The 144,179-nt window shown below is 33.5% G+C and overlaps 10 protein-coding genes and 1 pseudogene across 13 annotated transcripts; 6 read left to right on the top strand and 5 right to left on the bottom strand.

Moving 5' to 3' along the window:
* Window positions 1-22,671: 22,671 nt before the first annotated feature.
* On the top strand, window positions 22,672-27,886 carry LOC120143079. The gene is made up of 6 exons (XM_039157498.1): window positions 22,672-22,944; window positions 24,761-24,955; window positions 25,402-25,518; window positions 25,680-25,829; window positions 26,621-26,679; window positions 27,613-27,886. The coding sequence occupies exons 1-6, from the start codon at window positions 22,771-22,773 to the stop codon at window positions 27,746-27,748; spliced, it is 831 nt and encodes a 276-aa protein (XP_039013429.1). The 5' UTR covers window positions 22,672-22,770; the 3' UTR covers window positions 27,749-27,886.
* Window positions 27,887-33,536: 5,650 nt separating this feature from the next.
* LOC120143003 (glutamine--fructose-6-phosphate aminotransferase [isomerizing] 2-like) lies at window positions 33,537-47,763 on the top strand. The gene is made up of 11 exons (XM_039157435.1): window positions 33,537-33,837; window positions 35,178-35,350; window positions 36,337-36,445; window positions 40,033-40,178; window positions 42,756-42,917; window positions 45,462-45,825; window positions 45,917-46,167; window positions 46,238-46,352; window positions 46,444-46,699; window positions 46,778-46,946; window positions 47,359-47,763. Exons 1-11 carry the CDS (start codon window positions 33,594-33,596, stop codon window positions 47,440-47,442), a joined length of 2,073 nt encoding a protein of 690 aa, XP_039013366.1. The 5' UTR covers window positions 33,537-33,593; the 3' UTR covers window positions 47,443-47,763.
* A 4,216-nt stretch (window positions 47,764-51,979) lies between these two features.
* On the top strand, window positions 51,980-53,820 carry LOC120143154 (annotated as a pseudogene).
* A 1,209-nt stretch (window positions 53,821-55,029) lies between these two features.
* On the bottom strand, window positions 55,030-59,478 carry LOC120143153 (probable protein S-acyltransferase 3). The gene is made up of 6 exons (XM_039157547.1): window positions 59,459-59,478; window positions 59,026-59,236; window positions 57,944-58,120; window positions 57,544-57,843; window positions 56,209-56,430; window positions 55,030-55,330 (listed from the first exon to the last, which is right to left on the bottom strand). Exons 1-6 carry the CDS (start codon window positions 59,476-59,478, stop codon window positions 55,052-55,054), a joined length of 1,209 nt encoding a protein of 402 aa, XP_039013478.1. The 3' UTR covers window positions 55,030-55,051.
* On the top strand, window positions 56,174-79,444 carry LOC120143170 (probable methyltransferase PMT7). 2 transcript variants are annotated; one of them, XM_039157560.1, is made up of 8 exons: window positions 56,174-56,177; window positions 70,237-70,437; window positions 71,681-72,095; window positions 75,217-75,506; window positions 76,262-76,639; window positions 77,498-77,744; window positions 78,075-78,213; window positions 79,104-79,444. In XM_039157560.1, exons 2-8 carry the CDS (start codon window positions 70,254-70,256, stop codon window positions 79,260-79,262), a joined length of 1,812 nt encoding a protein of 603 aa, XP_039013491.1. In that variant the 5' UTR covers window positions 56,174-56,177; window positions 70,237-70,253; the 3' UTR covers window positions 79,263-79,444. The 2 variants fall into 2 exon arrangements, with proteins under 2 accessions (XP_039013491.1, XP_039013492.1); XM_039157561.1 differs by lacking the exon at window positions 56,174-56,177 and having other exon boundaries at window positions 70,131-70,430; window positions 71,680-72,095.
* Window positions 79,445-82,396: 2,952 nt separating this feature from the next.
* LOC120143041 (DNA gyrase subunit B, chloroplastic/mitochondrial-like) lies at window positions 82,397-96,044 on the bottom strand. Its single transcript, XM_039157464.1, is given in 22 exon segments — window positions 82,397-82,697; window positions 82,993-83,123; window positions 84,300-84,405; window positions 84,496-84,549; window positions 84,624-84,740; window positions 84,863-84,976; window positions 86,203-86,270; window positions 87,837-87,951; window positions 88,086-88,214; window positions 88,343-88,441; window positions 88,966-89,107; window positions 91,261-91,331; window positions 92,007-92,117; window positions 92,335-92,411; window positions 92,498-92,648; window positions 93,759-93,860; window positions 94,591-94,647; window positions 95,032-95,145; window positions 95,233-95,313; window positions 95,422-95,489; window positions 95,492-95,562; window positions 95,884-96,044. Coding segments are annotated over 22 exon segments (2,193 nt in total). The 5' UTR covers window positions 96,030-96,044; the 3' UTR covers window positions 82,397-82,628.
* An 11,380-nt stretch (window positions 96,045-107,424) lies between these two features.
* Window positions 107,425-108,637, bottom strand: LOC120143152. The gene is made up of 3 exons (XM_039157545.1): window positions 108,568-108,637; window positions 108,306-108,479; window positions 107,425-107,684 (listed from the first exon to the last, which is right to left on the bottom strand). The coding sequence occupies exons 1-3, from the start codon at window positions 108,635-108,637 to the stop codon at window positions 107,425-107,427; spliced, it is 504 nt and encodes a 167-aa protein (XP_039013476.1).
* Window positions 108,638-112,645: 4,008 nt separating this feature from the next.
* On the bottom strand, window positions 112,646-115,358 carry LOC120142982 (two-component response regulator ARR9-like). Of its 2 annotated transcripts, none has more exons than XM_039157414.1 (5): window positions 115,012-115,358; window positions 114,817-114,923; window positions 114,642-114,731; window positions 113,863-113,933; window positions 112,646-113,048 (listed from the first exon to the last, which is right to left on the bottom strand). In XM_039157414.1, exons 1-5 carry the CDS (start codon window positions 115,106-115,108, stop codon window positions 112,808-112,810), a joined length of 606 nt encoding a protein of 201 aa, XP_039013345.1. In that variant the 5' UTR covers window positions 115,109-115,358; the 3' UTR covers window positions 112,646-112,807. The 2 variants fall into 2 exon arrangements, with proteins under 2 accessions (XP_039013345.1, XP_039013346.1); XM_039157415.1 differs by having other exon boundaries at window positions 112,808-113,048; window positions 114,642-114,719; window positions 115,012-115,108.
* Window positions 115,359-122,789: 7,431 nt separating this feature from the next.
* LOC120143075 (amino acid transporter AVT1A-like) lies at window positions 122,790-128,821 on the top strand. The gene is made up of 12 exons (XM_039157495.1): window positions 122,790-123,126; window positions 123,742-124,025; window positions 124,739-124,953; window positions 125,096-125,119; window positions 125,209-125,389; window positions 125,483-125,702; window positions 125,785-125,920; window positions 126,010-126,029; window positions 126,117-126,262; window positions 127,007-127,050; window positions 127,563-127,625; window positions 128,513-128,821. Exons 1-12 carry the CDS (start codon window positions 122,936-122,938, stop codon window positions 128,603-128,605), a joined length of 1,617 nt encoding a protein of 538 aa, XP_039013426.1. The 5' UTR covers window positions 122,790-122,935; the 3' UTR covers window positions 128,606-128,821.
* A 1,826-nt stretch (window positions 128,822-130,647) lies between these two features.
* Window positions 130,648-132,042, top strand: LOC120143073 (transcription factor MYBC1-like). Of its 2 annotated transcripts, none has more exons than XM_039157493.1 (2): window positions 130,648-130,814; window positions 130,965-132,042. In XM_039157493.1, the coding sequence occupies exon 2, from the start codon at window positions 130,972-130,974 to the stop codon at window positions 131,890-131,892; it is 921 nt and encodes a 306-aa protein (XP_039013424.1). In that variant the 5' UTR covers window positions 130,648-130,814; window positions 130,965-130,971; the 3' UTR covers window positions 131,893-132,042. The 2 variants fall into 2 exon arrangements, with proteins under 2 accessions (XP_039013424.1, XP_039013423.1); XM_039157492.1 differs by having other exon boundaries at window positions 130,943-132,042.
* Window positions 132,043-137,355: 5,313 nt separating this feature from the next.
* LOC120143074 lies at window positions 137,356-141,012 on the bottom strand. Its single transcript, XM_039157494.1, has 3 exons — window positions 140,918-141,012; window positions 138,443-138,523; window positions 137,356-138,001 (listed from the first exon to the last, which is right to left on the bottom strand). The coding sequence occupies exons 2-3, from the start codon at window positions 138,471-138,473 to the stop codon at window positions 137,610-137,612; spliced, it is 423 nt and encodes a 140-aa protein (XP_039013425.1). The 5' UTR covers window positions 138,474-138,523; window positions 140,918-141,012; the 3' UTR covers window positions 137,356-137,609.
* Between the last annotated feature and the right edge of the window lie 3,167 nt (window positions 141,013-144,179).

Genomic DNA, 144,179 nt, shown 5'->3' with positions numbered 1-144,179 from the left:
AGCAGTGACGAGCTAGAGTCTTTTAACCCAGAGATAGAACGTACTTTCTTTTCAACATCGAAGAAAAGCTGCACTGAATCGAGCAAACATGAATGTTGGGAATAATAACAATGCTTTAGCTCTGAGGCCACATGGGTAAAATGAAGATTTGCCAGATAGGCAACCAAATCAATATATTGATGACCAAAATCGCCCGATTCACGAGCATGTGGTACCAACTTTAGACGATTAACATCCGGGTATTGTGAGGCTAGTGATCAATGTTGCAAACTTTAAATTAAAGCATGTCATGTTTCAGATGCTGCAATTTATGGTACAATAAAAACTCAGGTTTTGCTGCATTGTTTCATTCACCCGATGGAAGCCTAAGCCCTCTACCATGGATTGTTGCAGCAGAAATAGAGCTCACCAAGTAGTATCGGTCGTCAGCAGATCACTGTTCGAGCATTTCTTCGAGAGAGTGGAGTGTTTGAATATTCTTAAATTTGTATTGGATGATATTTTGAATTTATAGTTGATGCTACTATGATTCTATTTCTATGAGCATTATAAACACTTAGTGTAACACCCCAACCCGTACCCGACCCGAATACGAATATGATGTTGAGTTAATCGATTGACTGAATCGGCCAAGAAGGGGGTGAATTGGCAATAAAAAATTTTGTGGAAGCTTTTGCAGAAAATTGAAAGAAATTGCACAGCGATTTAGAGTGGTTCGACTTTATCAACCAAAGTCTACGTCCACTACCTTAGCTATCCACACTAAGGATTTTCCAACAAATTCACTAATTTGTTCTTTCTTTTGAGGCCAAAGAGATAACCTTACAACTCCCTCAAGAATATACCCCAATTCTTGAGAACACTCTTTTCTCAAAGAGAAATACAAATTTGCAAACATACAATAAAAACCTCATAAGGCAAATATGTTTGCACAATTCTAGAACAAAGAAAGAACACTCAAGAATAAATACAATTGAGCACAATAAGTGTTCTTGAAAGCAAAATGAATATTGAATGAAAAATAGGCTTGAAATGCTCAAACTTGAGGTTTGATGCTTTCTCTTTGATTCTCTCTTGATTCTAATTGCTTGATGTTTCTTGTTATTGATCAATGGCTTCTAAGCTTGCTTAAATACACCTTGAATCACTTCTGAATGTTGGGGATGACTAGAGAAAATAATATAGCTGTTTTAGTGTGAAAACAATTAATAAAACAGTTTGGAGCGTGGGGGAATCGGTCCCCCCTATGGGGAATCGGTTCCCTAAGTGTAAAATTCAAATATTTCGACCGTTATACAAGGGGGAATCGGTACCCCCTTGGGGGGGAATCGGTTCCCTCTGAGCAATCTGGAATTTTTGGCTTTGAAATTGTTTTAAGTTTAAAACTTAATTTTACACTTTGAGTAAGGATTAAAAATGATCTTTGAAAGATTTGGAGTAATGTTTTGATATTCGAATAATTCTATCGAATATACTTAGAAAAATCATTTGGAAAATCTTAAAATTCATTTAACTTAATTTGTTATATCGAAATATCAAAATGTTTTTAACAATCTCACCCTTTTTGATATAACAAAACATTTTAGTAATTTTAAGATTTTGAAATCAAGTTTTGAAATTACTCCCCCTTACTTTAACACTAACACTTCTCCCATTTATCATTTTTTTTAACTTCTCCCCCTTTTTGTTAAATCAAAAAGACATTTTAAAGAATTTAAACAAGGTTTTGAAATCATTTAGCCAATTGATTATATATAATATAAGCTGCTAAGATCACAAGCAAGAGAAACGTTAGCCATTAGTTTCATAATCAATATTCATAATTAATGTGAAATGGCAAAATTGGTCATATATCTAATCATGAAGTAAATGATGCAATAATAAATTTAATCACACCAAATAGATAATTTCTAACCATTCATAAATCCAAACAAATTCAAAGTCAATCAATCCACAAATTCAAACATTCCAAAATATTCAAAATGTTAAAACAATAAGTTTGGAGTTCAAAGCAAAACATAGAATCACATATCAGGATCAGGAGGAGGAAAACGAGCTCGCATAGCGGCCATTTCGTGAGTGAGGTCATTAATACGCGCGTTGGTTGTTTCATTGTTTGCACGCATCTCCTGAAGAATTTCTAATTGTTGAGCTCCCATTATGGATAAGTGGGACTCTATAGAAGAAAAGCGTGAATCCATGGTAGCGTATCGAAAATCGAATGTCTCCATAAAGGATTGGAAATATGGAGGCATTTGATGCGTTTGTTGTGCTTGCTCTTCGGGCTGCTCAGGCTCATCTTCGGCTTCATCGATGTCTCGCATTAATTGCTCAAGCTTGAGATCTTCGTCAGCTTCCGGTGGAGCTTGTGAAGAACTAGCTCCCGGAGTATTTGCAGAAGATCGAACCCATTCACCGGTTTCCTTATCCTTAATTCATCCCGCTCTCGTTAAGGAAAGAAGGTTAATTTGTTTCTTAAGGGTAAAACGACATCTAGACCGACTCTAAGCCTAGCTTTGGAAAACAGATTACTTAAAATGCAACCGTAAACAAGAGATGAACAGAGTTTCTTGTTAGGAACAAGATTTACGGTTTCAACAATTTCAGCAAAAATAATCTGAGGTAGGTTAATTTTAATATTGTTTTCGAAACAATGTAACCACCAAAGATCTAAGGCTCTAAGAGTAGAATAACGACCTCCGGATGGTCGAAACCACCAAGAAATCATTAGATGAAGAAAACATTCATGAAGGTCTAAGACACTTGCACTATCCCTTCTTTTATAACGAGATCCCAAAACCTATTTTTCATTTGAAATACCATCATTATCTAGTCCGAATGTATTGGCTATGTAAGCCGAGTCAATATATAAGAATTGTCCTAGGAGGTAGGAACGAATTCCTATGGTTTCGGTTTCAGTTTGGTTTTTAACACAAATGGCATTAGAATAGAAAATACGAACAAGTTGATGGTAAACGATGGGTTCAAGGTCAAAGAGTTTATCAAATTTCCACTCTTGTAAAAGAGGAAGATATTTAAAATTGATAGCTAACATAGCTTGACGAGAAGGAATACGTTCTTCCCGGATTTTGTAAAAGTCAAAATATTGATAATACCAAAAACGATGATTTCTAGGACCAGGATGATTGAAACACGAATTTTGGATAGTCAAGTTAGGATCAATGGGATTAGGATTAGAAATTGGAATAGGAGGAGGATTTGGAGGTGGATTTAGTTTACGGTGTGAGCGACTAGATGATGACCTAACACGTTTAGGATTGGACATAGTTTAGGAAATCAGAATAGAATTGATAACATGCAATTTAGAAAACATATGTATGCAATTCAATCAATCCCAAAACTCAATTGAGTCATCAATATTTCAAGGTTCTCTAAATCAATCCTAATGGGCAAAGTTTTTGAAAAACTTTTGAAAAATATGGTTTTGAGAAACAATATATGTATAGTTTTCATAACAACAACATAATTTAATCAAAACACAATAATTTGAAAATAATTAATTTTTTTATTTCAAAAATTTAGAAAATTTTGGAAAATTCTTGTGTTTTTGATGAAATTAGTTGAAATATCTAGTTTCTAATCACTAAATAATCAATGCCCGATCTAAAATTCAACCTAGAACTAATTAAAACTAATTCTATGTTCATAAATTGATAAAATATAAGTTTTGGGAAAATACCTTGAATGATTTCGGATTTGAGTGAGATTAGATGAAGTTTGCACGTTTTTGATGATTCCAACAGGTTTAGAGGATGATATTTGAAGTGAATTCTGATTAAAAACATTGATTTGAGGCAAAAATGGAGATTTGAGTGCTTAGAGGGTGAGAAATGGTGGACTGAAGAAAATAGAGGGTTTTTGAGGATTTTGAAGGGTTCTGCCCGTGTATAACCAGAACCCCAGGGGGTATCGATTCCCCTGTGGGGGGAATCGGTTCCCTAAAGGGGGGATCGATTCCCTCTGCACCAAAATGCTAAAATCCGATTTTAAACACCCAAAATGCTAAATTAATTTCCTCTAGTGGTATTGGCAACTCATATATTGAAAATTAATCATGTTCAAACAATTCAATTAAACTTTAAACGATATTTGAACATAAAATTAATTTTTCATCAAGAATCATAAACTCCCCCTAACTAATAGCAATGAATGCAATCAAAAATTACTATTATAAGTATTTTTCATTTATTATTAAAAGTGCTAAAATTATTTTAAACACTCAGTGAAGATAGATTGGTCAAACCTAATTCTCTCCTAAGTGTCCAAAATCGTTCCTTGTCTAAAGGTTTTGTAAAGATATCCGCTAATTGGTGCAAAGTATTAACAAATTCTAGAACTACATCTTCCTTAGTGACATGGTCTCTAATGAAGTGATGTCTTATTTCAATGTGCTTAGTTCTAGAGTGTTGGATGAGATTTTTAGTGAGACAAATAGCACTAGTATTGTCACACTTGATAGGAATGGTACCTACTTCAATTCCATAATAAAAAAGTTGTTGTTTCATCCATAAAACTTGTGCACAGCAACTACCAGCTGAAATGTATTCAGCTTCAGTGGTAGATAATGCAACACAGTTTTGTTTCTTTGAAAACCAAGAAATTAGCATATTTCCAAGGAATTGGCAAGTACCGGAGGTGCTTTTCCTATCTAATTTGCATCCTCCAAAATCCACATCAGAAAAAGCATGCAAGCTAAAGCTAGAGTCTCTAGGATACCAAAGTCCTAAACTAGGAGTGTCCTTAAGGTATCTAAAGATTCTCTTAACAGCTAGTAAGTGATTCTTAGGACATGATTGAAATCTAGCACATAAGCAAACACTAAACATAATGTCCGGTCTACTTGCAGTTAGATAAAGTAGAGATCCATCATTGTGATTCCTTAGGACATGATTGAAATCTAGCACATAAGAAACACTAAACATAATGTCCGGTCTACTTGCAGTTATAAAGTAGAGATCCATCATTGACCTATATTTAACATCTACACATTTACCCTTCATCTAAGTCAAGCTTTGTTGAAGAGCTCATTGGAGTGTCATGAGGTTTCCCATTTTCCAGTCCAAACTTTTTTAGCATATCTTTGGCGTACTTAGCTTGATTGATGAAGATGCCATCTTTTCTTTGCTTGATTTGGAGTCCCAAGAAAAATGAGAGCTCCCCCATCATGCTCATCTCAAACTCACTTTGCATTAGCTTAGAAAATTCTTGGCAAAGAACATCATTAGTACCTACAGTAGCTTAAAAAATGAGAGCTCCCCCATCATTAGCGTATGTTTCATCATAGTCTATGCCCTCTTCTTGAGTATACCCTTGAGCAACAATTCTAGCCTTATTTCTCCCTATATTACCACTCTCATCAAGCTTATTCCTAAATACCCATCTAGTACCTACAGTAGATTTATTACTAGGCCTTTCAACTAATATCCATACTTTACTTCTCTCAAATTGATTTAACTCTTCTTGCATAGCCATAATCCAATGTTCATTATTTAATGCTTCTTTAATTCTTAGGCTCTATGCATGAGATAAATGCAATATAATTACAATATTTCTAAGAGAAGATCGAGTGTTACCCCTTTAGATGGATCCCTATAATTTCACCATCCTTGACATAGTTGTACTCTCTTGGATAGATACTTCCCTTTCTTCAATGGTTGGATTCTCAAGAGGATCATGAGTTTCCTCATTTTTCGTTTCTTCCTTTGATGATGGTTCTCCAACGTCATGTCTAACGTCATTTGTATTTATAACACCTACATCATCATTCACACAAGAATCCTTTCTCGGAAGGGGATTATCATCGAAAACAACATGGCCTAATCATTACTCGATTACAACTAACAAGCGTTTGTGGCTTACGCCCAAAAATATTTGGCAAATATTTTCACAAAGCATGGTTCTAGCCATTTCTTCTAAGTTCGATTTTTCCTCTCAACAACTCCATTTTGTTGAGGGGTTCTAGGTGCTGAAAAATTATGGCTATACCGTTAGAGTTACAAAATTCATTAAATCCAAGATTTTCAAATTCAGTTCCATGATCACTCCTAACACTAGTTATAGAGTAACCTTTTTCATTTTGGATTACTTTTGAAAACGATGAATTGTTCTAATGCTTCATCTTTAGACTTAAAAATAGAACCCAAGTATCTAGAATAGTCATCTACCCAAGACAAATGCCTATTGTTTTCCACCAAGCTAGTAGTTCTAGTTGGCCCAAAAAAGATCTAAATGGATCAATTGTAAAACTCTACTAGTTGATACTCATTAATGGATTTAAAAGAAACTCGTTTTTGTTTTCCTTTAGCACAAGCATCACAGATTTTATCATTATCAATTTAAGCTTAGGCACCTCTTACTAGGTCTCCTTGAATAACCGTTGCAAACACTCATACTAGCATGTCTTAGTCCTATACCATAACCAACTATCATGTTCATCCTTAGCAACTAGGCATAAATTAGTCATATCAAAAGAATCTAAATGCACCATGTATATGTTTCCTATTATATGACCAACAAGCATAATCCGATTAGATGCAATGTCAATGACTTTACAACCATTAATTTCAAATAAGACATTGAATCCTTTATCGCATAATTGACTAATACTCAATAGATTATGCTTTAATCCATTCACATATAAAACATTTTAATTGTATGAAGATGTATTACCTATTGTACCAATACCTTCAATGTGACCTTTTGAATTGTCTCCAAAAGTCACTTCTCCTCTATTTTTGGCGTTAAGCTCAATGAACCGGCTTTTGTCTCCAGTCATGTGTCTTGAGCATCCACTATCAAGGTACCATGAATTTGAATTTGTTTCTCGTGCCTTGTAGCAATGCTCCTTTCCCTACAAACATAGATTAATTTTTTATTTTTGGTACCCAAATTCTTTTGGGTCCATATTCTTTAGTTTCCAAAATCCTAGTCCCTTAGGTATCCATTTGTGTAGGATATTTTATCTTTAGTAGTAATGAGTTCTTTAGGAACCCACATACTTCTAACGATTTTTCCATTAGAGGTTCTTTGGGGACCTCTATGATTGTAGTTTCTAAAACTTTTTCTAACAAAGTTGGATTTTGAATTTCCACCTTTTTCAAATGTTTTGTTCCAACTTTATCAAAAGAAGTTTTAAGATCATCAATTTTCTTTTGATGATCATCATTGATCTTTGAAAGTAAATTTTGCAAATCTAAATTTTTCTTTTCAAACTCTTCTAGTTTGATTTGCAAATCTTTGATTTTACTTTCAAGATCGTTGTTGGTTTTGGATATGAGTTTGTTTTCATTTTTCAAATTTGAAACATCATTTTTATATTTTAAAAATAATTTCTCATAATCCGAAGCCAACCCATTATATTCCTCTAATAACTCATCATAGGATAAATCATCAAAATCGGATGAGTTAGAGGTTACATTAGAATCTTCCCCAAATGTCATCAAGCACAAGTTAGCAATTTTTTGTTCCTCTTAATCGTAACTTTCTTCATCGCTCCATGTAGCCACATGAGCCCTGTGCTTATTCTTTGATTGACCATTTTTCTTCAATTGTGGGCAATCATATTTGACATGCCCTGGCTTTTTGCATTTGTAGCAAATGATTGGGTCCTTCTCTTTCTGTTTATTTTTGAGGCCTTCATTTCGTTTGAATTTTCTTCCTCGATAAGGTCTCATCATTTTTCTGAACCGTTTTGGCAAACAATGTCATTCTCGTCATCGTCATCGTCATTCGAATCACTCTCATCTTTTGTGGATTTGAGAGCAACTCCAATGTTTTCTTCTTCTCATTCTCCTTTGGTGTCTCGTCAATCTTGTCGAGGTCCACCTCATCTTCGAGCATCATTCATGAGTGAGGAGTGACCCAATTAGCTCTTCAAGAGTTAAGGACGTTAAGTCCTTAGACTCGATGATTGCCGCCTTCTTTGATTACCACGATTTTGGGAGGAAGTAGACTAACTTCCTCACAAGCTTTTCATTTGAAAAGATCTCTCCATATGATTTGAGACCATTGAAAATCGTTGAAAATCTATCCGTCATAGCTTTGATATCTTCATTGGTTTCATCCTGAAATTTCATAGCTATGCGTTAGAATACTAATTTTAGATTTCTTTACCTCATCGGTACCTTCATGAGTGACTTAAAGTTTGTCCCATATTTCTTTGGCGGTTGTACACGATAAAACTCTTCCGTATTCATCTGGTCCAAGAGCACAAAAAATGATATGGATGGCTTTGGAGTTGAGCTGGAACATTCTTGTCTCTCCTTCACTCCACAACCTTGGATGAGTGAGAGGTTTGATGTATCATTCTTCTACAGCATTCCATGCTCCCATGTCACTTGCTTGAATGAAGTACATCATTCTATTCTTCCAATAGGTATAGTTAGCTCTATTGAAGAAAGGAGGCTTGTTGACAGGCATCGAATCGAGACCGGAGTCGAAGTTTGAAGCGGAGGCCATTGATGACTTTGATTATCGATATAACTCTTCCCGAATCGACTCAAGAGGCGATTAAACCTTTTAATGAGTTAGGCTCTGATGCCAATTGTTGAGTTAATCGATTGACTGAATCAGCCAAGAGGGGGTGAATTGGCAATAAAAATTTTTGTGGAAGCTTTTGCAGAAAATTGAAAGAAATTGCACAGCGATTTAGAGTGGTTCGACTTTATCAACCAAAGTCTACGTCCACTACCTTAGCTATCCACACTAAGGATTTTCAAACAAATTCACTAATTTGTTCTTTCTTTTTAGGCCAAAGAGATAACCTTACAACTCCCTCAAGAATACACCCCAATTCTTAAGAACACTCTTTTCTCAAAGAGAAATACAAATTTGCAAACTTACAAGAAAAACCTCACAAGGAAAATATGTTTGCACAATTCTAGAACAAAGAAAGAACACTCCAGAATAAATACAATTGAGCACAATAAGTGTTCTTGAAAGCAAAATGAATATTGAATGAAAAATAGGCTTGAAATGCTCAAACTTGAGGTTTGATGCTTTCTCTTTGATTCTCTCTTGATTCTAATTGCTTGATGTTTCTTATTATTGATCAATGGCTTCTAAGCTTGCTTAAATACACCTTGAATCACTTCTGAACGTTGGGGATGATTAGAGAAAATAATATAGCCGTTTTAGTGTGAAAACAATTAATAAAACAGTTTGGAGCGTGGGGGAATCGGTACTCCCTATGGGGAATCGGTTCTCTAAGTGTAAAATTCAAATATTTCGACCGTTATACAAGGGGGGAATCGGTACCCCCTTGGGGGGGAATCGGTTCCCTCTGAGCAATCTGGAATTTTTGGCTTTAAATTGGTTCGAAATACTTTGTATAATCATTTTGAAATTGTTTTAAGTTTAAAACTTAATTTTACACTTTGAGTAAGGATTAAAAATGATCTTTGAAAGATTTGGAGTAATGTTTTGATATTCGAATAATTCTATCGAATATACTTAGAAAAATCATTTGGAAAATCTTAAAATTCATTTAACTTTATTTGTTATATCGAAATATCAAAATGTTTTCAACATATGAGATGTCACATTAACTTTTTAAAACAAATTCCTTACAAAATAACAAAACATTTTAACTCATATTAAGAAAATATGATAATATATTATTGAATTATGCTCCTTCTAACCAATTTAAGAAAAAATATACATTTTATTAGCAGAAAAATAAGGTGCTACAGTGCTACAGTGCATCGATACATTGCTACAGTGATTTTCGTAAATTATACATAACGCTCGTAAAAATTTAACCGTTACTTTCTTTGCATTTATACTTATATAAAATACGTTTAAAATATTACAAAACTCGATCAGAGCATAAACACTTAATTTACTGACTTTGTTTACATGCCAACCTATTTTCACATAATAATACATACGATTTAATCTACTTCTGATCTGACCTTCAAGTAGAGATATGTTGTTCTGCTGAGCTTATAATAGATCTCTATACTTTTCGATACCTACGTATAAAAACTTACACGCTAAGTTATAGACTTAGTGAAGCATAAACATAATAATAATGCATTTCTCATAAATATAAACATTCAATCTATGAATTCAATCGTGTCGCATATAATTCAGTATACATGATAACATATGATAATGCAAGTACTTTTAATACCTTTTTATCGTATAAGTATATATACCGAACATTTCTATACATACCATGGAACACATATACTATTTCACAACAAAACATACATAGTAATAAATTAATTGATTTATTTACTCTTTGTAAAGACCATGTATTAGCCCATGTATACTTTTGAGAACTTAAGGTATGTGAGTACATTGAGGTTGTGCACCACTATGCTGTCACCACAGCTCGTATAAATGTCCCGAAGGACCAGTCCATAGATTCCGAAGAACCTAGGTAATTAGTCCATATGTCCCGAAGAACATAGGTAAACAGTCCATATATCCCGAAAAACATAGGTAAACCCTCAACCCTTGGCATGCCAACTATACCCCTAGCTCTCATATCACATAACATGGGCATTGTAATTTATAACAATTCACATCACTTATTCATATCATTTCCTTTCTGTCACGTACCACATGTACGTGTAATCATTGATCTTATAATCACATATTTCTTTTCTTCTGTCACATACCATATATATGTGTAAACATTTATTTCATATCATATAACATATAATCCATATTTCATATTCATGTAAGCATGTATATCATGTAAAATTTTCATATAGTCACTTAGCTTATTTCATTTCACATTGGTCAATGTCTCATAGCATATATCACACATGTATATAATCATGTAACATATATAATAACCTATATCTATTTCATGTATTCATGCATGTAACACCCCCAACCCGTATCCAACCCGGATACGAGTCAGAGATATTACATTGACTTTTAAAACACAACTCATTACAAATAATAGTAAAATACTTGAACTTATATTACGAAAAATACAATAATATATATATGGTAATATAAGTTTACCAAAATATTCAGAGCATACACAACTTAACTCTTTAATTACATGCCAACATCCATTTTCATAACAAAATGACCTACTGATTAAGTTGCTTCTGATCTGATAGTTGCAGGAGTAATGTTGTCCAGCTACTTAACCTCGATCGTCTATTTTATCAGATCCTACGTGTGAAACACTCACACGCTAAGTCATCGACTTAGTGAGGCAATATAATAATAATATCAATAAATATAAAGTAATTGCCAAAATGAGATGGGTTGCAATAATAAGATGTATGTAAACAATGCAATAACCAAAACCATGTTTCTTACACATATACTTATCAAATTCACATTCATAAGTTCGCCTTAGTAAGTTCATTAGCCCATGGTACCATACAGAGAACCTAAGGTATGTGAGTATTGTGAGGTTGTGCACTATGCTGTCACCACAGCTCATATAATTGCACCTAAGTGCCACGTAGAATTACACCGGAGTGCCGCGTAGAATTGCACCGTAGTGACATATAATAATGTCCATAAGGACCACATATCATTCCTTAAGAATCATATACATATGCCAAGGATCAAGTTTGTGTCTCACCAGACCTCACACATGTTCCAAAGAATACATATATATCCCGAAGGACCACATATCATTCCTTAAGAATCATATATATATACCAAGGATCAAGTATGTGTCTCACCAGACCTCACACATGTTCCAAAGAATACATATATGTCCCGAATGACCACATAGACCCTCTATCCTTGGCATGCCAACTATACATATAGTTCTCATTTACATAACATGGGCTTTCACAATTTATCTAATTTATATCACGTAGACATATTATTTTCATACATTTATGATATAACTCATATAACTTTTTCTTTCATATTCATGTCCCATAATGCATATGGTATGGATTCATGTCATATATCATCATATGAACTACGATCGTGTATCAAAATATTGAATCTAGACTTATCACAAGTCTAGAACTGAATAAAATACATATTCATGCTATGCATATGCACTCACCTAGATTTCTTTGTCTTTCCATCGATTGATCATACTTGTCGATGATTCTGGAACTCGATTAGGCTCAATATCTACATAAGCAAAATTTTCAAGATGATTATCAGATGCCTAAGTCTTGAAATTAACCTCTAATAGCCTACCAATTTAAGGGATTTATAGTTTAGTCTCTCTTCTTTCTTTTCTTTCTTTTCTTATTATGGGGGAATCGGTTCCCCCTGGGGGTATCGATTCTCCTCTAGCATTCTGGAAATTCATATTCGTTTGAGGGGGGATCGATTCCCCTTGAATGGGTACCGATTCCCCTAGCCCAGAAATCCCATTTTGAGCTCGAAAATCACCTTATTTCAGCTCAAACCTTCCTATTTCACTTCCTTTAATATTCCTAACTTTAATACACATACTTAAACTTATTTCTACTCCATAATCACTTCTTTAACTCCAAATCTAGTCATTCCTATATAATTGCAAAAAATTATACTAGTTTTGCAACATGTTCAAATTCCTATTCTAACACTTCCTATCCCTTAATTAACTTGATGACAAGTCAAATCTCACTTCCAATTCTTATTATGAACTCTAATCTAAGATTTCACTTTTCTACTTCCTTTCTTTAATTCTTCATATACTTCTCATCTTAAGGTTTTAAAACAATTTAAACTTCCTTTAAGCTTAACTATTGCCTAATGGTCATGAATCAATCATAAATTCATCAAGAATTTCACTAACAAGAGAATCTTACCTTAGCTTGGGTCTCACGTATGAAGAAGAAGAAAGAAGAAGAGGACTCTGGAAGCTTGTTTTTAATTTCCTATACTTCCACGTGGTTAATATAATACTAACCCCAAATAATTATATTGCTATAAAAAAGACCATTTTATCCTTCTAATCTTCTTTCTTTATAATTCAATCCTACACAAAATAACTCAAATAAGTCATTGAACTTTTCCATCATTCTACTTTAAATCACCAAATGCTGAAAACTTTACAAATTAATCACTAACCCGGCATAGAGGATGTTACAAATCTCCCTCCCTTAAGAAAATTTGTCCTCGAATTTTCAATAAGAAAATATATGGGGATACTGATTCCTCATATCCTCCTCACGCTCCCATGTTGCTTCATCTACTTTGTGATTCTTCTATAAAATTTTAACCAATGGGATAGTCTTATTCCTCAATTGCTTAATCTCATGAGCTAAAATTTGAATCGGTTCTTCCTCATAAGTCAAATCCGGTTGTACCTCGATCTCTTCTGGGTTTACGATATGAGAGGGATCCGATCGATATCTCCGAAGCATTGAGACGTGGAATACATTGTGAATCTTTTCCATTTCTGGTAGTAAAGTCAATTGGTATGCTACGGGTCCCACTCTTTTTACAATCTCATATGGTCCAATAAACTGGGGACTTAACTTTTCTTTCCGACCAAACCTCAACATATTCTTCCATGGAGATACCTTTAAAAACACTTTATCCCCAACTTCAAATTCAATCTCCTTTCTTTTAAGATCGGAATTGGACTTTTGCCGATCAGAGGCCACTTTGAGGTTATGCTGAATATCTCGAACTTTCTGTTCTACATCTTGAATTAAATCCGGACCAAGAACACTTCGATCTTTGAGTTCATACCAATTTAATGGAGTACTACATTTTCTTCCATATAATGCTTCATATGGGGCCATCTTTATACTAGACTGATAACTATTGTTGTAAGCTAACTCTGCCAGCGGTAAATACTTTTCCCATGATCCTTTGAATTCCATTACGCATGCTCTCAACATATCTTACAATATCTGAATAGTTCTCTCTGATTTCTATTCAGTTTGAGGATGAAGTACTAAAGTTTAAACGAGTCCCCAACGCTCCGTGCAAAGATTTCCAGAATCTAGAAGTGAATCGAGGGTCTCGATCAGAGACTATGGAAACAGGCACTCCATGCAATCTAATAATATCTCTAATATACATCTCTGTATATTTTTCCATAAAAAAATCTGTTTTAACCGGAAGGAAATGCGTTGACTTAGTTAATCGATCAACAATTACCTAGATTGATTCTCTTTTGTTCGGAGTCAAAGGTAACCCCGAAACAAAATCCATCATAACATTTTCCCATTTTCATTGAGGAATGACAAGCGGTTGCAATAATCCTGACGGAACTTGATGCTCAGCTTTGACTTGTTGACATATCAAACATTTAGACACAAATTCGGTGATGTTTCGTTTCATCCCTGACCACCAAAATCGATCCTTCAAATCCATATACATCTTGGTTCCACCCGGGTGCATCGTTAACGGACTGCAATGAGCCTCTGTTAACATTTCTTTCTTCAAGTCGTCATTGTCGGGTATTACAATTCTTCCTTTATAATATAGATTTCCATCTGACTTAACCTCAAATTCTTTAATCTCTTTGCTCTTTACTTGCTCAATTCTTTGCAAACACGTTTCATCTTTACTTTGCAATTCTCCTATTCGTTTTAACCATGTTGGTTTAAGGGTTAACTCTGCACAAAGACCACCGTCTCCCGTTAAAGATAATCTTGCATCCATAGCTCATAAAGTTGCAAACGTCTTTCTACTCAAAGCATCTACTACCGCGTTAGCCTTTCCGGGATGATAGTCAATTATCACATCATAATCTTTTAAGAACTCTACCCATCTACGTTGCCACAAATTCAACTCTTTTTGAGTCATCAGGTACTTCAGGCTCTTATGATCCGTATATAAGTAACAACGCTCCCCATAAAGATAATAACGCCAAATCCTGAGAGCGAATACTACAGCAGCCATTTCTAAATCATGAGTGGGGTAATTCTTTTCATGTGGTTTCAACTGTCTCGATGTATATGCTACCACATTCCCTTCTTGTATTAATACACACCCCAACCCGTTATGGTATGCGTCACTGTATACTACAAAATTCTTGCCAGATTCCGGTTGAACCAATATCGGAGTTTCCGTCAGAATTCTCTTTAAAGCTTCAAAACTTTCTTGACATTCAGAAGTCCAAAAGAACGGTACATTCTTTCTCATCATCTTTGTTAAAGGCAGCACTATCATTGAAAAATTCTTAACGAATCTTCGATAATAACCGGCAAGTCCAAGGAAACTCCGAACTTCATATATATTCTTTGGAGCTTCCCAGTCCATTATAGCTTTAACCTTCTGAGGGTCTACTCTAATCCCAACTGCCGAGATCACATGCCCCAAGAAAGTTACTTCGTTTAGCCAAAATTCATATTTGGACAATTTCGCATAGAGATTTTTATCCCTGAGAATTTGTAAAACTAGCCTCATATGTGTGATGTGCTCTTCAATGGACTTCGAGTAAACCAGTATGTCATCAATAAAGACAACAATAAACTGGTACAAATAGGGTTGAAAAATCCTATTCATGAGATCCATGAAAGCAGCTGGTGCATTCGTTACTCCGAATGGCATTACGATGAATTCATAATGACCATATCTCGTTTTGAAAGCCATCTTCGGAATATCTTTCTCCTGAATCTTCAATTGATGATAACCCGAACATAGATCGATCTTCAAAAATATCGAAGCTCCTTTTAGTTGATCAAACAAGTCATCAATGCGCGGAAGGGGATACTTGTTCTTGATGGTCACCTTATTAAGCTGTCGATAATCAATACAGAGACGCATTGATCCATCTTTCTTCTTAACAAATAACAACGGAGCTCCCCAAGGTGACACACTTGGTCGAATAAATCCCTTTCCTAACAACTCTTGCAATTAATTCTTTAACTCTTGCAATTCTTTCGGAGCCATCCGATAAGGTGCCATTGCAATTGGAGTGGTTCCTGCATTACTTCAATTTGAAATTATACCTCTCTATCTGGAGGTAATCCTGGCAACTCAGCCGGGAAAACTTCAGGGAATTCTTGAACTATTGGAATCTCCTCTAGCCCTTTCTCTATAGCTCTTAAATCTATCACATTTGCAAGAAATCCTTGACATCCCTGTAGCAATAGCTTCTTAGCTGACATTACTGACATTACATTTGCTAAGGGATTAAACTTTTCACTGCTCACACTTATCTCTGTTCCTCCTGGACTTTTCAGGGTTACATTTTTCAATCTGCAATTAACATCTCCATAGTAACGGAACAACCAATCCATTCCCAGAATCACTTCAAACTCATCAAAGGGTAATTCCATCAGATTAGCAGGGAATTCAATTCCCTGAACCTTTATGGGACACCCCTTACAGACTTTATACACCCGAGCACTATGGCCTAACGGAGTTGTTACTATAATCTCATTACTCGTAGCTTCTAAGGGAATCCTCAATTCCTTTACTAACTTACTTGTAATATAAGAATAATTAGAACCCGGATCAATTAGTACCAATACTAATTTATCGTACATCTGAAAAGTACCTGCTATAATATCAGGGTCATCACGGTCTTCACTTGTCTTTAGATTGTACACCCGTGCGATTGATCGAACTTCAGGTTGAGCAGAGAATTCAGACGGGTTCCTTCATCTGCCTATTCCTTGTCCTCTTTGTGAGGAAGAACCAACTCTTTCAGATGGTGTAGGCTCACCAACAATCAATGGACAATCCCAGATAAAATGTCCGGCATCTCCACATCGAAAACAAGTCCTAGCAGCCATCCAACAAGCCCCAGAATGGTTTTTTCCACAGTGCTGACACTGTCTCGCTTGACTTGGAGTAGATCTCCCAACACCAGATCCCACTGACTGCGTCTGTCTAGGTCTTGCCTGACTTGCTCCCCTAGCAGATGATGCAACTGATTCTGATCTAGCTTGTGATCGAAATCCTGAGTCTCTTCCCCTTTTTGATATTACTGAGCTAGAAGAAGCACCCGTTCTCTTTGATGTCCGAACTCTAAAATCCCCGAATCTCTCATTCTGAGCTCTTTCATGAGCCTTGGCACGATTGATCACCTCTTGGAACGAGGACAAATTCAATACTATCAGCATTTCTTTCAATCTAGGGCGTAAACCCTCCACAAACCATTCACAAGCCTCTTTTTCAGTAGGCACAAGCTCGGATGCAAACCTACTCAACTTGTTAAACTCACATTCATACTCATATACAGAGCGGTTCATATGTTTCAAATTCAAAAACTCCTGCTTCATCTGTCGAATAAATTGATCTCTAATGTACTTGTTTTTAAATTCATCTAAGAATAAAGACCAAATCAATTGGTCACTGGGCATCCTCATGGTAACGTTCGTCCACCATATTCTCGCCTGACCCCTCAACAACGAGACAGCTAACTTCTCCACTTCAGAATATTGGAGACCATCCAACATGATTTTTAAATCATTTAACCAAAGATCTGCCGTAACCGGACCTTCTTCGGTTTCTCCCTTAAATTCGGGAGCTCCTAAACCTCTCAACTCTTTTGCTACATTCATCCTTTGAGTTGGTGGAGCAAGAGGTTGAAGATGCGTTAGAATAGTGTATAACGTTCTGAAGAACATATCTTGATCTTGAACAGGCACTCCTTGAGATGCATGTTCTTCACCTTGCCTGGCCAGGGCAGGTGAATTACTGCTTTCAGCAGGCCTATCTTCTCCCGCTTCACTTCGGGAGCTATTATGTCCGGACATCTAATAAGAATAAACACATTGTTCTATTAGCAAAATAGCATACTCATACTATACCAGATCATAAGTTCTCACTATTTGTTGGCATGTATTCCATTTAAAGACTCTATAGACTTTGGTTTATGCCTATAATCGGCTAAACCATAGCTCTGATACCATTAAATGTAACACCCCCAACCCGTATCCAACCCGGATACGAGTCAGAGATATTACATTGACTTTTAAAACACAACTCATTACAAATAATAGTAAAATACTTGAACTTATATTACGAAAAATACAATAATATACATATGGTAATATAAGTTTACCAAAATATTTAGAGCATACACAACTTAACTCTTTAATTACATGCCAACATCTATTTTCATAACAAAATGACCTACTGATTAAGTTACTTCTGATCTGATAGTTGCAGGAGTAATGTTATCCAGCTGCTTAACCTTGATCGTCTACTTTATTGGATCCTACGTGTGAAACACTCACACGCTAAGTCATCGACTCAATGAGGCAATATAATAATAATATCAATAAATATAAAGTAATTGCCAAAATGAGATGGGTTGTAATAATAAGATGTATGTAAACAATGCAATAACCAAAACCATGTTTCTTACACATATATTTATCAAATTCACATTCATAAGTTCGCCTTAGTAAGTTCATTAGCCCATGGTACCATACAGAGAACCTAAGGTATGTGAGTATTGTGAGGTTGTGCACTATGATGTCACCACAGCTCATATAATTGCACCTAAGTGCCACGTAGAATTACACCGGAGTGCCGCGTAGAATTGCACCGGAGTGCCGCGTAGAATTGCACCGTAGTGCCATATAATAATGTCCATAAGGACCACATATCATTCCTTAAGAATCATATACATATGCCAAGGATCAAGTATGTGTCTCACCAGACTTCACACATGTTCCAAAGAATATATATATGTCCCGAAGGACCACATATCATTCCTTAAGAATCATATACATATACCAAGGATCAAGTATGTGTCTCACCAGACCTCACACATGTTCCAAAGAATACATATATGTCCCGAATGACCACATAGACCCTCTACCCTTGGCATGCCAACTATACCTATAGTTCTCATTTACATAACATGGGCTTTCACAATTTATCTAATTTATATCACGTAGACATATTATTTCCATACCTTTATCATATAATTTATATAACATTTTCTTTCATATTCATGTCCCATAATGCATATGGTATGGATTCATGTCATATATCATCATATGAACTACGATCATGTATCAAACTATTGAATCTAGACTTATCACAAGTCTAGAACTGAATAAAATACATATTCATGCTATGCATATGCACTCACCTAGATTTCTTTGTCTTTCCCTCGATTGATCCTACTTGTCGATGATTCCGGAACTCGATTAGGCTCAATATCTACATAAGAAAAATTTTCAAGATGATTATCAGATGCCTAAGTCTTGAAATTAACCTCTAATAGCCTACCAATTTAAGGGATTTATAGTTTAGTCTCTCTTCTTTTTTCTTTTTTTTTATTATGGGGGAATCGGTTCCCCCTGGGGGTATCGATTCCCCTCTAGCATTCTGGAAATTCATATTCGTTTGAGGGGGGATCGATTCCCCTTGAATGGATACCGATTCCCCTAGCCCAGAAATCCCATTTTGAGCTCGAAAATCACCTTATTTCAGCTCAAACCTTCCTATTTCACTTCCTTTAATATTCCTAACTTTAATACACATACTTAAACTTATTTCTACTCCATAATCACTACTTTAACTCCAAATCTAGTCATTCCTATGTAATTGCAAAAATTATACTAGTTTTGCAACATGTTCAAATTCCTATTCTAACACTTCCTATCCCTTAATTAACTTGATGACAAGTCAAATCTCACTTCTAATTCTTATTATGAACTCTAATCTAAGATTTCACTTTTATACTTCATTTCTTTAATTCTTCATATACTTCTCATCTTGAGGTTTTAAAACAATTTAAACTTCCTTTAAGCTTAACTATTGCCTAATGGTCATGAATCAACCATAAATTCATCAAGAATTTCACTAACAAGAGAATCTTACCTTAGCTTGGGTCTCACGTATGAAGAAGAATAAAGAAGAAGAGGACTCTGGAAGCTTGTTTTTAATTTCCTATACTTCCACGTGGTTAATATAATACTAACCCCAAATAATTATATTGCTATAAAAAAGACCATTTTATCCTTCTAATCTTCCTTCTTTATAATTCAATCCTACACAAAATAACTCAAATAAGTCATTGAACTTTTCCATCATTCTACTTTAAATCACCAAATGCTGAAACTTTACAAATTAATCACTAACCCTGCATGGAGGATGTTACAATGCACATATCAGAATCATAAATCAAATAACATTTTAGGAGTCACTTCTTACCATAGTAACTCCAATACTGGCTCATCGCAAGCCAATGTTCGTTCAATAACATAAGTACAATTAAAATTGCACTCACCTTAGCCTTGTTTGCTTTGATTCAATCCTAAATCTTCGATTGTTCCTTAACTTGTTTAGGCTCAATTTCTACATAAGCATAATTTCCGAGACGATTATCAGAAGTCTAAACCTTATACTTGATGTTAATAACTCAGGATAATTTAATAAACCAAATCTCAGCTTTTCCTTTAGGAGTGTATCGATGCACTATGGGTGGATCGGTACACAAAATAGCTTCGAAATATCCATGCATCGATGCACCCCTTAATGCATCGATGCACCTACCCAGAAATCACTGTTTATTGCACGAAAATTCACTCTTTCAACTTCAATTCTTCAAGTTTCATTCCCTTTCATATTCTTAACTCAAATATACATGTTTAAACTCATTTATATCTATTTATTTCATCTTAAACCTCAAAATTCTATTCTCCTTATAGAAATCAATAATCATACTAAATTTTCCATGTTATCCAAACTTAATTCTAACACTTCTATCTTCTTATTCTCATAGATGACAAGTCAAATTTATCCTCCAAATTCATTTAAACCTTCTTATTCAAAATTTCACTTAGAAACTCATTTTCTTTAATCTATCATAACTCCTTTATCTTTTGATTTTAAGATAACTTAAGCTTTCTTTAAGCTTAGTTATCATCTAAGGATCAAAACCCATGCTTAAAATCAACAAACAATCAAGAAATTAGAGAACTCACCTTTGCTTTGAGTTTTCACGTGGAGAAGAGAAGAAGATGAAGAAGAGAATTGCTTTGAAGCTTATCTCTTCAATCATTTTCCACATGGGTATTATAATACCCATTAATTATTATTTAATTATTTTCCTTGATCAATTACTCATTTGCCCTTTGATTCCTTTAATATTTACTAACAACTTTCAGGAAATATCTCCACATAAATCATTAAACTATTCAACTATTCTACTTTAATCACCATATTCTGAAATTTTTACAATTTAGTCATTAACTCGTAGTTTGAGATGTTACACTTAAGAATGAACTATAAACACTCTAGGGTACTACAACCAAAACCTCTCTAAAACCCCACCATGGTCACCATAGCTAAAGCTTGAGATGACCGATTTGAAATGGAGCTCTAGATGAGGAGATTGTAGTTCTTACCTTCACAAATCCGGGCTAAGGCTGCTAAGCAATAAAGTTACCATCTTTGCGAGATTTGGAGAGGGAGAAGAAGAAAAGAAAATTTGAAGAATAAGACAAGGGAATGACTTTCTCTGCAACATATGCATCTTAAATGGAGATCAACCTTTTTTAAACAATGAGTAAATTACTCCCTTGGTCATCCTTAGTTTGCCCATAAATCAAACACCCTTTTAAACATCTTTTGGGCTCAACCCAAACTTAATTCCATGTCATACTTAACCCAAATGCTACCTAAGGGCTTATTACACTACTCTGAGCCCAACGGATTCACTCGAAACCACTAACATGATTTTAGGGTGTTACAACATATTTATCTTATATGATAAAATAATAATTTAAAAAATAATTGAAACAAATACTATTTTAAGTTTAATTTTCTTAAAAATGATATTCAATAAAAATCCAAATTTCTTTGCCTATATAACACAAAACAAATAGGGTCCAAATATAAAAATGGTCATTTAATTATAGAGCGCTACTTTATTAAGTTCAATGACTATTAAAAGTTATAAAATGATCTTTCGACTATATGAAGTTATTTTGTTGAATCATTCGACTATTAAAAGTTACAAAATGGTGACCAGATTATTTATATGTTTCAAACTCATCATTTTTCGTTAAAAAAATTGATGACATTCTGAGTTGGATGTTAATATGTTAGCTAAGATAAGATAGTCGTTTGAGATTTTGGGACCAAACTTTATCATATCACAGTTAACATGTTAATATCTAGCTTAGACTTAGACTACCTTCAATTTTTAACAGAAACAGTCAAGTTTGGAATATATGAATACTCAAGTGATCATTTTATAACTTTTAATAATCAGGGACTCAACAAAATAATGTCCTATAGTCAATAGATTATTTCATAACTTTTACTAATCGAGTGACTTAACAAAGTAGCGTTTATAGTCAGGGAACATTCATGTATTATACCCAACAAATAAATACTTAACCTAATGCACATAAATATACAAATTGCACAAAATAGTAATTTTCTCAAAGAAAAATCTTTCTTTTCTTAATACATTTTGGGTAAATTTTGCGTTTAGTATCTGAACTATCACTTTGTCCATTTTAATACCAAAATTTATTTTTTTCAAAACTATTCCTAAAATTTAGTTTTTGTTTCATTTTAGTACACTATTTAAATTTAACGATAAGTTTTGAAAAAATTGAAAGTTTAGGTACTAAAACGGGCCAAAACTGATAGTTTAGGTACTAAACACATTAATTTTTTCACGACGGGTACTAAAATGAAATAAAAACTAAACATTAAACATGCTTTTGAATAATTAAAAGCTTAGATACCAAAACGGATTAAAATTGATAGTTTAGATACTAAATACATAGTTTACCATATTTGTTTCTTAACTTTCTCTAAACTTTATATATATATATATATATATATATATTTCAAGATTAAAGCAAGGGAAGAGCGAGTGACAAAAGTTGCCCAGAAAAAGAAACAATCAGAATAACCAGCTAATAATATAAGCAAATGAGCATAACTCTACCAATGAAGCTGTTGTTGCCTTCAACAACCCCTACCGGATTCCCATATTCTTATTGCTCTTCTTTTTTCTCTTCCGCAAACCCTAATTTTAGTTTCTCCTCTTCTTCCCATCACTTGTGTACCTTCCGAAGAAACCCGCATTTTCTCTCCAAGAAAAAGGTATTCTCAATTAAGTTTTTCTCTTTTCAAGCTCTTCCTTCTGTTTCGTTAGGTTTTTTTTAATAAGAATAATAACTTGTTTTTGAATTTGGGGTTTTCAGTTTTCTGATTGCTTTTTTGTCTTGAAATTGTTTATGATGAAATGGCTGAATTATGAATCTATGGAGCCATTTATATAATTTCTTATGTATAGGGAGAATAACCTAAAAATGTCATTTTGATTGTTTATTCCCTCAAAAAGTTGTTGAAAATGGGGAGAATGTAGCATTGTCTGTGTGAGAATAGCTACATGTTCCTGTGAGAAAAAAAGAAATTAACACTTAGGTTATATCAGGATCTGCAACCTGAATGGGAATTGTAGATGGATGTGATTTGGCTTATCTCTGTCACTGACAGGGATGGTGCAGAAACTTATGTCTGGGTGTGCAAACTTAAAAGTTGTATACAAAAATTTAGGAGGTGCGGAGCTATAAAATTTTAGGGCTGTTAGATAATCAATAGAAAGTACAAAGAAAAAATATAAAATATAAGGGAATTTGAAAATTCTAGAGGGTGCGACCGCATCCATCGGTCCATCCCTGGTTACTGATGTAGATATTGTTGTAGTGTTGGATAGGGAATTATAAGGGTGTTCAATGAAGGTAGTACTCTTTAGATATGCTGTTTCGTTTTTAACTTCAACACATGCTTATATATGATGTATGAATACATAGCTATTAATATGGCGATCTAGTAAGTTAAAAATATTTTAATAAAAAAATGTATGTTTCATATTGGAGAAAAATCATATGCTGTTCTGGTTACCATTGGTGAGCAGGAGAAATTGCACCTCAAACCAAAATGAAGGGTGGTGAAAGGGGTCAGTTGATTTGTTCTTACGATCTTGTACTGGTTCTATTGATTATGACATCTTCATTTCTGTTCCACTCCAAATGTTTTAGTAGCTATTGGAAGCTGATGTCTTTAGGTTGTTTGTAGTGTGGGTGAGAGGACGATAAATTTTGAAAAAGTAAACAGTGGAGTGCATTCTTTCTGTGGAAAGAGAGAAAGAGAGAGAGAGAGAATGTTCTGTCAGACTGTCAGCAATTCTATTGTTGATTATTGGCAGGGCTACTTTCTTATCTGATTATTGCCTTTGAACTCCAAAATTTTAATAGAAATGCTTGTGTAATCCTGGGTGTAGTTTGTCAGCAATTTTTAATTTGCATGAAATAGGATATTTCCAAGGCATCGGTTTTGCATAATGTGTTTCATTAAGATCCCTTATTAAGTTATTGACGAGTAAAACGACACTCTAATTTGTTTATGCAAATACCCCTTGAGGTTCTTGCTTGTTAAAGTTAATTTTTGAGTTGCTTGGGCAAGAAAGGTTTGCACTCTTTATGAATTTGTTTAGTTGATTCTATAACTTTGTAAAATTTGCATCTAATTAATCAATCTTCCTGTATCTGTTATGTTATTATTATCTGGTGACAACAATCTAACCCACATCACATGGAGGGTAAAATAAAGGGGGTTTTTTACGCGGCCTCATCTTCTATAAAAAAAAACAATCTAACCCACATCACATTCTTTTTTGACAATTTTTTAAGTTTACGATAACAGTATTCAATCCCAGTTGTTGAATATGTTTAAATTGTATGATCTGCTGTGTGTAGATGAATCTCTTTCTATTCTTATATTTTGATTGAAGGATACTCAATTTTCAATATGTCTGAAAATTATAGTCTTTCTTGGTTGATCACCACTCTTTGTGGGCAGTTAGTTTTCACTAATGATTTACTGTCAGGGATTCTGTTTTTATTTACTGGTTTAGTGGCCTTGTGGACATAGTAGAACAGAGCAAGAGGGTGATGGCTATAGATATGACGAGGAGAATGTGGTTTGCTTATATGGTTCTGATGAAGATACTTGGACGCAAATTCCAACACAAGCCCAATCTCTTGTAGAGGGATCAGGGGCAGTTATGGTTTCGGAGATGAAACCAGCTCCTGATGTAGATTATTTGCAGGTATGTGATTTTTATATAGGACAATAGAACTTAAGTTCAATGTTTTTTATTTTTGCGAATGCAGTAAAGAACTGTGCCTGTACAATCAAAGCTCCTACTTTCCATGTAATTTATTGGTTATAACAGATTTTTTTCAAATGCCTTCACTTGTGTATCTTTCTTAGAGCCTTGTTTTATGATACAGCCCTGCAAGAACTTTTGGTAGCTTGTGAAATGAAAGTTTGGGAACATGATAATTTCTTTAACTTAATGTCTTTGGTTTAATTACTACTAAATGAGCAGAGGATATTTGGCCTTCTAATATTGACCTCTAATCATAAATGATATGTAATTCATGTCTTAGCCAATTCTTAATTGCAGTTTGAAAACATTTACTGATTTTTGCATTTTGGAATTTGTTTTGAGTTTGACTGCTAACTTTCTCTATGTGGTCATATATTTTGCAGGAGTTATTGGCAATTCAGCAGCAAGGGCCTAGAGCTATTGGTTTTTTTGGAACACGGAATATGGGATTCATGCACCAAGAGTTTATTGAGATTCTTAGCTATGCATTAGTTATAACTGTGAGTGCCTTGCTTCTAGTTTTTAATTGCCCTTCTATATGTGGCTCAATTATATGAATACTAGCTAAGTTGGTCTACGTCTTCAAGTCTTTTTTTCTCAAAGAAAAAATCTATTTTTCCCCACAAAATTATTTTGACCATGCTGCTAACATGGCTTGCAGAAAAACCATATTTATACATCAGGTGCATCAGGTACTAATGCAGCTGTCATCAGAGGTGCTTTAAGAGCAGAGAAACCAGAGTTGCTTACAGTAATTTTGCCACAGAGCTTGAAGAAACAACCGCCTGAGAGCCAGGAACTGTTGGAAAAGGTAAGAATGTGATAGTAGCGTTTAAGTCATTCTTAGGAAACTTGTCTGTGCTATTGATATGTTACGGCTTCGTCTGATGCTGCTAATTTCCTTGTGTTTTGTTAGATTTGTTTGTTTGAGTAAAAATTGTTGCATTTTATATCCTTAGAAGGAGACTATTGAAAATTGTGACCAGTTTCTTGAAACCTGAGAGGCTGTGCTATTAAACCTCTAGCTATTTTTTATTAAGTTACGTTGAGTGTTACTGATGCAATGCTGCTGGTCAATCACTGGAAGTCATAAATCAAATTGCTGTTGGTTTCATTTGAAAACGGTCTTATACTTGGGTTTTAATTACTTCACACTCAATGTAGGATGTGGCTTATGGTCACAGTTGGTTTCAATTATCTTGTCAGACTGTTTATTCGTAGGCTCGGTAACTTAATGATGACACTGCTTTTGAGTTGAGTACTCTGTAACTTAAGTGTCATTAGTTTCTGAATTTTTTATTAAGAAATTCATTTTTGATCTTGTCTTAGGTGATGGGGCATAAATGCAACACAAAATTTTAAGTTTTTTATATCTCGGATTATATTGCTTTATAGAAGATTGTGACCACCATAGTCCAAGCGCTGGGAGCCATTGGTTGTAATGAAGAGTTTCGTTGCCTATTGCGCGGTTGGATAGTTAAACATTATTAATTGCATTTTTTAAACATGTTTTACCGAAGATCTCAAATTAATTGTGAAGGTGAAACTGAAATTCTATATTTCTGTTTGGGGTGATTTAATGTTTAATTCTCAAATTTTCAGGTCAAAACTGTGATAGAGAAGCCTTATAATGATCATCTACCTCTGCTTGAAGCCAGCAGGTTTGTCATAACTCTGTAGTCTTCTGATAATACTTTCAGCAAACCTCCAGGTGGAATTGATCATTGATTTTAGGTTTCAAGCTAATAGCAATGAGATTGTGATAAGATCTCAATTGAAGCTGATAGGCAGTAAACTCCTGAGATGCTTATTACATAGTTGCATGATAAGGTGGTTGCTAAACAGTACTAACAACCGATTTTCATTCACTTAACTGAGCTTGTTAGCTTTGGCTAGCATTGGAAACTCATAATTCTGCAATTCTAACTTCAATCAATGTGATACAGTAATCTTTATTAAGTTGGTCAGCACTCATTTTCAATTTGGTTAAGTTAGCTTAGTTCCCTATTTAGTTTGATTTTATCCTAGTTAATCTCTATTCATTTTAACTTACGTCAAGCCTGTATATGAAGACAGCTGAGATTTTTTTAAGTGAAATGAACACTAATGAAAAAGTAGAGAATTTGGTGCCATCTTGAGCTAGATTATTATTGATCGGTCATAGATTGCTGTTATACACCTAGATCGGTGCCATAGGATGAAGGGATAGAGAGTGAGAGAGATGAGGCCTCTGGATATGATTTGGACGGAAACGAGGCTTAGAGAAACAATTATCCATAAATTAAAATAGCTGAAACATCATCCTCCATTGTCTTGTACTTAGCAGTAAAAGACTATACATGAAACCTAACATATATATAAAATCACAACCTTTAACATAATGCAAGATAATGAAGTAAACCCATCAGTTATCGAGTCACAAACCTTGCTTGAAGACTATCTAGCTTGTCACATGCACGGTCTTCTGTTGAGCTCATCGTTTTTCTCGTGAACTGGTGAGGCCATCCATGGTAGTTTCTTCCAAGTGGGAATGTTTGTGGATTGGTAGACAAAATTTAATCTTACTTGCAATCTGTGTATGGTAAAATTTTCAGGCTGTGTAATAGGGACATCATTTCTCATGTACAGCAAGTCATTTGCTTTGCCTTCCATGATAGCAAATTGCTGATGGAAACATGCCAAGAAGCGAAGAATCTCCGGAAAATCGTGACTCTCTTTTACCTGGACTGAATCAATGCCCCTTCAAATGTCTATATAAATTGTTTGGAGACAGACCTAGAGAGCTTTTTCCTGTAAATTTTACAAACTGGTTAGCCATTTTCCGGTCTGTAGCATCAACGATGAGAACGGGGGCTCTTTTGCAGCTCCTTTCATTGCTAGTCAAGTGGATTCTTGTTGGTTCATTGGAAGGAAATAATTTTTTGTATGCATTTTGTTGTGCATCAATTGTGAAATGATGTTGGATCTTTGAAAACTTAGGCTTTAACCGTTCAATAGAATTAAACCTAAACAATAAAATAGTGATGAAAGATAACTGGGTGAAAGGAGTCTTAGCAAACACAGGCTTAAACATTTCATTTGATCAAATTGGACATTAAGGTTAATTTCATGACCGATTTAATCACAGCATGTGTGGACCATAATTTTTTTTTTTTTATCAAAATAAGCCTCTAAACTATGCATTTTTTTAATTAAAATTATACCTAACGTTACATTTTGATTTTATTTTAGTCATTCGTCATTAAAAAATTAACAAATTATGGATGTGATATTTCTTTTTTTAATGATATCGTGGCATTACCTTAATGTGACATGTTAATATCACCGTTAGTTTTTAACGACGGGTGACTAAAATGAAACCGAAATATAACATTAGGTATAATTTTGAAAAAAATAGTTATATATCTCAAACAGATCAAACCCTAAAAAACTTTTACTCTATTTTAGTCACCCAGTTATTTTTTAAATCACATCTAATGTTTTATTTTGGTCACCCAATGTTAATAATTTAATAGAATTGTTGGGGAGATTTTTTTTTTCAATGATGACTTTACATTTACTTTATGGATACATCAGCATCATCGTTAATTTTTTAACTGCAGGTGACCAAAATGAAACAAAAACTAGATATTAGTATGATCTTAAAAAACAATAGTTGAATGATTAAATCGAAACAAAAGTGATGGTTGTTTTATTTTTGTTTCATTTTAGTATCTCGTTCAAAATTTAACGTTAAGTACTTAAAGTTTAGGTACTAAAACGGACGAAAACTGATAGTTTAGGTATTGAATGCGCTAATTTTTAATGACAGAGTACTAAAATGAAACAAAAACTTAAAGTTATGCATGAATTTAAAAAAAAATGAAAGTTAGGTACTAAAATATATCAAAATTGATAATTTAGGTACTGAATGTGTGATTTACCCAAATATAATTAAATAATGGATGGCATTGCCGTAAATAATAGGAAGAATGAAGGTGAATGAGTTATGAAACATTTTATAACAAGCTCAAGCAGTCGAGCTTTTCCCAGTAGGCAAGGCAGTAGTCTTTTTCCTCTAATGGCGTCGCATTCTTCAATCCTCACGCTTAAACCTCTCCTCTTGTTTTTGTTTCGGTTTTCATTTTCAGAAATCATTTTCGAAGAGCGTTTCGATGGTACTCTTCTTCTTCTTCCTTTATTTCGTACTCTTTTTTTCATTATTGCTGTTTCGAACTATGATCCAGCTTTGGCACCGGGCAACGGAATGTTTCTGTTTGGTTACATAGAAAAATAAAAAAATTGGGCAACTACGTGTTTAATACCTATACTATCAGTTTTGATCTATTTTAATACTTAAACTATCCGTTTTTATAAAAATAATCATAAGATTTAATTTTTTCTTTTCATTTTAAAATCATATTCAAAATTTAATGTTAATTTTTGGAAAATTTTAAAAGTTTAGGTATTAAAATAGACCAATATTTTTATAGTTTAAATATTAAACACATTAAGTTTTTAATGATTAAAATAAAAACTAAACATTAAGTATGAAATAGAAAAAATTAAAAGTTCATGCATTAAACATATCAAAATTGATAGTTTCGATACTAAATACATAATTTACCTAAATTAATTTAAAATTCAGTTTGCCACGTCCTCAACTGAAAAATCCATTGTGAGGTCGTTGACCAACTGTTTTGCATTGCCACTTATTCCTTCTTTAATTGGAATTCGTATGTTTTTGTTTGGGTATATTACATATTTAGTATTTAATTTATCATTTTTATTTATTCTAGTATCTAAACTCTCAATTTTTTTAAAAGTATATCTAACGTTTCGTTTTTCATTTCATTTTAGTACGCTCGTTAAAAACTTAACGCATTCAGTACCTAAACTATCAATTTTGGTCTGTTTTTATACCTAAACTTTAAACTTTTTCAAAACTTAACGTTAAATTTTAAATGGAGTACTAAAATAAAACAAACACTAAAGTTTTTAACGACGGAGTACTAAAATGAAATAGAAATTAAACGTTAGACATTGTTTGAAAAAATTGAAAGTTTATGTATTAAAACAAACTAGAACTAATATTTTAGTTACTAAACGTGTGATTTACCCCTTTTTCGGTTGTTTGTTTCCTAATTTGGAATTCATTTTTTTTGGCTAAACTACATATTAGTACATAAATTATCAGTTTTAGCCCATTTTAGTACTTAAACTTTTAATTTTTTCAAAACAATGCCTAACATATAGTTTTCATTTCATTTTTGTACCCACCGTTAAAAAATTAACGCGCTTAGTACTTAAACTATCAGTTTTGGTTCGTTTTAATAACTAAACTTTCAATTTTTTCAAAACTTAACGTTAAATTTTGAATGAGGGTACTAAAGTGAAACAAAAACTAAAGTTTTTAAAGGTGGGTAAAATGAGATAAAAACTAAACTTTAGGTATGATTTTGGAAAAAAATTAAAAGTTTAGATACTAAAACATATCAAAACTGATAGTTTAAGCACTAAATGTGTGGTTTACTCTTTTTATTTTTGCTTGTGTTTACCCTAAATTAATGTTGTGAACAGACGGATGGCAACGCAATTGGGTAAAATCTGATTAGAAAAGAACGAAAGGAAAAGCAGGATCATTCAAGCACACTCCCAGGAAGTGGTCTGGAGATCCCGATGATAAAGGTATTCCCTGCTATAATCAGTGATTTAAATTACGATTACGGTCATATTTTTGATTACATAGTAATAATGTGTAATACCCTAAATTTTAACTAGTGACTAAAATGTAAGTTTTGAAATTTTGAGGGCTAATGTATAAACTTTGCAAAAGTTCAAAGACCAAAAATATAATTTTAAAAACTTATAATTTTAGCCAACAAATAAACAATTTGACCTAAAACAATGATTTTTGTGGGAATCAGATTTTCGGTATATGATTTATATTAAAAGTTATAAAGCGATAAAGTTCGGTATTTAAATCGGATAATCGTATTAAACCGAAATTATATGAAAATTTGAAGGATGATATAAAATTGATGGAAATATTATTTCCATGTTTTATATCAAAAAAAATTGTCTCAGAACAGTGTAATTTTTAAAATTTGGTCGAATAGTAAAATTTTAGTGACTAAATTACAATTTTTGAAAATTGAATGGTCAAAGTAAAAGGTTAAAGTCAAGTTGATTAATCTTTGACTAACGAATATTTTAATGGAAGATAATACAATATCATTTGGTAATTATCAAATTTCATTAATGATATTTTTGGGAATTCTCATTAATTGAATTTTAAAATTCAATTATATTGTTAAAGTGCCATATGTCAAGGTTAATAAATACTAGATTAACCAAGAAAATTAGCACAAAATCAGCTCATTCTTCAAGCTCGGCCGAAACCACCATTTCTCCAAGGTAAACATTTTATTTTTGATTTTTAAGCTTACATGATTGATTTTTGGACTAAGTTATGAATTAGAAAATTAATCTATATGAAATTCTCTATCATTTGGTACCAATATTTCATAGTGAAGATCCTTATATGTTGAGATTGAAGGTTAGGGTTTATGTAGAGTTTTTGGAGTTTTAAAAATTAATGAAAGATTATTATGTTTTTGATGTTGGAGATTAATTTTCAAGCACGTATGATGTTTAAAATCAAGTGTAGAATGATTTAAAGAATTTGGCCTAATTAGGTTTTTGGTGATTGAGATGTTGATTTAATTTAAAATGTGAATTTAAGTTAAGGTGTAGTATAAAATAATAAGATTTAAGTTTAGACTAGCATAACATATATACCATATGTAGTCCATTTTAAACATAAAAGTTTGCTTGGCCCGGTGGTTGAGTGAGTGCTTTAGCTCGCATGGTTGTCACCCTCTGATTAGTGGAAAGTAAATCTATTAAATTTAAAATAAATTAAATTCTCTAATCAGGTGACGACACATGTCTTAGCACTTTGCATTAGTGGCACATGACATGATCTGATTCGAAGGTTAAATTTATTTGAATTTATTAAAATTATGACTAAATTGATAGAATATATATAAGTAACAATGACCAAATGTACAATGTCATTACTTCCATTAACTGTTAACAACTAGTGACCTGATTGAATGCATTTAAGTAGTTGGGTGACCTGACTGATAATAATTAAAAAATGGTGGTTAAAATGATAAAGAACTATAGTTGGGTGGTTACTAGTATAATTTACACTTAAGTTTAATTAGATTAATATTATGGTAAATTTGTGTCTAGTACCTGAACTATTAATTTTGATTTGTTTTAGTATTTAAACTTTTATTTTTTTCAAAAATCATATTTAAAGTTTAGTTTTGTTTCATTTTAATAAGCTTGTTCAAAATTTAACATTATTTAAAAAAATGAAAGTTTAGGTATTAAAACAGACTAAAACTTATAGTCTAGTTACTAAATGTGTTAAGTTTTTAATAGTGAGATACTAAAATGAAACAAAAACTAAACATTAGGTATGATTTTTTTTAAAAATTGAAAGTTTAGGTACTAAAGCGGACTAAAACTAATAGTTTAAGTGTTAAATGCGTAGTTTACCCTTAATATTATTATTCTTGATATATTACATAAAAAATGAAAATATTTAAACATTTAGTATTGTATGAATCTAGCGGACTCGGTGACTAAAACATTATTATTATCACTTGATGTTTTAGATTCGAGCACAACATCTACAAGAGTATATGAATGTTCATTGTCAAATGATTAATATTTTTTAAAAACAAATACTAAATTATATTCCCTTAATAATAATAAAAACATTTAGTATCCTTCAATTTACGAGTAAGAATTATAAAGTGTATAAAAAAATTATATTATATTCCAATATGACATAGAGATAGGAACAATATCTAAACTCAGCAGGTTATGATTCGACCCGACTCGATCGAATTAGATTTTTTTTTAAAAAAATTGAATTCTAGTAAGATTTTTTAGAGTGAAAATTCGTGTCAATATTGAATTTAGGGTGAAAAATATTCGATCTGACCCGAAAAATAATATAGTTTTATATTATATATTTAAGGATAATTACAAAAAATACTCTCTTTATATTATTTTTTCAATTAGATCCTTATTTTATTGAATAAAAATAATATTTTTTATAAGTATATTTGTTTTGGGTCAGATTCGGGTTTTATTTAAAAAACTTGAATTAAGTTTTAGGTCGGATGAAGTCACTCTAAACTCGAATCAAATCAAATTTGAGTGAATGCATATTTTTCGGGTCGAGTTAACCGAAAATCTGACCATACGGAACTCATGCCCATACTTACTATGACACGAAATTATGATGTGTAAGAAAATTTAAAATATTATATATTTAAATTCAAAGATTGATCGTGAATAAAAAAAAGGGATCAGATTAAAACATATTACTATATTCGAGGACTAAATGCTTCTTTATTCCAAAGAATTCAAAAGTCAGAATTATACACCTTCTCTGATCTTTAAGAACAGAGATCGAAGAAAATCCCAAGACATAAATTTTCCCTCTTTTCCTCAGAGTTTTGATTTATTTTTCTGCAATTGAGAATTTGAAGAAACAAGATTTATAGAAAAGATGTGTGGAATATTTGCGTATTTGAATTACAACGTGAACAGAGAGAGAAGGCACATTCTTCAAGTTCTCTTCAATGGCCTTCGTCGTCTCGAGTACAGAGGCTACGATTCCGCCGGAATTTCCATCGACGACGGTGACTTCTCGTCTTTTCCTCGATCGTCCTCCGACGGCTCTCTGTCGCCTCCCCCTCTCGTTTTTCGCCAGGAAGGCAATATCGAGTCCCTCGTCAAATCTGTCTACCAAGGTAACCTCTCACCTCCACGGTTTCTATTTCATTGTTCTGATGTTTTGGATTTTTTCGGTTGGTTTCTACGAGAAGGGTGGGAGCCTGGGTTCTTAACCGGGTCGGGTCCAAAACATGGTCATATTCACTTCTTAATATTTTATATTGAATCAATGAATTCCTCCGTTTCTCAGTGCCGGGTCGGGTCAAGTTAGGCGTGTAAATAGGATGGAGCCAAACCCGACTCTCCGAAAAATTTCAAATTTGAGTCGATTTATATATCAAAACTAATAACTTAAAATTTTCTAATAAGCATGAAATTAATTTTCAAGTTTCAAGCTAGTCTCTCAACTCTTTACTCTACTATAAATGTTTATCACATATAACAAAATATGAATAAATACATGTATTCTATATTGTTATAAAAAACGATTTAAATTAAAATCAAATAATACTATAATATTATAATATTTATAGTTAAATTTAAATAGAAACACAAATAACTCATACCCGAATTTTATAGATTTATCGATTTAAATTTAATAGACCGGTCAATTGAATAATTTAAATTTTTTTAACTCGATTATATTGGATGATCACCATGATCTGTTGCGCCAGGTTTTGCGTGTCCGGTGGTAGTCGTAACTTAAAAGAAAAGTATGTGCAAAGTTTTCTCTTTTATATTTTAGAAAATAGACGGGTTACTAAGATGGCTACATGTGTAAAAAAGAAGGGTTGCTCTTACTGTAATTAGTTTTTTATTCTTTACTAGCTTTTCGTATGATTGATGTTTTACATCTCGGACCCTTGGATTTAGCAAAATGATTAAATGCGTCATGCAAATAAATTTCAAATCAATATGATATGTCTATCATTTTATTGATTGAAATTATTGTCTTTTATTGATATATACTTAAGATTGAAAATTTTACATTAAATAGTTATTCATTTTTAATTTATTTAAAGTTAGTGAATAGACCATAAGATATGACGGTTGAGTTGTTAAATTATTAATAATATAAAAAGTGTGTAATTGTGTAATTTGATCCTTCCTCTCTCTATATATATATATTCCACAGAATTATGTGATGCTGAAATGTAAGTTCATTAATTAAATGGTACAAATTATTACTTTTAACACTGAATCAAAATGGAAGTATATGATTTGTTTATTAGTGAATTAAAATGTTATCTTAATTGTTTCTTACAATGTAATTGTAACTTGAGAAGAAATCATTTTGAGTGAAAAAGCTGGACTTGTCCCATGCTCTTTTCTGTCGTTCGTTAATGTTACAAATGAAAAAATAAAATTAAAAATGTTTTCTCCAGTGGCTGAATTAATGGTGGTTTGGTCCTTTCAGAGGTAGTTGCAACAGAGTTGAACTTGGAGAAATCTTTTACTACCCATGCTGGTATAGCACACACCAGATGGGCTACTCATGGGGAGCCTGCTCCAAGGAATAGTCATCCTCAGACTTCTGGTTCTGGGAATGACTTCTTGGTTGTTCACAATGGTGTTATCACTAATTATGAGGTTTGCTTAATTTTTCAATGACGTTCTTCATTTTCTAAACTAAACTCGCTTATGCATTCTTGATGGATTTGCAACTCAAGTTTTTATGCTGCAATTGTTGTTTGTTTAGCATTTTTTAGAGCATAAGATACTGCATGTGTATAAGGTAAGCAACTAATGGAGAGATTGATAGATAGCTCAAGTTATGTTTGTATGAACCACTAGTGTTCATTTTGTCTACTTTCATCTTCTCCCTTTGTTCTCGCATTCTCCCTTTTTCCATGCCACTGAGACAGAATAAACCATGTTAAATGATGTGACTAAAGTAGCTTATGCTTTTAAATAATAAAGTCATATGCACATACGAATTAATAAGATGGAAACTCAGAGAATAACAGAGTATATACTAAGTTCAAATGGTAGGTATTGCTCTAGTGTTGCTCTTCTGTTTTTTCTACCATTCGTTTTTTATTGATAATTTGGAAGTAGTTACTTTTAGTTTCTTGCGGGTGAATAGAGTCATGAGTTGAAAATTTGGAACAAAACTTTATCAATTTATCAAAATTTACGAATGTTCTGAATAAAGAATATAAAGATGAGAGAAAGAGAGAGTATGCAGAGTCGGAACAGTTTTTTTTTGGTCCAGCAAGACGTAAACAGTACATTTTGATATTTTATCTTATTCTTTTTCTGTGGGGCTTCTTCAACTCAACTCTTTTGATGACTTAATGTTGTTAGTTGAACATATTGGCTGGTTCTGAAAATTGTTAACGGGTGATTAGAGTGCAAGAAAACAATACTTTTTTCTGAAGATGGTTATGTAGCTATAAAACTGCTAGCTTCATCATTTAATGGCTTTATTGAAATCTGTCTGCAGCTTTTATTCTTAAATGTTTAATCACAGCAAATTTCCACGCTTACGATCTTTACATGTGATTGTGTCCATTCTTTTTTTATGCAACTGCATATCATAAAGTTTACTTTCTTTAATATGTGTGTATTTTCAGGTCTTGAAAGAGACCCTTGTTCGACATGGATTCACTTTTGAATCTGAAACAGACACAGAAGTAATACCAAAGCTTGCCAAATTTGTTTTTGACAAAGCAAATGAAGAAGGTAATTTATTTTTCAATAATGATTATTGCTTTGCAACCTTGCCATTTCACAAATGCATTATACCAGTGCTTTTGCACTTAATATTTAGTCCTACTACTTGGTTACATTGCACTTCTTTTGAAAGAGACCCTTGTTCGACATGGATTCACTTTTGAATCTGAAACAGACACAGAAGTAATACCAAAGCTTGCCAAATTTGTTTTTGACAAAGCAAATGAAGAAGGTAATTTATTTTTCAATAATGATTACTGCTTTGCAGCCTTGCCATTTCACAAATGCATTATACCAGTGCTTTTGCACTTAATATTTAGTCCTACTACATGGTTACATTGCACTTCTTTTGTGCCTTGTACTTGAGGCTATGTAAAGGTCCTAGTGCATAGAGTTTCCCTTGATCCTTTTTGATGTGATGTGCAATAAAAAGTGCTGTGATCTTTCAATAGTTTCTTCTGCCATGTTTGCATGTAAATCAATCATTATAATGGTGTGTTGGACCATGACTAGGGGTGCTTAACGAGTTGAGCAGCTCAAACTCGACTCGGTCAAAATTCGATAAACGCTCGACTCGAACTCTAACTCGACTCGAGACCTTAACGAGCTGAGCCTAGCAAAGTCTAACTTGATTCGATAAGTTCACGAGCATCTTATTAATTTTTTAAAATATATTTTAGTAATTACTTCAAAATTATTTTATTCAAAAAATAAATCTAAATATTAAATATTAATTTATTAATAAATAATAATAATAATAAGTTAACTAATCTATTATTTTTAATTAATAATAAAATATTATTAATTAATAATATTATTTTAATACCCAAAAAAAAAACTCATCCCTAATATCATATAGTATTAGTAAATTTTATTTTTAGTTAAAAAGGTAAGGTAAATTTTTTAGTGAGCTTAACGAGCAACGAGTCGAGTTGAGCAACAAATTTTTTTAACGAGCACGAGTCGAGCACAATTTTAACGAGCAACGAGTCGAATCGAGCAACAAATTTTTTTAACGAGCACGAGTCGAGTACTGCCCAACTCGTGATGGACTAGCTCGATAAGCACCCCTAACCATGATTATTATAGTATTATAGTAACTTGATCTCCTATAATTACAAATGTCATTAGTTGAGCTCAATTATGAGAAATGTAGTACTGAGAAGGCTGGAGAGGTCTGGGGAAAGCGGTTCAATCAGCCACGTGTTTTTTTTATAAGAATTGAAGGCCTCGTTAAAAACCCCCTTCTTAATTGAAGGATCTCGTAAAGAAGCTCCTTAAATCAGCGGAAGGAGGAAAAGAGTGCCTTAAGATTTCATTAAACATAAAGAGAATTACAATAGAAATACAACACACCAAAATACCCTTTACGTGGAGTAAAAGCTATAAGACAACCGTGAACAACAACACAAGAATCAGCCTATTCCAGCCTTAGCTAAGGCATCAGCCTCTAGGTTAGCTGTCCTAGCAACCCATCTAACAAAACCCTCAAAAGATCTAAGCCTAACAACTATGTCATTAACAATAAAAGCATACACATCTGGACATAGATCAACATTCTTAATCCAATCCACTGTCACCCTGCTATCACTCTCGATAATCAACCGATCCTTAACAATCCCTTGAAAAGAGGCAAAAAAGGATAAACCCCTTTGAATAGCTTCAAGTTCCATCAGTGTAGGAGGACCCAAACCAGCAGATTCCTTGAAAGAGCCTAAAATCATACCAGAATGATCTCTTAAAACGCCACCAAGACCACTCTTCTTCCAGTCGCAACTAGTTGCAACATCAACATTCAATTTGATGAAGCCCTTAGGGGGAGGTAATCAAGGGATCTTAGATAAACTCACTTTATTGTAGGATGAACAAGAATCCCCTAGGGAAGGATCAGAAATGAGAGAGTCCTTAGGGATAGAAATCTCCTTATACTTGGCTAAAAACCAAGAAGCAAGCCTAAATCTTGCTAAGAAAAATAATTCTGTCTGATCTGACTTCCCCCCTTCGAACACTATATCATTCCCGACTTTCCAAATGGTTCAGAGAACATACCCTGAGATAAATGGCCATATAGCTGAATTAGTTTTCAAATCCTCCCAAGCTAGGAGAAAAATCTTGGCATTTGCGGGAAAAACAGAACTAAGCCTCCAAAACTTCATAAATTTATTCCATAAGGACCATACTACTGAGCAAGTCAAGAATAAATGCGTGGAAGACTCCTCCACCAGCTTACAAAGAGGACATAAAACATCTTCAATACCCTGAACCCCTCTTTTAACCGCAGCCACGTGTTTTATAAGGTGCTGTGATTGTCACTGGCTGATTCAGTTTTAAACCGCTGGCAATGGACTTTATAATACACACGTACCTTGCATCAAAAAAAATATAATACACCTGTACTTAATGCCAATTCATTTCGTGGAATCTTGTTGTTATATATTTCAGCCTAGGCCCTAGTAGTCCTGCAAATTTCAACGTTAAACTAGATCTTTTGTGGCACATAGGTAGGCTAGGATACATCATACATCAAATTCTCAAAATTTCTTGGAAGTGGTTGCTGGAAAAGCATAGTCAAAGAAACTGAACATAAGTGGGACATGGAGTATGTCACATTCATATACAACAGTTAGCATACATCATCGTCATAGAACAAGAGAAAAGGACAACTCAACGTTGAAACAACAAATTTTGGAAGGAACAAAGTCTATATTTTGTTGCCATCTCTCATCCTCTTCTTCTGATTTTCGATACCACTAAAGCTTCTTTGAGTGGTTTGTTTTTTCCAAATATGCAATTTTTTACCTAAATGCTTTCTTGAATGGCTGTTTGCTTTTAAATTGTGTTAATCTAACTTCGAGGGTCACTTCAAATTACTTGGACAATTTTCTGATTTGTCTACTCTTTCACCACTATACTAGGGGTAGTTGAAGTTATTGTTATGTGGTCTGAATCATGTTTCCTTCCTCCTTACTGATTCTCAATGTTTGATAACCTGTTTGCATGACCAGCGTGCCACCATATCAAGAGTAGTAGTCTTCAATTCTAATCTTTCATGAAATTTAATTTAATTATGAACAACTGAAAATTTCATAATATATTGTTTAAATTAGTATGTTGAAACATTGACCGAATGCCAGATCAATCATCTAGTGTTCTATTGCCTTCACTAATCAGGCGTATTAATTGGGGCATTTACTGTCTGTTGTGTAAGTTTTATGAAGTGATAAGAGTTTGATGAAAAAGAGAATTTATCTTTTTCTGTTTTTTCTCATAGTTATAAAACTATTTAATAGATATCTAACTTATCCTTTGAGTAGTCCTATTAGGTTAGTGTTTACATTGGAGTCCTACTTATATAAACTATTTAATAGATATCTAACTTATCTTTTGAGTAGATAAACATAAAATACATCTAGACTACACATTAAAATACATATCATATTCGGTTACAATCTATATATTGTTTTCTTTTGCCTTCATTATTTTCCAAGTACATTCTTTGCAATTAGTCTAATACCTTACTGAAAATGCTTTTTATTCACGTGCTTGAGGAGACATTTCAATCAAATGCACTTATGGTGTTTATATATGTTCTTCAGGTGACCAGACTGTCACATTCAGTCAAGTAGTACTTGAAGTTATGAGGCATCTTGAGGGAGCATATGCCCTCATTTTCAAAAGTCGGCATTACCCAAATGAGCTTATTGCTTGCAAGCGTGGTAGTCCATTGCTCTTAGGTGTGAAAGTAAGTATAATTACGAACCAAGCTTCTTATTTCATTATTTCTGCACCAAATAATACATTTTGTAATTTTTGTACATATAAGGTTTTTGGGGTAGGTGTCATTTTGGGCTTTTGATTAGCCACTACTCTTGAAATCTTCAGATTCAGTTTGGTTGTTCATTTGCTTAGCTCTGCTTTGCTTAGTGTTTTTTTATTTAGCAAATTTTTATTAAATAATTCATATTTTATTTGTTTTCTGATTTTCTCATAATTTACCTTCACTTTAGTATTATAATCTTATTGAAAACATTTTCATTAGTTCAATTCTTAAAGCATGGACAATTGTAATGCTTTTTGAGGATTCATTACTGCTCTTAAGACATAGAATATATCTAGAATCTTTGGCTTCGGTGGTAAAGTTAATTTAGTATTGAAAAGTATTTTTGGATTCCTTTTGTGCTACAAGAAGGTAAATGATTTCGTGTCTTATTCTTTTAAATCCTATAAAAAATATCTAAGCACTTATCATGGAGAGATGAATTTTGATCATCAAGGATGATGAAGGGAGGGGTGGGGACATGTTTTTTCATAACTTCTTTTAAATTGAATTTTGGTAATACCGCTCTCACTAACTAAAATGATATAAAAAAGAAAAGGAAATTTAAGGGAAAATGGGAGCAAAAGAGACAAAATAGGACAGATACCTTGTATTTTTTAAGTTCAATTGCAATAATGATAATTTTAGAAATTATAGTAAATTCAGATAGGTGAAAGAAAAAAAGAGAGGAAAGAAATAACCAAAAAAATAGGGGGGAAAAAGGCTGAAGTGGCTTAACTGTCTCGGACGAATATTGGGTTTTAGTCTGTTAGCGGTTTTGGAAGGAGTTTTAATTGATTGGTGTGTGTTGCTTCTCCAAGATATAGATGGTTCGCCGTTAGGAGTCGGTTGTGTTTTTATCATATTATTGGATTTATGTACTGCTTTCGAATATTTTTGGTTTTTAGTGGTGTGAGGCTTGGGATAGGTGTGAGTGGGTATCAGATAGGGTTGACCTTGTAATATTTGGATGTTTAAGGGGGATTTAGAGATTTTCTGGTTTAGATGTGGTGTATGTATCTTATTGGGGTGTTATTTCATACAAGGTGTAATGGTTTTATTATTTAATAAATCATGAGGTACTCTTTTCCTCCTTCCAATTTTCGTTGACATACATTTTAGTATGTTGATGATTATAAAGGGGGGGTTTTAACGAGGCCTCCAATTCTTTGGGGGGGGGGGAGGAGAGAAGTGAAAGATGAAAAAGAAGGATGTAAAGGATTTCTCTTCTAATTCATTTTAGCTATTTTGGATTGCATACAGGTAGCATAAATATGCCTTTTTAATGAACTAAATAAAGGGTTAACAGAAGTTTTATTTGTATTCAGAAATGTGCTCACTATATGAGTTGCCATTTTACTTTTCAATGTACATAAGATGTAAGAATACATTTCTTTTTCCATGTCTTTGAAAAGGGAGAAAAGAGTTTTAGAAGATGAATGTCTAAGAGTAAAATCCCTATTATTCTGACTATTGAAATTTGTTCTCATTAGAACTCATTAAATTATATCTGCACAAATTGGCATGTGTAGGGTTCCCTTTACATATCCATACTATCTTAAAGATGTTTATGTTTTCAGTTTTTTTCTTCAGTTGCTGCAACCTTGGCATTTTCCTTTATGCACCTTTTGTTAATTTTATCTCTTTATGCAACCTTAGCGACATTTAGTTGAACTGGCCATTACTAATCGTGTCATTCATACAAGTTGCCCTTACTCTTTGCGAGAGAATACAAAAAAAAACATATTTGAAATCTTTTTTCCCACTTACCTTATTTAAATTTGAAAGCAAATCGTTCTTTTTTTTTTGTTACAATGGAGACCTCGGTTTAGGGGCCTTTGGGAAGGGAAATTTGCAGGTGTTAGGGATCAAATCCACACTTGCTGAAATTTGCCTCCAAAGGGAAATGGGGGAAACCATTTGGATTAAGCTCCAGGTTCATCTACGTAGCTTTTGGACTAATGGTGTGGTTTTCAAGTATTTGGCTACTAACATCTTTATCTTTGGGTTGTAGCAGTTGAAAGGTCCATCTGTAAAGATGTTTGTAGGATTGAATTTTACGCTTTCACTCTTGATAGTATTTTGATGGATTGGATTTTATGCTTTCACTCTTCATAGTATTTTGATCCAGACTTACCAGCTGCAGGAACAGATTTTATATGTCAATGGCTAACAATTTGGTACAAACTAGAAATATAGGGAAACATGCTTATCTTCCTTCATGTGGAGGTCTTTTCCTGGGAGGTGTCTGCATTATAATGCGCAATTTCTTCTCTCCACCCTTCTACTAAAGTATAAAAAATCCTGCTACAGTGCAAGCATTTATAAGGGTTTAGCTCTCATTTTTTCCATTTACTATTTTTACTTTTAATGGGTTATGGTTTTACGTATAAACGGTACAAGGTTACAGATTCAGTGCATAGACGTTTTAATTATTTTTGGTTGCATATTACTTTATCTGTCAGATTGATGTTTTTTATTTATAAAGTTGCTTTCTCTTAGGAAAATGATGATGTTTGCAATGGATCAGCATTCCATGATGCTAAATTTCTCTTACAAAATAGCAATCCTAAGGAACTTTTCCTATCAAGTGATGCAAATGCAATTGTTGAACACACAAAGAAAGTTCTTGTCATCGAGGATGGTGAAGTAGTTCATCTTAAGGTACATTTAATCCTTTAGATAAGTTGCAATTATTCTCTTATTCTAGTCTTCTTTTTATGCTTGGTATATCTTACAAAACTTTCTTGTTCTATTCTTTAATTATTTTCTACACACACACATATATTTCCGTTTTATCCCTCGCTTGCCCTCTCTTTCTATCCTACATTTTTATAACATGTATGTCTTACAAGAATAAATGCTATGTAGGATTCGACTGATAATTTTATGGTTATAAGACTATAATCTTCTTTTAATTTTTATTGGAATGTTTGAGACACATGGGTTATGATTGTGAACATATATAGGTAGACATTTTCCCCTTTTACATAGAAGCCACACCAGATGTTATGGTCTTGGGTTACGGATCGAGTCACTGGAACTGTCTGGAACATCAGAAGCGATTGCTTTCCTTTATCACTATTACTGGAATGACCTATGGAGATTGATAACTCAACCAGTTGAAGGCAGATTTAAACCTTAATACTTGTTAAAGGAGAGACCAAGATCTTTTAGGGCTTTGATAAAAATTATGGCTTGTTTTATTCTGTTATCAATTAGCCTCTTTTATCTAGAGAGGTTACATCGTTCAACTGAAAGACTTACCAAGTACTCCTACTAAGGAGAGACTTCTAATGATAAAAAACTCATAAATAAAATCTACTACTACTAAATGCTAGCAAAATAATAGTAAATTGGTCCTAATAATAATAAAACTAAGGCTTAAATATCAAAAAGGTGCCCAACGTATGTCTTTCGTTCTAATTTGGTGCCTAACGTTTTTTTGTTTCAGTTTGGTGCTTAACGTTTTTTTCGTTCTAGTTTAGTGTCTAACATTTTTTCATTCCAGTTTGGTGCTTAACGTTTCATTCCATAATTCAGTTTGAGTCAGGTTGTACGAACTGTTAATTTTGACCGTTAAATGTCATATGGCACTTTTTTAATATTAAAAAAATGATTTTTATAATAAAAATAATAATAAATGAATTAATTCCAATTGAAAAATTTTCAAGCTCAGACATGGTTTCCTCTCTTCCCCTTTAACCCTAAATCATTTTTCCTCACTCTGCATAATTTGAAAATTTTCAAGCTAAGACAGTATTCCTATACTTTCAGGAATCGACCATTTAACATATTGGTAGCTAGTTGAAGATGAACAAGTTTTGAAAGCTTAGAAATATTGGAATATGATGACCCCTCAAAGGTATTACCAGTGAGATTGAGAGACACAAGCAGATTGTTGTTGAAAAAAATGATTTTTTCCCCTCTCTTCCCCTTTCTCATCAACATTAGCTATGGTGAAGAGATTATCGAAGATGACTTCAAGACCCATTGTTCCTCAACAAGCCAGTGGTAATTTGTTGAGTTTTTTTTTTTCTGTTTTCGTTTGGAAAGATTTTTATGGGTTTTTCTTGAAAGTTCTTCACTTTGCTGGGTTTTATTTTTCATTTTTGTTTGAAATGATTTTTATGGGTTTTTTTCTTGAAATGATTAACCAAAATCATTGAAGCCAAGCATAAAATATTTTGGGAGAAAAAGCAAAGTAAATGTTAAGGAAACAGACGATGAAAAGAAGAGCAATTAAAAATAAGATTGTCACCATAGCTTATGTTGATGAATCAAACAGAACAAAAACAGGAGGGGGGAGAAGATGAAAACAAGAGGGGGGGGGGGGGAAGAAGATGAACAAGTGTTTAATTTTTCAACTAATCTATTTTAATTAGATTGTTATTTTCAGAAATCATTTTTTAAAATTAAAAAAATTCAGGTGGCATTTAATGGCCAAAATTAACGGTCCGTCATGGCCTGACCCAAACTAAGTTACGGAATGAAACGTTAGGCATCAAACTAGAACGAAAAAAACGTTAGCGGAATGAAACGATAGGCACCAAACTAGAACGAAAAAAATGTTAGGTGTCAAACTGGAACTAAAGGCATACGTTGGGCACCTTTTTGATATTTAAGCCTAAAACTAATATCTTCCTGAAATTATTATTATTTTTTGTTGCAATAAACTGATATATTCCTTGACTTCACGCGTAGCACTATATTTTCCAATTGAATGAGGTGTTTGCTCTAAATTGACTCTTTATAAGTTTGTTTAATTTTACTTAATACCTACATTTATACACTCATGTTGGTTCAAGGCATGTCAATACATGGCTTCTAATTTAAGAAATTCCATCTAGATCACTAGAAGTCTTCTCTGTTACGGCAATCTTAGAAGAAACATTAAGTCGTGATTTATGTAGAAAGTAAGTATTTTGGAAAAGAGAATTCTGATTTACTCTTAATTTTCTGATGATAAATTGTATTTTTGAAGAAGAGAGTACTTAGGTTGTGTACATAGAGATTTACTAGCCAAAAACACATCTTTATATTTACTTTAGATAAGATAAATAAGGGAAAATTCAAGCATTATATGCAGAAATGGAATTATAGTTAACTCATGACAGAGACTACTTTTTTGTTTTCCATGTTGATTAGTTTTTTAAAGTGATGGTCCGTTAATTCTTATTTTCCCCTCATGTTACTTGCCTTCTTCAGGAAGGTACTGTATCGATCCTAAAGTTTAATAATGACAAAGGAAGAAATGGAGGCAGTCGTTCTGCTAGGCCTGCATCAGTGCAACGTGCGTTATCTACTCTTGAGATGGAGGTTGAACAAATAAATAAGGGAACATACAAGCATTATATGCAGAAAGAAATTCATGAACAGCCAGAATCTCTAACAACTACCTTGAGAGGAAGGCTTCTACGCGGAGGTTCCTGGAAGGCTAAGACTGTTCTTTTGGGTGGACTGAAGGATCACCTTAAAACAATTAGGCGAAGCCGAAGGATTGTATTCATTGGTTGTGGTACAAGTTACAATGCTGCTTTAGCTGCTAGACCCATCATGGAAGAACTATCTGGTAACTGCTATTTGTCTGGGAAATATAATTCTGTTTTAAAATTTCTTATTTTCATTCTCAACTTGTTTATTTGATTTATGTGGAAAAATAGGGGTACCTGTTACAATGGAAATTGCTAGTGATCTGTTGGATCGGCAAGGTCTTATATACAGAGAGGATACAGTAGTTTTTGTTAGTCAATCTGGTGAAACAGCTGATACATTGCTTGCTCTGGAATATGCTTTGGAGAATGGTGCGTTATGTGTTGGCATCACGAATACTGTTGGGAGTGTAATAGCTCGGAATACACACTGTGGTGTTCATATAAATGCTGGTTGTGAAATTGGTGTAGCCAGTACCAAGGTAAATACAGGATCAAGGAATCTTTGTCCTTTCGTCTTTTAGTTAAAAAAACTCACGCTGTCATTAACAGGCATATACAAGTCAAATAGCGGTGATGGCCATGTTAGCTTTGGCAATTGGAGCTGACACAATTTCTAAACAAGAGAGAAGGGAGGCTATAATAGATGGTCTATTCGACCTTCCAAGTTAGTCTAAAACCTTGTTCCCTTTTTATATATATATATATATATTCTAAAATGTTTCCCCCTTTTCACTTTGTTTTCTTGGCTTTCACAGATAAAATCAGGGAGGTACTGAAGCTTGACCAGGAAATGAAAGATCTAGCGAAACTATTGATTGCTGAGCAGTCACTTCTTGTCTTCGGGAGAGGATACAATTATGCAACTGCTTTGGAAGGTGCTCTAAAAGTGAAGGAAGTTGCACTTATGCATAGTGAGGGGATACTTGCCGGTGAAATGAAGCATGGTCCATTGGCACTAGTTGATGAAAATCTCCCCATTGTTGTGATTGCTACCCGTGATGCTTGCTTCAGGTTGGTTTGGTTTTTGAGAAATTATGTTATTTTATTGCTTTCAACTGCTTGGCACCGACATCTTCTGATTTCGAATAGCAAGCAACAGTCGGTTATTCAGCAACTACGTGCCCGCAAAGGGCGCTTGATAGTAATGTGTTCAAAAGGAGATGCTGCATCAGTGTGTCCTGGAGGCGGTTGTCGAGTAATTGAAGTTCCTCAGGTTGAGGACTGTCTTCAACCTGTGGTTAATATAGTTCCATTTCAGGTATCCTTTTCATTATTATTTTAGCTTGCTTCTTATCATGAAATTAGCAATATACTAAAATTATGGGTGTTATGCATTAAGTGACAAGTGAGAGTGAATTATCACATTAATAATAAATTTATGAATAAAAATATGTAAAACTAAATATAATATTTGGCTACTGCAAGGTATCTGTCTATAGGGTACCCATTGCAGCCCTCTCAAGTATACAATGTTAGTATGAACCAAATTACCTCAGTGGTTAAGGAATGGTTGTTATTCCTAGATGTCTTGGGTTTGTGCACCAGCAATTGCAGCCGGGGTGATTGAGCGTTCATTCTCAAATAATTGATAGTATCTAGAGCAAAAATTACTTTATAATCACCTTTTCTTAGTATGCTAATGAACAATAACCTTTGCATTTTTGGTGCAGTTACTGGCATATCATCTCACCGTGTTAAGGGGATACAATGTCGACCAGCCTCGGAATCTTGCAAAGAGCGTGACCACGCAGTGAAGAGCGCTTACCGACATAGTACACATTCTTTTTCCTCTTATTTTTTTCTCCTCGAATTATTTGCTAGAGGAATTAATGAAGCATTTCTGAAATAAAGCAAGGATGGTTTTATCATTTTATGCTGATGGTCTGAAATAACAATCTAACAGTTCTTCAGAGAGAGAGAGAGAGAGAGTCGTACTAAACATTTAGGGACATAATGTTTGATGAAATGCCTCAACCAAAAATGCTACAATTTTATCAGTCCTTGGTTCTTTTCTTGAGTTCATATAAGGCCAAAAGCAGCAGTGAGAATGCTTGGTTTCGACATCAATCTGCATGCCTTGTTTAAGGCTATGATAAAATCAGGTAACTTGAGATTAGTAATTTCCTTAAATTGGTTTACCGTGAGGTCTCCTATAGATTTAGAACGAGTTGAGAATCTATATTTGTTGGAGATACGGATGGGCATGGACCCAAACCCGACGGGATTCGACCTAATCCGGCCCGATCGGGTTGATTTTTTTTTTAATTGGGTTCGGGTCGGGTTTGGGTTTAGGATGAAAATATCCTACCCGACCTGAAAATAATGTAAATTCACCTTATATATTTAAAGGTAATTACAATAATAATTATCTATATATTATTTTTTTGATTACATCATTATTTTTATTGAATAAAAAGAATATTTTTTTATAAATATATTTATTTACGCTCGGGTTTTATTTCAAAAAATTGAGTCGGATTTGGGTCGGGTGAAGTCATCCCTAAACTCATATCGGATTTAGAGTGAAGGATATATATTTTAGGTCGGATCGAGTTGATCGAAAACTTGACTCGGTTCGACCCATGCCCATCCCTACTGGGAGAGCAGTGGCGTTTTAAACTTTTGTGATCTTTACATTTATATAAAAATCTCTCACGACTATATATTGCTTTTATTTTAATCAATAATTAAATTAGATTTTATTATAACTCTAGTAATGAAAGATTATTTGGTAATTAGTTGTTTTTAGATAATAATACAAAATGACCAAAACAGAAACATTTTGAAAGTTTAGTTAGTAAGTTAGGCAATTGAAAATACAATAAGTAAAATATGGGAGAGAGTAAATTTTAATGAGGAATATTGTAATTTACCCAATAAGTTTTATAAGCACAGTTACCAAAATCAATCATGCTTCTTAAATAGATTGGATAAAGCAATCAACTTGTCTGTTTCGGAAATTGGGTTCCACAAATACACCAAACCATACATCGAGTAAATAAAATGGTTGTCCTTTTTTTTTCATATGTTGGGGTAAGGGGAGGTAAGATAGTAGGCTACCCTCAACACCAGATTGAGAGCAGCTTCCGTAAGAGACTTCCGAATTATGAAATGGCCTCCGTGGGACTTGATCTCACGACCTCAAGGTTTAAGTTTTTCACTTTCGATTTGATTCGATTTGACTTCACTCTTTTAAAAAAACTCAATCTAACCCGAGCTAAATCTAAACTATTTTAAATAAAATCGGATCATATCAAATTAGATCATATTGAAATTCGTTAATTTTGGTAAATTGTTATCTTTCAAATCTCTCGTCAATTCATTTTATCTTCCAAATCTCCATATGTTATAGGTAAATTATTGGAATGATCCCTTCCATTATACAAGTATTCACTTTTGGTCATAAAATATAAATAATATTTGATCATTTATATTATCACTTTATAATAGTTTGATTACTTATGTTATCGATTTATGATGACTTAATCACTTAGAAATTAAATATCGTTAGTTCAATGACATGGCACGTTAATAAAAGAGTTGATCTTTAATTTAATTCATAAATTTTAGATAAAATATTAATTTCATCTCTAAAATTTCGATAAAACACTAATTTGACTCTTAAACTTTGGATAAAATACCAATTTTACCCAAAAAAAAACTTATCAAATTCACCTGCTGTCGACCGCTATTTACCACCGCCGACAGTCACAGTCGACCGCAATCACCAACGACCGTTGGACTAGATTTTATGTGTTTGATTGTAGAACTCGATGTCAAATGGGGGATTGATGTCTTAAATTAAACCATACTCATCCAATCAACGTTTTGATTAAAAACTGTGAAATGATCATCGTTCTAATTAAAGACTGTGAAATGATTATCAAGGAGAGCTGGGTCAAGAAAGTTATGTATTAAATACTGGAATCAAACACTGATAAGTTAAATAAAACTGGGAAGGAGATGAATTTAAATAGGGTAAATTACAAATTTGATAATTGAACTTTTATGCGGTTCTTATTTTACTCACCGTACTTTTAAAATTCTCAATTTGCTCACTGAACTTTATACATCGATTTTTTTGTCATTCCGTCGTTAAATAATTAATGGCGTTATGACGTGGAAACTTATACCAAAACAAAGTAGTTTTGGATCTCTAAAACATTTAAATTTAGACCAAAAAGACGTCGTTTTTGTCTAAATAAAAAATCATTTCTTTTTTTCCCCTTCATTTCCCCCTTTTCTCTCTTTATTCTTCTTTTTCATCATCTCATTTTCATTTTCTCATTTCCATTTCCTCTATTGTGGAAGTTGTGGAAGCTGGAACCGACGAAGAAGAAGAAGACGATATGCAAGGAAAATAAAAAAAGATTTTTTGGTATTTTCATCCTCTTTATTTATTTTTTGTTTTCCCTCTTTATTCTTCTTCTTCTTCTTCCTCTTTAGTTTTTGGTATTTTCATTTTTGGATTTCAGAAAGAGAACAAAAACGATTTATTGTGGTTGTTTGGTTCTTGGAATAAATTTATAAGATCTCCATTACTTGTGGATTTTCATGGTTGCCTGATTAATTTGTAGATTGGGTTAGGATTTGGTATGGGTGTAAATTTGGGGATTAGGTTTTTTTCTGCTTGATTAATTTTTATTTTATTAAATAGAAATCTTATGTGGTTGAGTTTTAATATTAAAATAAGCCACATCAACAAGCAGTTAGTTATATAACAGTGGAGTGACAAAAAATCAATGTATAAAGTTCAATGAGCAAATTGAAAATTTTGAAAATACGGTGAGTAAAATAAGAATCGTATAAAGTTTAGTTGTCAAATTTGTAATTTACCTATTTAAATATTTATAAAGTATAGTTGATTCCAAGGGCAAAACTAGGGATGGGCAAGGACGAGGCGGGCCAGTTTTCTAGCGTCCCGACCCCAACATGAAAATCTGTCGCTTATATTTGGCCCCGTATTGCCCCAATAATTTTTACCTTTTCTCACGCCCTGAATCCTCCCCCATTTTTAAATTAAAACCCCGACTCAAATATATTAATATTTTATAATAATTTATTATATTTTTAATAATTAAATAATATATTTTAACATTAAAAAATAAAAAAAAATTTAAAATCTTATATATATATATAATCGGGTTAGGTCAAATCGGTGATTTTCACCTTAAACTCGGCCCTGTTCCACCTCGGACCTACTTATTATAAAACTTGTCTCATCCTTTCCCGAACCTCGAAATTAAAAAAAAGAGATCGATCTATGTAAGATTGGGTAAGGTCGGAACTGTCAGATTTAAGGGTGCGTTTGGTTCGCGGAATGTAAGATTATCAGTGAGAATAAAATATTACCAGTAGAAATAAAAGATTATCAGTGGGAATAAAAGATTACCAGGGAATATGATTACTGGGAATGTTGTATTTTGTGTTTGGTTAGTTTAACAGGAATGTAAGATTACCGTGTTTGGTTAAAGGAATAAAAGATTATTAGAATGTATATTTAACCAAATTGTACTTATTATATACTTGTTTTTTTTAATAAGTTGGAAAATATTTATATATTTTCTTTAAAAATTTTAAATTCATAAAATTTATATAATTTTTTTTACAAAATTAAAAATATAAAAGGTTTAATGAAAGGGTAAAATTTTATTTTAACCCCTAAACTTCATCTAAAATTTTAATTATAGATTTTTTTGTAAATCTAAAATAGTTTAAGGATAAATTTGTAATTTAACCTTTATATAATTTTTATTATTCAATGACAGAATAATAATATTTTTTAAAGAAAAAAAATTAAGTGAATTTTAGTCCAAAACGCCGGTAATCTAATAATACCTGAAGAAAGAGAGGTAATGACATTCCCGGTAATATATCCCAAAAAATCCACTATTGGTAATGTAAGATTACCGGAAATGACATTCCCGATCAACCAAACGGAAAATATGGATTCTATTCCTATAAGAATTTCACATTCCTCAACCAAACACACCCTAGATATTTTAACCCTCCCTAGGCCAAACTCGACCCACCCCACCCCACCCCACCCCTTGCCATGCCTACTTGTGGTTGTAGATTAAAGCTTAAATGGCTTCATTAATGCATGGAATAAACTGGGAATGTTGATTTAATATTCGAATAAGATCAAGTCAAATTTTATTCACCGAAGCGTATGATTGAACATCGTATCAAGCCTCTACATATACACCTGTAAATATGCCCACTTGATACACACATATATCCATCCTTGTCTTCCTTGATTTCTTTCCTTTTGGTTGAAGATGATGGCAAATCCAAAGCATCAATGGAGTTGGAAGCTCTCAAGCAGACGATGAAGACACAGAGATTAGCATTTTCGATGCCCAGAGATTCTTCGACGAGACCAACACCAATGCAAGATTGTGCAAAATAATTTCTCCGGTGAAGGATCCTATTTCATCGGAGCTTCGGTGTGATATTCCCGCCTCCGCATTAGCCGGCCGATTCTCGTCTGCTTCATCGGCTGCCGATGGGTACGGTTATGGCAAGAGCCACCGTGCTCGTTCCTTCCATGCAACACCAACGGCTTCTTCCGAGGCTAGTTGGAACAGCCAGGCTGGTTTGTTATCGAATCCTCATGGCGCGGTACCGGTGTCTATGAACATGAAGACTCTTAAAATATCTGATCAGAAGACAAAAGGGTCCGGTAAAATGAGGTGGATTTGGGGTCTGAGGTGCCCTTGCTCCGGCAAGAAGTCCGTTAAAGTCGAGCACGAAACACCCTCGGGTTCGAATCGGAAACACGATATCTGACACAATAATCAGATCTATTAGCCTGTAATCCTCACAGGATCTCAGCAGAGAATATTCACCGTGTGATTGCTTCAGCAACAACAAGACCCCCGATGATAGATGGTGGCTCCGCCGGTACTACCTCCGGTTTCAAGTTTCCAATACTTATTAATAGAAACCATAATTCTCTCGACGATCACAACGATCCACCTCGAGACCCGTTGGAGGTGTTCCGACCAGCCGAAGAATCTAATCCAAAGAAACCGGTTGCCCGAACTTCCATAGTCAACGATAAAGTTGGCAGCGATACCAGCTCCGACTTGTTCGAAATCGAGAGCTTTTCGACATCGAATCCACCGTGCCACCGTCGGGATTCGTTGGACGAGGCGTCCAGCTTCAACATAAGAAGATCCATAGGAGCTTCGGGCAATGTCTCGGGGTTCAGTTGCATGCACCTATTCGCTGATGGCCGCCGAGTGCTACGAACCGAGCGAGGCGAGCATAGAATGGAGCGTGACGACGGCGGAAGGGTTCGAGAGAGGATCGGAAGCGGGGGAGATGATGAACACGAGGTTGGCAATGGTGGTGGTGGTGAGAGGAAGAGATCGGGGTTGTTGAGATGTCGGTGGCAGAAGGCGGTGAACGTGGGGCCAAATCCGGTGAAGTTCGTGCCCCCTCACGGACAGGCAGCGTGCCTCATCAAAGCATGTGGCCAATGTGAACAAACCAACGCTTGCCCGTTTGTCGCTGCCTTTTGCGGCATAAGACATCTTTTCTCCTCTATTATTTCATATATTTTGTGTTCTCTTCCTTATTTGGTATAATAACAAAATTATCCTCGACGTTTGTACAATAATCACTTTGGCCTTTATCTTTTTTTGGGAAGTATTTTAGCACCAATGTTTTATTTTACAGCAAAATGCGTAATGGGTAGATAGAAATCGTTAGTTGACTAACGATCAATGTTTCCTATTAATATGACATATCCATATGTGATGCCACATCATCAAAATATATATTTGAACTGTTTTTAAATATATTTTTATAAGTGTATATGTAATTAATTATAATTATAGTTTGCTCTAATTTTTTTTGTTGAAGTAGCATAACACATGGACTTGTCACGTCTATATAAAACATTGACAGTTAGTCAACTAACAATTTTTGTCCGTATAAAACATTGACAGTTAGTCAACTAACAATTTTCATTCAATCAGGAGACATTTTACTCCAAAATAAAACGTTGAGGGTTAAATGCTTCAAAAGAAAAAAAGATAAAGGAGAAAAATAACTATTTATACAAACATCGAGAGTAATTTTACTATTATACCTTTTTAATTCTTATACCAAAATTTACCCATGCTATTTTTGTGGTTGCAGTTGTTGCATGAATACTTTTTTCCCTTTAGTTCTAAGGTTTCGTCTTGATTAATCTTGATCAAATTGGGTCGCACACCTAGTTTTAGTAGGTGATTCTCCCGGCAGAGATTTCTACATACACAATGACTTGAACATGAGATCTTGCTTAAACAATATCAAACTGGTTACCACTTGAACCAAACTCCGTTTATAAATTGCATGAATAAATTATAGGAGTACTAAATATTTCTAAAATACAATATGTAATGTGTGTGTACATTTTTATAGGGTTAACATATAAAATTTATACATCTATGTACTATTAATATACTAAATGTTGCCATATTATTAAAAATAATCATGTTAAATTTTTATAGTAAATCATCATTTAATTCACTAACTATATATAAAATTATATATTATTAATATATTTGTAGTAGATTACGAATTATATTCTCTTCTAAGTATTACAATTGTTATGTTTCTAAAGATAATTTTTAAAACTTTCGTTGTATCTTTTTTTTTCCTTAATTTTTGAAAGAATAAATTACGCATTTAGTACTTAAACTATCGGTTTTGATTCATTTTAGTATCAAAATTTTATTTTTTTTTTCAAAATCATACCCAATGTTTAGTTTATATTTCATTTTAGTACCCCATCATTAAAAACTTAACGCATTTAGTACCTAAACTATCAATTTTGATCCATTTTAGTACCTAAACTTTCATTGTTTTCAAAATCTAATGTTAAATTTTGAATGAGGTATTAAAATAAAACAAAAACTAAACTTTCGGTATAGTTTTGAAAAATTAAAAGTTTAAGTACTAAAACATACCAAAACTGATAGTTTAGATGCTAAAAAAAGTATATTTTACCCTTTTAAAAATGAGATTAACATTCAGGTGTAATACATGAGATAAAATTAACCAACAGGGTTGGTTCAAGTGGTAAGTTAAGCAATGTCTCGAGTTCGAGTTCTTCTGTATGTAGGAAATCCCTGCCGGAAGACTTACCCACCAAAGGCAGATGTATGACGTTGGTCGGTCTGGATTAGTTAAGGTAAATTTTTAGAAACGAGAGGGCAACAAAAAAAATCAAATATATAAAGAGAAAAGAGATGAATATGATGAAGGAAAAATAGTGTGCACTAGCGTAAAGTATAAGATTTTGTAATATGTACTCTGACAAATGCATTCAAAGGTTATCTTTGAGGATTAAAGTGCATCCAAGTCTCAGCCCTTGGCCTTTAAATTATTATCAAAACTATCATAGTTGAACTTCTGCCAATGAGCTGGATATTTAACACCATCCATGTTGTGTTTAGCACCCATTTCCATGTCTAATTTGTTGTCCTTGATTGCAAGATTGTCATCTTCTGTGACCCATGCCCTCAACTTGAGCTGTGATGGTGGAATCCTTGTAAATAAAACTTCTGTGGAGTTCCTTAGTGCACCTTTATTAAAGGGATTATTCTTTTTTTCGTATCGGTAACGAAAGCTTTCATAGGTTGTCTGGTCAAGTTCAAATTTCATGCATAAACCAACGAATTTAATTAATTATAGTATTTATATAATTAAATAAGGCATAATGACAAAAGAACATCTCTAGTATTTGATTCAATAGTCATATCGACTTCTATTCTTTTTCTTTTTGAGAAACTTTAATCCCAAACATATCATTTTGGAACAAAAATATTGTTTTGTGGATGAAAATTATTAGTCGACAAATGACCAACACTCCAAAATAAAGACATTTTTATGCTAAAATGAAATATTCTGGGTTAAAATACTAAAATAAAGAACAAATTCAAAAATGTTTATTTACTCATATGATAGGGTCCTTTTACTATGAAAATGAAATATTGGGGTTAAAATATTCAAGAAAAAATAGTGATTAAAATGATTATTTAGTAAAACGGGACATTTTGTTTAGGCTTAATATAAAAATAAGTGCCTAAATTATACTTAAAATTGATTTTTGGTGCCTAAAGAATTTTTTGTTAAAATAAGTTTTTAATGTTTTCTTTGTTACACTTTTAGGTGTCTACCGTTAAAAAACAGTTAAACGACACGTGTCAAATATATATATATATATATATATATATATATATATATATTTTGATTTTTTTTTAAAAAATACTTAAATATATATTTATTAAAAAAATCTGAATGTAACAGTGTCACTTAATGATTTTTTAACGGTAGGTACCTAAAAGTGTAATGGAAAAAACATCATGCACCTATTTTTAACGAAAAATTCTTTAGACACCAAAAGTCAATCTAAGTATAGTTTAGGCACTTATTTTTTTTATATAAAACCTTTTGTTTAATATTATTAAATAACCAACAAAACAATATGGTTTGGGAGGATTAAGAAAGAAGTTAATCACCTGGTTAGTCCAAATGAGATAGAAATGGAAAACTGTTAGGCCTCCAACAAACCAGATGGCTAGGAAGCAATAGATGATGAGCACCACAGATAGTATATCACCAGACATGGCACTCCACAGGCCCCGCGGTTGTCGGAGAATGTTGATCCACGAACACGAGAACACATATATACACAATGTAGTGGAAGATGATATAAAACAAATGAAGAAAGGGTAGTTGCGCTGCAAAATCATATTATATGGACTACTTCATTATTTCCAGCATACACCTTGTAGTTTATCAGCTATGTTTTGGCTTTATCTATGCATGCAATATTTAGGCTATAGTTTTTTTTTCTTGGGGTGATTATAAGGTAATATATTCTCAAACTCTTTCTTACCTATTAATAATGAACGCACACCTTACAAACACAACTGTTTAGACCCGAATCTTCTAAGAAAAATAACATTTCCTACTGAGGCCACGTAATGAGTTCGGGTATACTTGGTTGATAGGAATGGTGGAATGATGGGAAGAAAGAGTAGTATAACGTTTTTTTCTGGGTAATTATCAGGTAATATTTTCTCAAAATCTTTCTTTCCTATCGACAATGTATATATACCATTTAGACCTAACTGCTCAAACCAACAACAAAGATGGGTCTTCTAAGAAAACCAACATTCCCCCCTAAGGCCACTTAATGAGTATAGGTATAACTGGTTGATAGGAATATGGAAAGAAAGAGTAACTTAGGGTATAGGTTTTTTTAGGTGATTATAAGATAGTATCTTTTCAAAAAAATTCTTATCTATTGACAACGTACACACGTCCTACAAACATAGCTGCTCAAACATGGATCCTCTAGGGAAAACAACATTTCCTACGAAGGCTACTTAATGATGGAAAGAAAGAGTAACTTAGGGTCTAAGTTTTTTTTCTATGTGATTATAAGTTAGCATCTTTTCAAAATCTTTCTTATTTATTGACAACATACACACACTATGCAGACTTAGTCGATCAAACCCAAATCCTTTAAGTAAAAAACATTTCCCTCTGAGACCACTTAATGAGTTTGGGTATACTTAGTTGATAGGAATGGTGGAATGATGGAAAGAAAGAGTAACTTAGGGTATAGCTTTTTTTTGGGTGATTATAAGATATCTTCTCAAATATTTTTTTATTTATTGACAATGTATGCACCCTGTAAACGTAGTTACTCAAATTCGGATCTTTCAGAAAAAAAAATCATTCTCTATTGATTCCATTTAATAAGTTCATTTAATAAGTTCAGGTATACTTGGTTGATAGGCATGGTGGAATGATGGAAAGAAAGAGGAAATCGAAAGTAAACTTACAAGTCCAATGCATTGACCCACCCATGGACAATGGTGATCGAACTTCTGCACACAGTTGTTGCAAATAGAGCAATGGGATGCTCGAGGAGTACGATACAGCAGGCATGTTTCACAAAACTTGACTTTAACCGTTTCACCATTCTTCAACAACACATCCTTCAGCTTTGGGATTTTGAGGTTCGGTTTGTTGTTGGCCCAGTCCCATGGTTTAGCCCCATCCAACGCTGGTTCGGGTGGTTTTGAATTCCTGGGTATTATTCCAGGATCTCCACTACTTGTCAGGAACAGGAAACTAAAATCCTGCACGCAAAAACATAGTCATTCATGTGTACCACAACTAATTCAGTGAAGAAAGAAGGGTGAAGAGAATGAAAAACAATCAAGTACATATTTTACCAACCAAAACAAGGAGGACGAATCCCCCGATCATTATGTGGAAGTGGAAAGAATCATTGGCCTTCATAGTCACCAACATTTTTATGCAGAATGCCAATGAAGGGCCTCCAATTAGAAACGAAGTTAAGAAGAGTGAAGATGCATCGGGGCCCATCAACACTCTACCACCACAACAAAATTTCTGTCATTGAAAAACATCCACTTTTGTTCATTACTCCAAGAGGAAGTTTGGTATTAGCTTATATACTAGTACATAACTCATCTTCATTCAAAGCAATCATTGAAAGGAAAATGCAGCAGGCACGGAAGGAAACAATTAGTGATTGTCTTTAAATTTAGGGTAAACTACTTATTTAGTACCTAAACTATCGGTTTTAGTCCGTTTTAGTACATAAACTTTTAATCTTTTAAAAATTATACCTAAAGTTTAGTTTTTGTTTCATTTTAGTATCCCACCTTAAAAGCTTAACACTTTAAATACCTAAACTATCAGTTTTAGTCCGTTTTAGTACTTTAAAAAAATTCAAAAATTAACATTAAATTTTGAACATGGTACTAAATGAAACAAAAACTAAACGTTAGGGATTGACCGAGGGGTGAGGGCAGGGTCATTGTCCCCTAAAAATTAAAATTGTCATATATTTTAGATTTTTTTTCTATGTATTTTTTATTGAAAATATGTTTTCGCTCCCACTAAGATTAAGTTTGTACCCTAACATAAAATCACGCGTCCGTCCATGAAAACAGAAAAAACTCCAGACTCTACGAAGTTCTCCAAACTATTATCCTAACTTTCTACATTCTGAATTTCAACCTGAATCTAAAACTTTACTATCAACTCTATTACAATACACCTTAGATTATCATTATCAAGAAACATGAAAGATCCATTCATTCTTAAAAGGGAGACAAGCCTAAAAAACCCTACATACAACAGAAAATACCTTGCATTATAACAAAAATATGCTTAGAAGAAGAGAAGTTAAAGCTTACAATCCATGACAGAGAAGAGATATAAGATTCATCATCTGCAAAAAGGATCAAACCATAGAAAAAGAGGGGAATAGAGATAAGGAAGAAAAATACATTATTCCCTTGCCAAGCTTGATAAATCCTCTTGGGCGTGGGTTTAGGAGGGGAGCTTTCCATGTCAACGGAGGAAGAGTCATAAATTTGGTTCTTCTTATTTCTAAATAACCCCATTTTTTCGGGTATTTTTATTCGAAAACAAAGATGGAAGCTATCTGAAAAAGGGCGATGATGAACACCCAGAAGGGAGAAAACCTGAAAGCCAAAACTGAGAAAGAAGAATCAACAAAAACCACAACGAAACCCCCCCAAAAAAACTATAAGAATGAAAAAAAAGGGTCAGAAAGGGGTTTTCTTCATTGCTTAAAAGGCATCGTAGGAAAGCGAATGACGATGATATCAAACGCTTGCTTTAAGTGGTGTTTGATGTTCTTCTCTCACATTTCTCTCTGCAATTTTCCTTATTAACGATCGTTGGGATTTGGCTTACCAGATGATCATCATCATCATCTCCTTACACTTTTATCTTAACTAACTTTTGATATGCGTCCCCCAAGACTTTCTAAATTGGAGCGGGCTTTCCGCACCCCAAACTAAACAACTTTATTAAAAAATAGTTATATTGTAAAAATAATTAGAGAACAAATAATTTTGAATAATAATTATTTATTATGATAAATGAAATTGAGTTAATATTAAAAAATGAAGATTCAATCTTAGCCATATATTTTCACCCATACAACCATCTTAAATCTATGTAAAACTAAAGAGTTTTACATTGTGTAAGTGAATCCTAACCCCATATATATATATATATATATTAGTTTAATATATTGTGAAGTTACTTATAATAAGCAGTTGGTCTACTGAGACGATATACTAGATTTTTTGAGTAACATCAGATGTTCAAATCTTGACGTTTGCAAATGGAGAAAGCTGGGTAGAAGGGTCACCCTCGCCTCTACATTGTCCGATTTGGATTAACCAATCAATAGATCAAATACAAGTGATTAATTCAAATATATTGTGAGGTGACTTTTCATTCCTCTTACACCTTACCATACAATTCTCAATATGAGATGGTAATATGATCAAAATGAGGATCACTATCTTCATATTATTGTCTTCTTGAAATTCTCCAAATCAACTACGATGGCTTAGAGTGGTCTTGGAGCACTTGAATGTTATACTAGGCAGGGATAGACGTAGAATTTTATGTTAGGGACGAACCTCTAAACTTTTAGAAAGGGCGGATTTATAAAATTTCAAGATACGAAAACAAATTTCTAATAGAAAATGTATAGAAAATTTTTAAAAATACAAGATAATTTTAAATTTTCAGGGGATAACTGTCCCAATCCCCTTCGGTCCATCCCTGATAGTAGGGTTATGAATTTCTTCGTCTTCACATAGTTGGAGAATGGGCTCTTAGAACATATAGGTTCCCCTTGATTGGAACTCAGTACTCCTACTTGAATGAGATCTCTGACTCTGTGTTTTAATGCGCCATAATTATTTGTGGTGTGTATGTTCTTGACATGCCAAGTTTGAATTTAATCAACTCTTGGTGGATTTAACATGAAATGACCATCCAACTCAGTTGGTAGAGCACAATGTTCTTAACTTTGGGATTGTGGGATCGAGTCCTACGGAGGGCATTTTCATAATTTGGAGGTTTCCTACAGAAGCTGCTCTCAACTTGGCATTGGGGGCAGCCTACTATCCTACCTCCCCTTATCTCATTACATATGGGAATGAGGGTCAGCTAAATTTTTGGTGGATTTAGCATGAGACCCTTGAACGAACAACTTCCCACATTTCTTAAAACTTCTTTAAGATATTACCTTATAGCTATGTTTTGGTTTATCTAATCGTGGAACTCCCTATTGATTTATGATTTTTTTTAATTAAATAATCTTTAGGTATTTGTAAAGACGTCTTCTCGTTCTCGATCTAATTGACCTTTGACTCGATGAAAGTATTTTCGTCTTTGATCTTTTGGAAGAAGTCTTCAATCTATTCTATAACTCTTCTTCGTGCGTTTATTTGACAAATAAAATCTAACCATATGATTTCTAGTTTACACACATTTACTTGCAGAGATATCTATTCTATAAACTTAAAGTTGATAATAAAGTTTAAAGTCGATTTCTCTTTCGTGTACAGTTAATTAGATACCCTCTAATGAACAAAGTTGAGGCATGGCTTTGGACCGGGTGGGCTTTTTTTTATTGATTACATGCAGAGTTTCAGGTGAGCTTTGGACTAGATTTTCACATGGAAATATTTAGTTATTTCTTAATATATATGTTTGTTCGGTGAATTCAAAATAAAATGAGTTATTATGTCGGTCTTTACCATGCATGGTTTACATGTAGTTATCTCCAAATTTTATAATGGTCTAAGGGGCTATTTGTTTTCCTCTTAATGGAACCATTCAGCGCTGAATGTTGAACCGTTAAATATTCAGCGCGTTTGTTTCGCACCTCTGAATGATTCAGTGTTGACTGATTCAGCAGAACAATGCTGAATGATTCAGCACAGAAGTACATTCTGAATGATTCAGAGCCATTATCAAACAACAAGTCACATTCAGAACTAATTCATACAGAGCCTCTGAATCATTCAGCGCTTAATCATTCTGAAGTAAACAAACAGCCCCTAAGTAATCTATTGCTATAGTATGCAATTATTTGGTTTTGAACAATATTTTAATAATTTGGTATAAGTATTTTGATTTTGACTTTAGATTTAGTTTGGGTGTGATATTGTTGTAATTTGTGACTATTTGGTTTTGATTTTTTGTATCATACTTTAGTTTAATTTGGAGAATTCATAATTAAGAATTTTTTTTAGGAATAGTCAAAGATTTAAGTTTTTAGGTTTTTAACCTTTTTTTATACAACCTTATTACGGGTTACTTCGGAAACCATGACGTGATTAGAAAATTCAGTTTTGATTTTTGGTTGTTATAGATTATAGAATATATATTTGGTATTGATATATTTGATTGAGTTTGATTAAATATTTTATTCAATAGTATATACTTTGACCTTGACTTTTGGTTAAATGTTGATTGTTTTAAATTTGGGTTATCTTTCGTAATTTGCGAAGTTATGAATTAAATGCATGTTTAAGGATTTTTTTCAGAAACAATCAAACTTGAGTTTTCGATTTTTGATAGCATCATTTATGTAACCTTATTTTGGGTTATTTATGATACTATAGTACAATAAAAAACCTCAGTTTTGACCTTTGATTGTTATAGAAATATTAAAATTTGAATTTGAGACGGCATAATTAAAGCAATAAGTTGTTAAGTTACTCGAATTAAGGAAATTATTTTATTTTAAATATGAAAGATTATGTGCATGTAACTTAGGATATGTTAAAATTGATCGACTCACAGGAAGATAAATAGTTGACATAATCGCATGTACAACTTTGGTAATAAGCATGTGATAATTATTCGCTTTGATGTGTGAGTAATAAATCGACACAAAGGAAGTTTTTGCTTGACATGTTCTTATTATCAATGTTTTGTTACCGCACTAGATATCACTTAAGGTGAATATTTTATCTAAAGATGAAATATTAATAGAGTATCTGATATCTTAAGATAATGTTTTAGTGTATTCAAATTTATTATTATTTTAGTTATCTTTCAATTTACTTGAAAGATAAAATTAAGAGAAATTGATTGGTTGACAATATTAATGTGGTTTAATTTATATTGTTAAGCAATATATATGTATATATTCAATCCAGTTTTTCAGTTTTGATTTTTGGTTATTAGGATATATATATTTTGAAACAAATTAATTCATATGATGAATATGTTTGATATTTTGATAAATTAGTTTAAACATAATATCGCCAAAGTGACCTCTTTTGTGTAGACTGGTTTATTTAGAATATCAAGATGATATGTGTTTCTTGTGATTCATGTGTTTATTAATGGACCCGAAGGAAAGTTAATATTTGGCCAGATTTCAAGCGACACTTGTTGTAACACCCCAACCCGTATCCGACCCGGATCCGAGTTCGAAGTGTCACATCGACCTTTCAAAAACCTTTACTTGTATAAAATAGTGAGTAATTTAAAATTTATTATTACATATAACTTATTCAAAATCTTTATCGAACTATTCAGAGCTTATACAATATATTATCTTGAATACATGCCAACTAAAAATTTATGTATTAAAATACTTATTATTCACCTTTCTTCTGATATGACCTTTGGTAAGAAGAATTGACTTGTCTTGCTCCACATTGCTCTTTACTCTTCTCACTTTGGTAACCAACGTGTGAAACAATCACACACTAAGTCGATGACTTAGTGAGGCAATAAACATAAAATATAAACTATAGCTTGTAATCATGTATGAACCATTACTACTATCACTCATACCCTTATTCATGTAACGAATCCCTGTAACACATATGCAATATATATATCATTACATATAAAAACATATACACACATATATCCCTCACTCATCATTTCTATCATTAGCCTTATTTCACTATCCATATTACTATCATTTATATGTGTTGATCATATCCTCTTGAACTTAACCTTGTTAACCAACATATGCTTCGTGTAACCAAACAATACACATATCATCATATGACTCGTGCAATACACATATCAACATATATCACAAAACCATATTTTTCACATGTAATATATTTATTGTTATATCTTTGTCTAGCCCATGTACATTTATGAGAACTATAGATATGTGAGTTTATAGAGGTTGTGCACTAATGCTGTCACCACAGCTCGTATAAATGCACCGAAATGCCACGTAGAATTGCACCGTAGTACCGCGTAGAAATGCACCGAAGTGCCATATAAGGTTGTCCCTAAGGACCACATATCATTCCTTAAGAATCATATACATATGCCAAGGATCAAGTATGTGTCTCAAAAGACCTCACACATGTTCCGAAGAATACATATATGTCCCGAAGGACCGCGTAGACCCTCGACTCTTGGCATGCCAACTATACCTCTAGCTCTCATGACACATAACATGGGCATTAATCTTTATGTTATCATACAGTCACATATACACATAGTCTTTTTATTACATTTTTATAAGATCACACGTAGTCAAGTAGTTCATTTCCATATAAATCACATACACATAGATCACTTGCACGTAGAACATCTTTATATAATCATATGATTCACTTTCACTTATCACATATACTTTTTCTTTCATATATCTCATGGCATATATCACATGGCTCTTTATTTCATTCTCATATGATCACATAACCATGTAGTTCCATTCTCCTATCACTTTGCATGGTTTTACATAAATATATATCATACCTTATTCATATATATATATATATATATATATATCCACAAATACATATAAGCCCATATTTTCTTAACTTATAACTTACGTTACATATGCATGTAATCTTATGACTTATTGTTAAATAACTCAAATAACATTGTATTATTACATACTTTGTTCCATATCCATATATTTACATAACTTATACTTACCTAGTTTACTCTATTTCACACATAGTCACATAATCACGTAATTTACTTACACATAGATCATTTTCATACCTAAATCATATAACACCCAATTCTTCCTCATAAAGTTATATTTTATATTCATATAATATCATATTATCCTATAAGTAAATACTTATCTTATGGTTTGGTATCATCATTTATACTCAATTCCCTTCACTAATATATTATTCTCATATTACTCTATAGTCTAATCTTATTTAACTTATCACCTTTCTCACGTAGTCATATAAATCTATTATATTGATTCTTATAATTGATCACGTATACTATTAACATGTATGGTCACCTATCATATAACCTATTTCACATTCCCATGTAATCATATAGACCATTCATATTAATTCCTATACTTATCACAATACATGTATTCACACAATCATTTAACACATATTGTAATATATATCACATATACCCAAATCAAACATATGCCTATGATCATAAATTAATGCATTCTAATATAGGAAATAGACTCGTCGCAAGTCTTATTTCCATTAAACATCATAAACTAACTTGTATGCACTCACCTGAGCCTCACTAAGTTTCAATCCACTTTTATGCTTTCATTTCTTTCGATTGAATCTTGACTTGATAATCGTTCTGGGACTTCTTCGTGCTCGATATCTATATGATCATACATTGATACATATCAGTATCCAATTGATATACTCCAATCTATCATTTTGTAGACCAAAAGAAAGGTATAATTCTATTTCCCTTGAAGTACATCGATGCATTCCTTATGCATCGATGCATAAATTGCATTCGATGTTTCCATTTTTAAGGGTGCATCGATACACTTCTTGTGCATCGATATACACTGAACAATTTCTGGAAATTTACCCTTGATGCATCGGTGCACCTTGAATGTGCATCTATGCACATAGCCCAGAAATCCAATTTATGCCCGAAAATCCCCTTTTTTCAACTTAATTACTTCATATATCATTCCATTTCGTATTCTTAACTTACTTACTCCTATTCAAACTCATTTATCTCTTCTTGAACCTTAATATCCTCTCCTCTTTATTAACTTCAAGAATTATACCAGATTTTCAACATGTTTCAAAACTCATTTTATCACTTCATATCTCTTAATTTAACCCTTGACAAGTCAAATTTATCTTCCAATTTGAGTAATGAACTCTATTTTAAGATTTCACCCAAGAACCCCAAATCTTTAATCCCTCCTAACTCCATCATACTTTGATTTTAAGATAACTTAAGCTTTCCTTAAGCTTAGTTATCATCTAATAATCAAAACATAACCTTAAAATCAACAATTAATCCATAAACAAATAAACTCACCTTTGAGCTTGGAGATACGGGAGGAGGAAGAAGAAGAAAGAAAACTCTGGATAATTCTCCTTTTCCACGTGGTTCCTTATCTTATAAAAGAAATATAAAAATCTTACTTGTCAATTGACCATTTTACCCTTTAATTCATTCCATAATTACTAAATAACCTTCATCATATTTCCAATAAATCATTGAACTATTCAATTATCCTACTTTAATCACCAATTTCTAAAACTTTACAATTTGGTCACTAACCCGGTATTGAGGATGTTACACTTGTGGTAATAATATGTGACAATTATAAGGTGTTTTATATGAGTATTACATTAGTCCAAATATTAGTCTATTGTTCGACATAACTTATTGTCAATGTTTGATAACTACAACAAGAGTATCGTTTACTGTTAATATTACTGTCCAAAGACTTGATATTGATGTTGTGTTTGGTATCTTGTTTAAAACTCGTATGTTTCATAAATGAACATAATTTTTTTATTACTCGTTTGTGTTTGTTTAGCTTAATGAACCAACAAAAACAAGTAATATATGAACGGTTCACGAGTAGTTTTGTTCATTTACATCCGTACTCTTAGTATATTTGCCAATTTTTTGTTTCCTTTTTTCAATCAATGGTTAGTTCTCCTTAGTGGTTGTAATTGTAAGAAAATATATTATTAGACTTTTGAAGTACTATCTTAAAATGCTAGCTATGTTGTTACAACTCTTCATTTTTATTAGAGTACTTAGGGGAAACATTTATCTATTAGACATGAGGATTGAGGTCTAACTCCAAATATATAAAGACAATTAGAAAGAAATGAATGCATCAGTGTAGGAGAAATACCCTTATACAGTCAACCATATATGAGGATGGTTTAACTTAAGCATTTATACCACTCATAATGTGTCTGAGTTGATGTCATGAATTAGATGATCCTCAAACATCTGAGAAACATACGTTACTAGTGACATTAGAATGGATTCTCTTAAATTTAGTATTTCTACTATTTACAATGTGTTAGATTAAGTTGGTGTCATGAGTCAAATGTTACTTCAGCTGATAAATTTACTAATAGATCAAATGAACTTGTAAAATATTTATTAAATTAGGACTAGAAATGTATTTTTTCTTTTTTTTTTTCAAATAAGAATTGAGTACAAACTACTACTCCCTTACATGTTAGAGCTTAAATATGAAACTATGATGGTATAGACTTTTAACATGGTTGTTTTTATTGGAGGCTGATCCGGTGCGGCTTGAAAACGAGAAGCCCAAAGATGAAAATACTGCATTGAGGAAAATGTCGGTCTTAACAGTAATCTAACACAGCTTGTGGAGGAAAATGCAGAACTAAGAACTGAAAATAAGGTACTCAAGGTGCAGAATGATGCTTTTCGTGGGAAGATTATTAGTGACAATGAGAAGAGGCAATAACAGATAACCCTAAACTAAAATACCAATTCAACATACACTTTTTGTTCTTTCTCTATCAACAATATGTGCTATATTTGTTTCTTATCTTAGTACATCTCATTTCTTTGTCACCTTTTCTGCTCATCTTACTGCCATATGTTTAGGTTTCTTGTCCTTGTTCTTGATCTATCTTCTTTTCGTAATTTTGGGTTAGGTCTTCTATCAGTGTTCTTCTTGATCTCCTTACTGTTGCTCTTATCACACTTTGATTTTCAGCCATATATTTCCTCTTACTGTCTCCCCTATATTTCTCACTTGTTTGCAACATTGTCTGGTATTCCTTTTAAGGCATAATGCCAAAAATTAGCCCTTAATATTAATTAAAATGATCATTTTGGCTCTATTCTTTTTTGGAGCATTTTGGCTCTCAACATTTCATTTTGGAGCAAAAATGCCCCTCGATTGATGGACATCATTAGTTAACAAACGATTAATGCTCCAAAATAGGGTTTTTTTATCCTAAAATGAAATGTCGGGGTTAAAATATTTCAGAATAAAAGAATAAGGGTCAAAGTGACTATTTAGTCAAATGTTAGGGTATTTTTACCTTAAAATGAAATGTTTGGGGGTCAAAATATTCTGAAAAAAAAAAGAATATGAACAAAAATGATTATCTTAATAAGCATTGAGGGTTAATTTTGATATTATACCTTCCTTTAATGGGTGTGTAGAGTGAGTATGTCATCCAATCTCAATATTACAACGGTGGGTCTCATTTGTGTTAAGAGTGTGAAGGTGGTTGGCAAGGATTTTGTAATTAGTATGCCACCACTTGTTTATGTATTATCGTGTATATTTTAGATATATTTTTTTTATTGATAATTTATTTTAGTATCTCTTAAAATATTATAAGTTCACCCATTAGCAAAAAATTATGTGTCGGTCCGTGCATAGTTAATGTATTTTACAAACTTTATCATGGCTCTATAAACCAATTTGCTTTGGTTCAAATTGTGGTGATGTGGAATAAGAATTTAGGATAAACTACGCATTTAATGTTTAAACTATCAATTTTAGTACTTAAAATTTTAATTTTTTCAAAAGCATATCTAACGTTTGGTTTTCATTTCATTTTAGTACCTCACTGTTAAAAACTTAATGCGTTTAGTACTTGAACTATCAGTTTTGATCCATTTTAGTACATAAACTTTCAATTTTTTCAAAATTAACTTAAATTTTGAACGGGTGCTAAAATGAAACAAAAACTAAAGTTTTTAACAGTGGAGTATTAAAATGAAACATAAACTAAATTTTAGATATGGTTTTGAAAAAAATTAAAAGTTATGTACTAAAATGGATCGAAACTGATAATTTAGATACTAAACACGCAATTTACCCAAGAATTTATTGGCCTTCATCGATGTACAACATTTTAATTTTTATCACTAAATGTCTGCATTTCGAAAATAGAAGAGACTTCAAGGACTTGGATTCCAAATTAAAACTTGTTGAATGTCATTTTTAAGGGTGATTGTACAGTGTAATTGAATTTTGAGTTGGCCGTTCAATCTACATGATATCAAGAAAAGCAGAGCATACCAACAAATAAAATATATATGAACCTCTTAGTATCACCTTTATTGTTAGAACATACATTATTCGTGATAATGTATGTTCGAACTGTAAATATGATATAATTATAAATTTTGAGTATAAATCATAAAATGAACGAGATTAAATAAAAAATAAAGGATATTTTCTAGACAATTCAGGATGATTATAGGATATTATCTGTTTAAGATCTTTCATAATTATTGATAGCGTACGTACTGTACAAACCTAGTTGCTTAACCATGTAAATATATAATCATGGGACTTTATATTATAAATTCGATTATGAAATGATGATACCATATGAGTACATGAATATAATCAAATATATTTTTGGTCTTGACACGGTAGAAAGTTTCTAACAGCACGTGCTTTCAATAATTTGGATTTGGACAAAAGAACAGAAGAATTGAAACTCATCTACACTATCACTCGAACTCGACTCGAAAATATATATCTTATATCTGACTCTGATCTGACCCAAATTTTTATAGTATAAATCTGATTCAATCCTACCAGTATAAAATAATAACTTAATTAATTTTTTTAAATAAATTACATTATTATCTTTGGGTCGGATCGGAGTTTTTCACTCTCCACCCGAAACCATACCCAACCCGAACTCGATTTAAAAAAATATATGATCCTATCAAATCAGATTGGGTCAAAACCCATCAAATTCAAGTTAAATTGCCATCCCATATAACTAATAACAATATATTCTTAATGATATATGTTTAATAAAGATTAAAAGTTTGGTGACTATAATGCAAGTTAAAAGGTTTGGTGACCAAAATGGAAGCACACTAAATACCAAGTGATCATCAGGATAGTTTACCCTAAATAGTTTTTGTTTGCTGAAGAAAATTGACAGTCCACTTTTGTTTTTAGGGTAAATTACAAATTTGCAATTAAACTTTAGTATATATCCTATTTTACTCACTTTACTTTAAATCTTTTCAATTTTCTTACTAAACTTAATATAGTAAGATTTTTTTTGTCACTCAACCGTTTTTCACTAACAACATCATAAATGAGCTTATATATAGATACAAAATGAAGTCATCTAAGTTAATTTTTTTAAAATTCGTCTTTAAACGCTGTTAACTATTTAATGGTGTAGTGACAAAAAACCTAATTGTTAAGTTTAGTAAGAAAATTGAAAAAAATTAAAGTTTAGTGAGTAAAATAAGAGAGAGATTAAAGTTTAGTAATGAAATTTGTAATTCACCCTTGATTTTTTTTCTCACGTGCATTTTTACTCTTTAGAAGGAATTGAGGCAGGGTTTATTCTGAACTCCTAGCTGAAGCTCAAGGGAATATAGATCTGAATTTTCAAGCTTCTCCGTATAGAAAAACGAAGCTAAAGTAAGAGGAGCAGGCACAGGGGATGAAATGGGAGGCTTCGCGCTGGGCTCGGCGTTTGATTCGAGATCAGGGCAGATGATAATGGTGGCATTGCTTTTGATGTTTGGATCTTTCTTCGTCGGCAATCTTTTCGGCAACAATGCTCCCATTTACGTCTCTCAAGTTTCTGAATCTTCTTCCTCACCCGCATCTTCGTCTTCGTCTTCGCCTGGTACCTTTCGATCTTTACTATTAAGTTCACCGTTCTCTTGAAAACGGTTCATACCCACTTCCAATTCAATGCCTCGTACAAAGCAATTACTTTTAATATTATTTGTTTTTGTGCTATTTGGTGTGGTTTTCTTTTTTTCTTTTATTGCTAGCTTAAACTGAAAGGAAGCATGCTGCTTTTTTTTATAAATTATATACTGGATGGATGAAATAGCAAATGTTAGTAAGAAGGTAACATTTTAAGTTGTCAACCGAGAATATTACGAATAAGTTGACATTTTTGGTTGCAACCGAAAAACCCAAAATGTTATTATGAGGAAGGTAACATTTCAGATTGCCTCTAACATAAGCTTGTGATAATATTTTCGGTCTTGCCCAATTGCTGCCCTTTTTTAGCCTTAAATTTTAGGCTACTGCAGAACTACCCCAAAAGTTGAAGCTGAAGAAAAAGGGCAATATTTTCATAGTTAAGTTACAGCTTGTAGGGTCTGTTTTGTTGGGTGAAGTCACATAAGATGGCAATTTCTATGGAAGGATTGCTTACGTTTGTGATTTTTTGTTTTTCCCCCTCTATTTTTTAGAATCCATAATGCGGATTGAAGTTTGATAGGCTTGAATGTTGATGTGCAAACTCCTGCTACATTGGCTTGGTTAGATTCGTTCAGTTTGCATTATGAGATGATGATGATTATGACCTTTGATCACTAAAATCCATTGGATTGTTTATAGGCATGCCCATGTATATATCAAACTGTTGTTAATGATCCAAACAGTAGGTCTAGCTGAAGTGTCACGTTGGAACTTATAGGCATAGTTCGGTATCTAAATTAGCTTCTTACCCTTATAAAGGAGAATGGAGAGAATTAAATCTTAAAATGTCGCTAAGAAAATTAGTCAAGCTCAACTATCTGCTAATCTACATGGTGTAGAGCACTAGGTTCACTGTGGGAGACCATTTGAATTTCAACGTCTTTACTGATATGCTACTGTAATTTCTGGTGTCAATTAAAACCATAAATGCATGCTATATTTGTAACATCCTATGCCTCATATTTTAAAACAAGAAAACGTGTAAGGTTTTGTTTATTAAGTGGAAGTATATGGATTCAGTGATTTACCTAATTTTAGCCTTTTGTAAGGTCCTCATTTACCCTGTTAATAGCATACAAGGTTTTGAGCTATGTTGCTGAAAATTTTAAACCTTTTCTCGGCACTGACATGGGTTTATCTTTCTACGTTTGCAGTTATATCTACATTTATTAACACAGTTTCTCTTACTTATCGAGAATCACCACTTGTAGTCCCAGCAAATGGGATGAATATATGTCCATTGAAGTTTAATGAGTATATCCCTTGTCATGACATCCCTTATGTGAAGCAATTGGCTCAAAACTTGAATCTTTCCAAAAGTGAAGAGCTAGAGAGGCACTGTCCTCCACTTCAAAAGCGTTTATTTTGTTTGGTGCCACCACCAGAAGATTATAAAATTCCCATAAAGTGGCCAGTGAGCAGGGATTATGTCTGGCGAAGCAATGTGAATCATACACATCTAGCTGAAGTTAAGGGAGGACAAAACTGGGTGCATGAGAAAAATCAGCTGTGGTGGTTTCCAGGTGGTGGCACTCATTTCAAGCATGGCGCAGCTGAATACATTCAAAGGTATGGACATTGACATTATTTCATAAATAGTCTACATATTTCTTGCAATTGATTTGAGATAGGTAGGCTTTTTCTTAACAAAATTTGGTATTACTTCTCAAATTATTTTAACATATTATAAAAAGTAGAAACTATTTAGTGTAGCATTGGTGAAATTTTGGATGGACTTCCATCTTGCTGGTTTTCTTCTTTTTATAGTGCAATACCTGCAAAGTAATTCTCATTTAAAAAGTGGGAAGTTTGATTGATACGTAAGAAAACATATTCAAAAAATTGTTCTAATGAAATGGGAAGAAGATATAGATGTGAACTGCAATTGATTTAGATCATATGATGAAATAATTAGATCAATAGTTTCTCCCAACTCTCAGTTCTCAGATTTGTCTCTGTATTTGGGTTTCTAGTAACTAGTTATCCCTTTCTTGTTTTTATTTTTCTTAGATATCACTTATTATAAAAATAGAAACTATTTAGTGTAGCATTGGGGAAGTTTTGGCTGGACTTCCATTTTGCTGGTGGTCTTCTTTTTATAGTACAATGGCCTCCAAAGTGATTCTCATGTAAAAAGTGGAAGTCTGATCAGTACGTAAGAAAACATATTCAAAAAATTGTTCTAGTGAAATGGGAAGAAGATATAGATGTGAATTGCAATTTAAAACATATGGTGAAATAATTAGATGAACACTTTCTCCCATCTCTCAGTTCTCAGATTGTGGCTTTGTATTTGGGTTTCTAGTAACTAGTTGTTGCCCCCTTGTTTTTTTTTGTTACATTTTACTGAGGTTTGGACGGAGGTAGGTTTTTGAACCTTTGACCTTATCTCTTTGGTACCAGTCATTAAATCAAGTTTTGGTTGTTTATCCTATTCAGTGTTGACTATGTTGGAAAATCATATATATTTTGGTTATAAGTCTATTGAACACCTCTTCTATATGGGTTCTGGTGGCTTTGTCAATGCAAAAAACAATTTAAATATGCCACTTTTGGGGAAATCTGCAAAGACTATCGTTAGAGTCTCTGCCTGTTTCCTTTGGGTTACTCTTCCATAAAGGATACAAATTACTCCTCTTGCCATACACAACTCTTCTAATTTTTTTTTGATAGGAAGGGGAGGCCTCATTAAAAAACCCCTCATGATTAACGGACCACCAAAACGGTGTTCCTTAATCAGCGGAAGGAGGAAAAGAGTGCCTCGATTTATTAATAATGCAAACTTGTATATCAGGGTAAAAGAATACACCAAAAACACCAGCAACAGAAACAGACTCCCTGCACAAACACCTTAGAAACAAAACCCAAACAAAAATCATCCAATCCCCTGTTTAGCCAAAGAATTTGCCTCCCAATTACAACTCCTGGAAATATGCCTAACAATAATCTCCCTAGACGAAATTAGAGATACAATTTTCCCAACCAACAACTCTTCTATTCATATCTGGAACAATCAGAAAAAACTCTTGTTCGCAAATCATTTTTGGGAATTGAGGAATGTCAAAGATTGGTACCTAAGTTAAAGAGATTGAGTTGGATTTGTAAATATTCTATTTAGTTAGTATCCCTAAATCTAAGGGATTGTTTTTATTACTAGAATTAGTCTCTTACCTAGTTTAGAAGTTACCTAGGATAGAATCTAGGCTTGTATATATAATTGTAAGTTTGCTACACGTTCAATAAGAGTGAATTACAGTAAAATTCATGGTTTTTTTCATGGTATCAGAGCTACTCGTTTTTGGGTCTTAATCTTCTTGTTGAGCCTTTTTTTTCTTAGTTCTTATTATTTCTTAAGAGAATATAGCTCCTGATCAACAAAATATAGACGATACGGGTGATTACAACAGTACAAAAATTGCTCAATGAGGCACAATGGGTGAGGGAAGTCACTCTAATTGGATAAGTGACTTACAAAACATATAAGTCGCCTATAGATTGAATGGAAAAAAACTACCTTAAGTGGTCACAATTGGTTTGGACTTTCCTAAAAGGGAGAGGTAAACTTAGTCATCTCTTCAGAATGGGTCCTAAGGAAGGAGATCCTAGATTTGAGGCTTGGATGAACAATACTCATTGGTCATGTCTTGGTTGTGGAATTCCATGGTGCCTGAAATTAGTGACATTTGCATGTTTCTTGAAACAACCTAGGAGATATGGGAGGCTGTAAAACAAACTTATTCAAAGGTTCGAGATGCTGCCCAGATTTATGAAATCAAGAGCAAGATTTCAGCCACTTACTATTTTCAGAAGTTAACAGGCAACCTAAAGATGGAAGATATCTATGCTCCCAGCTTGAGGGGGAGTGTCAGAGATTAGTTACCTAAGTTATGGATATTGAGTTGGATTTGTAAATATTCTATTTAGTTAGTATCCCTAAATCTAAGGGATTGTTTTTATTATTAGAATTAGTCTCTTACCTAGTTTAGTAGTTACCTAAGATAAGGCCTAGGCTTGTATATATAATTGTAAGTTTCCTACACGTTCAATAAGAGTGAATTACAGTAAAATTCATGGCTTTTGTCAAGGAACATTTGTAGCCTTGGTGTAAAAGTGGGCAGGGGCTGTAACGGGTAATACAAGTCTACTCTTAGGGCATAACCTTCCTTGCATCCCTTTCTGATCCTGTTAGAACTCAGAATTACAAGATAATTATTACTGATTTAAGTATGCATGAATGTTCTTGCCTTTGAATCATTCTGGTAGCTAGTGATATGTATTTTTATGTTTCATTAGGATATATTTGACTGCTTAGTTTTTCTTTTTTTTTTCTGGAGAAAAGGGATTTGTGTAGCTAAGCTTATTCAGATTGAGATTAAGACGACTTTGATTTTTGTACCAATGTCAGGACACCAAATAGTATTATTTATTGTGGTCCACGAGGAATTGAATTGTCCATTTACACCTTGAATCATTAACTGACTTGAAAATTGAGGGTGTTGTGTTGTACTGTTAACGAGTGGATTTTATGTAGGAATTATATTATCTAGTTTATCCATATTTATTGTCCATGCTTTAGGATTTGACCTGAATTTGACAATTTCTTTTAACATGTTTGTAAGCACTTTTTTTAGTTCCACGAGATATTATTGATTCTTTTTGGCAATATTCCTGCTTGTTGTTGGAAATCCAGGCTAGGAAATATGATAACTGACGAAACAGGTGACCTGCGTTCAGCAGGGGTAGTTCAAGTTCTCGATGTTGGATGTGGAGTGGCCAGCTTCTCTGCATATCTTCTTCCCTTGGATATACAAACGATGTCCTTTGCACCCAAAGATGGTCATGAAAATCAGATTCAGTTCGCTTTAGAGCGAGGAATTGATGCAATGATCTCTGCCATATCCACAAAACAGTTGCCATATCCAAGTAACTCTTTTGAGATGGTTCACTGTTCTAGATGTCGTATTGATTGGCATGAGAATGGTACCCTTCTGCTCTCTACTGCACACTTCATATTCAAGTTAATTTTTGTTTCTGCTCGTGACCAAAATGTTCATATATTGGATAAATATAACTTTTGAACGATCTTGCTATCTGAAAATCCATTCTGGATAATAATCACAATATAGAAATAAGGTCATTACCCTGTTGGTAGTCACTCATGTAATCAACAGTGATTAGAATCATTTGCTATCTGATTAGATAGTTTGGAAAGGTTCTTTATCATTGCACCTAGCAAGTTCCTTTTCGAATCTGTAGTATAAATTTCCAAATCTGTAGTATAAATTTCCACCTATGGATTTAATATTTCCCAGCCGTGTATGTCTGTAATTTTCTCCCTTTTATTTAAGATTATTGTGACTTTTTCTTCTTTCAAATTGAACGAATATACTAAAGACTCGAGCACTCCTTCCAGAACTCAAGTGGTTAGAAAAAGGTAACTAGCATTTGTAAGTCTGAACATTACTTGATCTACTTGACCATTCTGTCCGAATTGAACAAATTTACTAAGTACCAACTTGAACCTTTTAGAAAAGTTTGGGTACCAATTTGGACCTAGAGAGAAGCCAAGGTCAGGTACCAAGAGCCTATTAACCCTATTAAAATATATGCTTTGAATCTATAAAGGATGTATTTGAAACTCTAGGTTTCAAATATCACATTGTTAGCTTTTCTGTAGATTATTCTACTCTGATTTGAGTTTCCTAATTTCTATCTGTATCATATTGCTTCCTTAGGTGGTATTTTACTCAAGGAAGTGAGCCGTCTCTTGCGACCTAAAGGATATTTTGTCTATTCGGCTCCGCCTGCTTATAGAAAGGATAAAGATTATCCAATAATTTGGAACAAATTGGTTGATCTGACCACAGCAATGTGCTGGAAACTTGTTTCTCGAAAGGTTCAGACTGCCGTCTGGATCAAAGATGAAAATCCGTCATGCCTTCAGCATAATGCAGTGTTGAAACTTATTGATATTTGTGATGCTGTGGATGAGACTAAACCATCATGGGAGACTCCTCTAATGAATTGTATACGACTAGTAGATGCAACTACTCAGAAGCTCCCTCCTAGGCCTCAGCGCCTTTCAGTTTATTCGGAGAGCCTCAGTAGAATCGGTAAGTTCAGCTTGCATTTGTCTAAAATTAAGATTCATTCTGTCTAAAATCTAATTTTAATATATTACAGCTTATAATAGTTCAGAACTTTATTAAACGAATGGTCAAACATTTAGGGAAAAAGTGCTTAATAGTCAATTTTATATACCATGCATAATTATTGAACATAAAATTTTGAACCGTAACTATTCTCTTTTTGCTTTTAATTGTATTCTTGTGTCATAGATTCAAGTTGATTGACGTGTCTCAAACTTGTATACATACCCATATCCTGAAACAATACCAAAGTCCGAGTTATATAATCGTCTCTAACAAAGGACTCCCTACGCTGTTAGAGTACAACAATATAAAATTTCTAATAAATTTTTTAGTAAACAAGAAGGATTTTTTTTTATAGAAATGGGAGACCTTATTAAAAACCCCCTTCATAACCCCACTCATCCAATTCCCTCTTTCGCCAATTTATCTGCCTCCCAATTGGCCCCTCTGGAAATATGCCTAACAACCACATCCCTATCCCTAATTAACAAAATAATCTCATTCAACATAAGACTCAAGGAATTAGGACAGCCACCCTGGTTTTCGATCCAATTTACCACAGATAGGCAATCACATTCTAAAATTAGTCTCCCTTTATTACACCATATAGAATCTATAAAAAGCATCAAACCCCTTTTAATTGCCAACAGTTCAGCAACTGCAGGAGGACCCTGTCCAACAGCCTTATGAAATTGGAAGGTTTGCACTAGACCACATAATGCAAGATTTCAACTTATTTTTAGGGGCATATTACTAATATATCATAGACACTGGGAGATGGTATTTTATCCAACATAATTATTTCATATATTGATACAGGCATCAGTAGAGAAGAATTTAGCTTGGATTCCAATTTCTGGCAAGAACAAGTTCACGATTACTGGAAGCTGATGAATGTTAGCAAGAACGATATACGGAACGTGATGGACATGAATGCCTTTTGTGGTGGTTTTTCTGCCGCTTTGAATGAATATCCTGTTTGGGTAATGAATGTAGTCCCTTCAAGCATGCAAAATACCTTATCTGCAATTTATGACAGGGGTCTAATTGGTGCTTTTCATGATTGGTAAGAAAGATTTTACATCATTTCTCACTCTATTGCAAATCTCTATAGGTTCATGTTGGCTATTTTAGATCTTTTTTTTATAAAAGTTGGAGGTCTCATTAAAAAAACCCTTCATAATTGATCCTTTCCAAGAGGTAAGGAACAACTAGCGGAAGGAGGACAAGAGTGCCTCATTTTATTGATATAAAACTCATACAACAAAAAGCCTTCGAATTCCAATAGAAAAGACTATCCCCTAAGAATACCAAAAAACATCCTCAATATAACTACCCAGTCAACCAACACCTTCTTTAGCTAACTAGTAACCACTGATACGCATATATTTTTCAGGTGTGAACCATTTTCAACATATCCACGCACATATGATTTACTGCATGCCAACCATATTTTCTCGCAATATGGAAATAATGGAGAACATTGCCTGCTTGAGGATATCATGCTTGAGATGGACCGTGTTTTAAGACCTCAGGTACTTGCTCCCATTGAGATGGTTACATGATATTTCAGGCTGTTGGTTCATTTTCAGACTGTTCTGATTTTGAATCATTCATTTACAAGTCCATGAGTTAGTATTATTAGCTTCCACTTTAGAAGTATAATCTATATTTTTTTACATTTTTTTTTCTGTTTTAAGTGCCTAAATCTTTGGGAAATTATTGAAATTGTTATTCAAATTTGATCTATTTCAATTAATGCTGACATGTACATTGTCGAACCTCTACATGTTTGGCATTAGACAGTTTCACTGAATGTTATGGATACAGGGCATGGGAAAAATATTCATAGATTAGGGACTAATTAAATGTTTCTTTTACGTGCTCATTTGTAGTGAACATTGATGTTTTATGTGTTTTGGCTATTTAAATTGGCTAGTATCAGTTACTTACCAAGCATTTTGGTCAGGTAGTTGTGTAGTGTTTTCTTTTTTATTTTAGTTGCTAGTAGCTTCCAGTTAGTAAGATGACGTGTATTGAATTTAGATTTGATATCCAAATACAGATGCTTCCGCTCGTGGCTCGTCTTTTCAGTAAATTCGTTGTTTCTTACATTTCTCTCTCACCAGAGTTCCTCAATTTCAGCCTTTTTTGTCTGATATTTGTTCATTCTCTATTTCATTCTTTTTTTCTTCCTTCCTTTTATCCACCCTCAGCTACATACCCGAGCTACTCAGGTTGTTGATGAGACCCAAAGTAAAGATTTATGCTACTTTTTTTTGGCTTGCATGTTCCATGTTCCGGTTACCATATCTAACGCAGTGGATGGCGGCTGACATCTAACATAATCTCTGCTATGCCGGTTACTTAGTCTATGTGCCAAGCTCCTAATTGTGATTTCAACTCTCCTACATTTTTGTGTCAGGGATTTGTTATAATTAGAGATGAGGATTCTATTACATCAAGAATTCAAGATCTTGCTCCAAAATTCCTTTGGGAGGTAGAATCACATATTCTGGAAAACAAGATGATGCAAAGAGAAACTGTGCTAATTTGCAGAAAAAAGTTCTGGGCAATTATTTAAGACACGTTCCTACAAATAACAAGTGCTAATGCAGCAGCTGTATGTATTTCCAACCCTCTATAAGCGTTGTCACTTATTTAACCACTAGTTTAGGTTCTTGTTTTTTGCTCCTTTTATTCGACTTCTGTACTTTATAATGTTAACCTTATTACCGGAGAAAAGAGATATATTTTCATAATTTATTCATTGCACCATCCTATTTCTTGCCTCTTGCATTACATTTCCGGTTGAAGATGGATCCCGGAGGTCATTGTTAGGCAGATTAATAAAACTTGAGGTCTCCCCTTCTCAAAATTCAAGTGCATTTTTGTCAGCTGCAATGGCCTCAACTGCACTCAGTATCAGAGCATAGCTCCTTTTAGAACAGCCTCACTCATGCAGAACTTGAGATTAAGAGAAACATCAAAAGTTATCTTGATAGCTCCCTTATTCTTGCTGTGGTTTGTGCACTCGATTCTCTAGAACATATATATATAGGAGTTTGCTCATATTCTTGCTGAACCAGATTCATCACATCATGCTTAAAGAGGAGTCATGAATCCCATACTAGTTGTAGGATAGATTTGGTTTAGAACACTCTTAACATGTGAAGCACTTTTTGTGATAAAACCATGAGGCCCAATAGGTCGAAGTGCATAATACCCTGGCCTGTAGGTTGGTATGAGGTAGTAGCTGTGTGTAGGGGTGAGCAACACTCGAATCAACTCGAAAAATCGATTTTTTTCTGATTTGAATTAACTTCAAGTTGTAAAATAAGACTCGTCAATTTGAATAACTCAAAATTATTTGATTCAACTCGACTCAATCAAACGCACACCCCTAGCTATGTGCCACTGAAAACAATGGATCCTCATTGGAGTGGAACTAAGATGTTATGGTCCTAGGTAGGAGCTGAGAATTGACCGTGTACAAGAATTTTTCTTGGGATTGAAGTGTTTTTATACATTGTTTTAACCTATAAGGTGTTTCATTGGACAATCGTGAGCCTAATTGGTTGAAGCCGACAATAATATCACACATGGACCGAGGGTATTGGTGGGGTGGTCATCACTCTAAAAATTTTAAATTTTTATATATTTTTATTTTTCATTTATTTTTCATTTAAAATTTTATAAGTTCACGTCTCTAAGATTTTATGAGTTCGTTTTCCAACATAATTTGGTTTATATATGGCACATCTCTTATTGTTTTCTAGGGTAAAACATATTTCCTTTTAGGTAATTTTTATTTGTTTTTTCTTTTTCCCTTAACATATTTTAAAGATTAAAAAATGGTTCATTAAGTTGGTTCATAATGTCGTTAGAAAGTTAATGTAAGTTCAGTGAGTAAATTGAAAAAATTAAAAGCATTAATTAAAATAGAAGCAAAATTTAATTACCAAATGTGTAAATTATCTTAAAAAGTTATAAACCGGTAATATTAGTAATCAAATTATTACTTTTTAAAACATTAGTATGAAAAAAAAACTTTCATATTAATAACTATTTTGTAGTTTACCTTTAAATTTTAAAGAAAGTTTATAAGATTACAAACTTATGTGGTTTGAATAATTTCTCCAATTTGATAATTTTTAATGTAACTTTTTTTTTAAGGTTCTTGAAATTTCCAACAATCTTTTGTTTCCTAATTTTAATTAATTTTCTTCATCTCTCCCCTACCAACGAGATTACTGATGATTGCGGCCACTGGGGGCAGCATCATATACTCCAAGCGGGAGTAGCAGATAATTTTGTTTTCATAATAGGGTAACTTACAAATTTAGTAACTGACTGTCATTTTTACCTATTTTAGTATCTAAACTTTTAAAAAATTAAATTCATACCTAATGTTTAATTTTTATTTCATTTTAGCACATCACCGTTAAAAACTTAATGCGTTTAATACCTAAACTTTTAATTTCTTCAAAACCTAACGTTAAATTTTGAACATGATACTAAAATGAAACACAAACTATAGTTTTTACAAGTGAGGTACAAAATAAAACAAAAACTAAACTTTAGGTATGGTTTTGTACAAACTTAGTGTGATTCTCCCCCTTTAGAATGTCGTATGGAATAACTTGGGGTATGTTGCCCTTGGCGTTGTTATAGTCTATATGGCTTTTAAGGAACGAAGCGGTTTTTAAGGGCAAAAAGTTTGATGGTTTGCAGCTGGCACTTGTGACCAAATACCGTTTAGCTTGCTTCCTGAAGGCTAATTTCCTTCAGTCTTTTAGTGTGGAGAGTTTGGCAGCTGATTTATCAGTTGCAAAGGATTCTGCTCTCCGGTTGAGAGCTTCGGCCAGTCATTTGGCTTGGATTCCTCCTTCGGTTGGAACTTTAAAGTTTAATGTAGATGGTTCTATGAAGGCTGGCGGAAGCGGAGGAGGAATTGGTGGGATTCTTAGAGACTAGGAGGGTTATGGTTTAGCTTCTTTTCGGCTCCAATTGGGGGAGCATCTCCGGTGCAGGCTGAAATCTTGGCTTTAGAGTATGCGGTCAATTTTTTTACTGGCTCAGTTTGGTATAAGTCAGCTGCTCTCGGCGTTGAATGTACTGAATCTATTGTGAATGGGTGAGAAAGCCATTGTCTATTCCACCGGAATGGGCAGAGGTCCTTCGGCCGGTTGCCAAGTCTGTTCATAGGGAAAAATTTGTTCTGAAGTACATTCCAAGGGGTCGTAATGCGACAGCAGACCAGCTGGCTAAATTGGCTTCAGGATATCCCCTGGCTGAAGTGTTTCTTTGATTTTTGGTTTTTTTGTTGTTGATTTTCCTGGTTGTAGTGCATGGATGGTTTGTTTATTTTGTGCTCATAGGGAGCTGTTTAGAAGGGTTTGGTTGAATATGATAGTAGTTTTTGGTTGCATTGTTCCACTGCTCAAACGCACTCTTTTTCTTCACTTAGAGTTAGGAAGGTTTTTTAACGAGACTTTGAGTAGTGTGGTACTTCCTTTTTTGATTAATAAAGTACTATTTTCAAAAAAAAAGATGTGATTTTCAATAATATACATTTAAATATTAAAATAACCAAAATTGATACTTTATGTACTAAACGTGTCATTTACCCTAAATAATAATATGGATGACTTGATAGCTTCATTTTAGAAGTATGATGATTCTTTTCAAATAAAACAAAAGGACTTGAGTATATCTATAAATACAACATTTATACAACAAATCAAGAATTACAGTATTCCCAAATCACCTAAATTGATTCTGTCCCTTTAAAACCAATTAAAATAGAGAAACTTTCCTGGGATGGGTAAATTAGAAAGGGTTGCCAAAATCTTACCCATCTCTAAATGCCATCAAAACAACAGCTTTACCAATGCAAATGCACTGATCCATGCTTAAATGTTGTATGCCATGCATCACTGATCCATTCTTAAATGTCCAGCTTATCAAGGTTGACCTGGCTTGCAGAATTCTGGATGAGTTCCTTCCTTACATCCACCTGCAAAGCACAACAAAAGTAGCTTATTATCTAAGGTTATCGCTACTATGGATAAATGTGACTAAATTAATCGAATAAAGGATGCACTTTGCAGTTTGTTTGGAGATCCTTTCGGCCTCAACGAAATCCGGATTTCCATACGGTGGTCGTGCTTACAAGAGTGGGGCAAGAAATACACCCACCATTAATAGGCTCAGTATGTGCTCTTTTGGTGAACGTCAAAAGAGAACATTAATAGTTGTGCTTCATTCATCGTAAATAAACGATCGATGAACGAGATAAGCAACCTACGTACCCGAGCACCCATAAGGGATGAAAACACTCTATTAGATTCAGCTGCATCTTCAACCACTAATTGCTTCAATAGCCTTCGTTCGGGGTCCATCGTTGTTTCCCACAGCTGAGCAGGCATCATCTCGCCCAAGCCTGCATCACATGCATTGCAACCAATTAAAAGATACAATCAATGCTGAATACCATACTTCTAAATGGGATATATATATGAAAGCTGGGTGTTCATTTCAAATTATTGTTTAATATTGCTATATTATGCATCTATTATTAAAAAAAGGCATAATGCCAAAATTAGCCCCCCAACGTTTACCAAAATGGTCATTTTGGAACCTATTCTTTTTTTTTTTGAGATTTTTTGGCACCCAACATCTAATTTTAGGGCAAAAAGGTCTCTACCGTTTAACTAAATAGTCACTTTGACCCATATTCTTTTATTCTTAAGCATTTTGACCCACCAACATTTCATTTTAGGGTAAAAGAGCCCCTATTTTGGAGCCTTAACCATTTGTTAATTAATAGTCCATCCATTGAGGAGCCTTTTTGCCCCAAAATGCTCTAAAAAAACGAATAGGAGCCAAGATGACCATATTGGTAAACATTGGGGGCTAATTTTGGTATCATGCCTAAAAAAAGGAAAAGATAGCATGTAAGCATATTGCAGCTTTCTTTATTTTTTAGTGACTCCATTATATTCTCAAAATGTAACTATCTTCATGTTTTTTTTTTAAATATTTACTGTTAAATGTTATCCCATATCTGTTGAGTATTGAGATTCTGTGGCCTTATATTAAAATTGAACCCTCGACCTATTGCCAATTGGTTTTAGGTTATATGGATATCGGAGCTCAGGTTCAGCTATGTTGTTCTTCCTGCCTAAACCTAACGCTAGGTTGACGACCCCCGGTGAAGATGTTCACAAGTAGCCTACAGTGTCATTCCACATCTGTTAAGTATTTAGTTTCCTACGGTATAATATTAAAGTAAAACCCGGTGCCGAAAGAGGAAGAACTCCTATATAATGTGCATGTCTGTCCCTACTATGTCGTATAATTTGATCTTCTCGACAACTTTCTTGCTAATGCAAAAAGTAAAAAAGAAAGTTCTATAATTACCGATAACTATCTTGACATGAGGTTTAATGAATTGTAATGAACTCTACACAAATGCAATTAAGAAAACTTCGAAATTAAAATAATTTCATCGAAGTCGAACAAAAAAAGATTATTAAGAAGAAAGCACACAACTAAGAGATTAACGTTAATCACATAATACAAAAAGGAAGAGATAGAAGGAGATTTTTATCCTTGCCTTTGAATCTCTGAATGTTGTAAGATGCATTATGTGGGAACAAACTCAGGGCCTTTTTAAGGTCTGCATCATCATAACAATAGTGTACTTGTTTTCCCCTTTCAACCTGATAAGAGTAGCAAACCAAGAGAGAGAATATATAAGCAAACTATCGAATAGATTAGATTCTCGGAATCCAGTGTAATCGTCGACAAACCTTGTAAAGAGGTGGAACACCAACATAAATGCAACCTGCATCAAATAAGGCTCTCTGCAAAGATCACAGGGATGTCAATTTGTTTTATCATTGTACCCACAAAATTGTGACAACTTTTACCACTGTACCTGATATCTGAAGAAAAATGTCAGCAGCAGTGTTCGGATATGAGCGCCATCTACATCAGCATCTGTTAAGATAATGATCTTATGATACCGTAGGTTTTCTATTTTAAAATCCTCTCCCTGTGATCAAAAAGATACAATACATGATATTATCAACAACTTCAAAAATGAAATTGAGTCTATTTTAATGAGACCTGCTATTCTTATAAAAAAAATTGAGCAGAATAACGACAAATAAGTACCTTCACCCCAAGTCCAAGACCAAGAATCAAGTTCTGAATTTCTTCATTTTTGTACATTGCTGCCTCATCCTTCCTTTCAATATTCAAAACTTTACCCCTCAGGGGAAGGATAGCCTGCAACAACACATTTTCAGACTAAAATGTCGGATATAAATCTAATAACGACAACAGTAAAATAAGATGCCAATGTTCACAGAATAAAAAACCCACGCATAAAAGGGCACCATTTAATCAGTCAGTAAAATATCATTTGGTTAACTAAAGTATAAAATCATACTAAGTGACTACTTCCTAAACCATCTTAAAATAATACCGTATGCCACAAAGCACCTAAGCTTCTAGAATTACCATATGCCACAAAACATATCATGTATTTTGAGTAATTTGCATTGTGGTACATTAAAATCCACAAAAAGACATAACTATGGTAGCATGCTAGAGAAGACATGATATAAAGAATGCTATGCTGAAATGCTTTTTACCATGTAATAACATAACTTAAAGAAAGTAGGACTTGGGTGAAAATAAAGCATAGCCTAAGCTATGACCATAAAAAATATTCAAAAACTAAATTTGTCCCACCAGAAATGTTATTTTAACAAACAGCTATCAAGCAACAATGATGATGATTTTGTTTGGACTTGCAGAAAATCAATGGTACCTTCCTCTTCCCTTCATTCTTTTGTTGTTAGACAACAACTATTATCTTTTCCTTTCCTACTCGTTCTATTCTATATTATTACTTCACTTTCTTCTACGCACTTCCTTTTGATGCACTCAAAATCATCAAGGAACATTAAAAATCTCTCTCTCCTCTTTCCATTCCTACCCATTCTTCTAAATTATTACTTCTGTCTTCTACTTACTTCAATTAGCTACCAATTGGTTCAGTTTAAAGTACTGCCATTTTCATATGTTCCAGAAAACTTTTAAAATATTTATAAAAATGTGTACTAAAATGATATAATAGCAAATTAAAAAACTTGGTTAGCAGATGAAAACATTTGCATAATAATACCACTCTCATGATAGCATCAATTGGATAGCATCTGCTCCTATAAGCATCATGACTATCCTATTGCCAACACATACGACAGATTTCATAAGCAAAGTTCTCCCACCACACTACATATTTTCTTCATATTAATAGCTATGACCATTAAAAGTTAGTTTCTGCAAGAAAAAACATGTTCCATCAACTCCAAAAAAGAAATGCTTAAATAATTGATTAATTGAAGCCTAATACCAGAAACAACTAAAGAATTTTCCAACATGTTTCAAGAAATTGCCTGATAACTAAATTACACCCATTCTACCCAACTACCACGGAGAAATATTACCTGAAAGCGCCTATCACGGCCTTGCTTAGCACTGCCACCAGCTGAGTCTCCTTCAACTATGAAAATCTCTATATGCATGAAACCATATAATAAATTTTAGATGCTCATACGCAGCAGATCAGAATGCACTATCATTTCTTTTGAAGCCAACAGGAACGAACAATGTAGAATTCAGACAATGAAAAATAGAGTCACACATAATCCCTCAACTGGCATATTTCTATTCTCTGCCAACTAATTTTAAAATCTGGAATACCAGCTTTCAATCAGTGAAAAATCATCCTATTTACTTATATAGCAATTAGCCCCCCAGGAAATTAAGAAAAACTATCATCATCGTTATAAGCACAGATAAATAAGAGAGCATTAAAAAAACGTAAGGACAGAAACTCTAACCTTAGATCTAAGAGTAGATCTTGAAAGTCAAATTTAATGATTATTAAAATAAATAAGATAAAAGAGTAAAAAGAGGTATTGCTATCTACCCTCAGTATAAACCCCATAATAGCATTGATTAAAAGATAGGGTATGACTTATGGGCTAGAGAGTTCGAAACTTAGAAGGGTATAGAAAGACAGAAACAAGAAAGTAAATCTAGACAGTGTGGAAAGGAAAATAGCTTAGTTGCAATAAAGATGTACAATTACAGTTATATAAAATTTAAAATAAAATAAAACAATTAATCTAGTGGAAAGAGATGCTAGATCCATTAAACCATGTCCAGAGTTCAAATCCATTAAATCCTAGTTTTGTGGGAGGGTCACCCTCATAATAGGGCTCTTTAATACCCAACCCAGACTAGTCGATCAATAGCTCGGATATCGGTGGTTATAGCAGAACTGAATACCTTTTTTAATAATAATTTTCAGTTTTACTTATTATTTTTGCAATTGCACATTAAGAATCCTCCCACAGTTCAAGCAACAAAAAATTATACCTTAATATAACCTCAGCAAAAATATTCATAAACTTCAACTTTTGCTCAATATTCCTTTTTTGTTCTATTAAACCGGGGTAAGTACAAGACATTATCTGTTCAAAGATAACTATCAACCATTTGACATTGAACGCTCACACCTCTGACATTCTTGGTGCTCGAACTCGGAATCTCAAGGAATAATAACAATTCTTTTACCACTTAGATTACTCGGTTCGTGCTCAATATTCATATTGAAAATATAGAATGGTACAAAAACCATTCAAAAGGGAAAAAGTTCATAAAAAGTATATATGCAACAAATCGTGTAAAGATGTTAGGAGCAAGAAAATAATGACAGAAAAACCTTCAGTGAAGAGGATTTGAAGAACGTTTTACCCTGAACTAAAAATAGAATAGAAGCTATTTCCTTTACTTGATTAAGGAATTGCAGGAAAAAACATCATTAAAACACAACATTTAGAATTGAAACCAGGTTAAACCCAAAAAGTGACCTTTACACATTTTACAATTGCTATAAGTAGCATATACAGAGCCCAGTAAGAAGACTCCAAAATGGTTGAACCAAGGGAGAAATATAACTACAACCACAACACAATTAATATGGGAAAATTTCTATTAAAGAAAACCTCATAATGATCCAAATGCTCACGTACCATGTAAGTCGGATAATATTTTAAACTAAAGCAAAACTTACCAGATTCTTCTGGATTTGTGGATGAACAATCAGCCAGTTTTCCAGGAAGTGATGACGACTTTAACACACTCTTTTGCCGGACTAATTCCCTTGCTCTCTTAGCTGCAAGAGCTGCCTGGTTGCAAAACAACATCCATGAGAATATCATTGTTATGTAGTTAGTTCCAGCAGACATAGAGCCCTTAGACAAGATAACTAGTGAATCAATAACAGAGTCAAAAGAAAGTTTATAACATATCTAAAAGGTACCTTGAAAGCATTTAATGACTTGGAAAGAATTGAATCAAGTACATCTGGATGCAACTCCAAATATTCAGTAAGAAATTCTTGAACAGATTGATCAACGATTTTCCGCACCTCAGGATTTCCCAATCTTGTCTTTTAGAGATAAATGAAAATTCATCAAGTCATTATAACAGCAATGTAGGACATGCATCGGATCCAACGTATCAAGAGATTCACTATACAAGAATAATAGTATGACATGCATGATATGCAAATAATACCTTAGTTTGTCCTTCAAATTCTGGATTTGAAACTTTCACAGAAATAATGCATGTCAGCCCCTCCCTTACATGTTCACCACTTAAGCTAATATCCTTATCCTGAGAGATACAGAAGATGATCAAGATAGCATAGATCACAAGTACTTCAAACCATCCATGGGAAAAATAATGGTTAAACTTGAATCAACAACATCAGAAACACATTGAAAGTATTTAAAGTTCTTTAATTATGACGGAAAAGAGTGATTTAACTACTTTTTCCTTAGACCTTAAAAGCACATGAATAGAGATTTGCAACTTAAATGGCTTTTTGACAAGGAGCAGGACAAAGGTGATTCTGCATGAAAAGGTGTGGTTGAAGGTTTATATGATGAAAGCTTTTCAGAGAATATTTTGAACCAGCTTTTTTTTTTTTTTTGATAGAAATATTTTGAACCAGCTCAATATTTCAAAATAAACATGGTCCTTGTAAATCCTTTTTCTTAGAATATGGGATAAATAATGCAAGTTAGTAGTCACCATAACAAAGAAGAAAACTGTTCTAAAGGAAAAAATAAAATAATTCAACAAAAGGTGAGCAAGAACAGAGAAACTTCTAAAATAGAAAGTATGAATAGAAATACCTTGACAAGCTTAGACTTTTTTCCAAGGTTATTGAGAGTTCTAGTCAATGAAGCTTTAACGCCTTCTATATGTGTGCCACCATCAATGGTTCGTATGCTATTGGCATAACCCAACATTGTATCTGAATATGCATCCGAACACCTAGTATAGTTTAACAAACCAACCAAATCACTTGGATTATTAAACCAATAATACATAAACAGTACATGATAGAAAATTAGACACCAAATACATCTGAAACTGTAGGTTACACTAAATCGGAGCTAGAATAAAGGGTAGATAGGTTGAATCTTAAAAGTACCCTGCCGGGTACGGGTAACTATGTTAAGTTAATTACGTATCAAAAAAATTGTGCTACTCTATTCGATGGATCAGGAACAGTCGAAAAAAACCAGATCAGTATGGTATCTCTTTGAATCCTGAATAAGCATAGCATTTCTAGTCGAACCTGCCCAACACAACTTTTTTTTATAGGAATAGGAGGCCTCATTAAAAAACTCCCTTTTAGTTGGCTCTTGTGAAAGAGGCAACTAGCGGAAGGAGGAAAAGAGTGCCTCATTTTATTAATAACCCATAATTACATAAGATACAGCTTACATAATAAACATCCCTACATAAAATACATAACACTACAACAACATAACACAACACCTCAACCAATCCCCTCTGTTGCTAGCTTGTCTGCTTCCCAATTACAACTCCTTGGAATCCAATTAATAATAAAACCCCTAGCAGATACATAGACCCCAATTTCCTCAACCAAGGAACTAAAAAACGTTGGGGCAGAAATAGGTATCAAGATCCAATCCACTGCTTTCCTGCAATCACTCTCAAGGATAAGTCTTCCCTTCATTGCCCACTCCGATGAAAAAAATACATTAATTTCCACAGCCATAGAGAAAGAGGTTAAAATAGAGCAGTTGGAATCTTTCAAAACTCCTCCAATTCCTCCCTGCAGCCCATCCCCTCTCACCGCCCCATCAACATTGAATTTAAAGAAATCATGAGGGGGCGGAGACCAACAAATAACCTTCTTCTTCTTAGATAGCTTAGTATGGATTTTGTCCGCAAGCGATGGATCCCCTATTAATAAATCAGCCTGAATATTAACAAGAGGGAATTTAGCTAAAAACCATTTAGCCAGCCTAAATTTGGTTATAAAGAACAGAGATGAGCTATCAAAATTCTAGTTTTCAAATACCACCGAATTCCTCGCTTTCCATAGTGACCAGAAAACTACTCCAGGGATAAACTTCCAGATGGTAGAGTACTCCCTAATATAAGACCAAGAACAAAGTAGTGAAGCAGGATCTTGGAGCAAAACTGTAGAAATATCCCAAAACTTTATGAATCTATTCCACAGCTCCATTACAACCGAACAAGATACAAAAAGATGTTGAATTGATTCCTCAAAATTATGATATAATGGACACTGGACATTTTCCAGATTAACTCCTGTCTTCTTAAGTTCCACTCTAACAGCCACTTTCCTATGAGAAATCTGCCATAGGAAAGTTTCCACTCTAGGAGGTACCAAACCAGACCAAACCCACTTCTTCCACTGAAAATTATCTCCATTTCTGCTTGAAAGAGCCATTCGGCATGAATTAACAGAGAACAAACCATCACCATTCCCCGACCACCCAAGGAAATCATCTACTGATTCAGACAGGCGAATATTATCAATCAAAAGCATTAATGACATCCACTGATCCAATTCCCAGTCACATAAGTTCCTCCTTAACTGAATGTCCCAAACCCAACCATTATTTTCAAAGCACCCAACACAACTAAGAAGAACCGAACCTGACAGACACATCTTTTTCCTTTTGGGAGGGTACTCCGAGTAATGGGTACCTCGTAGGACCTCGACCCACCTATTCGGGTCTTGTATGGATATGCAGGAAGGGGTGCTCCTAGGTGTGTGTAAGGATTGTGTTTGTTCGCGAGAATGGATTCCTCGTCAAGTCAGTTTGGGGGTTGTGGACACACTTGCGCGAATTCGGGTAACGGCTACAAGGGAGAAATCGAGACGAAATTATACCCGACCAGGGATGGACGTAAACTCGTACCAACACCATTAAATGTAACAATTCTAAATTCCATCAAATAAACTCCCCAGTAAATACATGAAAGGTATGAATTTAGTAATGTCAGGTGTCACTAATTCTTCAAGGGTAAATAAACAGAATTTATAATGTCTAAAATGTACGGCAGCACAGATAATATTTCTTTATCATGAAAAGGACAATTTGAATGCATGTGAATATCATACTAAGTGGTTAGTAGTTTACCACTGAAGAGCAACATCAATTGTGGTTCCATCTTTTTGTCTGCTGAAACATAGCACATCATGAAGTGGTTTCTGAATCAAAGAACCAGCAGTTACCAATATAAAATATCATCGGAATGCAAAATTTCATATATAGATCCAAGCATTTTAGATTGTAAAACCAGAATACACTTGCAAAAATACAACTCTGTGCAGATGTCACAGACAAACTGCAAATCTAGATTTCTCATTTACCTACTTTTATTTTACCAGTAATTTTTGCAGCAGACAATAAATTACTAATCCCAAAGAAAGCTTAGTTTCCAAGCCATAACTTGAATCCCCATTCTGGGACAAAAAAGCAGGTCCAGGAATACAAAATTTCCATCATGCAAGTGTCTCATTCATGATTTTATCCTATTATATTGGAGCCTCTAAAGCTGAAAGATTGGAAATCCATGTATAACATATGCACTGCTCACCAGACTGAATAAAATATATCATTATGGGCTTGCCTATTAGCAAGTGTCAAAACCTATAATGGCTGCAATCCAAACCATTACCATCATTTTGGTGTTGCATGAATCACTTTATATAAATAAATATAAATATATATATATATATATAACAGGATGAGAACGTGAGAAAATAGCATAGAAGCAAAAAAAGGAAAAGAAAGGGAGGAGAGAAGCAAGGAACATTACATAAATAGAGAAGGAAGAACCAATGGAAATGAGAAGAGAGACAAGAAAAGACAAAAGCACAAACCTTATCGGCATTTAGCCATTTCACATATTCGAACAGCCCACCAGCAAAGAAATATTCATTATAAAGGCTCTTTTCCGGATCATTATCCTCTTTTCTAAGCGTGATAGTAAGCTGCAACGATCAATTAGAAAAAGCAAGCTATAACACCACTACACCAGAAGGTAAAATCTCAGATTTATACTACATTAAGGAAGTAGATAGACCAGAAAATTCCTAAAATGATATCCATTTTGTTTTTGGCCTATACAACGCAAGGTCAAAAAATTAATGGAAAGTGTTATGGGGATTGATCCTAACATAGTGACCTAACTAAATGTGAAGAATTTACCTTAGGGTTCAAGAAAGCAAGTTCTCTAATTCGTCCAGCAAGAGTATTGTAGTCAAACTCAATTGCCGTAGTAAATACTGTGTTAAGTTAAACCAAAAAAATATATTAAATCATAAAAATCTGATTATTATAAATAAATAGGAGCTCAAAAAACCAGGCATACTTTTATTGTCAGGCCAAAACTGAATGCACGTCCCTTGACGATCCCTTGATTCAGTTGAAAGAACATGACAAGTTAGTGTCGTTACAGGCTTCCCACGTGAATATTTTTGCTGGTATTCCATTCCATCTCTCCAAACAGTGACTTCTAATGCCTGCAAAAAAAGGGATGGTCAACTTAAAATAAGTGATCATCAACTCCGGCAAAACCTTAATTTTGATTTGGTAAGAAATAATTGTCACCAGAACAAAATATCGTATACACCCTTGAATACAAACATTGATGTTCTAAATTAAGATTTATGCATAAAATATGAATGCAAATGAAGTGTAAACTACATTGTATCATAACCTGAGCAGAGTACATATCATGTTTGAGGGCATAGGAAGTAACAAAAGAAAAAATTAATAAATAAATTAAAAGAGAAAAAGTAAAGTTGATGACCCATAGCCAAGAGACCCAAATATAAACCAAGTTAGTCAAAAGCAAGGTACAATTGAGACTATGCCTGGGGTCATCTTCGACTCCCCAAAAAGCATTCACTGAGAAATATTAGACCAGATTTTGTCAGTAAATAAACATTTTAGAGAATAAACATATATCTTGTATGATAAATAGATATTATGGTACAGCCATAAGCTCCAAATTTCACTGTAAATGGATTTTAGTTTTTTAATAAAATAGGTGAGGTCTCATTAAAAAACCCCTTCGTAACCGTCGAAATACCGAAAGGTGTCACAACGGACATTGGAAGGAGGAAAAGAGTACATCAATCTACAAGTATTATAAGACTCAAATGATGTAAATGAAACAAACAAAGAAAAGATCCATGTTGGACACCCTGTTAGCAGCCTATCATTCATTTCTCCAAAGTAGAAGAAAATAATAAATCAAGGTGATGAAAAGACAATAAGTACATAAAGGAGAAGTGTCCTCTAATCTTTTCCAAATTTTTGTCAGATTTCATTGTTTTAGCCTTTTAATTAGAGAGTTGTGCTCTCATGTATGAGCACCATTTCTGTAATTGATCACAAAGTTGGCAGTTAACTTCATCCCCTCCACCCACCCAACCCCCCAAAGAAAAAAAAACTTCTATTTTGTTTCTCTTTTTGGGGTTTCTTTGGCATTTTCCAGAACCCAAATCGTCTAAGAGCATAGATGAGAGACTAGGCCTATCCAACATTTGACAACTGATATAACCATAAAAAAGAACTAGAAAAAACCAGAAATGAGGAAATTATAAAATTTAAAAAATTATTCATACCTCAGATAAGGCATTAACAACAGATAAACCCACACCATGCAAGCCACCAGAGACACTATAACCACTACTTAGACCACCAAACTTGCCACCTGCGTGTAAGACCTGCAGGATAAGAAGAATATGCAACTCAGATTTCCATCAGTCAAAGTAACCATTAATATCATACTACTTTTGTTATACAATTCATGCAAATTTACGAAAATCAAAGAATTTGATTGAATATTTTGAAAACCTTCGGGAAGCTGTATTTCTCACAATTCCTTCACCAAATATACCATATATTTTTATGAAAATTTAGGAAAAAATAATATTAAACAAATAAGTTTTGGTAGAAATTAACTCAAATTTCCATCATTCAAAGTAATCGTCAAGATTAGACTATTACAATTATACAATTCATGCAAATTTTCTAAAAGCAAAGAATTTGATTCAATATTTTGAAGACATTCCAGATAGTGTATTTCTGATTCTCACAATACCTTCAAAAAATATACGATGTACTTTTATGACAATCTAGGAAAAAGAAATATTAAGTGAAAGTCTAAAGCCATTCCAATTGATTAGAAGGTTATACAATGAGACAAAAATGGAAACGGAGAACTATAAGAAAGCAAAAATACACATAGCACCCTAAGGAAAAAAATACCAAAGCACGGTCTCAACATTCCTGCAAATCAGATATGCAAGACCTAGCCATGCGAACAAACTTCGCATAAAAAACTACTGGACAAAGGAGAGTGCTTTATTTATATATGCGACTTTCATGAAGAAGATTCTCAGAAACCTCAATATGAAAAAAGAGGACTATATGGTTGTTTATGCTTTTTTTTACCGTCAACACTGTTTCCAGGGCAGATTTCTTTGTGACAGGATGCAAATCAGTTGGAATCTGCAATTCATAAGCGCTACCACATTAAAAGCAACAGAAAAACACATTAATAGCAGACAGAAATAAAAGATAGCTTTCATCCATAATATTATGAAGAAAAACAATTGAAATGGTCTGCACTGGAAACACAGTATGGTCAATGAGTAAGTTTAGGTCATATATACGAAAATTATGACAAGAAAATTCTTATCGACCATTTGTGTAATTCACATCTTAAGATAATGTACTGAGCATGAATCGGTGATATAAAGATACTGACTACAAAAAGAGTTATGCTGCACCCCAAAATTAAATTCACAGGAAAGAAAATCTTAAAACACATTCCACAACAATACAATACTAAATAACAGCATTTCTAGCAGTAAAATAACAGAAGTTACATACTCCTCGGCCATTATCACTTATGCTCACAGAACCATCTGAATGTAAAATAACATCTATTCGTGATGCAAAACCTGCTTGAGCCTCATCAACAGCATTATCCAATATCTCGTATACCTAATAGGAAGAAGTAAAATCAAACGTGTCAATGAATTTTATCAAAATTATCCAAAAAAAAAGGGAAAAAAAGGAGAAATGAATTACCAAGTGGTGCAAACCACGAGGACCTGTACTTCCTATATACATTCCGGGTCTTTTTCTAACAGGGTCCAATCCTTCCAAAACCTAATGATATTACAAGACATTCCTTAGAACCAAAACTACAACAACGTAAAGGCATCATCAAGTCCAAATTAAAGAACATAAAAAAATATTACTTTCTTTCAAAATTACCTGAATTTGCTCGGAGTTATAAGCTGCTGAGCTTTTGCTTCCACTAATAGCTTCGGTTGTGAAACTAAGGCCATAAATGCCCTTGGAGTAAGTACATGTTGAACTGGAAACCTGCAAATGCTATTCAATGCAAAGTTTGTCCTGCAAAATCAGTGACAAATTGAAAACGAAACATAAAAATTAAAACAAAACCCGTATTAACAAGTCACACAAATATTTGAAAAATGAAATATCTTCCCATTATCAGTAAAATCATAAATAAGAAGAAAAAAAACAAGCTTTTTCTTCTCAAGCTGAATCAAAAGACAAAACTCTTGTGTGAATTCTGAGTATTTAAAGTAAGAACTGAATAAAGTTCAAAATGCCCATTCTGTTTTCAGCTTTCGAAAACCCAACTTTGCTTCTTTCCCACTAAGCAATGAAAAAAAAATGGGTGAAACCAGAGAAAAGAAAAGTAAAAACCTGGGATGGAAGAAGATGGAATAACGAGGAAAGGAGGCGAGGGAATGAAAAGAAGGAGAATGTAGAAAGAAAGGAGAGCGAGAAGCCATGAGACGAAGAGGAAGGTGAAGAAGACGAGGATAAAGATATCGAGGAAGAAGCTCCATTAAACAGCAACACTTTGGGTTTTAGTGGGACTCTCGGTCTCTTTCTTCAATTTTTGGCTGCACGCGTAATGTGTTAAATCCTAAAAACCTAGGGTTAGTCTAAGGGAAAAAATAAGGTTGGTTAATATTTTTAGAGATAACTGAATTTTTATTATGTTTGCGTTTTATCTATTTTCTATTGATTTTATAAATTATAATTTATGTTTATTTTTATTTAATTAAGATTCGGTCATTTTTATTTTTCTTTAATTAATATGTGTTTACTACAGGTTAATTGTCGATTGGGTCGGAATAATTTTTTAGAAAATATGTTTATGTTAGATCATTATTTGAGTTTAGAATAAAAAATACTTGACGTAACCCAAAAATTAATGTAAATTTATATTATATATATATTTACAATAATAACCCTTTATATATTATTTTTTTCAATTAGATCCATATTTTTTTGAATAAAATAATATTTTTATAAATATATTTATTTAAGGTTGGGTTCCGGTCGGTTGAAGTCATTCCTAAACTCGGATTAGTTCAAGTTTTGGGTGGATGGTATATCTTTTTGGATCGGATCAAGTTGATCAAAAATAAAACCCATGCCCATCCCTATATATGTCCCCATAAACAATTTCTTCATCCCTTACTCCACACCGCCCATTAATAGAAAAATTATAAAAAACTATTTGATGTTCTAGGGACCAAATAACTATTTGTATAGTTTATCCTTTTTAATTTTATATATTCATCGTGACACGTTAGTAATCTGTAAAAAAAGCTACCGAGTTAACTCTCAATGACAATATCTTAATTAAATAAAAACGAAAGCGACAATATCTTAATTAAATGAAAACAAAAGTTACTAACAGAACATTGAAAAACCATGTAACAACCCGGAAAAATTTAGAATAATATTAAATTGAAATTGGAGGTTAATTGTGAAAATTAGTAAATTTTTTGGACTAAATTGAAATATTTTAAAACTTGGAGCTTGTTTTAGAGTTAAAGGAAATTCAGGGACCAAACCCTAAATTTATCCTAAAAGTGTCGGTAGCTTTGGTGATTTAAGCGTGTTTCTGGTTTCAAATCAGAAACCACAAATGTTAAATTGCTTAAGTTTTTCTCCTCCGTACCCTTACTTCCAAGTCCGATTCCGACGCCGTTCGACGTCCAATCGTAAAATTGAAACCACTGTTGTGTTCATCATCAAGCGAGTAACAAACCCTTCAAATTAATTGAAGTGAAACGTTGCCAAACGTCGGGAATTTTCAGTCAAAGCATCGTCGTTTTTTTTAGCTCTATCGCCGGGAAAAACTTAAATTCACCGCCGATCGTTGTTCCGTTTACGACACCTCCTGCATCATCGTGTTCCTTGTATCGTTGCGAGTCCGCCGGTGTCAACCTTGTTCGCCATCGACGGCGGCGCGTGAGGAGGTGGAGCAGTCAAAGATTCGGCCGAGTTGAAATACGAGCTCTCCGCCGTTCAAAAATTTGAACCGATCGTTGTAAGTATCTCGAAATCGCTCAAAATAATTTTTAGAAATTTTTTCGGGAATTTTCCGACACCGTGGCACTGTTAACGCGCCGCACGCGCCGCCGCAGGGAGAGTGAGCTGCTGGAAAACCGGTTTGACCAGTTTTGAACCGGTTTGACCGGTTCGAACCGGTTTGACCGGTCTGAATCGGTTTGACCGGTCTGAACCGGGTTGACCCGACCCGACTGTTGACCCGACCCGACCGTTGACCCGACCCGACCGTTGACCGTTAACTTTCTTTGACTAAAACTTAAAATGGCTTTGACCGACCCTTAAACGACCGTAAATCTTTTCCGAGTATACCTATCCTGATAGTTTTCGACATGCCAAATCCATTTCCACAGTCCGTTTCGCCAAATTCAAACCCGAAGGTCTCCAAATCGACGGTCAAAGTGGTTGACTTTGACTTTGACCAAGAATCTGAATTTCTGAAAAGTCATACTTTATATTTTTCGACGTCTTGATTTCGTTTCCGCAATCCGTTTGGCCAAATTCAGACTCGAAATACCCCAAATTGATAGTCAAACTCGAAAAATGCTTATATACTTAAGAAGACTAGCTTTGAACAATTAAATAGGATTTGAGACTGATAAATATTATTGTTTGAAGGTACAAGAGACTCTCCGGATCGTACGAAAGCTCGACCCAGCTCTTCTAGATCAGTTAAACCATGTGTGCCAGTATTCACCCGTTCGAAAATTGTAGCAGAGCGTGGTGAAACCAGCAATCAGTAAATTTGCTATTTGAACCTATTGTCGAGGTGTGTTCCCTACTTATTATTGAACTGTTTTATTGGTTTTAATATGTGGTACACCGAATTCAATGGCTATTGTTTTATGGATGCACCAATTTAATGTGACAATTTATGGAATATGGCTGCTATCTAATTTTGTTTTGAAATGGTATATGATTACCATGTTTTTGGATTTATGGAATTTATGTCACGGTGCAATTGAATTTTGGAATTGAAATACGATGGAATAGCTCTGATCAAGCTAACTGGGCCTAATGTGACTCTTGAGGGCCCCAAGATGTTTCATTAGGTCGGCTTTCCTTTGATGTGTGCTTAGGGTAAGCTATATGGACTTATTGACTTGGGCTTAAGGATACAAGCTTCATAGCCTATCCTTAAGTTGGCTTTCTTTTTGCTATGTGCATAAAGTAAGCTATATGGAAAATACTTTTGGGAACTACTGATGGTGTACCAGAAAAAGGGTTTAAACTATGATTTTCAAAAAGTTAAACTCTTTTACGAATTGTGAGATTACTGGACTATGATTTGTACCTATGGTGATTTTATGGAAATGTTGGGACACACTGAGCCTAGCTCACCTTTTGAAAATGTTTTCCCCTTTCAGATACTGTTGGTTAGATACCTTGGTTCGAGCACTTGGAGGATCAACATATCTCTTGAAGTAAATCAAATTATAATGTTTTTATCTGGCAAGTTGACTTTATTTTGGTGACATGGACCTTATTTTAAAATATCGGATTTTATAATGATAACTCTTTTGCTAATACTGCTCGGTTTATTGTGATATTGAATTTGAAGACGTGTTTTAAATTAAATTATTATTTATTGGTACTATATTTACGAGTTAGATTTTGATAGCATAATTTGTTTATAATTTCATGTTATTTATAATGTGATTTTATATTGATGGAATAACGGTTTCGAAAAATGTCTTTAATAATCATAATGTGATCCACTAGACTTAGTCGAAACGCATAGGCCGGGTCTAGGGGTTACATTTATTGGTATCAGAGCTTTTGGTTTTTAACCCTCGGACTGTGTATGAGTCCACATTGAAAATACGGTTTTGAAATATTTTACAAAACGGGTTACTAAGGCCATGTCACAAAATTATTAAGATTTTTAACTGTGTTCGAGACTTCAAGTGCTGATCTAACCTTAAGTTTCATCTTCTGGAGTAAACTTGAGATCAATCGAAATTAGTGCTAGACGTGGTCGTCAAACTAGCCGTGGACGAGATCGAGTGGCTAGATTTGCAGACCCGATCGATGGGATACGAGTAGATCCCCCACCTCCGTTAGGTGATCCTGCTCCTACGACCCCAATGAATATGCCTTCTGCCACAGGTATTGGCATGACTACACCGATCATAGTAGCGACTAATATTGAGTCATCAGCACAGTCCGGGAAGAGGACTCGTACTTTGGCCCCTCGGAGAAGCAATACACGTTTTAGGCCTGCAGCATCCTCATCGTTAATTGGCAGTCGAGACGGTTTCTCGTCGTATTATCATGGACTCCTTTGTGAGTATTGTGGTAAACAACACACAGGAGAGTGTCGTAAGAAGATGGGTCTTTGATATCAGTGTGGATCTAGTGGTCATTATCGGAGGGATTGACCTCAGCTAACTTTGTTTGAGCATACCACTACTCAGACTCCTGTGCGTTCTCAGATTACAGTACAGACCCCAATTAGAGATCGTAGTCAAGGAAAGACTCAAGAATCAGCGTCCAGGACAGAAAGTAGAGCCCGACCTCATCAAAATAAAGGGCCAACAGCTTCTGAGGCTAGACAGCCAACTTTGGGTTATGCCACTAGATGTCGGGAGAACATAGATAAACCGGAGGTTATTGAATGTACATTTACTAGTTATTCTATCCCATACTTTGCATTATCGTATAATGGCTCCACTCACTCCTATGTATCGAGCTCGGTATCACGAAACCTTCAGATTTCAATTGAGAACACTGAAAATACTATTACAGTTACGAGTCCAGTAGGACAAGCGGTATTAGTAAATAAAGTATTTCGGCATTGTCCTCTTGAGGTACATGGAGAAATTCTTTAGAGGAGTTCGATCTAATTCTTGGGATGGATTGGTTGACTAAACACAAAGTAAATCTAGATTGCGAGCACAAGAGAGCTACTCTGAAAACTTTTGATGGCCGGACCGTTGTGTTAATTGGTGAACGTCGCGGCTATCTCTCCAATATAGTTTCAGCGATGGAAATTGATCGTATGATCCGGAAGGGATATGAGACCTTCATTGCTTGTATTTTGAACACCAAGGGTGCATTGTCCACGATCGAGGAGATTCGTACAGTTAGCGAGTTTCCTGATGTTTTTCCGGAGGAGTTGCCTGGGTTACCTCCTGATAGAGAGGTAGAGTTCGAGATTGAGACTTATCCGGGATCGTCACCTATTTCTATGGCACCTTATCGTATGGCTCCAAGGGAACTTAAAGAGTTGAAAGTCCAATTGCAAGAATTATTCGATCGAGGATTTATCCGACATAGTACTTCACCATGGGGAGCCCCAGTTCTGTTCGTGAAAAAGAAGGATGGGTCGCTAAGATTATGTATTGACTATCGGAAATTGAACAAGATGACGGTCAAGAATAAATACCCACTACCCAGGATTGATGATTTATTTGATCAATTGCGAGGAGCTACTGTATTCTCTAAGATTGATCTTCGTTCGGGGTATTATCAATTGAAAGTTAAAGGATCAGATATTGCAAAAACGGCTATTCGCACTAGATATGGTCATTATGAATTCTTAGTGATGCCTTTTGGTTTGACGAACGCTCCTGCAGCTTTCATGGATTTGATGAATCGGGTGTTCCGACCATATTTGGATCAATTTGTGGTGGTCTTCATTGACGATATTCTGATCTATTCTCGTACTGAGGCAGAGCATGACGAGCATTTGAAGATCGTTCTGCGGACTTTGAGAGAGCATCGTCTATATGCCAAACTAAGCAAGTGTGAATTTTGGCTTCAAGAAGTGTCGTTTCTGGGGCATATTATTTCTGCGTGAGGTGTTCAGGTCGATCCCAGCAAGATAGAGGCTATTATGAATTGGAAACGACCTAAGAACGTATTTGAGATCCGCAGTTTCTTGGGCTTGGCTGGTTATTATCAACGTTTTGTTGAGGGCTTCTCGATCATTGCTTCTCCTTTGACAAGGTTGTTAAGGAAGAAAGTGCCGTTTGACTGGGGCGAGGCACAACATGAGAGCTTTGAGAAATTAAAGGCGGTTTTGACTCAAGCATCGGTGTTGATTCAACCAGAGTCCGGGAAGGATTTTACAGTGTATAGTGATGCTTCACACTTAGGACTTGGTTGTGTTTTAATGCAGGAAGGTAAAGTGGTGGCTTATGCATCCCGTCAGCTGCGACCTCATGAGTGTAATTATCCTACTCACGATTTGGAGTTAGCAGCAGTGATTTTTGCCTTGAAGATTTGGAGACACTATCTTTATGGAGAGAAGTGTTATATTTTCACGGATCATAAGAGCTTAAAGTATCTCCTGACCCAGAAGGAGCTTAATTTGAGACAACGGCGCTGGCTAGAGCTTCTGAAGGATTATGATTGTGTGATTGATTATCACCCTGGTAAAGCTAACATTGTAGCGGATGCTTCGAGTCGAAAGAAGGTATCGGAGTTGAGATCTTTAATGGCCAGGATGAATTTATATGATGATGGCACTTTGTTAGCAGAATTGCAAGTTAAGCCGACCTTGGTTGATGAGATCAAGGCTAAGCAGCCCTTTGATAGCTCCTTGTTTCCCATCTTTGAGCAAGTAGAGCAGGGGACAAGCTCAGATTACGCCCTTGACCGGGATGAAGTTCTATGCTTCAAAGGTCGGTATTGTGTGCCTGATGATGCTGAGTTGAGACAGACTATCCTTACTGAGGCTCATAGTAGTCCATATGTTATGCACCCCGGTGGAGATAAGATGTATTGGAATTTGAGAGAGAGGTATCATTGGATCGGCATGAAGAAGGACATCTCAAATTTTGTAGCGAAGTGTTTGACTTGTCAACAAGTTAAGGCAGAACATCAACATCCATCAGGTTTGTTACAGCCTATTAAGATTCCTGAATGGAAATGGGAGCGTATTACTATGGATTTTGTTACTAGCTTGCCTATGACTCCTTCGGAAAAAAAGATTCAGTTTGGGTGATTGTTGACAGACTTACAAAGTCAGCTCACTTCATTCCTGTGCGAGTAAATTATACTTTGGACAAGCTGGCAAGATTGTATATTTCAGAGATTGTTAGATTGCATGGTGTTCCATTGTCTATTATTTCTGATCGAGATCCGAGATTTACTTCGAGATTTTGGAAGGCGATACATACGGCTTTGGGAACAAGATTGGATTATAGCACATCCTTTCACCCACAAACTGATGGTCACTCTGAGAGAGTGATTCAGATACTTGAGGATATGTTGCGGGGTTGCGTAATCGATTTTCATGGTAGCTGGGAGAAATTTTTGCCTTTGGCTGAATTTGCTTACAATAACAGTTATCAGACCAGCATTCGTATGGCACCCTATGAAGCACTCTATGGGCGTAAATGTCGCACTCCGATCTGTTGGACTGAGTTGCGTGATAGGAAAACGTTGGGACCTGAGTTAGTGCGAGAGACGGAGGACACAGTCAGATTGATAAGTGACCGTTTGAAAGAGGCATTTGATAGGCAAAAGTCTTATGCAGATCAGAGAAGTTAAAGATATACAATTTGAGGTTGGAGATCAGGTCTTTTTGAAAGTTTCACCCTGGAAGAAAGTATTGAGATTTGGGCGTAAGGGTAAATTGAGTCCAAGATTTATTGGACCATTTCGTATCTTGAAGAGGGTAGGACCTGTTGCATATCAGCTTGAGTTGCCTTCTGAGCTAAGTCGTATTCATGATGTCTTTCATGTATCAATGTTGAGGAGATACTATCCAGATCCAAGTCACATTATTCAGGTTGAAGAAGTAGAGCTGAGACCTGATTTGTCATATGAAGAGGAGCCCATTCAGATCTTAGAAAGAGATGAGCGAGTTCTTCGGAATAGGCGTATTCCAATGGTCAAAGTTTAGTGGAGTAATCGTAGCCCCTCAGAAGCTACTTGGGAGACATTGGAGTTAATGGAGACTCAATTTCCTCATCTATTTTCATAAGGTAAATTTCGAGGATGAAATTTCTTGTAGAGGGGGAGAATTGTAACAACCCGGAAAAATTTAGAATAATATTAAATTGAAATTGGAGGTTAATTGTGAAAATTGGTAAATTTTTTGGGACTAAATTGAAATATTTTAAAACTTGGAGCTTGTTTTAGAGTTAAAGGAAATTCAGGGACCAAGCCCTAAATTTATCCTAAAAGTGTCGGTAGCTTTGGTGATTTAAGCGTGTTTCTGGTTTCAAATCAGAAACCACAAATGTTAAATTGCTTAAGTTTTTCTCCTCCCGTACCCTTACTTCCAAGTCCGATTCCGACGCCGTTCGACGTCCAATCGTAAAATTGAAACCACCGTTGTGTTCATCATCAAGCGAGGAACAAACCCTTCAAATTAATTGAAGTGAAACGTTGCCAAACGTCGGGAATTTTCAGTCAAAGCATCGTCGTTTTTTTTAGCTCTATCGCCGGGAAAAACTTAAATTCACCGCCGATCGTTGTTCCGTTTACGACACCTCCTGCATCATCGTGTTCCTTGTGTCGTTGCGAGTCCGCCGGTGTCAACCTTGTTTGCCATCGACGGCGGCGCGTGAGGATGTGGAGCAGTCAAAGATTCGGCCGAGTTGAAATACGAGCTCTCCGCCGTTCAAAAATTTGAACCGATCGTTGTAAGTATCTCGAAATCGCTCAAAATAATTTTTAGAAATTTTTCCGAGAATTTTCCGACACCGTGGCACTGTTCACGCGCCGCACGCGCCGCCGCAGGGAGAGTGAGCTGCTGGAAAACCGGTTTGACCAGTTTTGAACCGGTTCGAACCGGTTTGACCGGTCTAAATCGGTTTGACTGGTCTGAACCGGGTTGACCCGACCCGACTGTTGACCCGACCCGACCGTTGACCCGACCCGACCGTTGACCGTTGACTTTCTTTGACTAAAACTTAAAATGGCTTTGACCGACCCTTAAACGACCGTAAATCTTTTCCGAGTATACCTATCCTGATAGTTTTCAACATGCCAAATCCATTTCCGCAGTCCGTTTCGCCAAATTCAAACCCGAAGGTCTCCAAATCGACGGTCAAAGTGGTTGACTTTGACTTTGACCAAGAATCTGAATTTCCGAAAAGTCATACTTTATATTTTTCGACGTCCTGATTTCGTTTCCGCAATCCGTTTGGCCAAATTCAGACTCGAAATACCCCAAATTGATAGTCAAACTCGAAAAATGCTTATATACTTAAGAAGACTAGCTTTGAACAATTAAATAGGATTTGAGACTGATAAATATTATTGTTTGAAGGTACAAGAGACTCTCCTGATCGTACGAAAGCTCGACCCAGCTCTTCTAGATCAGTTAAACCACGTGTGCCAGTATTCACCCGTTCGAAAATTGTAGCAGAGCGTGGTGAAACCAGCAATCAGTAAATTTGCTATTTGAACCTATTGTCGAGGTGTGTTCCCTACTTATTATTGAACTGTTTTATTGGTTTTAATATGTGGTACACCGAATTCAATGGCTATTGTTTTATGGATGCACCAATTTAATGTGACAATTTATGGAATATGGCTGCTATCTAATTTTTGTTTTGAAATGGTATATGATTACCATGTTTTTGGATTTATGGAATTTATGTCACGGTGCAATTGAATTTTGGAATTGAAATACGATGGAATAGCTCTGATCAAGCTAACTGGGCCTAATGTGACTCTTGAGGGCCCCAAGATGTATCATTAGGTCGGCTTTCCTTTACTGTGTGCTTAGGGTAAGCTATATGGACTTATTGACTTGGGCTTAAGGATACAAGCTTCATAGCCTATCCTTAAGTCGGCTTTCTTTTTGCTATGTGCATAAAGTAAGCTATATGGAAAATACTTTTGGGAACTACTGATGGTGTACCAGAAAAAGGGTTTAAACTATGATTTTCAAAAAGTTAAACTCTTTTACGAATTTGTGAGATTACTGGACTATGATTTGTACCTATGGTGATTTTATGGAAATGTTGGGACACACTGAGCCTAGCTCACCTTTTGAAAATGTTTTCCCCTTTCAGATACTGTTGGTTAGATACCTTGGTTCGAGCACTTGGAGGATCAACATATCTCTTGAAGTAAATCAAATTGTAATGTTTTTATCTGGCAAGTTGACTTTATTTTGGTGACATGGACCTTATTTTAAAATATCGGATTTTATAATGATAACTCTTTTGCTAATACTGCTCGGTTTATTGTGATATTGAATTTGAAGACGTGTTTTAAATTAAATTATTATTTATTGGTACTATATTTACGAGTTAGATTTTGATAGTATAATTTGTTTATAATTTCATGTTATTTATAATGTGATTTTATATTGATGGAATAACGGTTTCGAAAAATGTCTTTAATAATCATAATGTGATCCACTAGACTTAGTCAAAACGCATAGGCCGGGTCTAGGGGGTTACAAACCATATATGTCAAAACCTCAACCATGAAAACTGAAAACATGTAGAATGCAGTTAATGATCAGTCGATATAACTCACATATTTAGTTCAAATGAACAAATCAAATCACCCAACAAACAGATTTAAGCAAGGTTATCGTCGTTTCGATGTCGAAAACGGATAACATGTCTCGAATTTCTCTCGGTATCGGCAAATACTTACGACGGTTTCGACTCGAGTGGTTCAATGAAGTTCTTCGTGCCCTGATATTCATCTTGAGAAGAAAGACAACTGAACTTCAACCAATGCTCCAGTGCTATATCTGATGCAAACAATTAAACGAAAGTCACCATATGGTAATTCCTCCCAATATCGAAAAACATGTTCCGCAATGCAGCATTGTTCATCGAGGAAGCACAAATCCTAAATCAAGTGTAAATGCACCGTCGAGGCAAGAATCGGTTTTTTCCGACTAGGATGTTATCGAACTCCGGCCGATTCCATATCCTTAATCAAACGATCTAATCGCTGAGAAAGCCCGGCTCTTCGATACCCCGCGACCAACAGATCATAGGTTGATTTCGTAAGCTTTAGCACGACAACGGGAAGCCTTTTTAGCCGAATACCAGCTTTTCGTGGCATCGACATTTCCCGAACTCGAAAACCCTGTTATGAAGGTCTCATAAGTCTCGTCGTTCGGTTCGCAGCTATCTGAACTCTCCATTATCTCGAACAAGCTCGATGCCGTTAACGGATCATTCGAAGACAAGCAAGCATGTATGAAGGAATTGAAAATAGAAGTTGCTGGTTTAATCCCATAACCCTCCATTGAAGTAAAGACATGCCTTGCAAGTGAAACATTTCGAATCTTTGCACAAAGAGACATTATGTACAAATAGAAGTTGTTGGTTTTATCCGTCATATTTTTAGGTGTCTACTATTTAAAAAACATTAAATGACATGTCACGTTTATATTTTTTTTATTTTTTAAAATAAAACATTATTTAAAAATCTAAACGTGACACTTGTCACTTAGCTATTCTTTTTAACAGCATCATACACCTAAAAGTGTAATAGATAAAACATTAACCACCTAATTTTAACGAAAATTTCTTTATGCGTCAAAAGTATTGCAAGTATAAATTAGGTTATTTGTATATTAAACCAAAATAAAAAACATTAAATGTGAAGCAAATCATTAAAATAATGACATTATCAATAATAATAATAATAATAATACCAATAAAAACAATAATAATAATACGAGTTTTTTTGAATATCTAAGCAAATGGGAAAAAAACTAGTCTCGCTAGTAATTTAGTAGAATGAGACACTAAATCCCTTAAGCAAAGACACAAGTTCAAATCATGGCAATTACAAACGGAGTAAACTGAATTGGAAGGATCATCCTTACTTATGAAGTACCCGATCCTCAAAAGAATCCACCGAAGCAAATTCCAAAATTAAATAAATATATACCCTCTATGAAACTAACAATCATTGCCTTTGCAGAGGTATTCTTTTCTATAAAAAATCATGACTCGATCCCTCTAAATTGTGGGCATCCATTTTCCCATTTTGCATTAGACCCATGTTTGCACTCTGAGTTGAAACCATGGCTGATGGATCATCAAACCTGCCGGCATGGTGTTCAGTGTTCAAAGATGAACCACTACTATTACCGAATACATTAGGCAAGTTGGACCTCATGCCTTGCTGCATGTTCTCTTCTTTCGGTGCTTTTCCCTTATTCCCATCGGCATAGCCGGATGAGCTCGGTGGCACTGCGAGAGGAAAGCTAAATCAGTAGGACAAATGTTAAAAACTTCGACTAGCCCAAGTTTAGGCTTCAGCAACTAAACTAAGGGGAGCTAGATAATTAGCAAACCCATTTATGAGATTTTGGTCACCTTAGGACAAATATGAAAACTAGACCCTATTTACAAGTTTTGATTAAAAGAAATAGAATTGTAAAAGAAAAAAAGTTGAGTGTTTAAGGTCTAGTGTTTAGGGTAGAATCCATTAAATTTCAAATGATAAACATCAAGAAATTTTATTAAATATCTAACTATTTATACAAAACAAGCACGACACCTTCTAAAACATAACATAAGAAAGATCTCATTAAGTCTCTCAAATTTTTAAAAATTTTGGTTAGACCCCAATTATTTTAGAAAAGATGTAGACTAAACCCTTCAAAAAATTTAAAAATTTTAAGTTGCACCCCAAACTCTATCACCGAGTTCTGCCACTGACTACTACAACCTGATAATTAGTAGCAGTAACAACCAACAATTGCAAACAACCATATTGTAAATAGATGACTACATGCTAAAAATCAAGGAGTGAAACGCAAGAAAGATAAAAGACTGGGAAATTTAGTAAAAAAAGAAAAAAGATCTTACCATGTGACAAGTGAGGTCCATTATTAGGGCAAACTCCAGTAGGATAAATTTGATGCATGAGTTGCACATGTTGCTGCAGCATCTGGTTGAACTCTATTATTTGTTGCTTCACCATCAATCTCATGTAATAAGCCCTGAAGAATTCTTCATTCTCTTGTTCAAGTTTTTCCCATACTGAGGCATGAAAATTTTTGTGTAAGAAGAAATTTAAAAAAAAAACAATATTGACGTTATGTAATAAAATATTTGGACATTTTGGTACCAAATTTAGTAAAGGAAGGCAGAATTTTGGCCTGAGCTAGCAGAGTTTTCTCAACTTCCTTCTCCGTCATGTAGAGCTTAAGACATCTTTCTATAAGGTTTTGAACCTGAATTCACATGTAATGCTAAATTTAGTGGCGGATCCAAAAATATTTTTATACGTGAAAACACATATATTAGTTATTGAATTTGTTCATATAGGGTGAGCACAAATAAAATTTCAAAGTGAACATAAATAGTAAAATAAACAACTAATATAAGAAAATTCCGGATTCTAGTACCCACCCTAACCATGCTTTGCATCCGTCGCTGGCTAAAATCAGCCTTAACCATCCTAGACAACATACACCCTAAGTTTCCTCTTCATGGTATAAAGCAGACGCAGACACTACTGGTCGAGCATATAGAATGAATAACACTTCCATAAAATTCAATCCGTCCATAATAACTGCACGACTCCATTCTAAGATAGATCGAATAAGGGTTGGTGGAGTCAGTCGTCTCTGAAAATTTTAAATTATCATATATTTCGATTTTTTTCTTCATATTTTCTATTACCAATCTAGTTTTTCCCTCTAATTGTTTTTTTATAAATTCGTTCTACTAACATAGATTTATGCGTCGTCTCTACTTAACTAAACCCGACATAAAGTAATAATTTAGCAAGAAACCTAAGTTTTCTTAAAGGCAAAAAAGAAAACACCAAAATGAACACATAAGCATACAATTTACTGTAGATAATTGATCTTCAATGGTAAAGAACAAGGTAAAAAATCTTACCTTCTCTATATCTTGAACCGAAATCCTTCCTACCGGTCCGGTCGACATTTTTTTTTTAACTTACTGACCAATCACACCTGAAAACGAAAGTTGAAATCAAACCCAAAAAGAAAATATTATATGATAAATAATTTAATAAAGAATATGAAATTTCACTCTTGATAGACTTTTCATCAAGGAATTTAAAGAATTATTAAATTCCGTAAGTATATATCATATAAAACTCTATTTAATTTTGGTGATAACACATAGTGTTTTAATCGTATCAGACATTAATATAAATAAATATTAACGACACCTTAATATTTCCTTTATATTTTTGAATATTCAAAGCTTTTGTTAATTTTTTAAAAATAAATTAAATATTATTGCAATTTAAAATAAAAATAAATGTAAATGGTAAATGGTAAATTATAATGATAAAAGTATATAAAAGGATAAATAATGATAAGCATGAAATATATATAAATGGTTTATTTTAAATAAAAGTGATGGTTTATCTCTCCCAATGTTTATGGATATCCATAATAGTTCATATTATTTATGTCAATAAATAATATATTTTTATTATTTCACATTTGAACCTAAAAAAATATTATTAAATTAAAACTAAATAAAAATGAGTAAAAACGAAAATACAAATTTATATCCATTTTAAACTATACAAAATTGTATTTTTATGTATTATTTATTATTATAATAGATAAATTTCACAAAATATTAAATTATTAGACCCATCTTAAATCACAATTTTATTATAATTTGAACTATTCAAATTTAAAAATAATAGATATCTTATTGCTTTAAATTATTTTTTACTTAAACATAATAATTATATTAGAGTTAAAAGTTTGAATAGATAAAACCTAATAAATGTTAAGTTATTAACCTTTACATATATGGAGGTCTACACGGAAGCTGCTCTTAACCTGGTGTTGGAGGCAACCTACTATCTTACCTCTCCCTTACCCCATTACATATGAGAATAAGGGTCAGCTAATTTATATTAATTTTTCATGACGTCTACATTATAAATTCATCTATTGAATTTTAATTCAACATTTAGCTGATATAGCACGAACCAACTTCCAGTGACAGAACAAAAGCAGGGCTAGTGAGGGTCACGACCCCTAAAATTTTAAAAATTATAATTTAGACCCTTTAAATTTAAAAATAATAATAATTTGGTACCCTATTTTAAAAAAAAACATATTAAACTTTATTTTTTTTAATTTTCTTAATTAAATAGCCTCCCATAATTAAAAAGAAATCTTATTAAGCATTTCAAAATTTCAAAAGATTTAGTTACACACTAATATTTTTGGGGGAAAATATAAATTAAACCCTTCAAACTTTTTGAAAATTTTAATTTAAACTTCCAAATATTTTAAAGTTTTAAGTTGGCCCCCAAACTTTATCACCAAGTTTCGCCACTGCTTACCTATGTAGTTAAAGGAATCGTTGTTGTTCTTAGAGGTCACAAGTTCGAGCACCAGCGGCTGCAGTAAGGTGATTGAGCGTTCATTATCAAATGATTGTGAGTATTTAGAACATATACTACTTTATAATTACCTTAGCTTAATAAAAAATATTTAGTTGATATAGTTGTTATAACATCTAGAAGATCATAGGTTTAAGAATACTTTGAGACAATTGCTTTCGATGGTCAATTACACTATACATCCTTGAATCATTAGTAAGATTACGAATGAGTCATTTGATTACAAATAATGTCTATAAATCAATCAATTAATTGATTTGTTACAAATAACTCATTGGCCATTAAATATTATACAGTTTTTTAACTTAGAACATTTTATTGTAGAAAAAGTATTAAGACTCATTGAGTGTGTTACAATTAAGTCAATTAATTGATTATAATAATGGAATCGATTAATTGATTGTAACAATTAGGTCTGCATCGATAGTCATCAATTGTTATATACGATGGCCAATGAACTTCAAATTTTACCATAAGATTCACTTCAATCTCATTCAATTCATCGGAATAGTTTTACGAGAATCTCTCTCAAGAGTAATGAAATCACTCAAAAACTTTTAAGTTTCTTGAACCTCAACCTACACCGTCCACCCTCAAATGGCCTCCGTCTCAAATATATTCTTCATCTCACCAATATAGCCTCTGCATTCTTCAATTCGTCAAACGAAGTCCCCGATCTTCGAGAAGCCTAAAACCTAAAAATATTTTTTTTGGACTTTTTAGATTAACTAAATGACTCAATTATAAAATTTTAAAATTGAATGATTGATTTTATAATCTTTTAATGATTGATTGATCCATTTATAAAACAATATTAAAAAATATTTTCTAAAGACACTTTTTAATGATCTTTTAATGATTTATAATCTTATTAATAGTTAAATAACGTGAGATTATAATTTACCTGATAAAATTATTAAAAAATATTTTCTATAGACACTTTCTAACATTTATATAATTTTAAATGATTTAATGACTTATTTATAACAATTAATTAAATAATTCATTTATAAATTTTTTAAAAAAGTTAGAAAGAATCAACGTAGATATCCTATAAAAATAAACCCTATCCACTTTTCTCTCAAAAACTTGGGGTCTTCCCTCTTTTTTTTTCATTATTGTTGATTAACGACTACATCAGCCTTTGTGTTGGTTATCGCCGTATATATTTCTAATTTTTCTTTTATTTTTTATATTATATATTTAATTTTCTTTTTTTAGTTTTCAATAATTATATATTTATGACATGTTTTCTTCTATCTTTATAACATGTTTTTCTTTATCGTTATGACATGTTTTCAGCCATTTGGTCGTTGTTTTGTTTATTTTTTTTCTTAGGATTAGATTTGATATATTTTTTTATACCTTTATGACATATTTTTCTTTATCATTATGGCACGTTTACCGCCAGTTGGTTGTTGTTTTAGTTTATCTTTTTCTCATGGTTAGATTTGAATACACAATTTAAGATCGTGAATAATTTTTCACTTCACTCGATTCTAGTTTGCGGTTGGTATGTGGTCTTTTAGTAGCTTTATCTTCTTTTGTATCTTGTTTGATGATGCGGTTAAAGCTGCTCATATCTATTTTTTGTTCGAGGTTTTTGATTCGATTTTAACATCTTCCTTGTATGGTCCTTATGTGATCTTAAGTGTCTACTTTTTGTGTTAACTATTATAGAAAATGTCCTAATTATATAATTAATTTATGTTTGATCGTAAACATTCATTATAATTTTGGATATTTAATCTTCTTAATAAAAGTAAAAAAATAGACTATCCATTTGGAGCATTATTGAAAAAAAGTAATACCCATTGTTGGGTTTGATATTCATAAGACCACATCTCAAATCATATTGTTGTTTTACACTTTTTTGGGTGGAGTTCAATTAGCAAAACAAAATTGGAAATCTTCAATTAGTAAAAAAGATGCAAAATTTATAACATTTTTCCAAACATCACTAAACCATTGCAGTTATGCCATTGAGTCTAGGTCTTATTTTCTCAGTTGAAATCCCTTCCTCCATTGCTTTTCTATTGTTGTTGTTGGATTGTGGTTGTTGTTGTTTTTCTTCCTTATCTTGTTTCTCTGGTTCTTGGTGATCCTTGATTTTGGTTTTCAACATATGGGGCCTAAGTTTATTTAGATCTGATAACCTGACCGGCTTCAACAAAAATTCTTCTGCACCTTCTTCTAAACATCTACAAAAAAACCAAATTATGCCAACAAATAATTTTTGAATTACAACATTAAATTCTCCTCTATCGTTGTATTTTTGGGTAAACTACGCATTTAGTACCTAAACTATCAGTTTTTGTTTGTTTTAATATCTAAACTTTTAATTTTTTTCAAAATCCAACGTTAAATTTTGAACGACGTACTAAAATGAAATAAAAACTAAAGTTTTTAAGGGCAACTACTAAAATGAAACAAAACCTGAACTTTAGGTATGATTTTGAAAATAAAATTAAAAGTTTAAGTTCTAAAACAAGTCAAAATTGATAGTTTAAGTACTAAACAAGTAATTTACCATACTTTTTTTATAAATTATAAATCTAATTTTAATACTAGCTAGAAGAGGGAAGGATAGACTCTAAAAAAGGGAAAATAATTGCTCATAATGGGTCTAGAGTCCATGACCTAAAGGAATACGATGGAACGAAGATAAACAACTTAACCAACCAGCGAAATATGCTTAGTCCCCTTAATTGTTATATTCACCAATAATTCTGTGATAATGTACTTATTCAGTCATCCATCGATAAAATATTAAAGATTATGCCAACGTGAAATTTTTTATTATTATTCAATACTGACGTGATATTACCTTATGATGACACATCATCATTATCTTTAATTTTTTTAAAGGTTGGTTATCAAAATAGAAATAAGACGTAATATTAAATACAACTTAAAAAAATAATAGTTGAGTGACCGAAATAGAAATTAATAATACGCTGGTGAACAAATAAGTAATTTACCCATAGTTCTTATCATTAGATCATGTCTTTTTACCTGCTGATCCTTGAAGGTACATTCTCAGATGACATAATGACTACTGGTATGTTTTTTAGAGATGAAGATTCCTGCAAAAACCCACAATCAAATATCCCTGTAAAATTTCAAGAGATTTTAGACAAATTTCTCCCAAGAAACTAATCTAAATCAAATAGAGAAACGGTAGTAAATTGAACCAGATTTTCCCAATGTTCCAAAGGCTTTTTCATTGGTTGGACCCCATATTGGCAACTTTTATCATTAAAATGTACCATTATTAATGTAACTTGTAGGGGTGAGTAAAACTCGATTTACTCAACTTGATGCTAAAAAGGTTCGATTCGATCAAATACTCGAATTAGTTGTATATTATAATTAGTAGAGATCTATTTACATTCATCATTAAATTTCAGTCTGCCATAGGGTCAAGACTGATTCTTGAAAACCTAATACAGAAATAGTGCACAGCTTGTTTCTTTTTAGAGGCTGATTGAGGGATTTAGATAGTGGTCGGATAATAGTATAGTGACCGCGGCATCTAAAACCGTTATCGTAGAAAATAACAATGTGAAGCGGAATCATATTAATAATGGTGGGTTATGGACGTAATTTAACGGATAACGGCTAATCGTTACAATAACATATCAATAACATATCGTTATTATGCTATTTTTCCGCTATTTTAATTTTAGAAAATCATTTTTATTTAAAATCAATTCATTTAGAAAAAAAAATTATGATCGCATTGACCCCGATATCATCTGTTATATCCACAAATACGATAAATACAAAGCTACCTTGATTTTCTTGAGCAAATCATAGCCGGTCATGCCGGGCATACAGTAATCTGTAATGACAAGATTCACTTCAACTTCCTGTAAACACCACTAAAACAAAAGGGAAATTTTACAAACCAAGGGAAAAAAACAGAGAAAATTGATAAAAAAAAATGAAGAAGAAGAAGAAACCAACCTGATGATTGTTAGGAGAAACAGAGGGAGTATTTGTGTTGATGATTCCATCATCTTCATGTAAACCCAGAAATTCTAAAGCCTTACTTCCAGAATCAACCGTAGTAACTGTTCAATCGAATCAAAACAAGAGTTCAGAACAAACGAAAACAAATCAATAAAACTGGAAACCGATGAAGCAAAATTTTCCCTTTACCCTGAAACGAAGAGGTTTTAAGCAGCCTTTCAATAAGCTTTCTATCGATGATGCTGTCATCAACAGCCAGAACATGAAACTCTGAATCTGCTGCCATTCCCGTTCCTCCAATTCGATATCAAATCCAGAAAACAATGGGGTTCAGAAGGGATTTTTCCCAAGTTTTTTGAAAGATGAAAGGATTGGGTTTATTGATTTGGTTAAGAAGAGAGCGAAGAAAGCAAGATCCGACCAAACTTCATCCCAAATCTTAGAAAAAATTTCAAGTTAGTTGATTTTGAATTACAGGGCAAGCAACGGTGGAAAAAAGAAATCACAATGACAAATAGTAAACGAATAAAATAACGAAATGAATCTAGATGGGGATTTGTTTTCGGCAAATTATGAATTTAGAACTTAAACTATAAATTTTAGTCTATTTTAGTACCTAAACTTTCAATTTTTTAAAAATATACCTAAACTTTAGTTTTTGTTTCATTCTAGTACCCCTTTTCAAAATTTAACGTTAATCGTTTTAAAAATTAAAAGTTTAGGAACTAAAATAGACTAAAACTAATAGTTTAGGTACTAAATGCATCAAGTTTTTAACGGTAGGTACTAAAATGAAATAAAAAATAATGTTAGGTATGATTTAAAAAAAAATAAAAATTTAGGTGATGTGATCCCATTCAAATTCCTTAGTCCTTGCACGTGTGATGGGGCCACTTGGATATTTTTCCGGGTCCTTGTCACTGGCGGCCATATCAGTAGTGTTGTCACGTTTCCATTGGCCGAACAAGAGCATCAATCTCCTTGTCATAGGTAGGATAATTAAGCATAGCTCCACTCAATTTCTCACTAAAATAGGTTATAGAGCGTGGAATGCATATTCTTCTTTCCTTGAATAAAAAACCATCATCACTATAGTATTTGTCAGATGTTCCCCTTTCACAAGCTTTGTAAATTTCACCAAAATCAGAATCAGACACATATAAGTCCTTAATAAAAACAAAACCCAACAACTTAGATACTAAAGTGTTTAGATATGAACCCAGTTGTGTGTCCCAAGTCATATATATAGTTGCCCGATCGTGATTCTAGTAAGCGACTGAACTTGTAACTTGAATTCAAAAAATGACAGTTGAAAGAGATGAAAGTAGATAAAAGGGTGATAGTTGTTGATTTATATGAATAAGATAAAATAACGGAACTGATAAGGATTAATGTTATGAATGTAAAGATGGTGAAGGTTGTAGTATGGAAAGTGATGGATTTACGAAATGGAAAAGCGATGAAGGCAATGGTAGTATGGGTGTGAATTTGTAGGGATGAAAGGATTAAAACGGACCAAATCTAATAGTTCATGTACTAAATGTGTAGTTTATCCTTTTATAGGAGAGTGGGAGAGTGGTCTTATTTATTTAGGGTAAACTACGCATTTAGTATTTAAACTATTAGTTTTTATCCGTTTAGTATCTAAACTTTTAATTTTTTCAAAATCATACCTAACTCTTAGTTTTCATTCCATTTTAGTACTCACCGTTAAAAATTTAATGTGTTTAATACCTAAACTATCAATTTTGGTCCGTTTTAATACTTAAATTTTCAATCTTTTCAAAACTTAAAGTTAAATTTTGAACGGTAGTACTAAAATGAAACAAAAACTAAAGTTTTTAACGACAGGGTTCTAAAATGAAACAAAAGCTAAATTTTATTTATGATTTCAAGAAAATTGAAAGTTTAAGTATTAAAATGAACCAAAATTGATAATTTAGTTACTAAACGTGTAATTTATCTATTTATTTATAATATTAATATATGATATATGCTCTCATTCATATTTTCAAGAAAGAAAATCAATGAAGACGTATGAAGGATCGAATTTTATTTTAATAGTTTTAGATAATTATAAGTCAATATTTATTTGATTTTTTCTAATTTAATTATTAATATTTAATTTGTTAATTCAATATTTTAAATTGAATTTTGTATATGTCTAGATACGATATTCTTAATTCAATTTGTAAATGTCAGAGTTTGAATTTCTGACATTACTTAAAGGACATAACATCTCATTTTATTATATCAATTGATTATTGAATATTTTAAAATCATGTTTAATTATTAATAATACACATAATCTATAAATGCAGCTGCTCAAATCTAAATTCCTTAAGGAAAATAATATCATTAATATGGATGTCGTTGATCTTATTATGTATTTTAATAAAGGGTAAATTATGCATTTAGTATCTAAACTACTAGTTTTAGTACCTAAACTTTCTCAATTTTTCAAAATCATACATAATATTTAGTTTTTATTTTATTTCAGCACCCTTCCATTAAAACTTAATGCGTATAGTACCTAAACTGTTAGTTTGATCTGTTTTAGTATCTAAATTTTCAATATTTTCAAAACTTAATATTAAATTTTAAAGAGGGGTACTAAAATGAACTAAAAACTAAAGTTTTTAATGGCGGGATACTGAGATGAAACAAAAATTAAACTTTAGATATGATTTAAAAAAAAATAAAAGTTTAGATATTAAAACAGGTCAAAATTAATAAGTACTAAATGCATAATTTACCCTTTAATAAACTTATTGATATAATGAATGGAATAATTACATTTTTAAGGGAGCTTAAAATTGATAAATTGTTTAATTAAAGGGAAGGAAAATGATGCAGGTGGGACCCACTAAATCCTGGGAAGAGATACGGATGGTGGCTTTTAATTGTGAAATCATGTGGCGCTGACCATAAGCTGAGCAGGTGGAGTGGATGAGGTGGCATTTGGCAAACCAACTATTACGCCCAATTTATTTTTATTAGGGATGTAAAAAATTGATCTAATACGTAAAATTGATTGAAACTGACTTGAGTTAAAGTTGTTTATGATTTGAGTTGGCGGTGATTTGAAATTGATTTGAGTTTGAATTGATGTTGACTAACCCGAGTTAGACTTAAAAATTTATGACCTGCACTAGACCTACACTCGACCTGATAACTACTTTAACCCGAATTGAACCTGATAATGTGATAATCGAACCCGACCTGCATCTAACTTGATATGAACCCGAACCCGATATTAACCCGATAAATAACTGATATCACCCGACTTGTTCTCAATCTGATCCGTTGTGAACCTGACATGTAATTGACTTAATATGTAAATGATCTGACATGTTATCGAACTAATCTAATATTTACATATATGTTACCAATTACCATTGATGAAGTTAAAAAATTATGAATTTTTAATATTATAATGTGACATAATACATCTTCGCAATTTTGAGTGCATGATTAAATATGATAATTAAATTAAATTATATAGTTTTTATGTTTATAAATTGTATCCTATAAATATATTCAAAAAATTATTAAATTAATGACTTGGAATTAATAAAGTGAATAATAAATGTAAATAAATTAGTAATTATTATCATTATATTACTAAATTTAATTTCTATATTTCTTATGTTCGTAATATTTAAAAAAATGATAACTATTAAATTAATTTTATTAAATGACTCATAAATTATTTTTATGTAATAATTAATAACATAAATATAATCCAACTTAAATATTAAATTAAAAATTTAAGCACTTTATAAATATTGAAACTAACAAAATGTATAAATGTACAAATTAAATTTATTATAACTTAATGCACCAAAATTACAATTAAATGAAGTAAATAAATTTATGATAAAATTTAAGCTCTCAGATCTTATAGCAAAAGTTTTACAAGGTCGAAGACCCGACTTTATTACGAAAAGTTTCTTCATCGAGCTTTTGTTTATCTGAAAAGATCTAAATGTTGCCAGTATGATTAAAATTATGGGCAACTTATAAGCTTTAAAAGCCGAAGTGCCACCAACATAATTTAACCATATGTAACTAATTAGATAAGAATTTACAATGGTTCAATTTAGTGAAACCAACAACAACAACAATTTACAAGGCAACAGTCAGCCAACAACAAGCATCAATGAATCATTTAAAATAAGTCCAATAAGCATTTAGACGAATTCCAGTAAGCATTTAGACCCAGCCTAATCAACAATTATACCAATCCAAGTAATGGTAAAGTCAAGGGGAATACGATGACCAACAGTGCTAAACATTTCCGACTTTACTATACCTTTCAGACTACAATTATTTCATTAATATGCTTATTGTTAAACACCCTATAAAAGTAAAAACTAATCATTAATATGCTTGTTGTTAAACACCCTATAAAAGTAAAAAATAATCATTAATAAATCATTTAAACTATTAATGAAAATTATGAAATAAACACAATAAATAAGTTACCATAAAAGGGAAGAATGAAGAAAGAATTATTCACAAACGTTAAACATACAAGGACTAAAAGGAAATTAAACCAAAAATTAAATAACATGCATAAAAGTGGTTACTATATGTGACTAACATGCAAAAACACGGCTAAACTAAAGGAACTAAACATAAATTAAATAAAAAATTATATAATGCATAAAAAAGGAAAAATAGCAAGTTCGGTCCCTACAGGTGATCATTTTGTAAAAATATGCTTAACTTAGGGGGACCTAAGTGCAATTCCCCCCTAAAGTTTTATATAAAAGCAATCTTTTTCTTTTTTATTTTCTTTACTTATTTTATTTTATTTTTTTTAGAGAGAGAAGGAATCCCACCATCGCGTTGCCGTCTGGGTCGCCGCCGGTGGTCGTTGGCTACCAAAATTTATCAAGAGACTCATCTCGGGCTCCTCGTCTCATAGATAGGCTCGTTTTGCACGAAATAACCTCCAACTTTGTGAAATAGGGTCGAGACTCTTCGACTTTTGGCACCCTGGTCTTATTCGTCAGTCGTTGGATCTAGCTGATTCTTCAGTATGTTGTTTCCCTCGCTCGTATGCTTCTTCTCACCGTCCGGATAGGGCAACGGAGGCCCCAATAGTCGGTGAGGCTTTGGCAGAATGGTATCTCTACTCCTTTTTTTTTTTTTAGTTTGTACATTTAGAAAAAAAAATAATAAAATACAAAATGATGCTTCTTTTATTTCTTTCGAAATTTCAGGGAGACATCGATTACATTGTTCATTCGGGTTCTTATAGAACCTCGATTACATGTAAAAAAAGGTCGTTGTTTTTGTGTTTGGTGACTTGCTGTTGATGAGAGCTGCTGGGTGTTGCAGTGTTCGCAGGACTAGGTGATGGCGTGCTTGGTTGGTGGTGCAGAGGTGAGGCAGCAATATGGGTGGCAGGGTATGGTGGCACAGTGATGGTAGGGCATGGTGTTGGTAGTGGGTGACCAAACCGGGTCGGATCATGGGCTTTGGATTAACTAGTTGTAAACCATGTATGGTTATGGGTTAGTTGTAATTGTTGTAATTTAGGCATGTTTTGGGCTTAATGTAATGGGCCTACAATAATAATAATAATAATGACAGTCGGGGCGAAAACGAGTGTAGACAATTATAATTATCAAACTAATTTAAAATATAATATTCAGTTTACGATAATATATATATATATATGATAAAATCTAATTTGAGTTGAATTATGATTTTAAAGGCTATATAAGGTATAAAGTCTAAATTCTTAAACAATAAAAGAAATAAAATTGTTTGTTCTGCTTAGGTGGATTGCGTAGAGGTCATGACGCTATCGTAAAGACTTGAAATCAACATTGTGGGAAGGAAATTAGATTCATAACACAACTCTACAATTTTGGATCAAAAGTTTCGAGACGAAATAAGGTAATATTCTCTCAATTTATTTCTCATACTTGAATCTCCTACGTCTGATTTTAACAAATTAGGCCAAATTATTATTTTATAATCTCCTACGTCTATGGGGTTGGATTATATATATTATTATAAAATAGTATCTTGGGATTTTATTATTTATAATTATTCAACTTTATTTTAATTATCTTTTTCATTTTCTTATTCTTTACAATTTATGTAAATTTTATTGATCAATCCAACATTTTCTTCTTTAATTTTATCTAACGACGGTGGCACTGGTTTTAATGCTAGTTTCCGTCCACCGATTATCCTTTTTTCTTTTAATTTTTTAATAAGAATAATTATGTATTTGTGACATATTTTCTGTCTTTATGGCAGGTTTATCTCTGCCTTTGTGACATGTTTTTATGTGTCTTTTGGTAGCTTAAGAATTTTTGTTTTTTGTTTTTTTTTCTCATGGTTGGATTTAACATCGCCACAACTGATCAAGATGGCGATGATTTGTTATCATGATGATCTTCCCTACTTTGGACCCTCAGATTGATTTGGATACGCATTTTGTGTTCATGTATTATTTTCTGATGTCGCCTAACTCTGATTTACGATTTGTCGGTGGTATTTTAGTAGCTTTATCCCCTTTTGTGGTTTGTTTACCGTTGCAATTAGAATTATATTTGTTCGTATCTTTATTTTATTCGAGTCTTTTTTGTTATTTTTTTAACTTTTTCCTTCTTCGGTCCTTATGTGATCTAGATGGCTAATTTTTGTCTCAGTGGTAATACTAAAATATCAAAATTATATTTTAAGTTTACGTATATGCTTGTAAATCTTAATTGTAATTTTAGATATTTTTTTTATTTTTAATAAAACAAACCACATTCTATATAAAAAAAATTATTTTAACTAACCATAATATTTACTTTCATTTCATATTCCTAAAATACCAAAATTAAAAAAAAAACAATTAAAATCAACAATCTCGCATATAATTAAAAATTTCCAATTAACACATTTTATTTTCCTTAAATTATAGATTCAATACTCGTTTTTCACAAAAATTACCTTTTAGGGATATTATTGTGAATGCAAAAATTATTCCTTTTCTTCTTCTTATCGTCACATATAGAGATGCACAGAAGCCGGATTTCAATCCGATTCGGATCGGATAAAAACCGATCCGGTTTTTCTCCCAACCCAAAAACCGGATTTTAAAAAAACCGGTTCGGATCTTAATCGGTTTGGAGGGCCGGATGGTGTAACCGGCGTAATCGGTTTCGGTTTGCAAAAAACCGGGGGTTTTTTTTTAAACTACTTTTTATTTTAAATTCATATCTAGCGTTACATTTTTATTTCATTTTGGTTACTCACAGTTAAAAAAAAATTAACTGTGATACTGATGTGCCATCATAAGGTAATGTCACATCATCGTTGAATTTTTTTAACAAATATCATGTCAATAGTTCTATTAATTTTTGTCACGGCTTATTTAGTACATAAACTATCAGTTTTAGGTTATTTTAGTACCTAAACTTTCAATATTTTAAAATCATATGTAACACTTAGTTTTCATTTCATTTTAGTATCCACCGTTAAAAGCTTAACACGTTTAATACATAAACTATCAATTTTGTTCTATTTTACTACCTAAACTTTCAAAACTTAAATTTAAAATTTGAATGGGTAATAAAATGAAATAAAAACTAAAGTTTTTAACAGTGTATACTAAAATGAAAAAAACTTATCTTGATGCATAGTTTTTGAAAATTCTAAATAAAACGAATCAAAACTGATAGTTTAGATACTAAGCATGTAATTTTTTCTTAGTTTTTTAACATCAAGTGATAAAGACGAAACCGAAACGTAACATTATGCATGATTTTGAAATAAGAAAAATAATCAGATGACTAAATCGAAATAAAAGTGATAGTTAAGATAAGAAACGCGTAGTTTACCCAAACAACAAAGAGGGTGCATGGATAAAAGGTACAGCTGGGTGGTTAAATGCTTAGAATGGAAACAAACAAATTCCGTAATAGTCTACTGTCTTCTTCTGGATGTTACGAGAAAACCTTCTTCCTTATTTGGCTCCACTGTTTACTCCCTTATTTAACTTGTTTTACAGCCATTCATCCCCCCTCAAACTCTGCCACCTTCCTCTCTTGAATCGATCAAAACCCAGTTTTCATTTCTCTCTTTTCATCCAGTTATCATGGCTGACGAGGTGAAGGATAAGCATGATGAGGAGTTCCTACTGGAAAGTGATGAAAATGAGGACGACCTTGAAGGGAGCAAGGCCGGCGACGTCAGCGACGCCAGCATCAACTACCGTACCGATGATGATGTCGACGGCTCCCGGCGACATCCTTCTTTCACTTCACAGCAATGGCCTCAGAGTTTCAAGTAATGCTCTCTCCTTCTCTTGCTCGTCTAGTGTAATCTTTTATCCTTTTTTTCTTCTGAAAGTATATTCATTCGGTTTACATCACATCACCTTCCTTATGTAATATTTAAATTAGAAATGAATATATGATTTTCTGTTAAAAGTGAACTTACAATATAAAATACAATTACATAAAATCTGAAACATAGATAATATAAATATTTTAGTGAAACGACGACTGTTTTCACCCGTCTCTTGATCCATTCGTGATCTTATTGATTAATGCGAGGAAAAGGTCACTTTACTTGAAACATAGATTTGAAAGAAATAAGGGGAAATATATGTTCTAATGGTTCATACATCTGCTATGAGAATTGGGTTTTTGCCAAATCTTTCAAAAACAGTGCCTTTGTTAGGGATTTAAATTTCTTCGCGTTTGCTTTTATTACAATTGCGACTATAGTAGGTGTTTTGCGGTCTTTATGAACATGACGGTTGTATAATAAGCACCTTTACTGCTGTATAGAAGCTGTTATTTTGATAGAGGACCGTTATTTAAATCACCGACTTTGTCTGATGATGTGAACACATGCAGTGTTTAATTTTTTCTGGGTACTTGTTTGTGTTTGTTACAGAGAGACAATGGATCCTTATACAATCACGGCATCTCCTGGCTTTGGAATCGTTGGGGGAATTCAAAATTTGAGACATCTTAGTTTTACCAGTCAGAAAAGTAATTTGGAACTGGATGGAAGACTTCCTCTTATGCCCGAGAATCGAAAGAGTTATTCCAAGGAATTTTTGGAGAGCCTCTCAAGAGCACAGTCAGGGTGGTCACAGAGGCCATCATTCCCTAAGCAACTTACTGGAGAGTTTCCCATTTCTTATGGATGCAGCGTGACCCAGACCGTATTTAATTGTAAGTCATGTTGTTATCTGACACTTCATATAACTATGATGGTTGTGCATGACCCAATTGACCTTGATGATTAAGGGATTATTGTTATCCCTTAGGTTCTGGGTTCGTGCTTCATGCATATAGGGGTGTATAAGCGGCAGTGTCAAATGGTTGAGAATCTTTTATTCTTTGAGGTATCGAGTTTGAGCACCATGTATGCAGAGGTGTATAAGTGTTAAATGTCAAATGGTTAAGTCTTTTATCCCTTGAGGTCCCGGGTTCGAGTACTATGTATGTAAGGGTGTGTAATCGTTCAATGTCTAATGGTTAAGAATCTTTATCCTTTGAGGTCTCGTGTTTGAACACCATGTATGCAAGGGTGTATAAGTATTCGAGTTTTTTATCCCTTGAGGTCTTGGGTTTGAGCACAATGTCAAATGGTTAACAGTCTTTTATCCTTTGTGATCCTGAGTTTGAGCGTCATGTATGTAGCAGTGTATAAGTTTTCAATGTTAAATGATTGAGAGTCTTTTATCTCTTGAGGTTTTAGGTTCCAGCACCATGTATGCAGGGGCGTATAAGCGTTCAATGTCAAATGATTGAGAGTCTTGACTATAAAATAAGGCTAATAAAAAAACTATGAGGGTTGTGATTTAATAAATTGACAATTATTATCTTGATGTTTCCTATGGTTTCAAAATTTTGTTAACTTGATGATTTTGCTTGTTTGATAGCCATAAATGTAATGGTTGGAGTTGGGCTTCTCTCCACACCTCATACAATAGCAGATGCAGGCTGGGCAAGCTTGTTGGTTCTAGTCTTTTTTGCTGTTGTATGTTGTTATACAGCCACACTCATGAAATACTGCTTTGAAAGCAGAGAAGGAATTATATCTTACCCTGATATGGGTGAAGCGGCTTTCGGACGATTCGGACGCCTTTTGGTATCTGTGAGTTATCCTTACTTCCTTAGCTTATTGCTTTTAAGTATAATGAATCTTTCGTATTCGATACCGGTACCTAAAAGTCTGTATTCGGTACAACTATGTTTGTTCTCTAACAATATGCATTGTTTGTTGGTTTTTTTTGCAGATTGTTCTCTATACAGAATTATATGTACGCTCTTGCTTCTAATCTACTTTTTTAATGGATTGTATGCTGCAATTTCCCTATCTAATTAACAGATTTTCATTTCACCTGTACAGTCATATTGTGTGGAATTTATTATCATGGAAGGTGACAATCTTACAAGGCTATTTCCTGGAGTTTCTTTGGATTGGCCTTTTCTAAAGTTGGATTCGACGCATCTCTTTGGAATTTTAATTGCATTTGTTATTCTACCGACCGTCTTGTTAAAAGATATCCGTTTGATTTCTTATCTTTCAGGTGCTGCAAAGATGCTCAATGTACCCCAAGCATCTAAAATGTTAAAAATTTCATTATGAACTCACCCCAGATATCCCTTTACTTGTTTTGCAGCTGGTGGGGTTGTTGCAACATTGGTAATAGGTCTTTGTCTTCTGTATCTCGGTACACTGGGCGGTGTTGGCTTCCATCATACCGGTAAAGTTGTGAATTGGAGCGGCCTTCCTGTTGTAATTGGTGTGTATGGATTTTGTCATTCAGGACACTCTGTGTTTCCTAATATTTATCAATCGATGGCTGATAAATCACAATTCAAGAAAGCAATGCAAATATGGTAAGGAAACTTTGTCGCAGCTTCGAAGGATGTTTCTTGTGCTCCTTTTGTTCTGATCTCCGGTAGATGTTTTGTTCTGCAGTTTCTTTTTGTGTATCGTATTGTACGGAGGTGTTGCAGTCATGGGTTATCTCGAGTTTGGTCAAAGCACATCGTCTCAAATAACTTTGAATATGCCACCAGATGCTATTGTTTCTAAAATCGCGTTGTGGACGACGGTAAGTATGAGGCTCTTCGTTTTAAAGGTTTTTTCGTCCAGAGGGAGGTTTGTTGTTGTTTCTAAGTTGCCTTTCTTCTGGTGTTACAGGTTATCAACCCACTCACAAAATATCCTTTTGGCTTTATGTATTAGAAATGCTTATATGTTTTTAAATCCGTTCCTATATACCGATTTTGTTCCTTGACGTCTAACAAATATGCATTATTGTTGATCCCCTTGGCGAGGAGCATAGAGGAGCTGCTGCCAGATCATATCGTGGATAGCTTATGGTGTTTCGTTCTTCTGAGAGCGGCATTAGTCTTTTCTACCCTTGTCGTTGCATTTGCCATGCCTTTCTTCGGTAAGTTTCGGAATTCGCTCTCTATCAATTGTCTGGATTCGGTTATCTCTCATACTTCATGATGCGATAAATCGTATGAGCCTAGTAAATAATCATAGGTGGTGTCATTTCTTCTAGATCTGTGCCAAGTTATGCTTGCAAGATAGTAACCTACAAAACCAGAATGCATATTATCAAGAGTGAAATCCATGGATATCTACCTCATTGCCATGGTACTCATGGTCAATAATCGATAATACCATCTACTTTTGTTTTGTTCAAATTGGCCGTTCAACTTTTGTTTCGGTGCAATTCGATAAAAAAATTAACGGGGAATGAATGCTTGATGAAGTATTCCCTTGGTTACTAGCCAGTATTGGGAGTGGCATCACTCTGAAGTTGAACTGGCACAGGCCTTCTAACAGGCTAGGAACACTAGTTGGTGTCATGAGCTCGTACTATCGGACGATTCTGCAATGACCTTCACTAGGCTAGGAACACTCGGAACGAGCAAGCCGTAGTCCTTGTTATAACAAATATCATATCATTCTTAAGTAGTTCATCAGTTTGGCAAGCTCAAGTATTTCCTTCTGTCTGCTATTCGGTTGTAGTACGAAGAATAACTACGATCCTCCTCATATTAGTAATAACACGATCACGATTTTCGCTAACAATTTTGGTAAGGAAGAGGATTGTACAATGGCTTCTAACAGCTATAATCTATAAGAATGCAGTGATTTATATGTGCAATTGTCTTGACCACAGGTCTTCTGATGGCTTTAATTGGTTCTCTTCTAAGCTTCATGGTGGTAAGTAACTTGTGTTCTGTTAATTCAATCTTTCAATTGAAAAAATCTCGTAAACTACGTATTTAGTACAAACTATCAGTTTTGGTCTGTTTTAGCACCTAAACATTTAATTTTTTCAAAACCATATCTAACGTTTAGTTTTCATTTCATTTTAGTGTATGCCATTAAGAACTTGACGCGTTTAGTAGTTAAACTATCAGTTTTGATCCATTTTAGTACCTAAACTTTCAATTTTTTCAAAATTTAACGTTAAATTTTGAACGGAGTACTGAAATTAAACAAAACTAAAGTTTTTAACGGCAGAGTACTAAAAGGAAACAAAAACTAAACTTTAGGTATGATTTTGAAAAAAATAAAAGTTTAGGTATTAAAATAGACTAAAATTGATAGTGTAGGATTGTAGGTACTAAATGCGTAATTTTACCTAAACAATCTTTCATGGAGGCTTCTTTGAATAAGAAATTGCATTCATCTTCTGCAAGGATAAACTAATTTTGTTATATATATTTCAGGCTATAATAATGCCATCACTATGTTTCATTAAGATCGCCGGAAGGAAAGCTTCAAGGATAGATGTAAGCAGAATAAACTTGTTGCATTCATTTATTCTCTTTTATAGTTTTGTCCACTCACTCGTTTACATCACTGGTCTTTTACTTTAGCTTTATATTCGTATTTAGTTATGTCACTCCGTAAGCGAGTAATAGAACGATGACATGACTAACAATTATTAATGTGGACTGCTACAGTGAAACGACGTCATTTTGGTGTGATTGTTCCGATACATAAAATGATGTTATTTTAGACATTAAACTTTGGGTAAATTACATGTTTAGTACTTAAATCATTAGTTTTGGTCCGTTTTAATACTTAAACTTTTAATTTTTTTAAAATCATACATGACATTTAGTTTTTATTTCATTTGAGTATCCCACCGTTAAAAGCTTTAGGGGCTATTTGTTTATTTCAGAATGATTAAGCACTGAATGATTCAAATGTTGAATGATTCAGAGGCTCTGTATAAATTAGCTCTGAATGTGACATGTTTGATAATGGCTCTGAATCATTCGGAATGTATTTCTGTGCTGAATCATTCAGAATGTACTTCTGTGCTGAATCATTCAGCACTGTTTTGCTGAATCAGTCAGCACTGAATCATTCAAAGGTGCAAAACAGACGCGCTGAATGCTGAACGGTTCCATTAAGAAGCAAACAAACAATCCCTTAGTTTTTGCTTCATTTAACATTAAGTTTTGAAAAGATCGAAAGTTTAGGTATTAAAACGGATTAAAACTGATAATTTAGGTACTAAACGTGTTAAGTTTTTAACGGTGGGTATTAAATTGAAATGAAAACTAACGTTAGCATGATTTTGTGAAAATTAAAAGTTTATGTACTAAAAACATTCTTCCTTTCATCTCCGTTTCTTATTCGACAAATATTTTTTTTATCATGTAAACAGATGGTTTTGAGTGCAACAATCGTTGTAATAGCCGCAGTGTGTGCAGTGGTTGGGACGTATTCATCAGTGCGTGGGATTGTGAGTAATTACTGATACACAGGGGCATAGCTTCGTGCTGGTTCTCCACCTGTAGATTGTCATAATGGGGATGTTGCTGCTGGGAAGAAACGATGTTTCACTCTCAAACTGCTCTGCCGACATATATATTCGACTAAGAATACAGTATTGCAAGACATTAAAGAATATTTAGTATTCAGACATGTTATCTGTTGGTCATGTTATGATGTGAATTGCTTTGATGCCCCCCCACTTTGCTTGCTCATATTTTATTATAGGTTAAGGCCTTAGTTTGTTCATAGGGATATGCATGGACCCAAATCAGATTGGTTTTGACCTCATTTGATCTGGTCGATTTTCTTTTTCTAAAAATTAGATTCAGGTTGGGTCTAGTTTTTTTAAAAAAAATATTCATATCAGGTTTGGATTTAGTATGAAAAATACTAGACTTGACTAAAAAAATAACACAAATTTACTTTATATTTATGGATAGTTACAATAATAATTATTTATATGTTATTTTTTTCATTAGATTTTTATTTTTATTAAATAAAAAAAATATAATTTTTATAAATATATTTATTTTGAGTTGAGTTTAGATCGGGTGAAGTCACTTCTAAATTCGGGTCAAAAAGGAACATATTTTTTAGGTCGAGTTAAATCGAGTTGATTGAGAATTCAACTCGATCCATGTCCATCTCTAGTCATTCCTGGGGTAGTATCTGACCCATTCAATGACTATTGACTAAGGTTTCACTGACTTCTTGTTCTTACCAACGTTTGGAATTTCAATCCTACTCGATTTCCGATTTTATTTTACTTCAGGAATAATAAAAAATAAAAAATGATTCTAACACTTAATTAAATTATCATTTTGGTTCTAACCTCAATATTTTATTTTGGATGAAAAGATTTTTCGTAAATAAAATTTATTAGTTAATATGCTATTAATGCTTTAAAATATATATATATTTTGTCTTAAAATATTTGTTTATAAATTTTTAACCATCAGATTTTACAATGTAACTATTGGGATTTGAAAAGTTTTAAGAAAAGTATTCCTTTGTTATTACTAAATTCGTTTATAGATTTGTAGTAAATTAATAGATTTTTGGGTAAAGTGCATAAATGATTTACTGGTTATAGGGTATTGTTTTATTAAGTTCGTCGATTATTAAAAGTTACAAAATGATCTTTCGACTATAGAATGTTATTTTGTTGAGTCCCTCGACTATTAAAAGTTACAAAATGGTCACCTAACTATTCATTATGTTTCAAACTCGTCTTTTATTGTTAATAAATTAATAGTATTTTGAGCTGAACGTTAACTTCCTGATGGAGATATGATAAAATTTGATTCAATTATCTCGTTTAACTAATACATCCCAGTCATTATGTTAACGTCCAATTTAGACTAACACAAATTTTTAACGGAAAAGGACGAGCTTAAAACACAATGAATAGTCATATGATCGTTTTATAACTTTTAATAACAAAAGGACTTAACAAAGTAACGTTTTATATTCGGAAGACCACGAACTTAATAAACTAATATCATATTGTTAGGGGACCATTTGTGTACTTTACCCTATATTTTTTTAAAGTATGATAAATTATAAATTTCATCAATGAACTTTACTCTCTTTTTTATTTTTCTCACTAAACTTTACAAATTTTCAATTTCCTCACCAAACTTAATACATTGAGTTTTTTTGTTATTGAACTTTACTCTAGCTCTCCTATTTTGGTCACTCTGACGTTAAATAGTTAACGACATTAAAAATAATGTCATTTTAAAAGAACAAAATTTTTACCAAAATTTTGTCGTTTTGCATTTATATAACTATTTATTTTAACGTCGTTAATTATCTAACGACCGAGTAACCAAAAAACTTAATGTATTAAGTTCATTGAGAAAATTAAAATGATTTAAAGTACAATAAATGAAATATGAGAGAGAGTAAAATTTAGTTACCAAATTTATAATTTACCCTTTAAAGTATTAGGAATTATAGAATGTGATGATGATCTAAATAGGGTAGGACTGCAAATATGCAGTGTAAGCTTTGGGGGGTACATTTGCAACAACTTATTTATGTTTTTCCCAACCCGAATCCTGGAAAACAATAAAGGAAAAGAATTTGAAGGGGGGGGGGGAAGCATTAATTAATAAAGCTGCACAGAAAGGAGGAAGAAGGAATAAAAACAAGATCCACCTGGAATCCCTCTGTTCTGCTTTGTGGCTGTAAGTATTTTCTTGTTTTTTGATCTTTTTGTTTCCATGAAGTCAAATCATTTCTGAAATTCATTCATCTTTTTGTTTGCTGAACTTTGGGGCTGCTTTTGGTTGTTCCATATTTGTTTGTAATTAAGATTATTTTGTGGGTTGAACAAGAAAAATAATGAGGGAGGAAGAACCGAATTGGTTCTCGAGATGGGAGGAAGAGCTGCCGTCCCCGGAGGAGCTGATGCCTCTTTCCCAGACCCTAATCACGCCTGATCTTGCTCTCGCCTTCGACATTCGTAACCCGAATCAAGACTACCGGATTCCGCCTCCGCCTGCTGCTGCTCTTCCTCTTACGTCCTGTGCGGCTCTGCAGGCTCCTTCTATGCCCACCTCTTCCGAATTAGCCTCCGATTCCGGGGACTTGGGCTCCGGTGGTGCCGGAGACGAGCCCGCGCTGACTCTCAAGAGGCCTCGACTCGTGTGGACCCCACAGCTGCACAAGAGATTTGTCGACGCCGTGGCTCACTTGGGGATCAAGAACGCCGTCCCCAAGATCATAATGCAGTTGATGAGCGTCGATGGTCTGACCAGGGAAAACGTCGCCAGTCATTTGCAGAAGTATCGCCTCTATTTGAAGAGGATGCAGGGCTTATCAGGCGGACCCGGCGGCCGTTCCAACGGCGGAGCTGGCAGTGCCGCCACGACTGATCCGGCTACCGACCATTTGTTCGCAAGCTCGCCGGTTCCACCCCACTTCCTTCATCCTGGTAGGAGTAATTCGGAGCATTTCTTGCCGATTGTGCCAGTGCCAGGGCTGCAGCATCACCACCAGCAACACCAGATGGTGGCGGCCGCTGTAGGACATCCGCATTTGCAGGCTCAGTATCATAGGCAGTTGGGGCATTTCGGGTCATCGCCAAATGGCCAATTCGAGCATCCCTTATTAGCTAGGCAGACGCAGCAACCACTGCATAGGATGGGAGGGGCGCCATTGCATAACCAAGTTCCCAGTAGCCATCTACAAGATTTGGAATCTGCCAACGGGAATGGTGGAAGGAAGGTTCTCACTTTATTTCCATCCGGAGAAGACGATTGATTCGCACTCATCGCCACTCCATTTCTTCCACTTCTTTATGTTGATTAGTCTTTTATCCTATTTCATCATGTAGCATGTTGGCGGGTGTTATCATTTTAGTGATCTTGAGGGGCTGGTGGTAATTGGCAAATGAGTAAAATTTAATCCAAATCTTCATCTTGAGCTGTTAGGGAGTGTACTTAATCTGGTTGTAGTTTCTTTGATACTTTCTGCCATTGCAGCTTCAGTTCTGCAGACTTCCGTGCCTGTAACTAAGTCGTCACCGTCTTCGTTCTCGGTCGGCATATAGCTTCCATTGGGGACTCGGGACCGCGACGTCGGTGTAAGAAACAGTAAATTCCTAAGCTTATAGATTTTTGGAATTAATTCATCTGCTGCTAATGGGGTTTGTGTTAATCATTTCTTCTTAGTTCATACTGTTATTAGAGGTAAGTTGTACATTATGATCTGCAATATGAAGTCCATCTTCATCTCTGACGTTTCATCATCTTCTGTTTGTTTTTAAGTCTAATTTTCAAGAGCATTGATTTAACATTTTTGGACTTGTTGAATGAACACATGCCATTTCTGATCAAAGAATCATGTAGATTTCATTAGCATACAGCTGAAACATTCAGTATTGGGTCCGTTTTAATACTTAAACTTTTAATCTTTCAAATCCTAACGTTAAATTTTGAATGGAGATACTAAAATGAAACTAAAACTAAAGGTTTTGTTTTCAAAGTTTGTCACATTTGGATGAGCAACTTATTTGTGCTTGTTATGGATATGATCCGATAGCCTAATTGAATAATCTGAGGTGTTTACAAGGTAGTATATATTCGAAATTTTCTTAGCATATCAACAATTCACATTTACTTCAACTCGAGTCTACTAGAAATAACAATGTTTTCTTTTATAACCTAGACCACTTCATGAGTTCACGTATATTATTCTATTTAATTTTGAACTCATTAGTCAAGTTGTATTACGGGAAATTGGAGTTCAAAAAAAAGGTAAAATGTGTGTTTAGTACATAAACTATAAGTTGTGATCCGTTTTAATATCTAAACTTTTAATCTTTTCAAAATTAACGTTAAATTCTGAATGGGATATTAAAATGAAACAAAACTAATTTTTTTAACCGCGGATACTAAAATGAAACAAAAACTAAACTTTAGGTATGATTTTAAAAAAATTGAAAGTTTAAGTATTGAAACGGGTTAAATTTGATAGTTTAGGTACTAAATGCATAGTTTACCCTTAAAAAATTACATTATTTAAGGGGGAAGGGCTATATGATTCATCACCATTTGTTTTGCTGTCTTAATGAGATAGCAAGATGCCAACCTCTTCCATCTCATTAATGCCTGTCATCATATGGTCCGTCTATTATAATCATTGATTAAGATTCTAATGAAATCCCCATAAATCATAAATTGCAAAAGCATGGGAAATGATCGTATCCAATTTTCAATCCCAGCCGTCGGATTATTGCATCTATTTAAGTCAACTGTTGGGTATAAACATGGCCATTTTATAACGTGGAAGGACTGTGACAGAGAGGTAGAGTTACTGAATATTCCGAGCCCTTCCCTCTTATCTTTTGATTTTTTTTTTATCATTTTTGTTTTAAAGGATAACTTAAAAACTTCTTTAATCTAATTCAAGTACGTACAAAAATGTGAATCGATCTGATGTCGCAGATAGAATTATAATTTTCAAATAGACTAGTTCATTCTCGTTATGCCTGTAACTTCGGTCTTTATATCATCATATTTAACTAGAATGACGTCAAAATCTCAAAGATCGAGAATTCACTGGTTGGCGCTCCCCTCTCGCTACGGCTTCCCAAAGGCCTTGGAAGTTCTGGCTTTCGAGACTTTGAGTTATTTAGATTAAAATGAATCTAGATGAAAAAATAGTAAAAAGGAGAAATTAAAATATTTTAATTTAGAAGGAAAAACTTTAAATATAAGCCTTGGTGTAATTGATTCATAGTCTCTGGACATTGTGAAAATTTATAAAATGATCACCGAAATTATAATTTTCAATTCTTTCAATTCAGCCACCAAATCATTTAATCAAACTTCCATATTTAAAATTAATCATATAAAATCACTTAAAACCTTTCCAAAATATTTTTAAAACCAAAATATGAATTTTAGAGAAAAAAAATCATTTTTATCGAAAATCTGGAAATCGACCCTAACTACCAGACCCGACTTTAAGACGTTACATCTGCCATAGTTTCTATATGAAATTAGAAGAAAAGGGGAGATCATTATCGTCATTCCAGCCATTATAATACTCTTAACTCTCTAGATACATGTACAGTTATAGACACTGACTGACTTAAACCCGCGGGTCCTAGGAACGATTAAATTTGAGTGCTCTAATATCACTAAATGTAACACCCTAATCTAATCTGACCCGAAGATACATGAATTACAATGTTACACGAGACTATCAAAATAGTAACCCAAAATTTTTCTTTAAAACATGCTTATAAAATAACTGATAAAACCACTCATCTAAATAAAGGAAAACTGATAATAATTTTGAGTTTACAAAATGTAGGGAGCTCCCAAATCATCCAAATAAATACACTGAGTTTAAATCAAAATAGAGTTACATTTGAATATAAAGGGTCTACAATGGTATATGCCCTCTAATACAAATCAAGATGTACTTTGAAAAGTTTCTGTTGATGCTGGAATATTTGGAGATGACGACGCTCCAGAACTGATCACCTAAGGACCTACGCATGGAAACACATTACATACGCTGACTGTACTATATTACATGCGTTCACTAAATGAGTTGGTTAGTGGCACATGTCTGAACATGCAAAGCTATTGATTTTAACTACTGGGTAGGCATCATGGAACGAATGAGGGTTCTGCATCTCGGAGTTCACACATCCTCTAATCGTTCCGAGATACCTCGGGCATCTAGGGTGAGATCCATAGATGCATCAGAAATGTACACCCACCAACTTACTTCATCGAGTCTTAGGACATATGCGAGTCGGCTACTACAGTGTCTTGGCACTGACTTAGATATCCACTAATTGTCGTATTCTGCTAAGGAAGAACTTACGTGTCCTGACTGTTTATAGAGCGTCAAACAAGGATAGTTTTATGTAATCCTAATTGTCATTGTTTTTACTGTTATGATATTTATTATTGTTCTCGTTTGAAGTTTTCTTTGCTATAATTCTGAGTTTATGGGTATCTCGAGTCTGATCCCTAAATCCTTGGATTATTTATCCAAATCCGTCCATAGGTACTGATATTTATCTTTTAGTATCGATACTAAACCTCCTGATATTGATACCCACCTGCTAGTATCGATACCCCCTGACTGATATAGGCTATTTGGATAAGGCAATATCGATACTCTAGGTTGAGTATCGATACTCTGGTGTTGGGGTGCCAATACTTGATTGAGTATCGATACCAAATTTAGGTTTGATGTTTTGAAAAATATTCAGTATCGATACCCCTTATGTGGAGTATCGATACTCCTACCCTAATATCGATACTCTATGAATGAGTATCGATAATTCCCCTTTAAAATTACCTAATTTTTGTCTGAATGATGAACAGTTTCGATACTATTCTTATAGTATTCATACCATCGTTGTAGGGTGCCCTGTTTTGACACGAAAAATCATTTCTTTCTACCCCAAAAGCCTCATTGAGGTTCTTAATTGATGTTTAAGTGTTTTATTTGATATTAGGGGTCATAAAGAGATCTTAAACGTATTGAACACACTCAAACGATGTAAACTACCATGAACATGCTTCAAACTCATGCAACCTACCGAAACTCACCTAAATGAGTTACATGTGCTATAGATGAGTTAAAAGTGAGTTACCTGAGTATCTAGGTTGCTGGAAGTGTCAATGGCTTAACCCAAGGTAAGCTTTTCCTTCCTCCTTGTTTTGGAGTTTTCTCTAACTTCTCTCACTAGACAAGAACAAAAAACAGAGATTACTAGTTGAGTTTAATGCTTTAGAAGGTTTTAAGAACTCCTATTAAGCCTAGAAACTACTAAAAACGGGTTGAATTCTCAGGTTTCTTTTTTTCGTTTTTAATTTTTATGTGTTCCGTCAAGGTTTTCATTTTTTTTTTAATATTTGATGAAGTTTTAGGGGGGAATCTCTAGGGCTCAGTTGTATATGTAATGGATGGTTAGATTGCTGGGGTTTTCTTTTTCTTTTTTTGAATAGTATTGTCACTGAGCTGGAGATATTTGGGGAAGTGAATAAGTGAATGGGGAATGCTATTTCCTTCTCTGAAAATTGTAGCAGAAGGAATTTATAGATCTATTCTTAGGAAAAGCGGGTACTTATCCTAGTGGGACCCATTAGCCTCGGTCAGTGCCCTGCTGGCCGAGGCGACATGGAATGGCTGAAGTTGGTACAACCAGTAATCCAAGAACGAATAGAGAGATATTCCCAAAGTGAAATAAGATTCAATCTCATGGCGGTTATCAGGAACAGGAAAGAGATGTACACTGCTGAAGTTAAGGAGCTCCAAAAGAAGAGGGAACGCGTCTTGCAGCAGCAGGCCACCGTACAGACCGAGAGACCTACTGACGAAGCCAGTTTCGAAGCGCTAAACAATCAACTTTCTGAAGTGAATTCAGGGATCGAGGGAGCCACTGAGAAAATCCAAAGAGATGCTTAGTACAAACTTGAGATTTAGTGCAAATCCAAAGAGTAGTAGTGATTAATATCATTTCAACTCTGCTGTTCCCAAATGACTTCATGGATTTGTACTGGTCTTTTCTCCCAATCCCATATTTATACTGATGAGTCTTAGAATTGGTATGTGTTCAACACGTTTATGTTTAAATTTTAAGTCTTTTCATATGTTTGAAGGCTATTTGTAGTACGAATAAGTGACCTTAGTAGTTAATAGATTATTATTATACCTTAAGGTCCCAAATTTGAGCACTTCAATATATTTATTGATCAGATCATCTAACTATTAAATGTTTCAAAATATAATGTAAGGAATGATGTGATTGTTTAAAAATTAGTATAATTATTTATTTGGACTTTAGTACTTATGTATTTTATTAATTTGATATTAATTTTAATTTATTTAATAAACTTAATTCTTCAATCAGATAATGATATATGTAGGAGGAGACTCAAACATGCTTCCAAAGGAAGGCTAGGGAATGGCTTTGCTTTTGGAAAAGAAAGAAATGAAAATGATTTAGAAAATTCCGAGGTATTTCTTTGTTTCCATTGAAAATGAAAAATGTGGAAAGGGAAAGAATCCCACATTGTTTGAGAAAACAAGTGAGATTAGACTTTATACCTATATAAAAAAAAACCCTAAGATCTTGATTTCGTGATATTTTAATTTAAATATTGAAATATTTATTTATTTAAAAAAATATCTTAATCAAAAGTAAATTGAGATATATATTTTTATTTTTGATGGTTAAGTGAAATATAATTATGATGTCAAACTTGTCCAATAATTGACAATAAACGTACACAAGTTACAGATGCAACTGTTCAAACCCGAAACTTCTTAAAATCCATATTTATAAGGAGAAGAACACACCTTATAAATGCAACTGTGAGTCTATAGATACAACTCAAAACCCGAAACTTGTAAAAATCCATATAACGAGTTATTAAACAAATAAAAGGATCACAAGAAAAAGGAAAAAACATAAACCTTGGATAAATACTCACTTATGTAGAGAGTTATTTGCTTTGTGATGATGCTTCTTTCCAGCCAAGACCTGGCCTGCTTACATCTCCCTGAGGCTCTTCATAGTCTCTGGCATTGCGAATCGAAGCTTCGAAGTCGGTCCAGTCACTTGCAATGGGAAGAAAACTACTTATATCATCCCTAGCTCCGAAGCCCCCAGCTCGAATAACATCGTCAGCTGTTACAGAAGCCTCCATGTTTACTTCTCCAGAGGTCCCCATATTTTGCACGGTTTTGTCATCAACTCCCTCACCTTTCCAATCAACCATGTTAACCTGCATGTTGTTGCTTGGAGAACACGGCGCCATTTTACAAGCATCTTCCATACCAACCTCAGAATTAGAGGATTCAGTTGCTTTGTTCCTTTTTCCGTTTTTATCTTTGTCTGTAACATTCGAGATCAGCAACAAACCGGATAAGAAAAGTCCTCACAATTCAAATAGATACATTAAAAAGTTTAGCCAAGCAAGTAAAAGTAAAATGTAATCAAACTCCTCCAAGAACCCAAATTGAACCTCCATATAGCAAATGCAGTACAATAATCATATCTGCTCATGAACTAAAAGTAACTTATAAAAATCGAGAAAAAAATTATATATCAATAGATGCAATATATGCCAGGTCTATTTAGTTTAACTTCCCATGGTGATGAATTTAATTCCTCGGCAGAACTTTTAATTCAAGTATAAGGAACCTTAACGACACAGCAAGAGCAAATCTTATGAGAAGTTGCACCATAAAGTACAAAGATTCCTAGGGATGTTCATGATTGCAGAACATATTTAGCCAAGTAAAATACTAACTACGAGTAAGCGTTTGAAAATACCGTGTAAGACCTCAATTGATTCATGCTCCATCACAGTTTGCAATCTTCTTGCAAATTTGAGGAGTATTGGAATTCTCTTTTCTGCAAGAGAGAATTTAACAGAACAATAATGTAACATGCAAGACATTTTGCTTAATCGACTTACATATATCATAATTTACGGGAATTGAGAATGTAAAATGCATCTTTCTCTTTCTCTAGTGACATAACTAAGCCATCTGCTGGGCATGGCTTGAATGAAAAAGGTTTGGCTACCTGGAATCCATAATGTCAGTCTAAAGATTGTTTTAAAGATCAGTGATCCCAAAAAAAGATTATGTCAAGAACACAACGAGTCTGGGAGATACGTTAAAAGTAACTGCTTATGGAACATATTAATGATGTAAAGAAATGTTCATTTCACAATTCTAATGACTCTAAGAGCAGATAAAAACTAAAAGCTGAAACAATTATCTTGTAATGGATGAAATAAATACTTCAAGGGATTAAAGTTGGTGGTAGAAATTACAATACTGTCAACAATGGAAAGTGAGTAAGTACTTATAGACTAAAGGGCATCGCAAGTGCACCATATTATCACACCGAGAGTTAGAGAATTAACTAAAAATGCACTCAGTGGCCGGGAACACGTATGATGTATACAAGCTAGATAGCGAGGAGAAAAGCCTCCAAAGAAAGAAGAAAAAGTTCGAATGTACCTACATAGAAATGAATACAGTTCACGAATATAATCGCATAATCATCTCAGTGTTGGGAAGTATTGTAAACATTCATATTTCACGGACCACATGATCTCAAGAATCATGGTAAAATATTTGAGCAAAAGTGTATAAAGAGCATAGAGAATAGTTTCATAAAATATGATACATATTGGACTTGGACTAACCAAGCCTTAACCGACACCATGCATCGTTAAAGATATTACCAAATGCAAAACAATTCTCACCTATTCCAAGAATGTCCATGGAACTCAACGAGGTCAAGGATGCAAAACCAGTTGGGGAGAAAAAGGGTATACTCATTATAACAAATTACAAAATGCACAAATTCCCCAGCACAAACTATAGCTACATGATTAACAAAAAAATTCTGTAAAACATATAGTCATAAAGAGATAACCTACTTAATTTCTTTTAAAGATTCCAAACCAAGTTTTCAAATAGAGATGGCAATGGGTCGGGTTTTTGGTCAACCCGACCCAAAAATATACACCCTCCACCCGAACCCGACCCGAAAAATATATACTCTCCACCGACTACGACCCGGCCCAAATTTTTAGAGTATAAATCCGACCCGATCCGACATAAAAATAAGGATTTATTTAAAAATAATACTAATAATTTAAATGAAATTACATAATTATCCTCAGGTTGGATCGGGTCGGAGTTTTTTCACCCTCCACCCGAACCCGACCTAACCCTTAAAAACTCTGACCCGAAACCGAATTAAAAAAATCCAACCCTATCGGGTCAAGTTGGAACCCATCGGATTCAAGTTAAATTGCCATCTTTATTTTCAAATAGCACAGTTAATTATTAGTCTCTCTTCAGGTTGATAGTTGATATAATTGTTTGAATTAAAAAAAAAATCGCATTAGTTTTATAAAACGAATATTACCCATCACCGCGGAAATTCTAAAATACAACTTGTTAATATAAGGCTAAAAATGGCAGAAATCGGGTGCAACCGAATATTAAGAGAGTAACTTTTTAGGTTGGACAGAGTAACATTTTAAGTTGAACCCGAAAATGTTACCTTATTCATGACATTTTCGGTTGAAATTGAAAATTATATAAATCTGTACAACTTTTTCATTTATAAGCCCTAAACCCCCAAAATAAAACTTTTCGATTGCCGAGAATGTTGCAAATTTTTATAACTTTTTAGGTTGAACATGATAACATTTTATGTTAAAAATCGCCTTAAATTAGGCTGCATCTGCATAGCAGAACTACCCGTCACTGTCTGTTGGTGAAAATTACTTTCTGGGGACAAAACTAAGTGATTAAACAATTATAATTACTTAAGCAAACAATTTCAAAACTTACCACAGCAAATTTATAAGTCTGACTAGCATAAGAATCACTAATACAAATGAAGAAAATAGCAGCCGAGATTTAAATAGTGATCCGCTATCCGAATAGCGGCCATTATATAGCGGTAAAAGTACCATAGAAAACAATTATTGTTCGTAATCGCGATTAACGCACCCGTATTTAAATCCCTGATAGAAGCAACTCTACATGTTTTCACTCTCTAAAGATATGAATGAAAAAAGAACTCATCAGATCTTTTTAAGACTGAGTATAAAAATCCAGAAACGCATTAACCCATTTCCATTCAGCCCTTATATTCTCTAAAAACGCAGCCTAAAACCTCAAAAACAAATAAATATTGAACCTCAAAACAAAGAATTAAAGCAATAGTAAGAAAAAAAGAACAAAAAATTATAAGTAAACAAGGGCAAGAGGAAACCTGACTGACCGGACTGTGAACGGTGAGAAAACGTTGAGTTGCTCGGTTCGCCGCCGTTGCCTTTTGTTAATGGAAAACTATGAGAACCGAATGGAAATGGCTTTTGTTTGGGCAATAGTAATTGGGTGCAACTGCCACGTGTAGCCCAACTTTCTTAAACCGTCTTTTAACTGCATTTTACACCATGACACGTCCTTATGTTACCGTCAAAAATTAGTTTTTTTATTTTATAAAACTCATATTGAATTGATTTTGAGTTGTAATTTTATAAACTCGATTTGAAAAATTTTAAATTCAAACCGAGTTGTAATATACAACTAGAATAACTTGAATAGTAAATCTAATAACCCGAAATTTTTAGTAAATAATAGATTAATTTTTAAGTTTTGAGTCGAGTATCTCAAATTTTTATAATATATGTAAATCACATGTGGAAAAATATAATGTATTTTATATGATTATAAAAAAAATATTTAAATTGGAATTAAATAAAATCATAATATTATAAATATTTATAATTAAATTTAAACATAAACTTAAAAATTCGACTCGACTAGAGTAGAATTTTATAAACTCTACACGGAAAAATTTCAATTCAACTTCGATTTGTAAAATATGACTTGTTAACTCAAATAACTCGAAATTTTTTTACTCGACTCGACTAGATCAAACTCTCACCTCTAGTTACTAGAGTGTTGTTTTTTAGAGTTCTTAAGGGTAAACTAAGTGTTTAGTACTGTTTGGTTTACGGAAAATATTATCACGGAATAATCTTTTCCCATCAGTAGTAATTTTTTTTTGGTTAAAATGTGAGAATTGCATCACCTCTAAATTTTTATGTATTAGACAATTTCTATCATTTTGAACAAGAATAACTCTAGACTAATGAATTCTTTTTATAAAGATCATTTTTGATTCGTATTTTTTGTAATTTAATCAAAATAATAAATATAATAATAATATAAAAAGAAATTAATTTATTAAAATATTAATAAATTTGAGTATTTAAAATTATTTTATATTTTTAATATTCAATATATTAATTATTTATAATTTTATGAGATGAAAAATAATATGATTGCAAAATGTAATTATTTAAAATAATATCTAACTTTAAGCTATTAAAAAAATAGATCTTATAGATTGAAAAATAATATATTTTGTCTACTCGAGAGTATAATATTTTTTTCATATTATATTATATTTTTATATAAATAAATATGATGCTTATGGAAATTATTTAAAAATATATGTTTAATATACTCATAATATATTAAATGTATTTAGATAATAAAACTATTAAAATATTTCTATGAATTTCATTCAAATATTTATAATTTAATATTAAAGTTTTAACTTTTTTAATATATATATATATATATATATATATCACAAAAATAATTTGATAAAATATACATACAAATAATTTTATATTCCTCCAACTAATTACAATATAATTTTGCATTCCAGCTAAACAAACCAAGCAAGTTAATTACAATATTATCATAGTAATGTCACATTCCAATAATACTACGGGCGAATGCATATAGCCTCATATGGGCCAAATGCATACTCATTATTTTAGACTAGATATTAAATATAGTTTAATATATTAAAGTAAGGAGAAAAAATAAGAAATTTTGCATACCCATTATAATGAAAAAAAAAGAATATTAAAATTTCTGGATCTCATATCTAAATTTCTGGGTCCACCACTAAATAATTTTACTCTCAAAAGTAATCTTACGCTAAATGAATATGTTCGTGAATGCTAAACGAACACGTTCGTGAACATATAAATGAGCACGTTCACGAACATTAAGCGAACATGTTCGTGAACAATAAATAAATGAACACGAACACCTTCAAAAATAAATAAATGAATAAGAACACGTTACTAAAAAATGAAACGAGCACGGACTGAACATGAACATCTTCAAAAATAAACAAACGAACACGAACATAACCTTGTTCGTTCAAGCACCGCTCATCCACACCCATACGCGTTTAGTATTTAAACCACCAGTTTTGGTCCGTTTTAGTATCAGAATGAAACAAAATCTAAAGTTTTTAAAGGAGGGATACTAAAATTAAACATTAGATATGATTTTGAAACGATTAAAAGTTTAAATATTAAAAAGAATCAAAACTGATAGTTTAGATTCTAAACGCTTACTTTATCCTTCTTTTATTTATTCAATCAACCAACTATTGACCATTGGTGTAAGACAAACACCATGTATGCTTATTTTTTTTTAAAAACTGCATCAACACTTGCTCAATTTCAACATTATCTTGTCCCGTGATAATATCATCAACATATACAATAACATAGACTAAACATCATCCACCCATCAAATAAACAACGACACATCGACTTGTGTTATTTTGAATCCAGTTTGAACAAAAAAAGCTCATAATTTAGCATATCAGGTTCGAGGGGCTTGCTTAAGGCCATACAACACTTTTTCTAACTTACAAATCAACTTGGAGCCACGAATGTACATCGTTCAAATCCCAGAGGTTGCACCATGAACACCTTCTCACTTAGTTTCTTATTAAGAAACACATTGTTGACATCGACTTGGTGTAACCTCCACCCATGCATTACTACCAATGATAGAATAACTTTCACAACAGACGACTTGATAATCGGGCTAAACGTGTCATGGAATTCCTGACCAGGAACTTAAGAAAAGCCTTTTTCCATTAATCAAGTTGTGTATCTTGTGATCGACCCATCAACATTTTTCTTAGTCCTGAACAACCATTTACACCCAATTGTCATCCTGCCATGACGTAACACCGTCGGACGTCACGTATAATTTGAACCAAGGCATCATATTCGACCATTGCAGCCTCTTTCCATGCATGTGACACCAATGCTTGTTGAATCGAGATTGGTTTTTCTCCACCTACCATTGCTGGCACGGAGAAGGCTTTGGGTTTGAACATTCCAACTTTACTCTTAGTGATCATAGGATGAGTATTAGAGAACAGAGGAGTCTGGCCACCATGCACATCACTCACGTCATGAGCTTCACCTGTATCATGCAACAAAACCCCTTAAGGAGAAGAAGTAGATTGTCAGTTGAATCCTTACGACCACAATTCGTCAATAAAATCATTGATAACTCTTTAAAAAAACTATTATTTAGGACCTTTTTACTTATGTTGAGCTTGAACTTTGGTATCATTGGGGTTATTTTAGGTTTATTTTAGCGCATTTTACATCATTTGCATAATGAGAACTAACTATTGT

This window comes from Hibiscus syriacus, unplaced genomic scaffold (assembly GCF_006381635.1).
Source record: "Hibiscus syriacus cultivar Baekdansim isolate YM2019G1 unplaced genomic scaffold, ASM638163v2 tig00110833_pilon, whole genome shotgun sequence".
Taxonomy (NCBI): Eukaryota; Viridiplantae; Streptophyta; class Magnoliopsida; order Malvales; family Malvaceae; genus Hibiscus; species Hibiscus syriacus.
This window is presented reverse-complemented; position numbering and strand designations above follow the sequence as displayed.

Excerpts from the sequence above, each read along its gene's own strand:
- LOC120143079 (XM_039157498.1), top strand. The coding sequence starts at position 22,771 with ATGAGCATAACTCTACCAATGAAGCTGTTGTTGCCTTCAACAACCCCT. Across the intron at positions 25,519-25,679 it reads GCTATGCATTAGTTATAACT|AAAAACCATATTTATACATC; the intron begins GTGAGTGCCTTG and ends CATGGCTTGCAG. Across the intron at positions 25,830-26,620 it reads GCCAGGAACTGTTGGAAAAG|GTCAAAACTGTGATAGAGAA; the intron begins GTAAGAATGTGA and ends TCAAATTTTCAG.
- LOC120143003 (XM_039157435.1), top strand. The coding sequence starts at position 33,594 with ATGTGTGGAATATTTGCGTATTTGAATTACAACGTGAACAGAGAGAGA. Across the intron at positions 40,179-42,755 it reads CATTGCTCTTAGGTGTGAAA|GAAAATGATGATGTTTGCAA; the intron begins GTAAGTATAATT and ends GCTTTCTCTTAG. Across the intron at positions 46,700-46,777 it reads ACCCGTGATGCTTGCTTCAG|CAAGCAACAGTCGGTTATTC; the intron begins GTTGGTTTGGTT and ends GATTTCGAATAG.
- LOC120143153 (XM_039157547.1), bottom strand. The coding sequence starts at position 59,478 with ATGATGATGATGATCATCTG. Across the intron at positions 59,237-59,458 it reads ATGATGATGATGATCATCTG|TTTTGGCTTTCAGGTTTTCT; the intron begins GTAAGCCAAATC and ends CTTCTTTCTCAG. Across the intron at positions 55,331-56,208 it reads ATCTCATTTGGACTAACCAG|ACAACCTATGAAAGCTTTCG; the intron begins GTGATTAACTTC and ends GAACTTGACCAG.
- LOC120143170 (XM_039157560.1), top strand. The coding sequence starts at position 70,254 with ATGGGAGGCTTCGCGCTGGGCTCGGCGTTTGATTCGAGATCAGGGCAG. Across the intron at positions 75,507-76,261 it reads TATTGATTGGCATGAGAATG|GTGGTATTTTACTCAAGGAA; the intron begins GTACCCTTCTGC and ends TTGCTTCCTTAG. Across the intron at positions 78,214-79,103 it reads ACCGTGTTTTAAGACCTCAG|GGATTTGTTATAATTAGAGA; the intron begins GTACTTGCTCCC and ends TTTTTGTGTCAG.
- LOC120143152 (XM_039157545.1), bottom strand. The coding sequence starts at position 108,637 with ATGACGGAGAAGGAAGTTGAGAAAACTCTGCTAGCTCAGGCCAAAATT. Across the intron at positions 108,480-108,567 it reads GCCTTCCTTTACTAAATTTG|TATGGGAAAAACTTGAACAA; the intron begins GTACCAAAATGT and ends TTCATGCCTCAG. Across the intron at positions 107,685-108,305 it reads TGGACCTCACTTGTCACATG|TGCCACCGAGCTCATCCGGC; the intron begins GTAAGATCTTTT and ends TTCCTCTCGCAG.
- LOC120142982 (XM_039157414.1), bottom strand. The coding sequence starts at position 115,108 with ATGGCAGCAGATTCAGAGTTTCATGTTCTGGCTGTTGATGACAGCATC. Across the intron at positions 114,732-114,816 it reads TTTCTCCTAACAATCATCAG|TGGTGTTTACAGGAAGTTGA; the intron begins GTTGGTTTCTTC and ends CTTTTGTTTTAG. Across the intron at positions 113,934-114,641 it reads ATTTGCTCAAGAAAATCAAG|GAATCTTCATCTCTAAAAAA; the intron begins GTAGCTTTGTAT and ends GGGTTTTTGCAG.
- LOC120143075 (XM_039157495.1), top strand. The coding sequence starts at position 122,936 with ATGGCTGACGAGGTGAAGGATAAGCATGATGAGGAGTTCCTACTGGAA. Across the intron at positions 125,120-125,208 it reads TTCTCTATACAGAATTATAT|TCATATTGTGTGGAATTTAT; the intron begins GTACGCTCTTGC and ends TCACCTGTACAG. Across the intron at positions 127,626-128,512 it reads GGAAAGCTTCAAGGATAGAT|ATGGTTTTGAGTGCAACAAT; the intron begins GTAAGCAGAATA and ends TCATGTAAACAG.
- LOC120143073 (XM_039157493.1), top strand. The coding sequence starts at position 130,972 with ATGAGGGAGGAAGAACCGAATTGGTTCTCGAGATGGGAGGAAGAGCTG.
- LOC120143074 (XM_039157494.1), bottom strand. The coding sequence starts at position 138,473 with ATGGAGCATGAATCAATTGAGGTCTTACACG. Across the intron at positions 138,002-138,442 it reads ATCAATTGAGGTCTTACACG|ACAAAGATAAAAACGGAAAA; the intron begins GTATTTTCAAAC and ends CGAATGTTACAG.